Raw genomic sequence first — 101,431 nt, 5'->3', positions numbered from 1 at the left:
AAAAATAAAGGTTACCATATTCTTTCTGAAGTAGTCAGTGTTCTAGCTGGAAATATTTCGGAAACAATTAATTTAGAACCAAATGTTTTGGTTAGTTTGAAAAATGCTCCCGTTACATCAGTTGATGTTGAACGAAGTTTTTCCATATATAAATATATGTACTCTTAACTTATATAAATAAGTTTTTGTTAGAAAATTTTGAACACCACTTGGTCATTTATTGTTACCATAATTCTAAATAAGTTTATTCATACTTAAAAATTATGTAGTTACTTAAAATAAATGTAAATCTTAATGAATAGTAGGAAATATTTAGTTATGTACACTTTTTTTTTTAAATAAAATTGTTACTATTTTACGATTTTTTTATTTATTTGTATGCATATTTTGTAAAATATTTGCATATTTTCGGGTAAACACGTGCATATTTATGCGCATATTTTTTACATTTTTTATTTGCCGAAGTCTACTGATAACCAACAATGGCGATTGCTCCTCAGAAATCAAGCATTCAAGACAGAACAATACTAAGCTCAGGTCGGTCAATGCCCTTATTTTTCCCATTGCTACAAACGCAGCTGAAACTTGGACTCTCAAAAAAATCGATAGGAGTAAGATCGAAGCCTTCGAAATGAGAGTCTAGAATTCTACGTGTGTCCTGGACAAAACATAGAACCAATCGGGTAATTCTGGATGAGCTTCATATAAAAGACAGGCTATTAAAAAAAGTAAACTGGGTTTACCTAAACTACTTCGGCCACATAGCTAGAAGAACTGGGACCATAGAACTATTGGTAGTAGAAGGCCGAAGACAAAGATGACCAAGGCCAATACGATGGACAGACCAAATGGAGACTCTGGAGGGAAAATACATACAATAAGTCGTCAATATAGCACAGGATCACAACCAATGGAGAAAGCAAGCCAATATTGATCGTGTCACCACGCCCTGACAAGGGCTCAAGGAATGAGGAGAAGGATTTACAAGTGTCCACTGTTTCAAATACTATTAGTGGATTTAAAGCCACGGGAATAGAACCATTTAATTCTCAGATATTTTCAGATGATGATTTTGAAGCTGCTCACACCACAGAGGGAGATATTGCACATATATACATTAGCACTAGAGATCAATACAAAGCAAAATACAGCAAATACAAACATACAACCAGAAAAAAAATCCCAATGAGATGAATATAGAGCAACCACCAACCTCAACAGTTATCTCAAGAGATTTAGAGCCACCAAAAATGCTCAAAAAATGAGACCAAAAACATCTAAGCAATAAAGTAGTAGCGTCTGTGCTTCCCCCATTACCTAGAGCAGAACGAATAGAAAGACGTCTTACAAAAAAACTTCCATCGCTTATTATTTCTAGTACTCCAGTTAAAGAGGTGCTTGAAGAAAAATAGGTTGAACATTTAAAAAAGAACAGGACAAACGTTATAAATGATTACAAAAGAAAAAAGAAAGAAAATAAATAAGATACATGGGAAAGTAAAGAAGAAAAAAATGATAATTAAGGAAACCAATCGAGAATTATTTAATGATGATTTTTCTGATTCCGAGAGCTCGACCGAAATAACTTACGTTGATACAGATGATGACACGGATTCAAAACAAGATGACAAAACTTGCGTAATATGTACCTAGTGATCTAGAATAAGACAATGAACTTTGCTTTAAATGTTTTTATTGTAAGCTTTGGGCGCATGCTGTATGTACTGAATTGAGTTTAAACGAATCTAAAGATGTAGTCTTGTTGTCATTGTACCTTTTAGTTTCATTTTATTATTAAACTGTATTTCTTTTATAACATTGTCTTTAGTCTTTTTTTTTTTGAGGTATCACGCCAATCTTACCCATATTAGTTCATCAACTTAACTACATGTGTGTAAACGAAAAAACTGGAATATCTGAGCCACATAATGAGAGGAGAAAAGTACTCTCTGCTTAGACTCATAATCCAAGGAAAAATCTCGGGAAAGAGAAATGTGGGACGTAGGAGGATTTCCTGGTTGCGAAATTTAAGGGAGTGGTATGGGTGCAGTTCAATACAGTTGTTCAGAGCTGCAGCCAACAAAGTAAAGATTGCTGTGATGGTAGCCAACCTCCGATAGGAGACGGTACTGCAAGAAGAAGAAGGTTTTTTACAAGGTGGTTTAAATGTGTTTACCTCAATCAAAACGGGCGATTATCATGAGGATATGAATCCGGATGTGTTTAAAAAGTGGTTTTCGTCTATACTGACTCTTGTAGATTCTGGTTCGGTAATTATAATGGACAATGCACCTTATCACAGCTGTCGTATGGAAAAAATACCGACTTCTGCATCTCGAAAGGCAGATAATAATAGATTGGTTAAGAAGTAAAAATATAGAGTTTGATAAATCCATGATAAAGGTTCAATTACTTGATATAGTGCGCGAACATAAGAGTTCATACATCAGAGTTGTAGTAGACGAAATGGCACGTAAGCATGGCATCACCGTATTAAGAAATGAGGTAGCGCAAAAGAATACAACCTTTAAATTAAAAGATGTTAAATTATTATTAGACCAAGCCATATAAAATATAACCGCTTCCAACTGGCAGTCATGCATTAAATATACACAGAAAGAAGAAGATAAAATGTGGGACACGCGTGTTGATGTTCTTATCGAGCCCATTATCATTACTCCAGGAGAAGATAGTAGTGATAGTGAATTAACAACAGGAAGTGATTCAGAATAAAAATATTTCTTTAAAATAATAACTAGTGATTTTTTGTTGCATTTGTTGTATTTATAATTGAATATGAATTTTATTTAAAAAAAAATAATATACCGGGTTGTCCAATAAGCTGATCTCTCGGCTATATATCAGAAACTATTCATGTTATAACTTTAGGAGAAAAAATTTCTCCTAAAGTTATAACATGAATAGTACAAGTGGCCAAGAGAAATCGCTGGAAATAACTTTAAAGTTTCTGGGTTAACCGCTAGGGGGCGTAGCCTGTGAAGAAAAATTTGAAAACCAGTTTTCTGTGAAATATGCCCAATTATACCAAGTGTTAAATAAGTAAACTAGAAAGAGGCCTAAATTCCGCACAAAGTTGTTCAAGTACTTTTTTCTTATTTTTTCAAATAAAGGGTGGGGGAGAGTGGGAAAGTATTTGTGGATAAATACCTATAACTTTGGTTTGGATAAACCGATTTTAACGAAATTAGTGTTATTAGAAAGAGTGTGGACGATTTAATTTACATCTATTATAAAACAATTGCATTTAGTTTTAATTGTCATGGGTAGAGGGTACTTTCGAATAGAAAAAATTAAAATTTGTTTTTCTTCAAAATGTTTAATGGAAACACCTATTTATTGTAAATTATAGTGAAACTGGATTAAATTCGTCACAAAATGGAGCAAACCGCATGTTGATAGCTTTTGTTGAACTCGAGATATGAATAAAAACGCATAAACATAAGGTGTGGTTTATAATCAATGACATAAGTAAGTATAGTATTGACTCACCCTTTATTATAACTTAAAATTAAATATGTAAAAGATCATACAAATATCTCGATCATTAAAACTTAATGGCCAATTAAATGTCCAAATTGTTTTAGATCTTTGTCCACACAAAGATGTAATCTTTCGCACGTAGACATAACAGCTGCTTCAATCTCAGCTGTTAATATACTATTTACTGCGTTTATAATGCGCTGTTTCATGTCGTCTCGCGTGGTTGGTCGAGTTTGGTACATTAAGTCCTTCAATCTTCCCCACAGATAAAAGTCCAGACTGTTAAGTCTGGAGATCTAGCTGGCCATGAAAATATACTTCCCCTTCCAATCCATTTACTTGGATAACTTGCAGACAAATAATCTCGAACTTATCTGGAAAAGTGCGCAGGACACCCGTCATGTTGTAATATCATATCTCTTCTTATTTGTAAGGAAATATCTTCCAATAAAACAGGCAACTGATTTTCCAGAAAATCCAAATAAGTATGTTTCGCCATTTAAAGTTCTATCAAAGAAATATGGACCTACGATCTTTCCATCAACTGTACCACACCAAACATTAAGACTCCATCTACCTTGAACCTGCTCCTCATGTATCCAGTGCGGATTTTCTTCAGCCCAATAATGCATATTATGCAGATTAACACCACCTGCACTATTAAATGTAGCCTCGTCTGTCCACAAAATCTTTGACATGATATGCTGTTGTTCTTCTAGCAGACCTAACATCCAATTGCATTAATCCAGACTTGCATCAAAATCTCTCTCATGTAAAGCTTGGTGGAGAACTACATGATACGGATACAGTCTAAAAAACAGAACAACAAATATTGGTGAAAAAGAAACCACTATATTTACTAAAACTCACAAAATCCACAATTGTTTCATAAGATAAATCGTGCATAAGTAGTTTTAAGAAACGGATAAAAGGATAAAAGCGCCGTGTTGCCGATTTTATCGGAATATTAAAATAACAGTTGAATCTAAAGTTTAAAGGGAATTCCAAGTTTCTGGCCTAAACGTTCACTTTATAATATGAAAAACCAATATGTAATGTTTTAAAATCCTTAGAACAGTAGTTTTGGGTATGTTTAATTCTATAGAGATTTGCCGACTACTAATATGTGGATTCTGTTGAATTAAAGCAAGAACATTGATTGAATTATATTCGGTCATACCTCTACTACGTCGTTTAAAACAAGGACGATGAAAACTACCAGTCTCTCTTAATCTTCTTGCCCTTCTTTCAAATACTTCTTTGTCATAATGTCTCCTGTCAGGATATCTTACAGAATATATACATGAGGTAATAGCGGCATTTTGGTGACATTCGAAATAAACTCCAATCATATCATACAATTCTGCATTTGATATACTCATCACGAATTATTAGTACTGATAATTAATTACTAATATTACCAAGAATAATATCTATTGAAAAAAGTGCAATCTTCAATTCGAATTATAATATAACACTTCTTAACAATGTTTTGACTGCTGTCAATAAATAAACAATATGAACTCCCCGTCAAATTCATTGTCGTAGCCTACTTAGTTTCGAAAAGCTATTTTTAATCATATGAAAATAACAATGGTCAAAATAGGTATCAACATTAAGATTCTTCTGCTATAAAAAAATTTGAAAGTACCTCCTGACTTAATTTTTTAATTTAATTTATAATACAGGGTGAGTCAATACTATACTTACTTATGTTTATGCGTTTTTATTCATATCTCGAGTTCGACAAAAGCGATTAACATGCGGTTTGCGCCATTTTGTTACGAATTTAATCCAGTTCCATTATAATTTACAATAAATAGGTGTTTCTATTAAACATTTTGAAGAAAAACAAATTTTAATTTTTTCTATTTGAAAGTACCCTCTACCTATGACAATTAAAACTAAATGCAATTATTTTATAGTAGATGTAAATTTAATTTATCCACACTATTTCTAATGACACTAATTTCGTTAAAATCGGTTGATCCAAACTAAAGTTATAGATATTTATCCACAAATACTTTCCCACTCTCCCCCACCCTTTATTTGAAAAAATAAAAAAAAGTACTTGAACAACTTTGTCCAGAATTTAGGCCTCTTTCTAGTTTACTTATTTAACACTTGGTATAATTGGGCATATTTCACAGAAAACTGGTTTTCAAATTTTTCTTCACAGGCTACGCCCCCTAGCGGTTAACCCAGAAACTTGAAAGTTATTTCCAGCGATTTTCCTTGGCCACTTTTACTAAGGAATTCTTTCTCCTAAAGTTATAACATGAATAGTTTCTGATATATAGCCGAGAGGTCGGCTTATTGGACCACCCGGTACATTCTACCTGCTAGAAGTCGATAACAAAACGACTAAGTTATTTCGAAACTATTTACAAATTCATTCACATTTACTTAAAACTCTCATGTAGAAATTGATTGTAAATAAAAGTTCAAAGGGAAAAACAAAGTAGTTTCGGGAATTCTATTATTTCCATTTTAATCGTATTTAATCGGAAATTCCCAGGTATTATATTTGTGTTCTTGGAAATTGCTCAATTTGAATGCTACGTCGTGTTTAGTTTAAAACGCATATTATGACTAACGACGGTTTTTCAAAAGGTTAATCTGACAATTCATCTACAGTTTGATGTCTTAATGGTGGAAAATTTTATAAAAAGCAGTGGAAGATATTCTATTGGGGAAATGCAAGGCGATACAATAGTTATTAGTTATTCTTACGTTTATTACTAAAAGTTTCGTTTATATTTTTAAGTTATTTTCTTTCTTGTTTGTTAGGAATTTAAGATATTTATAAATGGTAGGTTTTGTTTATTACAAATTATTACGAACCAGAAGTATATTCGTAACATTTCATTATTATAAGGGAAGAAAGTTTTGGATTTAAGATATAATATAATTTAGCACCTCGACACCGTAAGGTACAAGAGGACGGCTTAAGTAAGTAAGTAAGTAAGCATAATTTAGCATTTGAGATGTTGTAAAATAAACATGAAAATATTTCTTAAACTAAAAATATAAATTAATGAAAATATTGTGTGTACATCTGGCTTACACAAATAATTGTTAAGACGTAATATTTTGAATATAATATTTTTACATAACATTTAAATCAACAATTTGACCGTTGACGCAAAAATATTTTTATGTGCAAGTTCCCTATTATTTCCCCTATTTTAAAAATATACACGCCACCATTGGCGCCATGCGTCTCTCATCTCGGACCCCTCGAGGGTCTATCATTTCTAAGCGATAACCTGACTATCCTATTGAATTCCGACTATATATATATATATATATATATATATATATATATATATATATATATATATATATATATATATATATATGTATATATATATATATATATATATATATATATATTTCTGTACTTCTTTAGTTCTAATGATTGTAAAGTCATATAAAGATGTCAAACAATGTCAAATGCAAAGGTTTAGATGTTTAAAAATACATTTAGTAACTACAATAAAATTACAGTAAAAAACAATAAAATTTTTTGTAGATTTTATACAAACCTAAAAAATTGCCAAATGTCACAGTATGTTACAGGAAAACAATATAATATAATACGATACTTCTATTCTATCGCTGATGTACAATATATCGAAACATAAAGCCAGGAGAAAGTAGCTTGTTTTAATTAGAGCTTAGTAAACAATTTAAAAAAATTAAAAAATTTTTATAAAAAAAGGAAAGTTAACTTTATTGTAGGAGATACCAAAGCTATTAAAAAAAGCTACTATTTTTGACAGAAATGGCTCAACCATTACGAAGAGAAAAACAAAAAATAATATATATATATGGCTTTCTATCTATGGAAATCAGACTTAGTACGAAAAATCATCTGATAACAAAAATACTCGTTTAGGCAGGACATAATGGAAAAGTTAAAATTTTTTTTATAATATAAATCTGATTAAAAAGGAAGGCTGGAAATATAAGGTACCGATGACCATTAACACTAAATTGTGTTGGGGAACCTAGAATTAGTGAATGTTAATGAAATGAAGTGTGATACGAATTTATTTAACTCACCATGAGGTTTCTTTTGGAAAAGATTTTACATCGGGTGCGAAGTGTGAAAATTGCTGAAGTTCTCGTTGAAATGAATATAGGGATTGAGTTTAGTAAGTATCAAGGTAGAATCGATGCTAGCTACTTTTTTTCACAGAGGACAAAAACCGAAAATTTAGGCCATGTCTTGATCGGATTTGGGTGTGCATAAGTTAAGTTAAAGAAATATAACATTTAACTAGAAGGATTTTAAGGATTATTCAGCAGCAAGGAGTGATAAATGATGCTGGGATTATCGACGTCAGTACGTCTGTTCATGGGGTTTTTTGCACTTAATATGTGTCACATTTCTAGGAAGGATCTCTTATGGAAATTATTCTCAGTTAGTAGAGATTTAATATTCTCAAAGTCGATTTGGTGGTTAAGTGAGATAAAGTGAGTACTGAGAGCACAAGAGTTCTTGTTGCATCTGATGTCACTTTTATGAGATATAACACGCCCTTTGAGGGTTCTTTTCGTTTGCCCAATATACTTCAAATGACAGTCATTGTATGTATATATATATATATATATATATATATATATATATATATATATATATATATATATATATATATATATATATATATATATATATATATATATATACAAAATATTATTTTGTTCAAAATACGTCAAAATTTAGTTTTATGTCTTTGTAAATAGCTTCTTGATATAAATACGTAGTCGAAACTAAACTAAGATCTAACTTCAAAGAATCAATCCAAAAGAAATAAAAATTAAAATAAACAAGGAATCTACGTCACGCTCCGCTCCCGCAACTCCTGTGGTAATGTCTGTTTTTTTCTTGTTCTGTTCTCAGCCACTCACCAGTATGAAGAAGTATATTGGGTTCTTTAATCTTTTTAATGACCTTTCATAATTATCCACTGTTTTTGTTCTGCAATATGATTTATTTTGTGTTCTTTATATTATATTCCTTAGTGGCCCTTCCTAGTGGACATCTCTTTGATTTCTTAATGTTCTTAGAATGGTTTTTTCCCTATAGGTTTATATTTTGAAGTAGAATTGTAAGCTACTTCTTAGAGTGATGTGGTAAAAGGTAATTTAAAGTTAAAACTGTTGAAAGGTTAAAATAATAAAAACTCTTATAATACAATTAATTTATTTTTCTATTTTACATATGCAGACAAAATATCACCACGCAATATTTTTGCATTTAGTTACAAATACAAATATAAGATACAATATTGTGCTCAGTACACCGAAATTAAACACATTCATTCCTTCATTGTCCGTTATCAAAATGCCCTTTAATACTCAAAATTAAATATCCCGTTCATAAATTAAAAAATGATCAGTTATACATTGTGTGTATTGCATTGAATTTTTAGAGGTATCTTTACTTTTAGTATGGCAACCTGAGAATATAGTAGATTTAAGGTTTTATAAGAGTTTGGAAACTGATAGGAACTCAGAATAAGTTACTACTGATTTAACCACAGAACTATAAACTAAGATGCAAAAAATTCGATCCATTTATATGTATAAAAATGTACTAAAAATATTTTAAAAATAATATATAATTTACACGCAGATTCCACTAAATCTCGGATAATGTATAACAATAAATGCTCACATTATATAACTGATCTAGCAAATTGCTTAGAAAACTGTTATTATATTAAGTATTTAATACTAGAGGTAACATTTTCCTAATTTGCGCATCTTGAAACTGAAAACAGCAATAACCACCTTTAAAATTTTTTGATGCTTAGTATGCGAAGAAGACAGATAAGCAACATATTTTTGGAATTAGTTATTAGTTCGCCCTTTAAAAAAATAAGACTAGCAAAATATTAAATACAAAAATTAAATAGATATTATACTGCATCTGTTTTTTTTACAAATTTCAAATTTCAAGCCATAATGATGAATATAGACTGAATAATATAGAGACATCATTGGAAATTGGATGAGGGTGGATTGGGTATACAGGATGTCCATAACCAATGGACCATACAGCAGCTGGAGAAATAACAGATTAAAATAGGTCGATTAACACAAACGTGAATTGGTAAAATATTTATTTTAAACAAAATACAAGGCATTTAGGATTGGTTATTATCATCGAAATTTCTTGCATCCTCTATGCATCTGTTGTCTGTTGAAGGAAAGTAGATCAAAGAACAGAGAAAAGGTTAGCATGCTTGAACACGCTGTAGAGATCCTCCTTGGTTTGGATCCATTTCCGGTGGCAATTAATGTGGAAGCCATAAAACAGGCACTCGCACTACATGAGGAGTACCATTTCAAAGAAGGTAACCTCAAAGGTAATCTGGAAAATCGCAGATCCACCTCTTTATTGAACATGGCAGCTGCAAGTGACCAGTCATCGACAAAAATGGTCTTGGACCATAAATATAATGTCCGTTTCCCAAGTAGAGAGGAATGGGCGGAAAGGGCAGTATGTGTTCGAGAGGACTCACAAAAATGATGGTCAAAAGGAAAAGATGGGTCAAAAATGTAGTGTGCGGTTAGGAGTAGTGGGGCCAAGGTTCAAAAGACAAGTATCCCTCGATTCTGAAGCCACCATTTTCCAAGCAGAAGTAGACGTCGTTCATATAGCAGTGGAACATATGCTAAACAAAAATGCCAAGCCGCATTAAAAGCACTGCAAAGTAATAGCTTCAAATCAAAAATGCTTTACGAGTGCCCTTAACCAGCTGGAGGACAAGAATAAGGTTGAATTTGTCTGGGTTCAAGAGCATGAAGGAATAGCAGGCAACGGACAAGCAAATCAGCAAGAGAAACTCGGGGCAACAAAACCTTTTGTAGGACAAACTCCCATGTTCGACTTTGACCAAAGTGATTATGAAGAGGTCATTACTAAACGGAGAAACCAAGAAATCAACATAACCCGGAATAAAACCAAGACTAAACCTGGGGTAAGAAGTTCCTTGGCCCTAACGAAAAGAGAAAGAAAGAAGTGCTGAATGTAAACAGAAGAGAGCTAAGACTCCTTTATGGTAGTGGAGTCCAGGAGATATCCATTACAGATATCAATTGAGTAAGATTGGACTGGTGGATGACGACACGCGCAGGTACTGTGGTAAAGATGTGGACCATATGAAACACATTATCACGAGATTCTCAATTGTAAGTCTAAAAGAAATGAAGCATCTTGAATTTTTCTTCATCCCAGTAGACTGGAATTACTGGAACTTAATACTATGGGCTTGATCGACTTCAATAAGGACATAGATCTCTCCTGAATTAAACAAGAGAGAGGCACAAAAGATCTCATTTGGTCGCAGTGCAGGAGGTTCCTACAAGAATCTCACCCTGGTCTTAACAATAACAGTCATCAAAATTTTGTAATAATTTGTAGACAATCACATAGAGGTTGTACTTATAGTATTAAACTAGATAGACCTTGTTTTACCCAATTAGGATTGTTTAACTAGCACCCTCTATGAGTAGATAATAATATCTTATCTTTTACGCCCTATATTTTGTTTACAATAAACATTTTACCACGGCTTATTAGTGTTAACCGAATTTAGTCTCTTATTCTTTCACTTACGTATGGTCCATTAGTTATGGGATACCCTGTATATAATTTTTAATAGAGTTTGTTTTTGATAAACTTTACAAAAAACAATATATATAAGGTAGATTTAAGCCTCTGATAAGTCTTCTTTCGTAAATACCAACTTTACACATTGGAAATTTTCCAAATAGCAAAGTTTGCCAGTTAGCAAGTTCGTTTGCACGATATTTACACCACAAGCTTCCAGCTTAAAACAATCGGTGCATACTACACATGTCTCGAGATAAAATAAACGCTATTATTAATTATTATGAGATATGCAAAATGTATCTTCGTCTCTCCGGTGAAACCACAGAAAGCATTCATCCAGTGGCGTATCTCCAAAGTGTTTTACTGCTAAATATTAGTTGGTTTTTTATACCACCCAGTCTTACGCCTGTCCTTTTTAAAATCTGCGAGAATTTATCATAATTGTCGTTTGCCGTACGTTTCCCTTTTTGCGTATTCATCATACTGAACTTTTTAATTGACTTCCATAAGCTGTTTTTACACTTGGAATGTCATGGTGCAAATATTTTATAGGTACGAAATACAAAGAGTATAGAGATCAAGATAAATATTATATTTTAAATGTTCTGCACAAAACAGAAATACATTATATAATTGTGTTGATTTAAAATCGTTTATAGATTAATCGTGTTATTGTTTTAATCATTTCTGTAAATCACTAGACTTTTTGAATTTATAATATATCGCAAACGTACATTCCTACGAATCTGTGAGGAGTATCGGCTTTGAACTTCTCTATACTTAATATCTTACTTACTGCCTTTTAAAATAACTCTTAAATGTTCACTGCCAGGGAAAAACCAATTATATATATATATATATATATATATATATATATATATATATATATTAATACATAAATGTTTATGCTATATTAAAAAGGTTTGACAACAAATTTGAATCGTGATGTGCACTACCAATAGTGCTCTTCGCAATTTAGTAAAATCTAGATGGAAAATAAATTTAACATTAACCAAAAACAAGTGATTAGGCTAAGAGAAAGACTAGTGATACAACTGTCCGATAAGGCCCAACTGTAACTAGTTAAGTAACCGAAGGTAATGTAACTATAGTCGATTCATTGAACTTGGGAAAATTTGGACAGTATATTTGTTGAAAACACAACAAAAAATTCCTAGCACTCAATAAAATTACTGTTGCAGACTTCTTTTATTAAAAAAAAAGTGAAACCATGAATAATTATTAAATAATTATATCCCGTTATAATGGGAGTGTATATTCAATAATTTCCATTATGGGATATTCCATATTAGGTACGCTTCATTTTTGAGAAGAAGTAAATGTTGATGCCTGACACTTTGGTTTTTTCCCCGTTTATTTTATGACCCATATTTTGTGCAGCCGTTAGGAAGGTGGAAACCACCTTTAAGTCATCGTGTGATCATCATCATCATCAACAACTAGCCTCTAACGTCCATTGCTGAACATAGGCCTCTCGCATGCTTTTCCACTTAGTCCAATTTTGCGCCATCTGAATCCAATTTGTAGCCACTTTTTGTTTGTCCATCTCGTTGGGGGTCGACCTCTATTTCTGTTAGCTTGTATTCGGGGTCTCCATTCCAAAATTCTTTTTGTCCACCGGTCATCAACTGATCTTGCTACATGACCTACCCAGTTCCACTTTAGTGTTGTTATCCTTTCAATAACGTCTGCTACTCCTGATCTTTTGCGTATAGTAGCATTGGGTATTCTATCACGTAGACAAATCCCTAACATTATCTCCCTTTCCGCAACTTGTAGTTTACTCACTGTTGTTCTTGTGAGTGTTAGGGTTTCTGTGCCATAGGTCATCACTGGCAAAATACACTGATTAAATACTTTTCTTTTTAGACACATTGGAATCTTAGACCTCAGAAGTTTTCTCAGTATTGCGAAAATGAAATAAAAACGTCGAATCATCCTGCATTTGGATACTTTAAGCCCCCATATAGCCAATCAAAAGTATCAATATTTTGAAAAACAAAACATTTTGTAATATAAACACTTTTTTATTAATCGTTACAATACGTGACATAAAATATGACATAATACACGCCTGCAACAAAAAAAGGGTCAAATGCCAATGTGGACTTAAGTGGCTTCCTATCTACTTATTTGGCTCAAGGTTGTTCGATCTAGAGTTTTCTGAGTACCAAAGTTTTGTATATTTTTGTATAAAGATATTCCGTTTTTTGGTTTATAACCCACCAATATGCTCATCAATACTGAAAGCAAAACCTATAATTTTGATAATCGTGGTTTAAATATTGCTTTGATTATGAGAGTCGTTTTTGGATATCCTGTAATTTTCGAACATTTGTTAGTTTTTAAAAGTCAATAGATTTTAACAAAAAAAATTAAAAACGTTCACGGTGATATTAACATTTTTATAGTTCTTTCACCGAAGACATCCGTTTGGCTTACATGTTTTAATTTATATAAATTAAATAATCAAGCATGTGAAAAAACCCATGGATCGAACAGATGAATAAGAGACAAAACATATATACACTATGACACTATTGGCCATTGGTGTAAGCCAACATAATTTATAAGTAAGGAAAAACCAAGAACTGTTATTGCTTTAATATTATTTGAGGAGTTCAGAAACCAAGGCTCCATATAAATTTAATACATGCACTTACTTACAGTACATTCAACCAACTTACACCTCTAAACGATTAACGGAAATCGCAGAAAATCTTTCATTGGACTAGGAACGAGAGAGACTGTTCGCTTTTAACGTTCTCGCGCAAAGACGACTAGATATGAACCAGGATCTCTATGTCTGCTTTATAGATTATCAAGAGGCTTTTGATAGAGTACGACATCAGAAACTCGTAAAACTGTTAAAAGAAAAGAATGTGTATAGTCGAGATATACGGGTTATTGTCAATCTGTACTGGAATCAAAAAGCAAAGGTTAGAATCGAAAATGTCGATACAGAAACTATAGAAATCAAAAGAGGTGTTAGACAGGGTTGCGTGCTGGCCCCATTGTTATTCAATCTGTACATCGAAGCTATTTTTAAGGAAGCAAGATCAGAGGAACAACAGGATCAATAAAAGGAAAAACTTGAACAACTAAGATTCGCAGACTAAACCGCGCTGTTTTTGCAGACCGTCTAGAAACACTGCAACACGTAGTAAATAGATTACATTAAGTCAGTATAAAATATGGACTACAAATGAACGTTAAGAAAACCAAGTGCATGATTACAACAAGGTGAACAAGGTACACATTGTGAAACAATGACCAAGGTAGAAAAATAAGGACACGCATTGTAATTGCAAGACAAGCATTTATAAAAATTAAAACAATGTTTGTTAATCGAGACCTTCCTCTGACGCTGAGGATAAGAGCCTTAAGATGCTACGTGTTCTCGACTTTGTTGTATGGAATGGAAGGCTGGACACTAAAAGTGGATAATATAGAGAAGTTGGAATCATTTGAGATGTACTATAGAAAGATTTTGAAAATATCATGGACCCAACGAGTTACAAATGCAGAAGTGTTAAGAAGGCTACAAAAGGATTGCGAGGATTGGATTGCACATCAAAACAAGAAAGCTAGAATACTTAGGTCACATTACAAGAGGTGCGAAATATGAGATATTAAAGCTCATGATGCAAGGTAAAATCAAGGGTAAAAGATCCATAGAAAGACGAAGAATTTCCTGGCTAAGAAACCTAAGAGGGTGGTATAGTTGCAGCTCAGTAGATCTATTCAGAGCAGCCGCCAATAAGATACGGATAGCTGTGATGATAGCCAACCTTCGATAGGAGTAGGAACTACAAGAAGAAGAATAACTTGATTCAGTTTCTACCTTATGAGCCTTCGATACACTATGAGTTTTACACAAAGTTAAATGCAGGGTAACAAATAAACAAAACGATGAGGATGATACTCTCGAATCTCTGCTTGAATCATATGATAAATAATCAATGTAAAATATTTAACATTAAAGATTTTTGTGTTTTGAACATTTTTATTACATCAGGTTACCTATATCTAAATATTAAGGCATTTTTTTTATTTGTTACAACCCTGTCCGGTCCTGTAAGAAAAATATACCTAAAAAATAAACATAACAAATAATCGATGCATATATTTCTTATCTATCTAACTCATATATTTTAGAGTTCTGTTTTCTTTTAGTAAAAATGAATAAAACTATTTCAAATTGAAATATCTCAATACTAACTTTTGGCACTGGACCTCTTGGCTTCTAACCCCTCAATTAATTATGATGGTATCCTGCTAATTGCGTACACACTTGCAGCTACAACCGTTCAAAAAAAGTAATATTCTACTAAAACATGCTCAAAGAATTGATGTTAAAAACGGTTTAGAGCATTTTTAGTACACTGTAAACTTTCTTAGAGTTGAAGATGTAATAAAGCAGAACTTTTGTGTAAATTAAAATTATAAAGAGCTTTGAATATGAAAAATATGGAGAAAAATTATTTGTATCGAATATATATGTATACTTTATTTATATGTACAAAATAATAAGTTGAATAATTTAGTAGATACAACAGCATTTCTTGTAAAGAACAATTTTGTTATTGTCTTAATCCCTTTGCAGTAATTAAAATAAAGCCAGTTTCAAACCGTAAAAAATATCACAATTGGAGCTCGCTTGATGATTCTGACAAAAGGCAGTAAGCAACAATGCTAAATAACTTGGACATCATTCAAGAAAAGTGTAAAAACAATTCACGAATAAAACTTTGAAATTAGAAAAACAAAACTTACTCAGTCGACTTTAACTACACTATATATCTTCCTAATAAACCAGAAACAGGCAAAGAAACCTATCGCCCCTGTCAAGAGGTTAAACAAAAACACCATAATGAGCGTATAGCCAAAATACAGAAAACCCGAAGCGGCGTCTTCTATTTGAAGCTTTGTGAAGAAATAATGACAGCAGTATAAGAAGAGATATATTGCTGTAAAACCGGAAGTTAAATACGATCTCCACCACCAATGGTAATCCTCGGCGCAAAGGTGGAAGTAACACAACAAAATGGTAGTTTCGGCGCACGTTATTACTAGAATGATAAAAACTAAAAATAGAAATCCGAACATATAGTACATCTGAGATGACCAGATGGATTTTAAAATGAAAAAGAGTTGAATAAATATGCATCCGAACGGTAAAACTCCTCCCATTATTATACTGGGTATCGGTTGAGTATAAACTGATTGTTCAGGTATCAATCTTGGGATTTGGTTGGTTCTTACTGGGTGCTCCAAAGCCTGTAACAAAAAATTCAATCAATTCGATCAATGATTCCACGGAGAGCAATGAAATAAAGGAAAACATTTATAAAATATATATATATATATATATATATATATATATATATATATACATACATACATACATACATATATACGAGCCCTAACAACTAAATGTTCGGACAAACGAAAATTTATTGAAAACGTTTATCTTCACGATCTTTCTTATTGAACCAAACAACAAGATCAATAATACATTAAACTCGATCATTAATAACAAAATATTAAAATGGCTCGGTCTTTATAAACTTTGAATTGCAGCGTTGGCGGCAAAATAAACGAAAATGTTGCATAGCATCGTGCCAACTAAATATTCGGGCAATTTAAGAAATTACTATTTTAATATGGTGTTACATCGTCATGCGTCTTTACAACAGCGGCAATTCTGTCTGGCATTGTTCGTACTAAGGATTTACACAAGTCAGTGTTAAAACTATCCCATAATTCACCTAATTTACTCTTGAAATCGCCGACGGTTCTCTGGGGATTATTACTCAATTTCTGTTTCATCTTATGACACAATCTCTCAATAACATTAAGGTTTGGACCTACTCTAAACCAATATCACTATAAACCAGTCATCAACGATCCATGAGAAATTTAATCAGCCGCTTCAATTGGGCAAGATCGAAGTCCTGAACCATCAATGATGATATTTCACTGTTTTCATATATTATCTTATTAAATAATGGTCTGTAAAAAACGCGGATTTTTTTTTCTCTTGGATTTTTCCAATATTATATTTTTTTCTGTTCTGTTTTTCTTGTTTATGATCCAATTTTCACCCCCATATGTCATAATACTTCTCACTAATGTTTTATAAATCTGTGTTTTTGCCTTCATATTTAGGTGTCTATCCCACCATACTGAGTTAAGTTGTCGGATTGCTGTTCTTGTTTGTCCTAATCTTTGTGTAATTTCTTCCTCTGTTGTTGTCTTTTTCATGATTATAAACCCCAAGTATTTGAATTTATCCTTTCCTTTGATTGTTACGTTGTCATCAATCTGTAGATCTTCTATGTCTTCTTCACTTGTAGATAGGTACTCTGTTTTCGCGAGATTAATATCTAGGCCAGTCTTGGTATATTCTTCTTGTAGTTTCTTTATCATGTAGCTGAGGTCGTCTTGGTCTTGTGCAATCACTACTTGATCGTCTGCAAAGCTTAACGTATATAGGTATTCGTGCCGTACCGGTACTTGCAGGGTTCCTAAAACTAAATTTAATGTTTGAAATTTTATTATTTATAAAGATACGGGGTGTCAAATCGAACACTGTTTCAAAATAAATCTTAACATAATCTTACATTGAGAGAATTCTCAAGAACTGTTCTATCGAGAACCGTTACAGGGCGTTATAGGGCGTTATATTTAAAATAAGGAAGTGTCAGTCAACTTCCGGTACATCCGGAAAGTGTAGAAGGCTGTAAATATTTTAGAATAATTGGGCATATCCAAAACCCCATATCATAAGTTTTCAGATATTAATTATGTCAAGTTTCTCTAAAACGTCTAATCACACCTCCTAGATTCTGAAGAATCACTATACATACATATATTATATATATATACAGTAAAACCTCCGTTAACCGAAATAATTAGGGGGGAGGCCGTTTCGGATAACAAGAATTTCGGTTAAAAATAACATTGTTTTTTATAATATTCTTGATCAAAGTATTGGTATTAAAAAATACTATGAGTTGATTTCGTAATGTTTTCTAATAAGTAAATCCAAAATAAAGTAATAAAATTAAGGAAAATGAACAAGTTTAACATGCTTTTTTAAAGAAATCTGCTTTTTTTTGTGTTTTCGTTTGACAACGATGTTTCTCTCTCCCTCCATCGTTAATTTGCAGAAGGTCATGAGTTTGCCTCATTCGATTGTTCGACGAAACGTAAAGCAATCTGAAAAGGACAAAACTTTATGTAATGACAACAAAAATTAAGAATCTAGTCGTGTCCCTAACTAATTAGGCCTACTGTATAAAATTCTTTCCTCTAAAGCATTGAAAATCTCGTCGACGGTCTTGTGCTGCCTGTTGCCTCTTGGGTCGTCATCTTCGTCATCTGATATGCTCAGGTTGTCTTGATAAAGAACCATATCAATGATGTCCTGGTCGATGAATTCACGTTCTGAGTCATCAGCTGCTAACCAGTCACGTATTCTTAGTTAATTTCGTCATGTCCCAGCAAATTTTTAATGAAAGGTTTAATTTCTTCTGTCGTTTTCTTACCATTTTCTTCTTCAGGATCGTCAATCAAAATCTTATCAAAAAGTTTGTTCCAGCATTTTTCCAAAGTTGAAGATGTGATCTTGGCCCATGACTCAGCTCATCAATAAAAATGTTTTATTGTTACAGATTTGAGAATTTCGGGAACACTTTTGAATTAATTCGTCTCCTGTAATAACAGATATCTTAAGAATGCTTCTCTATAATGTCTCTTGAATGTCTCTATGACTGCCTGGTCTAACGGCTGGATTAAGCTTGTGACATTCGGTGGCAAAAATCTGACAATTGTCTCCATTTTGTAGTGTAACGCTTCCGTGCTACAATAATATTACAAGGCCTGAATCGCTCACTGTCGGAAGAGAATTGGGCGGGGTTTTCATAAACATATAGAAACTATATCGTATTTTAAATCCAAGCACAATTAGATAATATGAAGTTATAATTTATTATTGGACGCCACCCCTGGTTTATCCTCGAAGGGGAAGAGCAAAAAAAAAATTAAGATTTATTGAAAGTTTACAAGAAAACTATTCTTTATTATTTCTTAGTAATGAACAAAAAGAAAACATTAAAAGTTACGTCATCCCAAAGGGATTCCAAAATATTATTTTATGTTAACATTATCATAAACAAAAAATCTTTGTATCGTATTAAATTAAGAATTGGTTATAAAGAAAATGAATGTATATATATATTAACCCCAAATTTCGAAATTTGTTTACATTGAAAATAATATAGTTATTTATCAACTAGGAACAATGAAGAAAATAAACCTTTAAATTAAATTAGAACACTTCACTATATTTTCATTTTTTTTTGAGTTCATAATCATTTCTGTTGTCTTGAAAGTAGGTATAATAAAAATTGGTACAACCTTAATCTGCTCTGTTTCTCTTCTTATTTAATCAGTCACCAAATAAACCATTGATTCAGCTACGTACTATATCAAATCACCACCATCCTAGATAAGAGGGGTTAGGGATTCCATAAAAAGATACTGCTACTGGGCCATGATCTGGAATAACTCCATAGCAATACTATCTTGCGACGAGTATTAGAAATATAATATCAGCATTATAGCCTCTCCAATGAGGGTCTAAAAAAATAAATATCTATCTGAAATATGGACAAGAAAAGGATTTATTTGCTTACCTCTGAATTGAGACCCACTTTGGAAACACGTCTTAACGGTTGGACGGTCTTAACAGAAAAGAGCGAAGCGCTATCATGGCGCCTGAATCTGGAAATTGGGCGTGAGTGACAAGTTGAAAAATATGCTCATCTACCGGATATATTTGGGAATTACAGAAGAATCCTTGAGTCGGCTACAGGTAGGTACTTGACAGATAGATGGGGCTATTAGTTTTATTAAAAAAAAATATAATCGAAATATATAATGAGTTTCTTTTAAATCTTTTGAAACGGTTACACAGCCCTCCCCACGATTTCAACTGGGTACCAGCGTGGAATCGGACTAGGCATGGTGGCACACCATACTAACCTTTTCAAAAGTGGGAATAGATATACGGAGAGGTAAGACAAACAGAATGGACAAATGTAGCTACAATCTGGACTCACAGAATCCTTCTTTCACAACTCACGTGGGAACAATTCAAAGATTTCAGAACAAAGTGAAACAGAACGCATAGAATATTTATGACTCAACTATAAAAATGTAAACAAAAAAAAATTGCATTCTCACTCTCAAAATGCATAGGGTATTTCACCTATAACCAATATCATGAACAAAGCGGAATAAAACAAAACATATCTACAAATCATTATTTGAGACCAAATGCTCGCATTCAATCGAAACAACATAATTAAGATATTATTATTTGAAATTTCATAAGTAATATATAGCAAAACATACTAGTGTTGTCACCAAGATACAAAACAGATAATTTACTGCATAGTCGTTATGAGACCTAACACAATAAAACACAAAAAAAATAATGTTATCGTTTGATCGGAAGCGTAGAGTCTTTCATCTATGACTTAATCCACGAATAACATAAGAATAATAATACAATCGTATCATTAACGCCATAAGATACAAAATACAAATGTGTCATCGTTTGTTCGGAAGCATAGAGTCTTTCATCTATGACTTAATCCACGAATAACATAAGGTAATAACGCAGCGCGTCATTATAGACACATTTAGAAATGCACAAATAAAAGGAAAGAGTTACTAATAGTTCAAAATTGGGTACATTAAAGTTCTACAAAGACAAGCCTTAATAAGTTTACTGGGAAAGGTAGACATCAGAATTTCTGCAAGACACATCTATATTTAGAAACAAAAAAAGGCTGATGTTTAGTTATTAGTATGACAACTAGAATTTGTGATAACTAACGTGTATCATCCGCCTATAATAGGGACAACATTGGTAGGTCAACTTCGGGTAGGGTCAACTTCGGGTAGGGTCTAAATAATTCTAGATTACATAACTAAACAGGTATTGGAGAACTAAAAAAAGTTTCCTGACGCGGGAGGCTGTTATTCTAGATTTATTACTGAAATACAATTATGAATGGCTTATCATTCCGACGAGTCAACTAGCGGGAATCCGCTTACTTCATCCCTAGCCTTCCTCAGTGTCTGGCCATTCAGAATATAGGATGTTAGACAGCAATAATCTTTTCAAACATTATTTTGGGGGGTTTCGAATAGAGAGTCGAAATTCGAAGGTCTTCACACTAAGAGTAAAACTTAGGCAAAATGAACAGATACTATAATGAACTATCATTGGTAACTAGACAGAGGAATCTTGATATCTTTGGTATAGATACCAAAAAAAATTACTTGGATTTATAAATCCGTAAAATAAGATAAATTGAATTTTGTATCCACTTGAAGACAACTAAAGGTATGTACAATTTATTGTAATATAAACTAACATAAGCATAAAAATATCACATTCTACCAAGGCATTCTAAAAATAAAATGAGATTAAATTTTGCAAACACCCTTAAAATCAATATAGGTTCTTGGTCGGGGTAGCACAAACTCAAGATCTCGATCAATACAAACTAGAGAGAGAATAATACCGAAGTAGAATAAGATAAGATAAAAATAAAATTTATGTCGAAAAGAAATATGACATATATACATATATATAGACATACTGAACACAATAAATGATCAATATTATAATAATAAAAAGTAAAACAGTTCAACGAACTGGGGTGCGAGCCAAACTGAGTTGCTCTGGAGATCGACGTGCGGAGTCTCCTACACTACTTCCAGAGGCTCGTCTCTTTGCGACAACATCTGAGATACACAAAATTATTAATTGGAATAGGGATAGGTCCACTAATCCACTTGACTATAGCAGGATGCTCCCTGACTAATAGTCAACACCACCGACATAAAACAAGGGTTGTCGAGACAGCTCAAAAAAAAATTGAAACGTGTCAACTTCCTGAAGGGAAAGAAGCACTAAGGGACATATTTGCCGAAGCAAAGTGGTATTCAATGTACTAAGTACTAGGGTATCAGTGCTGTACTGACCCCACGCCAAAAAAAATTTGGAAAGGAAACGAATCCTCTCCAGGATAAAGTTCGCGTTAGCGCAACTCTTCCTGTACACGGGCCACGGAGGGGTTGAATAGTCGCTGGAGAATGTAGCAAAGATTAAGTACGCAAGGCGCAAAGGAAATCAACTAAAAAAATTAAAAATTAAGAATGGACTTAACATTTTAGAAGAAAGGCAGGATGGCCAATAGTTCCATAAGAATATCCTCTGGGATTGATCACAGTGGAAAATTTCCAAGCAAGAAGACTGGCAAAAGGACAAAAGAAGAAAATAAATCCAAACCGTTAATACACAATCTTGGAGAAGAAGAAAGAAAATGGGTATATGGCATACAAACCATAATCGCTACACAAATAGTTCAGTCTAAAACTGATATTTCCAAAAGAAACAAAAAAAAATCGTAAGAGTCTTCCACGAAACAAAAACTTACGATAAGACTTAAAAGGAACGGAAGAATCATTACAATCTTCCAAAGAAATAGAAAAATATTACAGTCCATCGTCAATAATAAAAAAATCATGATGTTGGATGTAACACACCACAACAATAAAAAAAGGTTGAACAGTAAAACATTTTTGACACCTAATTGAATTCAATATGGTCGTCATACAAATCACAAAGAAATGTTTACCATTCTTTAGCAGAACTCCAACAGAGTCAAAATAATATAAACTTTTAATTCTCAGTGGGTCATTTAACGGTAGTACCAGAACTATCTCAATTGTTAAACAAACGTGGTCTTAACGTCGACATAAAGATAAAAGATAAATTCACAATAGGCGGCAGCGGGTTGTTTCACCTCTGTATATACAAAGAGTCACAATAGACAACAGTAAACTACTCCAACCTCACTTGTACCGTATCATGAACACAAGATAATAAATGAAAGCTTTTGAGCCTTAGCTAAAAAGTCTAATATCAAAGCAAAAAGGTATATGTGGTCTAGTAAACTATATTAGAAAACCACAAAAATGTCAACGACAAAAAAAAGAAAGCTGCTGCGTATACAACAGTCTGACATCCACACAAATAACTCAAGATACAATAATACAGGTCACGTGCCTGTACGTCCTACAGGACATCTCGAGAAAAGAAAAAGGTAAAACCACAAATAACAATAAATTCCAGTACCAAAAACATACTTCTACTACATTTGACCACACAAAGACATAAAATTAACATAACAGAAGGAAAATAACAATATTTCCTCTCTATATTCTCAACAAAGACGCCTTAGGCAGAGAGAAACGAAGTCATATCATTACTTCCTTATACATTCAAAACAAAAGAACCATGGACTGTAAAATATAGAAAGCATTTTCCTTTTCAGGAAATAAAATTTTCTTTTCAAAGTATGAAAAAGTTAAACTATGAAAAGATAAATTTTTAAAATAAACGAAAGACAAATTAAAAAGAAAATTTAACAGATAACAGACTAGACATTAAAAAAACATCCTAATATCAAAGAACTCAACTTCAAATCCTCGCAAAAAAATATTTCGCGTAAGTATTCTGCAAAAATCCAGATAACACATTTTAAAATTACGTAGGTCGGGACAGCCTGTATATAGGTATAATTCCCATATGTTTGCTGCGAATAAAAACCATGAATCAAGATCAAGAAATAAAATTCACTTAATTGATTTTTCAAATACCGAACGCTAAGAGCCATTTCGTTTATTTAAAATAAACACATTGAGGAATATAATTATTATGGTTCTATCAACAAATAAGACTGAACTGCAAAGAAAGCCATCGTTTAGATACGAATTAATTTATGGACATAAACAAAATTTTACTAACATGGAATGTTTATTCTAGACGAGTCTGGGAATACACCGCATTAAGAATACCGACAAAAAGAAATTAAGCAGTGAATGTTTACATCACATCATTCCAAATACGTTTTATTTTGATCTCAGAAAGTAGACGGAAATATTTCTACGTAATTTTACGAAGACTAAAAACGAATACATATAAATACTTTACAGAAAAAATTCTAAACTGATTAAACAAAAATTGGGTAAAAGCAAATACACAAACAACTTGAGTCTAAAATACGAAATGTAAACAGAAATCATAAACATATTACGTTGTTTTTATAATGAAGATACACGCTCCACGATTGGCGCGCCATTTATGTAACGCTTCCGTGCTACAATAATATTACAAGGCCTGAATCGCTCACTGTCGGAAGAGAATTGGGCGGGGTTTTCATAAACATATAGAAACTATATCGTATTTTAAATCCAAGCACAATTAGATAATATGAAGTTATAATTTATTATTGGACGCCACCCCTGGTTTATCCTCGAAGGGGAAGAGCAAAAAAAAAATTAAGATTTATTGAAAGTTTACAAGAAAACTATTCTTTATTATTTCTTAGTAATGAACAAAAAGAAAACATTAAAAGTTACGTCATCCCAAAGGGATTCCAAAATATTATTTTATGTTAACATTATCATAAACAAAAAATCTTTGTATCGTATTAAATTAAGAATTGGTTATAAAGAAAATGAATGTATATATATATTAACCCCAAATTTCGAAATTTGTTTACATTGAAAATAATATAGTTATTTATCAACTAGGAACAATGAAGAAAATAAACCTTTAAATTAAATTAGAACACTTCACTATATTTTCATTTTTTTTTGAGTTCATAATCATTTCTGTTGTCTTGAAAGTAGGTATAATAAAAATTGGTACAACCTTAATCTGCTCTGTTTCTCTTCTTATTTAATCAGTCACCAAATAAACCATTGATTCAGCTACGTACTATATCAAATCACCACCATCCTAGATAAGAGGGGTTAGGGATTCCATAAAAAGATACTGCTACTGGGCCATGATCTGGAATAACTCCATAGCAATACTATCTTGCGACGAGTATTAGAAATATAATATCAGCATTATAGCCTCTCCAATGAGGGTCTAAAAAAATAAATATCTATCTGAAATATGGACAAGAAAAGGATTTATTTGCTTACCTCTGAATTGAGACCCACTTTGGAAACACGTCTTAACGGTTGGACGGTCTTAACAGAAAAGAGCGAAGCGCTATCATGGCGCCTGAATCTGGAAATTGGGCGTGAGTGACAAGTTGAAAAATATGCTCATCTACCGGATATATTTGGGAATTACAGAAGAATCCTTGAGTCGGCTACAGGTAGGTACTTGACAGATAGATGGGGCTATTAGTTTTATTAAAAAAAAATATAATCGAAATATATAATGAGTTTCTTTTAAATCTTTTGAAACGGTTACAGTAGATTTTGAAGGTTAGGGCGCATTGTCAACAAGCAACAATGCTTTGATGGGAAGGTTTTTTGATTTTAAAAAGGATTTTACACTTGAGACGAATTCATTTTCAAACCATTCTAAAAATAAAGTGGTCGACATCCATGAACTTTTTTGGCTTCTATACCTTAAAATGCCTTTTCGGAAATATCTTTTAGAGCTCTTGGTTTTTATGATTTCCCAACACACATAGACATCAATCGGTGAGTGAAATTAACGGAATTGTTTACGTTTTGCGACAAATATTTACTTTTTATTGACGAAATTATTGAAACTGTCAGCCGTTTCGGTTAAACGATGTTTCGGTTAAAAAGGTTTCGGTTAAGGGAGGTTTTACTGTATATATATATATATATATATATATATATATATATATACATTAGTAATAATAAATAATTAAATACATACCCTTTTCCTGAACCCGAAGAAAGCACCAACAAAAGTAAGTGGTACTGACACTAGCCACCAGAGGGCTAATAATCCCACTAAAGTACTAAATGGCACAGCAGCTGAACTATCCTTAGCCCAAAGTACCACATTCATGACGAAAAAGAGTCCAAAAACAATTCTGAAATTAAAAGTAGTTATGTAATAAAACATTCATTTGAATAGATATAATAAAATTTTTGAGACGAATCAAATACTGTAACGTATTTGTCATTTTCCATGTCATGGCTCATTGGTTTTTTAATATGAACCAACAAACCCCCTCTCAGTAGTATAGGCATGTCAACTTTTTATTATAAAATAAAATTTGAGAATTATACTTTCAACCTAAGTCGTCAAAAAACTGATATGTACAATTCTTAATTGAATACACTTATATATGTAAAGCAATAAATACTTTGGACTGTTAAACTTACCCAGGTGCTAACATTGAAGTCAACAAAACATTTGATTTCCATTTTTCTCCACCGAAACTTTTATAAATCCTCGCAGAAACATAACCGGCAGGCGATCCTAAGAGTACATATAATACCATGGCACATGTCATAAGAGCTCCTCTGTTAGCTGGACTAAGGAATCCCAGACAAGCAAAAGCTAGTGTTACTAATGACATGAAGAATACTTGAACACCAGATCCAAGGAGCACTGAAAGGAGCATCCCCTTACGTGGTGGTCGGAAGACATCTCCGTGGACAAGTTTCCAACCAAACTCCTCCTAAAAAATAAAAGTTTGTCATACATGTATTTCTGGATTACGTAGGATTGTATCTTTCTCACAAAACTTTGCATCGATTGGTCGTTCCGTTTTTATATTTAATCAATAGAGCTTATTAAAGTACACAGTAAAATTGGCGCCAGTGAACAGCCGACCTAAGTTCTACCTTAGTCTTATATTAACCTTTTAATTCTATGAAATATTGGATTCGCGTTCCATTAAAGTTATGAATCGATGTAAATATTCTAGTATATAGTATGCTCTAGGAAGAATTACTATAACTATTTAAACTGTTTTTATGACAGAGTCACTCAAGTCAGGTAATGCCACATACAAAGCCTCGTCTGTCAATGCCCTTTTACAAGATTCTCGCTCTACTATTGCCATTTCACTACGAGCTAACACAACAGCCATCTTCCGTCTAATTTTTTGTTTTGTTGAATATGGATGAGTATATTTTGGAATAAATTTATAGACAGTTGCTGCTGGTTTTCAATGGAAGTTCAGCCACAATTTTATCCCTTATGCCTTTGAGAGCATATGAAAGAAGAAATCAAGGAAGCTAAAATATGTAAAAACTGTGGAGTTTCCTTGGGAAATAAGCGAGAAAATTGAATTTTCTTTGGTAAAGAAAATGGCATAAGCTGCGACGATTTTTTACCTTACGAATGGATAGATTCTATTTTTTTAAAATTTGGCATAGGGGCTACTGGTGCTCTAAGGGTGTTAATTATGCCCTAAACCTGTAAGGTTAATAGATCAGTGTCCGTGATTTCCTCCTTTACGTCACTTAAACATTTGTCAGTTTTCACGAGAGGAAACCTACAAAAAAAGGCCTAACGGCAGGTCGTGAATACGAAAAATTTCCGAAAATAAGGAAAATTCGATTTTTAGAAAAACGAACAGAGTTCAACTGTAAATTTAATTTTCTTTTTGCTTTTTCATATGACATTTTCAGAACACAAAAAGGCATAATAAGGGATAAAATTGTGGTTGAACTTCGTATTGAACTCTAAGTCTATTATTAGAAATCTATCTTTCAAAATAGATTTTAATATAGATAATAGCATATAATAAATACACTTGTGAGCAAAAAATTGACTCACCTGATGAATTGTAGTTTATGCTTACTAATTTTATGAATTAAAACAACTAATGCAAAATATATTGTCTATTATAGAACTTCCAAAAAATAATTGTTTTATGCAAATTGGTAATGTGTTGTAAAATTTGCGTACTTCTCTATGGTACAAGGAATGCAGCAAACATTTTAACGAGCATGTTCTACACAATGTAGACCTCTCTGAATTTGCCGGTGGTCGTCTCAGTCACTTTTCAAACGTTGACGTGTGTGTACACTTCGAAGTGCAGTAAGTGAATATTTTACAAATGGATACTTCACCAGTGAAGGCGACCCAGGTAATTGCATTATTATAAGAGGTCTATAGTCATAGGATTGTGGCCCGTCACCTACTTATAACGCATTCTGTAGTCTCAAGGGCTTACCGTCGATACCAGGAAAACGGTAGCTACAGTGGAAGACCAGGTTCGGGTCAGCGAGGTGTAACAACAGAGGGACGATCGATTCATTGTCCTGAGTGCCTTGCGGAATAGGCACACGACAGGAGTTGAGCTTCAACAATCCTTGAGGAATGTACGAGGTGTCACTGTCACTAAGTGGATGGTTAGGAGAAGGCTTAAGGCTGCCACTTTGACTATCAGACGAGCTAACACGTGGCAAAAAGTGAACGCACGTCAGAAAAAAACTCAATTTCAGTTTGCCACAGAATACATCAATTGGGACCTTGGCTAAAGGAACAGAGTTTTATTCTCTGATGAGAGTCGAATGTGCTTGTATGACAATGATAAAGTAGATGTGTCTATCGGAGAACGATTTGCCCAGTACTACAGTGTAGAAACAGTGAAACAGTGAGCTATGGAGGTTGTTCGTGTATGTTTTGGGGTGATATATCTTTAGAAGGAAAAGCAGAGCTTATGTTCGTGCCCTATATTTTGCCATAGTTAAACTAATTCCTAACGAAATGTAAAAACTGTACTTACAAGTTTTCCGCAATATGTGCAGTAAACCCATTGTCCAAATATAATTTTTTGGAAGGTTTAATCTAAATAGAAACACTGTTCACTTAAGTTTGATAAAAATTTCAGTCAGGCACAAAATAATGCTTGCCGGCCAACCAGTTGAAACATTCACAGGTAATAAAGTAATAAAATTAAAATAAAATTTCATGAAATTATGGGACAACGATGGTTTGAAACTTTTGAAATGTGTTCAAATATGACTCGGATTGGAAAGTCGACCATCTACAGACATACTTGAAGAGAAGAATGGAACCATTTAGCAACCAAAAAATACATTTCTTGTACTTTAAGAACGAAATTCTGGATTATAAGATTTTGCTTACAGTAAAAGAAGATATTACTGAAATAAAAAGAGATAGACTTGGAAAACTTAATAGATGAAATTATATATTACTGTATGAGACAAAATTGTGGTGCTGGAGACGAATGCTACGCGTCTCGTGGACGGAGCACAGATCCAATCAGTCGATTCTCGAAGAGCTAAACATTCAGACCAGACTCTCCTCTCAGTGTCTTGCAAAGGTTTTAAAGTTTTTTGGCCACATTGCGAGAAGAGACAATGACAACTTAGAAAGACTAATTGTGTGCGGAAACGTAGAAGGACGTAGAGGCAGAGGACGCTCACCTATCCGATAGTCAGATCAAGTACAGAAAGCCACTGGAGAGACGTTTTCCGAGTCCATGAGAGCAGCCCAAAATCGCAAGAGATGGAGAGAATTGACAGCCCGCATTGTAGGAAATCACGATCCTCAGCAATGAGGAAACGACAAGAGAGAGAGACAAAATTGATGAAAAATAAGAAATTTGTGCAATCTCAATAAGAAATTATACTATGTGGACGAAGAGACAAATTTGAGCGGCGGATATAAAGAAAGCTTGTGTAATAACTATCCGTCAATACCAAATAAAGTGTAAATCATCATCATGATCAATAATCATCAAGGCACGTGTATTTATTAAGTGTTATATTTAACACCAATCATGTTATCAATTTTAATAAAACTATTGTTCTGAATCTATTTTATTGTGGCACCTTAAGGCAATTACTATTTTCATTGGGAATAAGCAACAATGTAAGTTTAAAATAGTTTATTTTTGATGTTTCAATTTCCACTTAAGAAATCGTTTTCAAAATACCAACGATTTCTATAGTAGAAATCGAAAAGTCAAAAATAAACTTATTTTAAACTTAAATTGTGTTTTATTCCCAATAAAAATAGTAATTGCTTTAATAAAAATGTAGTAAAATAATCAAAAATTGATGAAATCTTTCTGAATACCTTGATGAAAAAATTGTTTGTGTACTGATTTCTTATTTTACGCATATTATCAGTATAATGTAAATAAAAAAAAATTCAAGCATATAAGTCCAATTTTCACTTATTTTACAGAACTGTACTCATGAAAAAAATATCTGTTTTTAAATATATATTTAGTTATATTTAGTTATATATTATATTTAGTCGCACCTGTGACAGAAACTGAAATTATGGATATAACTAAAAATTTAAAAAACAAAATGAGTTGTGGAATTGATGAAATGCCCACTAAAATCCTTAAACTTTGTATAAAGGAGATAGTGAATACTCTCACTACAATCATAAATAATTCACTAAAATCTGGTGTATTTCCTGAATGCCTGAAAACTGCCATAATAACACCTGTTTACAAAAAGGGTGATCCTAAATTAATTAATAACTATAGACCAGAGCCTTCTATGTTCCTTTTCAAAAATCTTAGAAATGACTATGTATAGGCGGATAACAGAATTTTTAACAAAATGTCATATTATTAGTGCAAATCAGCATGGTTATCAACAGGGAAAATCAACTCAGACTGCGATTTTTCAATTTGTCTGGGATGTTTTGAAATGTACTGAGATTGGTCATATGGCTTTGGGTCTCTTTTTGGACCTATCAAAGGCATATGACTGTTTAGTGCATGACTTATTATTTGATAAATTGGAGAAATATGGTATATGTGGACCAGCATTGAACTGGTTTAAGTCCTACTTGGCAAAAAGGAGACATTTAGTAAAAATACATAAAAACACTGAAATAGGCATCTCATCTGAAAGCACTACCATTATTGGAGTACCACAAGGAAGTGTGATTGGTCCTTTACTGTTTGTGATCTATATCAATGATCTTCATGGTCTAGTGGCTAATACTACTTCCAGCATAACAAATTATGCAGATGATACAAACATTTTAGTCAGTGGTAAAGACATGTCTGTTCTAAGCGTTAATGCTAGTTTAGAGTTCCAGAAAGCTAAAGACTGGTTTTCTATGAATAGGTTGGTTTTAAATCAAAATAAAACAGATCTTTTGTTTAAGATAAATTATGCACATTCAGATATGCCAAACAGTATTATTGTAAATAATGACACTTTAAATATTAGCAGCAGTACCAAATTTTTAGGATTATATATTGACAGTTTTTTATGTTGGGATAAACATGTTGACCAGTTATGTATGTCTTTGAGTAAAGTGATTTACAGCTTTAGAGTTCTAAAAAAATACATGAATAGTAACTCATTAAAAACAGTGTATCATGCTAATTTTGAAGCAAAATTGAGATATGGTCTAATAAATTTTGGCCACAGTAGGGACATAAATAATGTATTTCTGGTTCAGAAAAAAATAATCAGAGTTATGTTTGACTTAAAAAGTAGGGAATCATGTAGAGGGCATTTTAGGAGTAATATTATTTTAACAGTTTACGCTGTATTTATTTAAGAATGCTTACTGTTTCTATATAAGAATAAAATACTCTTTAGGAACTTTGAGCCCAATAGTATAGTAAATACCAGGTAATATAATTATAAAATTCCAATACACAGGTTAAGTATAACAGAAAAAAACGCTCTTTATTGCTACATCAAATTGTTTAATAAACTACCTGAACCTATTAAAAGGGAGGAAAGATTAAGTTTGTATAAACATCAAATATTTAAATTACTGGTAGCTCTTGAGCCATATTCTGTGGAGGACTATTTGTATATGTAACGGTTAGGAATAAGTAAATAATATTTTCGTTTGTGACACTGTTTTTTTTTAAATAATTTTATGTTCACGGAATGTATATTATTTTCTAAAAATAAAGATATTGTTATGTTATGTTATGTTAAAATAAATATTTGTTTTTACCTGTGCATCTTCCCCATTATCAATTTGGTTGTATCTAGCAATATCTTTATGTAAAGTCCGTAACAAAATCATAGCAACCATTCCAGACAAAAACAGTACAATAACTAAAGAATTCAAAATACTAAACCATTGAATGTTAGTATGTGGCATGGATTCTAATATGTAGTCCCATCTTGAAGACCATTTCACATCATGGTCTTCTACAAAGTAAATACTATATGTGTAGATAATTTCGAATTTTTCTCCACTCTTGAGATTTTTCATTGGTATCATAAGTGGTTCTGATTCACCTGAACATCCATGACTAAAAAATATACAATTAAATTTAAATTAACATTACATATACAGAATCTGTTAAATTGTATTAATACACTTCTCCAAGAAATTAACGCACCACTTTAAAATATTAAAATATTTTATTAGCGTTAATAAAAATTTCCATTGTAATGTTATATTTTGCAAGCCCCTTGTATATGCTATTCGTACACTCTATATTTATTGACTGTGTGTTATCGCTATAGTTTTTTTTGCAACATAACAAAAAGAAGCAAAAAATGTACTAATTCTATAAATATACTAATTTCCAAGTGTTCACGAATTTTATTCGGCTACTATTTAATTGTTGATTATTGTTAATTGTCTTTATTATGGAGCTTCAATCACGTATTTTAACCCGAGATGAATATGCCCAAGCAGTGATACTGTCGAAAGAAGGTTGGAGTTACCGAAGAATTGGTCGTCGGTTTAATATGTCACACATATCCGTCTCACCGGTGTTAGAAACATTCCCCGAAACAGGAGATCATACTCACAGACCAGGGCAAGGACGAAACCGGATAACTACCCCTATTCAAGATCGATTTTTAAGAATTTCTGCTCTTCGACAACGTTTTGTAACACATCGAAGTCTACAAATTCAGGTTCGAGACGTGCAAGCTATACAAATTAGTAATGAAACTGTTCGCCAGCGACTTAGCGAATACAACTTAGCACCTAGGATTGCCGCCCGAGGTCCTCTATTAACTGCAGAGCATCAAAGGGGGAGGCTACATTTTGCCAGAGAACACGTTAATTGGTTAGAGGCTGACTGGGAACGAGTGCTATTTACTGATGAATCCCGATTTTGTGTGTACAATAACGGCAGACGTGTTCGTGTGTTGCGACGACCCAACGAACGATATGCTCAGTGTAACTTCCCACACACCACATTTTTTGGTGGAGGATCCGTTATGGTGTGGGGTGGTATTTCTTTGACCGCCCGTACGGACCTAGTGGTCATACAAAAGGGAACTGTTACAGCTGAAAGGTACATATTGGAGATCCTGGAGCAACATGTAGTACCATTCGCTCCTTATATCGGTGAAAATTTCTTACTAATGCAAGATAATGCCAGACCTCACGCTGCACAGATCGTCAGAAATTATCTAGAAGAGGTAGAAATTAACACTATGGAATGGCCAGCACATAGTCCGGATTTAAATCCGATTGAAAATCTCTGGGATATCCTTGGTAGGCGATTAAGAGCTACACCGATCCAACCAAACAACTTACAGGAAGTGGGAGAGAGGCTGATCCAAATTTGGAGAGAACTAGACCAAAATGAAATACGGCCATTAATTTTAAGTATAGGCCAACGATGTGAGGCTGTTATATGTAGTAGAGGTGGAAACACTCGTTACTAAGACTTTTTTCATATTTTAGTTTACTTTTCTTATCAATATTTTTTTAGAATTTTCCGTTTTATTTTTTTTTTCCTGTACTTCAACATTTTCCGATGATTAGACAAATTGTTATAATTACTAATAAAATGTAGAATAAATCTGGTGAAGTTTTATTTTTTATTCTTTGCCTGTTTACAAATAAAATTGATTTATTGAAGTGGTGCGTTAATTTCTTGGAGAAGTGTAGTTACATTCTCAGTGTACAAATCTCCCTTAACATAAATCCGTTGAATGTATCTTACACCACCAAACTCTCCGGTTGTTTACAATCTTATTTATCTCAGATGTAGCCATACTGCTCAAACTTCCATCTACGGGGAAAATTCACTCATCCCAGATACCTACGGTATCAAAAGGATTGAGCTCTGGTGGGACTCTTTCTGTGTTATCGAGGCCTAGGTGACTTGGTATGCTGGAGTATCTCCCAATAATTTTCATACACATCTGGACGTCGAGAATAGTACAGCTTTCTGCATGGTCCTATAGCTTTAATTCAGACCCAGCTTTTTTATGTTTTCTAGGAGGTTCTTCGGATTGTCTTCAGTAGTAGAGAGAATAATAGGTAATATCTGGGTATTTTCCATTCTCCATTGTCTTCATATTTGAATTTCGAGATCTCTGTACTTGGTGATCTTTTCGCTGTATTTACCACACAAATTATTGTTTTTAGAGATTACCACATCAATTAGTGTTGTTTGTCTCTTTAATTTATTAACTACACTATAACAATTTTCAATTGAAGGTGACTTATCTACAAATGGAACTGAGAGCTAACGGCAACAACGTTAAATGTCAGAAGTAAATTCTTGTCGGCACTTACCGGGGTTATTTTTACTGTGTATCCTTCGCCAATGTGAATGTGAATAACTAAAAAGTAAGATGCTTCCCTAAAATTTGCCGCCGTAAAAATATACTTTCTGCATACGGTGCGATTCACGAGCGAATGGTTGAATAAATTCGTTGAATAGTTTGAAACATCGGTAAACTTATCAACACTTCGCTGGTCTATATATTTACGTCCTTGGAATAAGTGGGAATGGGAAAAATAGTTAATCCGTTCCACATTCTATTAAATAGACTTTATTATATCTTAAACTTTAAATTAGTTTTTGGGGTAAGTAAACAACAAAAAAATAGCAGAATAATATGATTGATGTTTATTGTTTTATAGCATTAAGATAAACGCAAGATGGCGAAAAGTGAGATTGACTTTACGACATCTCCTGAAAAAGTTTCAGCTTTTTGTAAACTTTGTGACACAAAAGGCAAAAACTACACTGGATGTGTGAAGAGCAAGAACTCTTCACAGCCAGTACATGATGACGACTCCGGGCTTTATGGTTCAGGAAATAAAATAAATTGTATGTGCCATGCCGGATAAATAAATAATAATAAATTTCGGATAAATTGAAGCTCTACACCCAAAATAATGAACTGATAAGTGCCTTGGTAATGAACCTGAATGAAATTAATGAGCCTGAATGAAATTACTGACCTTCTTCGTAAAAATGTATTTGAATAGAGCAAAAGTTGGAAAATACAACCAAAAAACGAAAAACTGAGGTTAGTAAACAAAACGCAGTTTTGACGCCAATGACGTAGCCTTTACTGACGAGGATAAAGCTAGATCTACGTTTGTAGCGGAAAACGACGAGCTAAAAGCGCCAGCTATACCGGGCGATACTTGCGTGACTAGAGCTGCCTTAACTATAGTGCAGCAAGCAGAAAACCCGATTGCCACGAGGATTGAAAATCCGACTAGTCGAAATGTACCGACTATTAGCCACACAAAACCAAATGATAAACATATTCCAGGCACGCCACTGATATATGACGCACGATAACAATATTAACAAACGGAAGAGGTTAGTAACGAAAATTATGGATGGATAACACTTCAAAACAAAACGGTTCAATGATCTATGCCGAACAAATAGACCTAAACCACTCAAGGGCTCAAACCAACATTGTACACAGAGCATTCCATTTTGTCACTGGATTGACTCCAGAGATTACACCTAAAAACCTTACACCTTACTTTGCAGATTTTCTGAAGTCCTGTGATTTGGGTGCTAACTGAAAGTGCGACAGAATAAAAACTAGAAGCAAACTAGAAGACAAATATTGCAGCTCATTCAAATTAGCAGTCCCAACAGAAGACCGACCTAGGTATTTATTTTCAGAAATATGACCTGGTGGAGTGACTGTTAACCATTTTCTGGATCTGCAGAACCAGGGGAGGATGCCCTTAAAATTCCACATATCATACATAAAACAAATGTTAACCTAAGGATTTTACACGCAAATGTGCAATCATTACGGAATAAAGTAGATGCACTGGAGGCTTTTATGGCAGATTAGAAAATTGAAGTTCTTTGTATAACGAAACATTGGCTGAAGGAAGAGAAGATTCAAGCAGTCGACTTACAGATAAACTGGCAGCTTTCGCAGCCAGATTGGATTCTGTTGGAGGAGGAACATTTATTTTTGTTAGGGAGAATTTGAATTGTAATGTAAATGTGTATTAAATATCGTCGGTGCAATGCCACACCCACGAATGTGCAAAATTTTCATCTTTTACCTAAGTACACCACTAACAATGTCTCAGTCATTCCTATACTTCGCCACAACCACGAATGTGATTAAAGGCTAGGAGATGGTGAGGAGGAGATATGGACTTTCACGAAAGCCAGTCTGTATATTGTTCATTTGCAATGCATGCATCGCATATGTACCAATTCGTGTTTGTAGCAGAGTAGTGATTAAGTTAAACTGCGACGTGCATATCACGAAAGTGACACTTTCGTGTTTGTGGCGGTGTAGATTTTAAATTTGTTTTACATTTATTGTCTTGTTTCAAGTAAACATTCTCAGTTTTGTGTGTAAAAATAAACGCTGACATAATATGAAAAACATGAATACATAATAAATTGAAAGATGATGAGGAACTGCTGATTCGTGAGCACATTCTCTCATTTTCAGTCATGAACTCTCATTACTGTGGGACCTCTAGTACCAAAAATATTTGGATTTTTCACTAAATGTGTCTATTATGCACAAATTGTACAAATCAAAGTGCTCAGAATTAAATGTTCATCCAGTTTCTTTCGAAAAGTATCGATGAGTGTTAAGAACTTATAACTTGGGGTTCCATAAACCCAAAAAGAACCAGTTAAAAAGTGCTTAAAATATATAAATATGACAGAGGAGAAAAAAAAAACACACAAACAGCCTTATCACAAATACATGCTAAGGAGACAATTAGCTCGTGAGGCTCGAGATGAAGATAAAGAATAATTCAGAGGTACTAGCGTTTAACTTTAACCTCGAAGCAGTGCTTACGACTCCAAAGAATCCAACAGGACAAATATTTTACCTACAAAAATTGGCTATTTACAACCTGACTGTCTACAACTTAGGGAATTAGGACGGAATATGTTACCTTTAGGACGAAACCCAAAGAAAAAGGGAGTCAGAAGAGATATCCATGTGTATTTACAATTACATTACCAATCAACCAAAAATGTTTCGAGGATCGAATGATGCTGGATGGGAATGGCAAGCAACAAAAAACTCACAATTTGCAGCTATGTGCTTGAAACTTCTTACAGATGACACTAAACTTAAAAACTATTGATCACAAGTTTTTTGAATCAGGACATGGAGGGTGATTCACTCCACTCGAAAATCGAACAGAAATCAAAATATGTTCCTGTTTATTTATCAGATAATGGGTTCAAATGTTAAGAAATGCTCGAACACATCCACATCCTTTTGAAGTCAGATTCATAATGTTTGATGACATCTTTGATTTCAAATCCTTTGGAATTCAGAACTAGAAAGTGAACAAAATTCTCGGGCAACAAGTTTGCTGGTTACGATACATTAAAACTGATACTGTGGTGACAATGTCCTATAAAAAAGTACTGAATGAAAACTTGTGGGCGACCAAAAACATTGACTTGAACAAAGCTTATGATAAGCCCTTGCCAATTTCGATTGCTAAATATAAAGATCTGCAGAAAATGTGTAAAGATTTATGAATTCTAAAGAACTATCATAACTTTTATAAATCTATTAGTGCCGATAACAACATAGGACAATTTGCCAGTGCCAAATGAAAGTGATGATTCAGAAGAAAATTAAATTATTCTAAAATATGAATTGTTTTACTATATTATTATTTCTATCTTTGTAGTTTTCAATATTTAAAGTTCTTTTTGTTCCACTTTTACCATAATAAATTTCACGTATATGCATTTTGTTACAAAATCTACAATTCCACAATCACAAATGTAACTTTTTTTCAAAAATTGATGGATATTTTTGTAAATATATATTTCTAAAATATAACTATCATATCTGTTAATTAAATTACAAAAAAAAATGTTGCATTAAATCCTAAATTTTGGCAACTAATTGAAGCTTTAAAAGTCAGATATCTACTAAGGCTCATTTTGCACATTCGTAGGTGTGGCACTACACTGACGATATATAAGTATACTTAGTATATAATAGTATATATATTATATAAGTATATGTAAATTCTTATTAAATAAATAACTAAACAAACATAGGACCAAAAGAAACTTGTTTTGAAATGTACTGCATACTTTTAAAGTAAACAGTAGTATGGGAATGGGAATGTAAAAGAAAATATAGCACTTTTAATATTGTTTCATATAAATCTCAAATTTAAAAAAAGCGGCTTGCGTGTTTTTATCTTTATTTAACATATGAAAAAATTGTAGGGCAAAAAGAATATTTTCTTTTCACAAGAAAAGAAAAATAAAGAGTAAAAAATAAAATATTGACAAAAATTTTGGAAACTTATTGCATAATAAGTACTATTATCAAAAGGTAAAAGATTAATATTTACTGATAAAATATTAGATAAATTATAAAGTATGTTTTGTATGAATCATAATTCAATTCTAAAAATTGAATTATGATTAATGCATTTGACCTATATTAAATTTACATACTTACCCTTTGTAATCAATACTCCTAGGTACAACTTTAACAGATATAATTCTTCCCCCATTTTCATGGAATTGACTCCCCCACTCTTCTTTAGCCCCAGAATGATATGTAATAGTTAAATTAACATGATTGTAAATATAATAAGCATCATCTCTTCCAACATCTTCTTTTACACAATTATGACGTCCGTTTCGAGAATAGCACCCCATGTGAAAGCCTGTTCTACAATCATCCACATCATAACAAGTTGTAACAGGCATATTATCAACAATCCAATGATGTTGATAGTTCAGACTTATACCTTTTCTTAATCTACCAAGTTTCAAATTATCTTCATTTCTATCCCCAGAGTATTGCTTTTTACAGACCTCTTTACAAGTTTCATTTTTCATAAATTCTATGTTATATTTTGAAGGTCGTATTCTTTCTCCAAAGACAACTTGTCCCAAGTTTTCCACAGGCGATTTTTCATTGTTGTCAGGCAAACAGAAATCAAAATGATTGTACTCATAGGGTATTATTGATTCATCTGTGTTCAATCTATTTACAAATAATTTTACTTCAGACTAGAACAAAAAAATAATACTTTCTTAAATTTGTTCCAAATAAACTAAGTATCTTAATTAAAACATACTAGAAAACCATTTTGAATGTTAAATGGTAAATTATGTACTTCAGGATAAGAAAAACTTAAAAGCTGTTTTACTTTGAAATAAAATTAGGGCAATTTGTGTATGTTATATTTATTTAAAATATGGCAGTACAGATAGCAAAACAAATGTTGATAGACGAATATATGAGTCTATATTTGTTGCTAGAGTGATCATTTGGTTCCAATTAGTATGGAATAAACCACAAAGTTTAATTCAAAGGGCAATGGTATAATACTACATCATTTGGGGGATATTATCAATTACATAAGCAATTGAGAAAGTTGACAAAAAACTTTAGTGATAAAAGTAGAATTTTTTTACATAGGAAAATACCAAATTCTAAAATCAGACATTTATGTTACATTTATATTATGGAAAATGTATGCTAACATTTAGAAAAGTAAGTAAAATATAAGAAGTACTTTGTTAAGAATTCTGATTTGATTATAAAAATTAAAATGATGAATAGGAAATGCCAGCTAAAACATGATTTCATTTGTGTAAAATGTAATATCTGGAGAATAAAGAATATACCTAGTGGCAAAATGGTTTTTAAATATATTTTAGATGTTTAGGAAGATATTTACATTCAAAAGTAAAATATCAGAAATAAATAATAGTCATAAGCACTGCTTTTAAAACTAAAACAGGATATTGATAATTTATACAGTCACAGTAGACAGTACAAGCAAAGAATATAGAAGCGTCTATATTCTTTGGTACAAGAAACAATAATTGAAGAAATCACAATACTAACAATAAATGCAAACATAATATTATGGAAGATAAATACAAGGCACACATGTCAACCCGACAGTCTAGAACTGAGGAGTTGTAAAATGAAAACATTAACAATTTTGCAAAGTAAGAAAATCCAAAATATATGTTTGATATATGTTCAAGATTTTAAAAAACATCAAGCCTGTAACAGGATGCAGAAAAATTGGGGAATCGGGAAAAAATGATTAGCAAATACCAGTAGAAATAGTAAATTGGCTAAATTCTGACTAAATAATTAGTTTCTATAAAATTCGCTTACTTTACAAGTATCGGATTCATCTTCCTTCTTGCAATAGTTAACAGGGGCTAATCCTGGTAAATAAAAGCCCTCAACTAAAACGTTAATCCATACAATTAAAATAACTAATTTGGACAACATATTTGAATTGGTTGAGGTTCATCTATATTTTAATATTTTTATGAAAAAATTACACGTTCACGTTGATGAGAGGTTGGCAATTTAAAAACGTCACCAAAAGTAAATGATTGATCGTAAACACTGATAAGTACTTGTAGTTGTATTTCACCACCACCACTTTAATGTAAAAAATAAATATATCACCACATCATCCCGATGTCGATATAATTGTAAGCAATGGTTTTTTATAAAAAATAGAATTTATTTGAAAGGAAAGAACTACTTTTCAATTGTCGCAATTTTTTGTACTTTGTTGGTGTAGACGTCAAATGTCAAAATCTACTTCTTTTTTATTGAATTTTAATCATGGAGTTAGATTCTAACTCGATAATTTTATTGCACTGGTAAGTTAGATAAAACAAAGTAAACCTGTTTTAATTTAAGGTTGTACTATTTTTAAGATCGTAATGTTATATTACGCACAGTTTATCTGTATTCTGTATTACCCAAATCCCAAATAGAACCCGTCATTTCGAAACGAGCATAAGTCATATTTTTGGGGCAATTTTGTTTGTTAAAGCGTTTTACATGTTTTCCGTGCAAAGGTCGCATCTTCATATGCCATAAAGTCAACATATAATAAGGCAAACAAACATTGAAGTCTGTTTAAAAATATCAAGAGTCATGGACTTATGCCTCTTTCTAATGAAACGGAACGGAAGTTTTAATTAATGGACTTGTGTCCTTTTCAAAATGACATTCAATTATAATAATAATTATGATCTTACTTGACATGTATCCAAATCTTTTTTGTAATTTTTAGCATAATTTTTTCATTAACTGTACTTAGCTTATATTAAAAAAGGAAATATATGCATCTACAAATAAAGAAAACTATGAGATGCATTTGCATAAATACATTTGTTATTCGAGAATATCCGTCTATTCTACACCGATGCTACCTAAGTATTGCAACCAATTGGCTTATTGTACATGTTCCAATAACTATTGTACAAGACTTCGCAATTTAATATATATTTAATATTAAATATGTTTAATATATAACGCTTAGCCAACACCTTATAGATCTTTTGGTTTCCGCTAATAAGTACACCACAGAGTTCGTGTATCAAGGTTAAGTACATCGAACCTTTCCACAACAAAAGTATCAACTTAGTCCGAGGCTTACATTGCTGGTGAAGATTCACCTTAGAACATTTAGGCGGCGTTTAGATGCACTTACGAGTAGGTACTCGGATCCCATTTTTTATGGGTTAAGTTACAAGGTGTGTAGGTGAATTGTCAATTGGTATAAAAAAAATAACTACTTATACGAATTTTTAGTTTAAAATATGCTTCCTTCGGGAAAAAAGTTTGCCATTATGGCTACTGTAGTGTTATTAATAAAAAAAGAAAAACTAAACAGAAAAAAGTGAAGCGGAACAGAACTGTTTGCGTTTAACAGCATTTGCAAGAGCGCAATAAATTTGGAATAAAAGATAATTTACTAACAGGAAATGTTATCTGGTTTATAGCTCAATATTTAGTTTCTGTTTCTGCTTAGTTTAGTCAATTTTAAAATTGATTTTAGTTAGTTGTTCTTAGTTAATATTTAGTTTAATTATTGTTTAAGGAGACGTCTAAATTTTTACAAAGGCAGAATGGTACGTACTGTAGCCGGCAAAGTAGCAGCTGTTGATAATTGATGAATGTGGAAATAATTTACATGCAGCGGAACGTCTTTTTAATGAGAGGTATCCCGATCGCCCTACATTGAGAGCTTATTTGAGGAAGCCTCTTCGAAAGTTTAAACAAACAGATAGTGTTCAAGATGTCAAACGATCTGGTCGACCAACAATTAGTGATGACAAAAAAATTGACATAATTTCAGAAATGGTAGTAAACCCCTTATTCTACAACCCACGTTGCATATATCTAAGGAATCAGTCAAAAGACAGTACACCGAGTGTTTGCTGAAAACAAATTTCATCCATACAAATTACAAATTGTGCACCAACTTTTAGATGATGACCCCGACCGAAGACTAGAATTCTGTGAAAATATGTCCAATAAAATTAACCAACAGCCCGATTACATAAAAACAATTTGTTTTAGTGACGAAAGTACTTTTTCTCTCAATGGAAATGTTAACACACATAATGTAAGGCATTGAAGTGACACAAATCCTCACGTCTTTCGTGAAACACATAGTCAATTTTCAAAAACAATAAATGTTTGGGCAGGTATTTTGGGAAACCACATAGTTGGGCCTATTTTTCTCAATACTAACTTAACCGGTGAAGTGTATCTGGAGATGTTAGAAAATGCAATTGAACCGTTAATACTTGAAATTCTTGAGGACAATCCAGATGAATTCGGCAACTTGGAAATAACCTTTCAACAAGATGGTGCTCCTGCACACCATTATGATGCAGTAAGACGTTACCTAGATGAGGAATATCGTGGTAGATGGATTGGACTACGAGGTACGATAGAATGGCCAGCTCGCTCACAGGACCTCACACCATTAGATTTTTTTCTGTGGGGATACATGAAATCTAAAGTTTACGCTACAGCACCCGACAATATTGACATTTTGAAACAACGAATTGTCGAAGAATGTAGGGCAATTTCCCCCGACACATTTGAACGAGTACGGCAAGAGTTTAGAAATAGGATGCATTACCGTCGAGAAATAAATAAAGCACATTTTGAACACTTACTATAAGAACTGGGTGTTAAATATTTATTAATTAAATGAGAAGCTACAATTTTTGTATTTAGTAAATTTATTCATCAAAATGAGCTTAAACTCAGAATTATTATGACTGAATAGGTATTTTCAATACCTTTTAAACGAGGTATCACTTGCCATAAGGTCCCATTTAAAATTATCTGTCACAGTGGTGCTGTAACGTCATCTGTCACTATTACGTCACCTGTTATGACTAGTTGAGAAGCCTACGTCTGTTTATTATCTCCCTCCAAATTTCACTTTTATAACAATAACCGTTCAAAAGATACGAGGGGGAACGGACTTTTGACTAGCACTGTATATACATATATATATATATATATATATATATATATATATATATATATATATATATATATATATATATATATATATATATATATATATATACGCGCTTTCTGTGGTTTTCTGGGTTTGACTTCGCGTTGAGTAGTTTTGGTTTTGAGAAAAACAATTATTTTGACGTTTCGGCAAGGCGGGGACTTTGATAATTCGTACATCGGAAAGACCAACTGAATAATCAATGTTAAACGAGAAGTATATCGGAATGCCATCGAAAGGAGAGGAAAAACGCCGACCGTTACTAGCTTACATTACATTGGAATTAAAGAAAACACCAAATCAGAGAATCATACAATTGAAAAAATCCCAACAGTCTAAACCAAAGAGATGATCATGGCAGTCAGAATATTTTCAAAAGAAGTACTTCTGAAGTAAGATATTTGTCCCATTAGCAACAATGCTATATGAATAATGTAGTTAGGGAGCACAGAAAACTGCACTTGTATATTTTAAGCCAATTGGCGTAAACGCCTCTTATATTGTAACAGAAATAGCCGATATTGAAGCCTAAAAGCACCCGAATCGTAAAAAGGGTCTTCGAAGGCGCCGCACGATTATCTGATACCAGATATGAGTTGTATTTTGTTGTACCCACTGGCTTCTGGGGCACAACAATCCTATATTTATATTGTAGTTAAGGAGCGCAGAAAACTCTATCTGTATATTTCAGGCCAATTGTGGATATATCACTCTTATAACAGAAACAGCAGATATTGATATTTACTAAAGGCGCCAGAATCGTAACATACTGTTTTTAACAAATTTTTTCCAGTTTTCAACGTTTATTACCACCAGATACCAGAATATACTGCTGCTGAAGATTGTGTTCTCAGATATTTGAACTGCATTACTTGCACAACCGAAAAAGTCTTTTCAACTATCTTTTTTAACATTCAAAAAGTTTTAACAAGATTTTTTAAAACTTTTTCTTTTAAATATTTTTTAATTCCAGTTTTATATCTTAAAGGATCAGTATTTGCTATAGTGTTTTGAAATCTAAGGTACTTTCATTTCTATTGACACATATAAATGTGTAAATTCTTTGAAAACTTAAATATAAAATAAAAAATACGTTCTGTAAAATATGTATATTTATCACTGAAGGTCCATGGAAAAAGATCGTCAAAATATTGTTTTTTTTTTCATTAAGAATGTTTGAAAACCTTTTATCAAAGTAAGTATCTTTTTCGAGTTTTATAATAGTAACAAGCAAGTCCAGTTTGACCTAGTTGAGTAAGTCTGTTCACCTATTTAAATCTTATACTTTTTATTTGTTACAAAAAATACAATTTCAAATTCTGATTTTATAATTATTATACTGCTAAGCATGCGTGGTGTTGAAAAGGACCGTTTTCGATAAATACTATGATTTCGAGAGTGATGAAAAAGAATGAGAGATGGAGAGTTAGACAGAGAGAAAGGGAGCAGATGAATGCAAGGCAAATGTTAAATAAAGCCGTAGAGTGGATGCGAAAGGGGATGGATTGAGGGGCGAAAGGAACTGTAGTACCAAAGAATATAGATGCATATACAAGAACAGTTCAAATGGGCGATTTGGTTACGGTTATTATACTTCAAAACAATCCTTAAGAGGGCAACTGTATAAACTCAAACCGTGGCCGTCGGCTTAAAACCATCATGAAAGATATAGTTAGGGGGAAGTCGGAAAAGAGTACGAGCGGAGCTATTTATTTTACTTCCACACTTAATCAAATTTCGACGCCATTGATTTGTAAACTGTCTTTTTTTGTGTTTAACACAATAAAATCTTTATTTTTAATATATTAAATTGTTAAAGTTTTAATTTTAAAAGTTAAAAAGGTGTGAAATTTACAATACTCAAAGTATTTATTTTTTTATTACATGTAAATAAAATTTTATAACTTTGAATTAAAAATAGGTTTGTTCCAACACTACAAAAAACCGCCACGTAACTTTTTGTGATACTGTTTTCCTGCCCAAAAAAATAAGAAACATTTTTAAAAATTTTCAAAATATATTCAACCAAAAATTTCATTTTTTCAGGACTTTTTAAGATTTTCGAAATTATTTCATTGAACAATTGTCCTGTTCAAAAAAGTGTCCAATGAAACTTTTTAATAAATTTTGAAATTTTCCATTTCGCCGAAATTTCCGAACTATCTCCAAATTATTTTTGAAATATTTAACAGTGCCTTTTAATGAATAGTCTATGTGAAAGTTTTTACGCTGTCTGGGTACTATTTAATCTTGTTTTAAAATAACAACTACTAGTAAAACATAATTTTCACAATGAATAAATATTGGTGAAATTATTACAATATAGTCTTAAATTGATTTATACTTAATTGAAAATAAACTGATGACATTAATTAAAATTAAAATAAATTTTATGTATAAATTGGCATGCCATTTTTTAACAGTTTGGTGTTTGTATTGCCCCAACTCAGATGGTAGGCACTCGTATCATAGCCAATGATTAATTGCAGTTCATTTTTCATGCCATCTCTCACTAACTGTTCCAACTCCCTTGATGGTTCTTCGGGATCATCATATGGGAGGTATGCTGATCTGAGAACTATCTCCTTCATAACTCCTTCCTCTGTGACCTTTATCTTTACTCGCGTTCAGTCTGTAGAACATAGATCACAACCAGTCTTCTGTGTAAAGGTATTGATTTTGCCTTTTTAGACTGATCCTGATGGTTTCTTCATCAACCTCTTTCTCGGGGACGCGAGTGAGGACCATGGTGCGCTTGGACATATTATTTGAATCAATTATATTTAATACTAGTATATGGGAATAGTATATTTTCATCAATTATATTTAAGTTTGCTCCCTCCCACAGGCCCTCAATAGTCTTTACCACTTCAGTCGTCCATTTTTTTGTATACTCGTTAACACAGTTCACCCACAGGGTACCTTCGCTAAACGATGTTTTATGGAACTGCAGAAGTTCATTTTCACCTCCGATAGGAGCCTCATCAAGTGCTTGCTCCAGTTTCTTAATGATCAAATTTGCTTGAGCCCGATCTAGTTGAGTATCATGATAGTGTCTGTGTGCTACCACCATTCTGAATACTTTTGTTACGGTGCTTTATACAAAATCCGAAATTATAATTCACAATCTCAAATTGTAAAAAATAAATCTGTGGTGTATGTGCTAAAAAGCAATTCTAACGTACTAACAAGATCAGGAATTGTTTTTTGATCGAAACCCCTTCAATTTTTTGAGCTTTCTCTCTCGGTGATTGACTTTTACTTAATTTTATTTATAGTTTATCAGAAAAGTTTTAGTTGTATTATTTGTACCTATTTAAATTTAAAATTTGAATCATATTTTTTTAAAAAGATTCATTTATTAAAAATTAACATAATATTTTATTTTCTTCAAAAATTTAATGCTATTCTACGACCACGCGACATCTACATATAAAAATATCAAAAGTTGCCTTTGTTGCCCCACTCTTTCTTATTTTAGAAGCAGTAATAGCGCTGACATGACCGCTCCCTAGTGGTTCAAATAAAGAACTAAAATCATGATCAACTTCTCATTGTTTTATGTATAACCTTTGCCGACGCTAAAAAATGACAGTGAAAGATTCTTCTATATGCGTCTATATTCTTTGGTAATACTATCGCACAGGTTTTCCACCATGCTCTTTTCAACACGTAGGTGTTTTTAGTGGACAGTTATCCCACATTATTATCATCAGATGCTATCCCATGCAAATAAACATATAAACAATCATTATTTAATATAATATGGGTATTCCAAAACAAATGACAAACACATTTTAAAGTAATCTTTCTTCTTACATACTAATGAATTAATTTTTATATAGCTGTATACCTTCATTCGCTAAACAAAATATAATACAGTAAACAGAATACTTTGTAAGGTCCATTCGCTCAACTCGGGCATATTTTGACAGATTGATAGCTGGAAACCTACAACACAAAAGTTCCTACCTCACAGTATTATCTTTTATTACAGCTTAAATAAACTTTTATTACAGAATTCTTTCATTGAAAAAAGAAGAATTATTATAAATAGAAGAAGTGTATATTAAACCTAGAAAATTTTGGGTAGTATATATGTATTTAAAAGATATATTTTAGTTGTTATAATTTAACATAACTATTTATTATATGGTGCAAATAAATAAATATTGATTGTCGGTAATTCGTACAGTTCTATTTTATTTAGTATTTAGTTTGTTTACTATTAATATTGGCTATGAGTACGTGTGCTTGGTTATATAGTAATTTCCAGCCACTTCTAGTCTGTCAAAAAGTAACTAACTTCGCAAAAAAATAATTACTAAACTCACTAGACAGTTCGGACTGAGAATCGCGAACCGACTATATATACTAACACTATATTTTTTCTTTTCCCATGGGACTTCTATTATTATTTATTTACAATTTAACACCTAATAGTTTTTATTTATTATAAAATTTACGTAAGTAACTCATTCTTCCTATAAGCTAAAATTCTTTTGCCTACTTTTTCAACATGCGGATTCAAGTTTATAATGAAATTTCTGAGCTGTAAAGAACCAGAAAAATTTTTCCCTAGACTCTGAATCTGCTTTTCATCGACTTCTGCATAAATATGGCTTGCTTTAATATCGTCTATACTTCCTAAATTGTGTATTGAAAGTTGGATAGTAATGACCCACCATATGACGTACTTAATGTGTAATACTTCGATACAAACGCTAAAAAAGAGAAAAAATATCAAATTGAGTAATCTTTAAAAACAAATTTTGTTCATAAAAACTATTATAAATCTTAAAATAAAAATGTTCATAATATACGTATACATTTTCTGCATTAATTTTGAATCTGAGGTGTTTTTAACAGACATAGCGCGTTATTAGTATATAATCGTTGAAGAACCAAAACCGCCTTAAGTGCCAAGAAGGTAATTTTTCAGGAGCCAGTAAAAACTAATTAATTAGTCATCAATAAAATAACACAATTTTGACCTAAATGATTAAGTTCTTGATTGTTTAAAAGGGTATATCATTATTTTAGCGAAATTACATAATTACAGTTTGTTTTGTTACTTAGGCGGTATTTTGTATTATAAATTTATAGAAAAGTAAGATAGGCGGTTGTATGTCCTACATAATAAATAAAAAACTTACATAATTAAAGAGGTATTTATTTGTTAAACAGATAACATTGATAATGAAAAAGATTTTTTAACTATCCTTTTGATCATGTGGCAGCTGATCGTAATAAGTTTAAATTTTTGAAGGTTGTTCCATTTGGAATAGGTCAACTTTCCATTTTGTTTCCAACAAAGGGGGTACATTCGCGAGTGAATTATCATGAATGATTTTTTTGGTCTTCTTGGTAAAGCAGAATAGTCAAAATAGTCATCAAAATTCGTTTTTACAGTTATTTCTCCGTTACTATATTTTATGGCCTTAATATCCACTACGGTTGGATCACCAGCTGGTCTACCTGGTCTTATAGTCATAAATTAAAAAAATTTTCTGAGAATAACCTTTAAAAAACTTATTGTCTAGATAGTAACTTCTATATGGAAATGGTTTCCGTCGGGTCCCTTTTGTAATATCAGAATACTGATCGGGAAGAGAAATATCTCGATTTCAATCGAGAACGGAATCACATTCCATCTGCGTATGTCCCTTGGTCAAAAATTTTTGCTCGATAGTAATATTCCATTCTTTACTGAAGTTTAGCAGTGCGTTAGATAAAACTGTATTTCTGTTTTGATAGTTACAGCCATCCGACCAAAGGATAACTGGTAACTGTTTTTCTTGCAAAGCGTTTTCCAAATTATGTATAATGCAAGAAGAAAATAAAGAGGATACCAATTATGTGGCTGTTTCGTAGAACCAGTAACAAACCGCGTCATGAGTGTGTAGATTATACATAGTAAAGTTATGTAAATTTAACTTTTTTTATACTAAAATGCGCTGGCTTTGGTCATCGGAGCTAATTTAGTGGCTTGAAGATCTTGCGTAAACACATGTGCTTCACCTTTTAAGGCTCTTTCTTTGTCTTGTCCTTTTTCAATTCGTGCTCTTTCTTTATTTTATATATGTATATTATACTCAGCTTCAGAAATGCTTCCACTTTTATGACCACAACATAAATCGCACTGATCTTTCCTCGGATTAAACAGTGACAAATTCTCTTTTTTAAAAATCGATTCAAAAGTAAATCTACAGACTTTTTTCAAATTTTCTTGTGGCAATCTTTCGAGATAAAGATTGTATAGTTGCGAAAGTGATGTTACGATAGGCTCTAAGTACTTCCTTGTTGTTGTTTGTCTGCAATAATGGGACGACATCTTTGGTAGAGAATTGAAAAAACTTTTAACGAAATCTTTGTCCTTTGTGTGCCGCTTTGCAGCAGCCTCTGTAGATTTTGAGTAAGTAACATTAGAAGCAGGAGTAATACCATCACTATTTTCTTTAAAGTCAAGCCAGTAGCGTACAGTCAATTTTTTAATACCAAATGTACTTAAGTAAGTTTTACAACAAACTTATCTTCCAGTCTCATTAATAATTAGGAAATATTGTAGCGATGAGTGGCGTCTAGAATTATCAGCTTGGCTTCTTCGTCGTTTGATAGTGTGTTTTTCAACTGTATTTGCAATAAATGTTTTTCTTTGCCTCTTCTGCTCGGTAATATTATTACAGGCTCTATTTCGTTTTTCGGCACATATCAGAAGAACAGAGTGATCTCATTTTCGTTGACCTCTCTTAACATCTTGATATATTTTTCCCTCTCTGGTTCTTCGATACCCTAAATACGCTTCCACCTTAAACTTTTGTTTTTAGTTTTTTCCATTCTTTTTTGTTGACAAATATTCTTTTCTTTAGTACATGTGCATTTCCATCAAAAAGTGTCCCTTCCGCATCTCCAGAAGACTAGCTGGTTCTATATTAGTACCATCCATTTCAGAACCATTAGTTCTATTTGTACGACTCTCCTCTAATTCAATGTCTTCAGGTTCAATTTCAGCTACAATTTCTTTGTCGGATATACTACAGCCCAAACGAGCAGATGACCAATTAGCTGGCTCTTTTTCTTTTTCAAATATACTACAAACCAAAGGAACGGATTTCAATTCAGCAAATGATGTTGATACATTTTCGGTATTGATTTCTTTATTGTGTATGGTTAAAATTTCTTGTCTAACGAAAAATCTTCAGATGTTGAAGCTTCCGGAGATGAGAGCAGCAATTTAGGAGTTTTCTTTCTATGATCCTTAATATTGAAACTTTTACGACCTTTCTTAATATTTGATTGATATTCGTCAAATGCAGTCATTAGTTCGGCATTCGAGAAAAGGCCATCGCAATCCTCTATTTTATCAGATTGTTGACTATCTTCTAGTGTGAAATAAAAACAAACATAAAATATTTGTTTATTTTTAGTTAACTCACATAAAATAAATTTATGCATTGTTAGATATATATAGAAGAACATAATTCTAAATAATATGCCAAGAACTAATATAATATAAATATAAAAACCAAAATTTAAGCTACTACTTATAATTTGTCTTCATTGGGTTATTAATTTTACTTAAATAAATACCGCTTATCTACTTGAATTTTGATACGTATGTAATATCAGTTACAAAGAACAATACCGTCCAACTCCATGATTAAGTTTCAATACAATTTTTACAAATAAAGTTTGTTATTATGAATATATTTTATTAAAATGTTGTTAATTAACTAGCTAAGAACATTAGTTACATATATTTAGTTAGTTATATATATATATTAGAGCAAGTTAAATATATTTGACTAATTAAACTTACCTTTTTCGCCTGTAATTTGGCACAAAACACGGAGCCATACAACCTAACCTTAATATTACACCTGTTTGACAGGAGAACGGCGGTATTTTTAACAGAATGTACATAGGCGGTATTAAAATATCGTCACTGGAGGGCGTGTAGTTTGTCGAAATTAGACAGTTTTCAAGCCAAATGACGCAGAAGAGATGTATCTATGTAAAGGAACCATAAAGTACATTTGGGGAAAAATGTTACTTGGGCGGTTTTGGTTCTTCGGCGACGATATGTGGGTTAATGAAATTGTATGCCTGCTTATTAGTGATTGTTAATATTTTTTTATAATAATAGCATACTGTGGTATTGAACATTTTTTGAATACCTTTTTTGTCTTTCAAAATTCCATAATTTTGACATTTAATGAACTGTGCTATCAAGGAGTATAATCGATTTGATATTATATTGATGAGCAGCTTATATAAATGAGATATGCCGTCATATTTAAACATTCCTGTTTTGATTTGGTTTTTATATGGATATTTATCATTTTTCATTTGTTTTAGAGCTACTTTTATCTCATCTTTCTTGGCGAATAATGCAGCCACTTGTAACATGACGAACAGACAGATGTTTACAGCCGCCTAATTTGGGTTCACACGCTACGGTATTTTATAACAATCCTAAAATCTAGGGAGTGCCGCTTCCGCCAGTATCGCCGTTCGGAAGATATTTTTCTGGGTCGTGCCTGCCATTACGGCCATCAGCCATATCCCTGGATATGGTCCGTTCCATTTACTCAAATTGTTAATTTTATGATAAGAAGCAATGAAAATAAGGACAGAAAAATATTAGTGCAGCTAATTGACTTCGCAGGACTTCGACAAAGCTGTGGACCTGCGAAAGACTTGTGGATATTGTATACCATATATATATAGAGTGGCCCAAAAGTCAGGAAACGGCCAAATATCTCGGTAATTGCTAGTCATAATTGTACAAAATTTGAGGTACACCTATTTTGGGATACGGAGATTACATATTTGATATTTACAATGTTGCCAGATTTGCCGTTTCTTATATTATTAGTAACTTTGGTTTTTCAAATTCATCACCCTGTATATTCAGTCATTATTGGAATCTCCTATTCAATACGAGTTCAACCATATGTTACACTTATGATTTTATGTAGTCTCCCTGTATTTCTTGTATATATAAATATACAGGGTGGTCCTTAAGTAATTGTACAAAAAGAAACAGTAGATTCTACACTTTAAAATATTACGATAAAGCCAAATTGCTTTAATGAAATGTTGATATTATGAAAGGTACAGGGTGTTAAAGTGCAAATTTAAAATTTTATTTTTCGCTATAACTTTCATGTTTGTAAACATTTATGCATAAAAATTTACAAATGGGTACTATTAAATATTAGAAATTATAATTTAATGCAAACTTTGATGTATCTGATAGAGGGCGCCACATATGCCAAATATGTGGCATAAATTTGCACTTAACTTTTTTACTCTTTGAGTTACCTATATTTCTGATGAAAAATATTAAAGATACATTATTTTAACAAAAAAAGGTATACCTGTTAATAACTTCAAAACTAAACAGTTTTCGAGATAATCGCATTTTACAAATCAGCTGTATAATTCTGATTTAAAGCAATTACTCTAGGCAACGAAGGAAAAATAGACAAAAACATTAATAAATCTATATTGTGGTATAAAATACCTTTAACTAAAGTTAATAGTTAACGAAATATTAAATAAAATAAATAAATCAGCAGGATAATTAATAATAGGATTTGACAAAAAACAGAATAATAGGATTTTACATCAAACATTTTACGTTTTATGTTAAATTAAAGTCATAATCATAACATTTCTTAATTTGGTTTGTTTACAAACCAAATTAAGAAATAGTTACACCAAATAACATAACTTTTTGTCAAAGTAAGTGTTCGATATGTCCACCATTTTCTTTAATTCATTTGTCAATATATTCCATAAAATATCGTCTCATATTAAATAGCTTCATTGGTTTTAAAGAAACTGCTGCAGTATTTATTGCTTCCCATAGTTGGTTGCGAATGTTTATGGGATTCTTATAGACACGTTGTTTTAATACGCCCCATACACCAAAATCAAGCGGATTAAATTCTGGGCTACGTGGTGCCTATAATGTATAATGGATGAATATATTATTTTGGATACATATCCAAATCTTATGGTATATTATGGAACTACATCTTAATTGTCGCAGAGGTTAAATAATGTATTAAACTGTGATGTATCTCATTCATTTGTTACTTATATACACAAGGAATAATCTATCGATGACATTACTTGTTTATATGATTAAGTTACAGCTTACGAGTAACTATAATTACATTTCGAACAAATGGACTATTATGATTAACTAACGAACTAATATTATGCTGAACTAAATTGCCTGTGTGTTTACTATATTTATAACAATATCGGTTATTAGGCCAACGATGATGTTTTTGTAAAAATGCTGAGTCTTTAAGATTAGATTTATAGCAAAATTATTATGAAACAAGACATTGTGTTATTCAATACATGTGCTTTAGTTTTTAATTGTCCAAATAAAAATGGGTAAACAATTTAGGTAATGAATATTAGGTATTCTTTTGGGATTTTTATAAATTAAATAATTATATCAATATCTCCCCACATTACCAAGGAATATGACTGACACGATCAATCCAACGTTCAGAAAAGTTATATTTAAGTATGTTCTCACTGCCTTCTCTCTAGAATGTGGGGGTGTACCATCTTATATAAACCGTTTTCTCCAATAGGATATTTAGCACCCATAACAAAAATTTTGTAATGTTACATTATCATCTTTGAGTTGTTTTAATAAGAATAAACTATGAATTATGCCTACATACAGGTATTCAGTGCTTTACCGCACAAATATCACAACTAAGAAATATGCAGCTGACTTATAAAATGCGATTATCTCGAAAACGGTTAAATTTTGAGGTTACTTACAAGTATACCGTTTCTTTGTAAAAATAATGTATCTTTAATGTTTGTTAACACAAATAGAGCTAACTTAACGAGCAAAAAAATTAAGTGCAAATATATGCCACACATGTAGCATATGTGGCGCCCTCTATCAGTTACATTAAAGTATGTATAAAATTATAATTTATCCTAATTAAAAATCGAAAACTAAAATTTTTAATTTCCACTTTAACACCCTGTAGCTTTCTTAATATCAACATTATATTTAAGCAAGTTGGCTTAAATCGTAATATTTTAACGTGCAGAATCTACGGTTTCTGTTTGTACAATTACTTAAGGACCACCCTGTATATATATATATATATATATATATATATATATATATATATATATATATATATATATATATTAGATGACAAAAAAAATATTAGAGGAATTCTAATAATAATAAAGTTTTATACTGGTGATATTTGTTACATTAATGCATATTTAATTTGAGATTATCAATGTTATATGATTATTGTTAGATTACAATTTAAATTAAATGTGCATTTTTATAAAATTAATCAATTGATAACATGATTTTATTATCACCTTTTAAAATGATTAATTTAAGTAATACCTTTTATAATGATTAATAAAGATTTAATTTCGATAAGGAATTATAGTTCATAAAGATTGGCATTGCGAAAATGATTCAAAATTGATGTGGAAAATTATTGGGCGGGTTTATTGTAGTATAAACGATTTTTTAATTAAGTTTATATTTAAATTAGCAATTAGAATACAATGTTATCCTACAGGCTAGTGTGTTGAGCTTAGGAAAGATTACTGCTCATGTTTGACGTGATAAGGCCTTCTCCATCCATGGTCCTCTTCAACCATGTTTTAGGTCCGCCCGCCAATTTTTCTTGAGTCTTCTGATACGGGGCTGTGGTAGTGGGCGAACTAGCCAATTTGTATGGATTTCTAAGGTTTCTAATTGATTATGTTGTCTGGTGCTTTAAAATAATCTATTTTTAGGTCTTCGTGTAGTGTTTGATTGGAAGCATACCATGGTGCATCTGTTTTCATGCGGAGTATTTTGGATTGTCTTCTTTGTATATCTAATAGAGATGTTAGACTTAGTTAGTCCAAATGGGTTTTATAATTGTTTTATATATAAGAAGTTTGTTTTCCAATGATACTTTAGATTCTCTAGCGATTAGCCAGTAAATATCTTTTACTTTTAAATCAATTTGTTTGCGTTTTTTGGTTATGTACTTTCCAGGTTAGTACATACTATGTCTAGGTGAATTTCTAAATATTTCGTGTTTGTGGATTGTGGTACTTGGATGTTGTTTAGGTGGTGCTTCCTCAGGGTAAGGGTATTTGTATTTGATCCAAGTGACTTTAAAGAAGCGTGGAAACTGAACTTGATTTGCGTCTCTTGCAAGTACAACGGTGTCATCAGCAAGGTCTGTTCCCTATTCGCTATGTGCAAGTTCGGAAGAGAGACATCTACTGTCATAGATCAGCGAAATTATTAGCACTTTTAATATATTACTCGTATGTAAACTACAAATAAAATGACCTAAACTTGTTTATTTAATACAATAATTATTGTAATTTATATCAATATTTAAATTCGAAAAATTTTTAATAGTAAAAAATGGGTAAATATATTTTTTACGTTTAGATTTCATCATTTGAACATTAAAGATTAATATAAAAGGTAAACATTTTGGACTAGCGACACTAGTGTCATAGATCAGCGAAGCTTTTAGTAAACTGCAAATAAAATGACTTAAAACTTTTTTAATTAATACAATAATTACCGTAATTTATATTAAAAATCCACTTTTAGCATTAATTTTTGCTGATAATTTCAAAACGAATAGTACTTAAATTGGTTATTTCTTGTTGTAATTTTACAATTTATAATATAACATTTGCGAAATCCCATTTTCTATCTAAGAGATCTAAGAGATTTATTAATATTTATTCACTGGTAAACACACAAATTGCTGCCGGAAATTTTTTTACCGTTTTTAGGTAATTTGGGTCTGCTGAATCCAAAAATGCCACCAGATTTGCTCCATCAGATCGTTTTCAGGAAATACAACAGATCACATTTCTAACATATAGGATAATTTAACGCAGCACTAGCTACATATATGTAGTTCTGCTACCAATTAAATAAACAAAACACTAATAAAAAGTAAGATATTTATTGTACAATAATGTACTTACAAAAATCATCACACATATCTGCCAAAAAAACTTAACTTTTTATCTAACCTAACCAGCATCGCAGCACAAATCTGCTACTCAGCGTCACCTAAAAACTTTCTTTTATATGATTTTCTTGCAAAGGCTTTAAAAGGACGCTCCCTTTGAAGACTCCAGCAGTAATCCGCCATCATGTGAGTGTCCCATCTTCCCTGATACCTCTCTTCCATCGTTTTGATATCTTGGTGGAAGCGTTCCCCTTGTTCCTCACTAAGGTCACCAAGATTTTCTGGGAAACGGTCTAAGTGGCTGTGAAGGTAATGAATTTTAATACTCATATGACAACCGTGTTTGTTAAAATTGTTAAGCATTTCTTCCACTATATCCCGGTAATTTTCCGATTTATTGTTTCCAAGAAAATTTTGCACAACTTTCACAAAAGAGCACCATGCATTACATTCAATTTTAGTCATCGATTCTGTAAAATGCGAATCTTTTATAAGTTGTCGTATCTGAGGCCCATCAAATATTCCGGCTTTCAGTTTTTCTTTACTAAGTGCAGGGAATTTGCTGGACAAGTATTCAAAACAAGGGCGATTCTGGTCGAGGGCCTTTACAAATTGTTTCATCAGCCCTAGTTTAATATGTAAGGGAGGTAATATTATTTTCTCTCGGTCGACCAATGCTTCGTTAATTACATTAGCTTCTCCTTGAACTAAAGCATCTCTGGGATGCCATTTTCTTCTACTCCAGTGTTGGTCCTTAGCTCTGCTATCCCAAAGACACAGGAAACAAGGATATTTTGTATAGCCACCTTGTTGTCCCAGGAGAAAGTTCACCATCTTAAAATCAACACAGATCGCCCACTGATGTTGGTCATACTTGATGTTTTTTAGGACCAGCGAAATTGTTTTATATTCTTCTTTCATTTTTGTAGAATGCCCAATTGGTATACTTCCATATTTGTTGCCATTATGTAAAAGGACACACTTTAAACTTCGTTTGGAACTGTCTATAAAAAGACGCCAGTGATCTGGTGTATATTCCGATACACCCATTTTGTCTAACAGTCCTTTAATATTATTACAAAAAACCATATCATTTTGCTGAGATAAAAAAGGCAAAAGATCTTTTTCTCTATTACGGTAGTATGTAATTTTGGTGTCTGGGTGAAGAAGATTCTTTTGCTTTAGTCTGGAGGCAAGCAACTCGGAAGAATCCTTTGGAAGGTTCAAATCTCTGATAAGATCACTTAGTTCTTCCTGAGTAAAGAGTTCAGGGCGTGTTGACTCCCCTTCAAAATCACTGTCGTCTTCCTCAAATCTATTAGTATGTAGTTCGTCAGATAACGTTTCGACATTATCCTCTGGTAACGTAGGTAGACAGCTAAATATTGGAATGGGTATCTGTTCAAGCTGATGTGAAATTGGTCTTATTGCTGAATCCAGGTTAGGATATGTCCACGTATGTCGATTGTTACGATTAATGCCCTTTATATTCACAAGACAGAAATAACAATCGTCAAAATGATTCTTTGGTTCCCTCCATACCATTGGTACACCAAACTTTAAACATTTTCGTTGTCCTTTCGTCCACTGTCGCAAGTTTTCCAGACAAGTTTTGCACACTACATGTGGAGCCCAGGATTTATCTTGATCTCCTAAATGAACACCAAAATAGGCTTGATATGCCCTTTTTACAAAATCACAAACTGGTTTTCTACTTTCCTTTACAATGTACTCGCCACATATGTAGCAAAAAACGTCCGGGTTATTCACACAACATCGCCTGCTTGTAGAAGCCATGGTTTTCAGTTGTCAAAAACAAACTCTTGCAACGAAACTCAAATTCAAACTAAATTTTACAATAGAACGCAGTTGACTTTATAGGAATTTATTAAGGCCGTTTCAGAGAAAATACTATTTACTTATCGGACAATAGTTAAAAAGCAATTAGCGCTAATTTCAAGTTATGGGCATTTCCAAGAAGTACACTTTAATTAGAAGTCATTAATATGTATTTTTATTAGAATTTGTTAAGTTGGTTTATAAACATATTGCAGTTATTGTGGTGGAATATAAAGAAATGTAAGAATATTTAAGTATTTGATGAGTATGTTATATCTCGAAAACTAGAGCTGATACAAAGAAAAGGTTTGTATTTTTGGAATCAGCACAGATGAATTAACCAAAATCAGTTGATTTTTTTTCGGCAGCAAGACAAAAATTTTTTTTTGTTGGGCTGTGTATCGATAAGTGTCTACTGCAAGGCAGCGGGGGATCGCCTCTGGACAGGATCGTACTTTTATTTTCCATTTGCATTACTTATTCGATTGTTAGGTGTGTTTAAAAGCCGGTCTTTATCATTGTCTACTAAAGTTATAATAGTTGCAAAAATATTTACATACACTACATTCACATATTTACAAAACTTTATTATTTCTAAATAGAGTACAAAAAGAACAGAGGCAAAAATATTTTAGAAAATTATTTTCAAAATTAAAGTGTGTCTAAAAGCTGATTTTATACCGTTATCAACTGAATTTAAAAAAAATTACATTTATTTATTTAACACCTTTATAAAAATCATATTCATGGCAAAATACAAAAACTGCATACGAAAGCTGCACTCTTTAACTTTCAAACGCATCTTGATTTTTGTCGAATAAATAAAGATATCGATTTTTTACCGTCGAGCTGATACAAATTTTATTGATTGATTTCGCGCACGTGACTTACATTCAAAATCGACGGTCGCTTCAAGCGTTGTTTCTCAGATAACGGTTCATTCTACACAAAAAGTGCTAATAAACATTTTTGTTTAAAATTATCTAAGCTACGTTTTTTATTTGAAATTTTCTTCCAACGGCGTACAGATTCTTGGTAAATCGATTTTTTTGCGTTTTTACCCCCCTTCCAGGGTGGTTTTAGGAGGAAGCCCGGGGGTAAAAGTGGTAAACTTTTTTGGGGTTCCAAAATTAATATTCTAGGCAAAATTTAGCTTGTTCGTATGATTTTTAGAGGTCGAGTTAGATTTTCGTCTCTGACGACTGGAGTAATAAGATATTTCCATCTTTAGAACATGGGCAACACTATTTTTTTCAGTTGTCATTGGCTATTAGGGTAGGCAAAACTTTACTTCTCCTTACCGATGCTTTTAGCTCATGCCATATGTGTTCAATCGGATTGAACATGTAAGGAGGAAGTCTTAATGTATGACCCATTTCTTCCACCAAACTGTCGCAATAATATTGTTTTCTGATGGAAAATGATTTTAAAGTTTCAAGTAATTGTTTTTTAGAATAATTATCTTCATAATATATATTATTTTCCAGCATATATTCCTGGATTCTAAGTTTGTTGTCATGGAACTTTATTCAGCCTACGACTGTGGTAGCTGACATTGTCCATCACAATTACACTGTTTGGTGGTATATTTGGCAATAACCTCGTTGAAAACCAGTTTTCAAATAATTCTGACGTGATCATGATAGTCGACACGGGAGTCCTTAATGCTTTTGCATGACAAGCCTAAAGCATTAGGTATAAAACCATTTTTTGTTCCGGCATGGATTATTGTAACACGTTTTCCTTTATTTGATGGAGCTTTTGTTGTACAGCGACCAGAAGAATCTGCCCAACCATATTTTGGAACGTCATGGGTGTCAAATCACGTCCCATCCAGATAAACAATTTCTCTTCCACTTTCTCTGTATTTATGAATTTTAATTAATGATGTGAACATCATTAAAAGAAAAATTTATAACATGTATGAATCATAGATGATTCCCACGTTAGAAATTATCATGCATATGTTGCAGAAAGTTGACACATGAATCAATATTTGCAGTGAGACAGTAAGGCAATGTCTTCTAAAAAGGGTTTTAAAATAAAAACGATCGATAAACGCCAAGTGATTATAGAATCTGCTTGTCTACAAATATGGAGGACGGACAAATATCCTATCCTGTAAGATCCTGTCCAGGGGCGGTCCCCCGCTACCTTGCGGTAGACACTTATCGATAATAAATATTAATGACTCTCTTAGATCTCTGGTAGGTCTTTACCAGATTTCATACGAAAACTGTGTGATGAATGTTGATTGAATTTTGTTCTAAATTCAGCCACTTAGACAAGATCCTAATAATTTGAAATAGGTGATGGAAAGATACCTGTTTATCTCTTTAAATTGAATAATAATTATGTGTCCACTCCTTGCCAAAGGCTTGATTGACATACGGAAATACGGTGGTGCAAAACTGTTTGTCTTCTAATCCTTGGTGTATATTATGAATAATTCTATGTACTTGTCGAACAGATCAGTGTTTCTCTCTAAAGACAAACTGACGATTTGGCATCCATTCTCGAGTATCACGATCAAAACTTATTGAAGCAAAGCTTCTATACTGGCGTTGTATTTTACTTTTTTCTCTATTGTGAAATACTGAGGCGAGCGTCACGGAACTAGTGTCACGAATAGCGTCATAGAATAGCAGGTCTTCACATTGATTCACTCCTCTCGATCAATTCGGTTATAATCATCATGTCACTCTAAGCAGGTTTAAGTTAAAAACTACATAAAAAACAAGTAACAAAATACAACATATAACAAACAAACAGAAAAATAAAAGATCGATACTAAAATTCAATACGTAACGAATCTCGAACATCAAAATTCATTATCATTGTCAAGTCATAAATGTCATCCCATCCAATTAACAACAATGTAAAATCATCTGTTTAATAACGTCCGATATCATAATCAATTGAAAGTGAAAATTAAATAAATTAATAGTCCACTTTAAGTGTGAATTTCAGTTTCATAATACCTACTACGACCAAACTTTAACTTAAATAGGTAGAAATCTGTCAACTATACATTATAACCTCAAAATTCTGACAAGCTTCTTTTTCAGTTTGTTTAAAATGTTATTGTATGTCTATATTTGAACAAACCTTAAATAAAAAAAGAGGTTAGTCTTTGTATGTGGGTATATTTTATTTTATAAAAACCCTTAAAAGGGCAACATTACAAGCACGAACGTTTTCGGAACAACTGTTCCATCATCAGGTTAAAAATGCCTAAAATAAGTATACACCATTTAATTACAGCAAACGTGGTTTAAAATTTTGACTAAGGTTAAAAACAATAAAATGGTTATACTTACAGGTTAACATGCCTGAGCCACCAAAATATTTGGGTAAAAACCCTTTAAAATGAAAAATGTTACCAAAGATTGTACATGATGTTTATAATATTATATGATGTTTAATATTTTAATTAGATTTTACTTCAGGTAACATACACCCATGCTTAAGTGAGTTCCAGTGTCCGGAGAGTAAACCTCTTCAAACGGACTACGGTTGGCAACTGATTGATGAAATACTCACGAACGGTGTCAAAACAAAATGTCAATGAACCATGAAACAGTGTTATTTAAACATTATATTACTACAGCCAAAAGATTAAAAAACTTTGATGATGTTAAAATGATAACAGTAATCCAGGTGTTGGGATTTAAAAATTTTTCTATAATTATTTAATATTGGATGTAAAAGATGTAAATTACTGGTGTTGTTGAAGGTCATGTTTAAGAGGATGACGTATGTATTAGGCAGCTTATGTTACTCTTTATCGTATGGAGTGTGGTCTAAAAGGTGTAATTTGTGAAGAATTAGCTGAAATATATGGAAATGTCCTTTTATGTTGCTAACATTTAGGACAAGGAAAAATAAATAGTATATATTTGTAGCTAATGTAAGACTTTTTAAGTGGATGAAATTGTTTAATACTGCTAGTATCGTAAAAAATTTTTTTTTAATATAAGTGAGTCCAATAGATTGAGAAAAAGTGATTGAAAATCTTCCGGCTGAAGGAATTATATATTTTTCAGCTAATTCTTCACAAATTACACCTTTTAGACCACACTCCATACGATAAAGAGTAACATAAGCTGCCTAATGCATACGTCATCCTCTTAAACATGACCTTCAACAACACCAGTAATTTACATCTTTTACATCCAATATTAAATAATTATAGAAAAATTTTTAAATCCCAACACCTGGATTACTGTTATCATTTTAACATCATCAAAGTTTTTTAATCTTTTGGCTGTAGTAATATAATGTTTAAATAACACTGTTTCATGGTTTATTGACATTTTGTTTTGACACCGTTCGTGAGTATTTCATCAATCAGTTGCCAACCGTAGTCCGTTTGAAGAGGTTTACTCTCCAGACACTGGAACTCACTTAAGCATGGGTGTATGTTACCTGAAGTAAAATCTAATTAAAATATTAAACATCATATAATATTATAAACATCATGTACAATCTTTGGTAACATTTTTCATTTTAAAGGGTTTTTACCCAAATATTTTGGTGGCTCAGGCATGTTAACCTGTAAGTATAACCATTTTATTGTTTTTAACCTTAGTCAAAATTTTAAACCACGTTTGCTGTAATTAAATGGTTTATACTTATTTTAGGCATTTTTAACCTGATGATGGAACAGTTGTTCCGAAAACAATCGTGCTTGTAATGTTGCCCTTTTAAGGGTTTTTATAAAATAAAATATACCCACATACAAAGACTAACCTCTTTTGTTATACGTGGTATACAGCCAGCTACAGGAATTATTTTCCTTGTGGATTTTCTTAAATAAAACTTCTATCACGTTGGTCCTTAAGAGATAAAAAGGGCCAACTCTCGAACTCAAGAAAATCACTAACTTTCCCATATATTTTTATTTAAATTTATACACGTACATTGTTACAGGTCTACGAGGAGTTTGTTACGTTATGTACACATCTCGAACAGTATATATACAATAATAATCCAATAGTAAATCTCTTTCACGTTTTATATATTCTCTCAGGGTTACCCTATCGGACTTGGAATCTACGTGATATAAGGCAGGGCTGTATATAAAAAATAATTGTATGTAATCCAAACATAACTGCTCGTGTCATGACCCACTTTTGACAACATATATGATTTAAGATATTCTATATAACATTACAATGTAAGGGTTTATACCCTTACTGTATACTTCGTAACAAAAAGCTAAGTAATATCATTAAGATATAATAAAACTTGTCATCACATTAAGATTGGTGGATAAAAAATCATTAAAAAGTCAAACTAACAAGCATTAATGTTCTAATTTATAAAGAGAAAATACTAATCAGCACTTATTTTTATGGGAGAAGCTGTTACACCAGTCCAACAGTTATGTTTAAAATTAATATTTTTTGCTTCTGGCAAAATGCAAATACCAGTAGCCTGACTATACGGGTATATCGAGTACAGCTTCAAGAATTGAAAATATATTAAATAAGTGATGAACTGGTCCAAGTTGAAGAAGAGTTTTATACCATTTTATGATTTCAAAGAAGCATAGCTGCAGTTATTTGTACTTTAATACGAATAGATTCTTATGGAGGTGCAAATGCAGAAATATATCGTTATGAAAAATAATTTTTGTCCTAAAAATCAGTGACTAGTTTGAAAATTAGTAATATTGCTGCAAAATGGCTGGGTTTTGTATATGATCAAGCAACATTTAGTAAAAGTGGCATAAAAAGAATTGAAGTTGGAGACTTTGTTAGGTTTGTACTATTTTTTATAGTTGATCAGTGTGGTTATAGTTTGATGACATGGCTAGACAAGATGTTAGAACAGAAGCAGATAATCTGTATAATAAATCCCCCATACGAACTAGGAATGTTGTGGAAAGGCAATATAGGGAATTGAAACGATGATTCCCAATTTTTAAAAATCGAATCAGATTAAATTTGAAAGTGAATATGAATGTAATACTAGCAGCAGCAGTATTTCGTAACATCACCATAGAAAATGGAGTCTTGTTTCCTATAGATCATAATCTAGATCAACAAGAAAACCATTCAAAATGGCTGGGTTCTGTACATGATCAAACAACATTTAATAATAGTGGCGTACAAAAATTTGAAGCTGGGGACTTTCTTAGGTTTGTACTATTTTTTATAAAATGAATGTGACTATGAATGTAATAGTAGCAACAGCAGTACCTATTTCATAACATCACCATAGAAAATGGAGTCTTATTTCCTATAGATTATAATCTAGATCAACAAGAAACCCATTTACTTAGGATCATAAAAAGGAAAAAAGAAGAAGACAATTTCCCTCAATTTCAATGAGAAATTGTGGAAACATTATTGTGAATTATGTATTAGAAAAGATTTTGCAGAACTAGATTCACAATTTCTAAAGAAGTATTTTCTATTAAACACATTGTTTTGTTTCTGAGGTAATTTATAATGTATAAGTTTTACACTTACTTTCAACTTTGTAAAGATAAATTTTATAGGATATTATGATGATTTTATTTCACATATACTAATCTTAAATATATAAGTTTAGCAACTTCTGTACTATGTTCTTAAAATTTGCGTGTAGTTTAAATTTACTTATTTAATATAAATGATATTAAAAGACAACACTTTTTGTACAGTATATTTAGTAGTACAGTTGTAGGGAAGCAAACTGCATCCCTACAGCACGTTGTTTACCAAGGACAATAACGTAAGATGAATGTTTATTAAACTTCATCTATATTAAATATTTATACTCACCTTGACTCAGAATTCATTCTAAACTTGTGAGTTGGACCATATTCCGCTTCTAACTTCCTAAATTCCGTGGAAAAATCAATTACTTCTTCCATGCAAATAGAGACGTAATCAAGTAAAGTGAGGAGATCAAATTTTCCACCGAGAGCTAGTAATAAATTCTCGTATTTCAACTTTTCCAGCAAAAATTTTGAGTTGTAGCAAGAAAGTAGTTTGGCATTCTCTGAAAGACCAAAAAATGTTCACATTAATCAATATATGTATATTTGTACTAATCGCTTTTGTACAAAAGAAACAAAGGAAACAAACCAAAACCTGAAAAAAGCTCTGAAAACAATTAAGTCGATTACGATCACTTTTTTAGTGGAATATCAAAGGGCTTAGCAAAGGGTCCCAATTTTTATTGGAAATGGATTGAAAGTATTGAAAAGTAATTAGCCAACGCATAATAAAAATGAACACCACAATTCGCGAATATAAAATGGCAAACTTTTCACTTCACTTCTGAAAACAACTATTACGTTCTCGCTTAGGAAAGAAGATGCGATAAAAAAAGGCCGTTGAAATAAATATATAGATATGCAATAAAATCTATATAATAACTAGAAAATAGCTTAGAACATGAAAGAACCCGAATTCTGTACAGAAGCGAAGAAATACTGGGCCGGCCATGTGGCCAGAATGAATGACGGGTGGTGGACCCAAAAAATAACGGTGTGGAGACCACGAGCTGACAGAAGAAGTAGAGGTAGACAATCTACACGATGAACGTACGACATCAAAAAATGTGGAGTACTACAAGGTTCAGTATTGGGTCCTCTACTTTTCCTTTTTGCTGATGACACCAATATCACCTGGAGCAACTCTAATATTGCAACTCTTCATGAAACTATAACGTCTGATCTAATTACAATAAAAACCTGGTCCGACTCCAGAGTAATAAGTAAATAGTCTGTAAGTGAATTAACGTGAGTAAGGTACCGTCCAGTGACGGTTCTCTAAGTATTATTGCGGTAGGTCTTCTGGCCATACTCTTCAATCTTCTTTCGGCAAGTGGTTGGGTGAATAAGTTATTTATCATATATCACAATAAGTTGTTGTGATCAGTGGTGCGATTTTTATATTGTATTGAGTGATTCTTTATTATGTCCTTAAATAATGGGATGTCCAAATCATTGTGAAGTGTTTGGTTAGATACATACCATGGAGCCTTACTTATCATACGGAGTATTTTGGTTTTGAATGTTTGAAGTATCTTCGTATTTGAAGGTTTACTACAGCCCCATAGTTCTATCCCATATGCCCAAACTGGTATAAGTATAGCTTTGTACAGAAGCTGTTTATTTTCAAGAGATAACCGAGATCTTTTGTTAAATAGCCAGTTTATAGTTTTTAGTACCTATTCCGCATGATAAAATCAATGATTTTCGGTAATAATACCGGTAACACCAACATATTTAAATATCGCGCCTGATCCTTATGTCAATTCAGCAACATTCCCTTACCGAGAGACAACATCCTTTATTTAGGTATTTATTTATTTTTTGTTTGTTACATTGATATTGAGCCTATTGTCTAATCTGTGCTATTTTGTCGTATTTTTCTTTTATTATTTATTTAGTTTATTTTATTCTTAGTTTAGTGTTTTATATTAGCTGTCTTCTTAGTCGTAATAATTTTAGTTGTGTTTCTTTATTAATTATTTTTAATTTGGTATAATACAAACACTAACTTTGATATACCCTGTCAACTATTTCTTCGAAAGAGCCACCTGCGAGCCCAAAGGCGTCTGATGTTTTTCTTCTTACTATTAGCTGTGGCAGTTGTTGCCGGCGTCTTATTAAAAGGGAAGCCAATGCAAGCAAAGATTTAGTTTCCATTATAATAGTTTAAAAATCTAATAGTTGTTACCTATACTGTGTCTAATATCTCAAGGAAGATAACGTAAAAAAAATTCCTACAAGCTACTGCTTGAGAGAACCATCTTCTTTCGACGCGTTGGGTGGGGAGGTGGGCTCTATCGCAAGTAGTAACAGTAGAAATATAGATTCAGATGATAATACATCAGATGACAATTGGAAAAGAAATAGAGACGAACAGGAACTGCTGTTTGGTCCCAGTAAAAAAGTGCAAAGAAGTCCAGTTAAAAGTCACAGAGATGAAAATAAAATAGATTAAATACTAAATATGATAAAAAATTTAACAACAGAGTTACAAAAATTAAAAATTGAAGTAAAAAACGGAACAAAAACAATACAGATAAGAAATGAGGGAACTCAGAAATGAACTAGCAGAACAAAAACAAGAGAATAGTGAAATCCGGAAAGAAAATGAACAAATCAAAAAGGACCTGAATGATACAAAAGGACGCCTTGAAAGGCTGGATAGAATAAGAAAAGAAAATAATGATAATAGGAAATTTTATGACAAAAGAGCTGAATATTACCGCAAATATAGAAGAAGCAGTGAAACTAGGAGATAAAACATGTTTAGTCAGACGACCAAACAAAGAAGAAAGACATATATATATATATATATATATATATATATATATATATATATATATATATATATATAAACAATGATCTAATGACAGAAGGGAATTACAAATACAGAAGGAAATACGAAGAATAACAAAAGATGAAATAAATAAAGGTAAACATGTCCAAATTAAAGCCAACAAATTGATAATAGATGGTCGAGAAAGGAGATGGAATAGGAACACCAACCAACTGCAGGACCATCCTGGAGGTGGTTCAAAAAGCTAGCAAGGGATGAGAGGATACATTACTGTCCGGTTGGAGCGATTCATCAGCATCCGGTATTACTAAACTATAAAAATTTATTTATTTTTCTAAATAATTTTATTTCGGTAATCAGATTTTGTAGAATAAATGCTGTAATATGTCAAATACTGCAAAATATGCAAAAACAGTAGAAAAAGCAATTATATGCAAAATATACAACAAATGCGCAAATGTCATAAAGATGTATCTAGTCATTATGAATCAAAAGAGATTAACCATTTACCATTACCAATACGTTATGCTTCAAACATATATGATTTTGTAAGATATTCTAGGATACGGTATATGATTTTTTCAATATAACTTCTAAAATTTGGGCTTATGCATTTCAGCGCGTATGAGATGGTTTGGTACAAAAATTAATTGTTGTGTAATCCACAACATTTCATTCTCTTTAACGAAAAATTATTTTAAATAAAAAATTATTTTGATCAAACATTACCTAACAACTAGTTTAATATTTAATATTGTATTTTGAATTATATATTAACAACCTACCTATTAAATTAGTATAAGTATAAATTTTATCCACAATTCCTGAATCTGGATGCGCTTTCACTTTAAAGGGAACTAATCTATAATATGTATAAAAATAATAAAACTCATCATCTGCTTTTACAAATTGCCAATACTTCTCAGACCTAAAACAAACACTAAATTAATTCCAATATTCCGCAGGCCCAAACTAAATGTTACTTGTAGTAGATAATATGTAGTTTAAGATACAGTCAAATCACTCTCGGAGAATTCTTGGAACTAAAACCCATCGTTGACTACATAATATAATTCACGAAAGTTTTATAAAGATATACTTATAAAGATATACAAACTACTGATGACATGGATGGAATTCCACTATATTTATAAACATTGAAAGATACAACGGGAACCAGACTAAAATTTAAAAAAATGCTAAAAAATTGTAAAGGGGATTAAAAAAGAAGAGAACAAATGAAAAGAATGAACTATGGGGCAAAACTAGTGCTGAGATAGAATAAAATATTGGAGGAACCATTCAGTGTGATTGCGTATCTTTATGTCGCTTAAAAAAAGAAGTAAAATAGGAATTAGCCAAATCAAACAAAAAGAATGGCAGGAATACTACAAACTGCTAACTGTATGGAAAACAACATAGAAACAAGAGAACCATGCGGAGGGCACACTGAAATAATCTCCCGATAGAATTTAAAAGCATTCAAAACTCATAAGGCCATGAAGCAATACCAAACAATCTGACTAAAAATGGAGATAGGAGAAACTATTATGCATCATATAAAAAATTGGGACAGGGCTGAATGGAGAAAATTTACAGATCGAAACGACACAAGCGTATATAGAAATAATGAAAGTTAACACAAAGATGGAGCGGAACTTATTATAAATCAAAGAACTTCTTCTTTTTATGTAAACATGACTCTTTCTGTTTTCGTGGTATTCCTACTGATCGTCTTCCTTTTGGGGAACAGTCTCTTGCAGTCTTTACTACTCTATTTGTTGTCATTCGGCTTATATGATCGTTCCATTCTACTCTTCTATTTCTTACACAGTTCTTACCTACTTCTAGCTCTGTCCCATAGTATCTTGCCATCAATTTTTCTAATTGTTTTCATCTCTACTGTTTATAACAACCTTTTTGTCCTCTCTGTGTCAGGTCGTGTTTCTGCCGCGTATGTCATTATTGGTCTGATGACTGTTGTGTAAATTCTGTCTTTGATCATTCACTTGATCTTCCACTTCAGTTTCGAGCTTTCCGTAGTTAGATAATGTGACGCCTAGATATTTAAACTCTATCACTTGTTCTATGATCTGAACTTCCAGCTCTAATTTACATCTTAGTAAATTTGCTGTTGTAACCATGCATTTTGTCTCTTTTGGTGAAATTAACATGTTAAATTTTCTGGCGGTTATATTAAATTGGTGCAGCATAAGTTGTAAATTGTCTTCACTTTGAGAGAGTAGTATTGTGTCGTCTGCATAGCAGATTATTTTAAGTTTTTTTTCTCCCATTTGGTATCCTTTCTTAACGCTTACTTTTTTTATTATTTCATCCATAATCAGGTTGAATGATAGAGGACTCAGGGAATCTCCACAAAAGGCCTTATTATTAACTTTAAAGCCTACAGCCAAAAAATGTGCTATTTCCACACATGGATTCCACCGCCAATATAAAATCACACTTCGGCATAGGGTAGATTTTAAAACTTCATCAAAATCGATGCGTCTTGATGGAATATTTTAACCGTGGTACACTGGACTAAAATTAGACCAGGAATACACAAGAAATTGAATGGAGGCAAACCTAAGCAAGACGGAATACTTAACAGAAGCAACAACATAACATTAAATTAAGAAATGTATGAGCATGAATTCAGATGTAATCGATTAGATGTATAGAGAAAAAAGTATTACTCAGACACGGACATATCAGAAGGGCGGACTTAGAATGCTGAATAAACAAAATTTCAGAATGAAGTTCGATAGAAAGAAGAAAAAAGAAGATATAAAAGATCGTTTAGAGATAAAATAGGTGAAAGAGTAAAAGAAGAACGATTTTGGCAATATAGAAAGAGCTGGCGAGAGAGAAGAACTAGGAAAAGAGGCACGAGGAGAAGGTCTTGCTGGCACAATATGCGACAATAGTTCTTAAAAAAAATTAAAACAGTCAATATTTGATTCTGATAAACACCGTGAGATTAGTATAATTATTAATTTACCTTGAAGCTGCTTCTTTTATTTTATCTTCTAAGCTTTTAGAGACTGTCATATCATCCCATCCCGTATCTTCTCCAGTATTATTGCTGACAAAGTCTACACTTAAAATTTCATCGCTAAATGTGCTGGTACTAGAGCTTCCAAAGTTTTCTAATTTGTCCAATTCTTCTAAATCTACAACATCTCGTTTGTAAAAATTTAAATTTTCTAATAATTGTTCCGTTTTCTTCGAAGCGTCATCTAATTTCTTGATTAAACTATTGTCAATTTCCGAAATTTCCAACTTTGGCATGGTTAAGCACTGTTTAAATTCGTTTAAAAGTTTTTCCAGAGAACGACTGTACTCTGAAGGAGGCTGCGTATAAGAGTTTGAAAGACGAGTTTCAAGTTTATCTATAATTGATTTTTCAGTCTCTTGAATATATTCATCATCAATGGTCATATCCACGATTATGGGGCTAGTGTCGCATAAAAGCAAGCTTTTGTTTTTAGGAGTGTTACTTGAATTTTTAATTGGTGCCAACTGCATATTAGCAATTGATGTTTTTGTTTCTTCGTTTGATAGGACTGGATTTATTTCATTTCTGGAATATTCTTCAGTAGTGCTTTCTAAAAAAATTATCTGTATTAAAAAATTACAAGCAATGCAACTTGTTCGTGTATTTTGTTTTAATTACATAAAGTAACATTTTCGATACTAAATTATATAATACTTCAAAATTAGGTGATACTCTATATAACAAAATATTATACAGTGATGAGTGTCTTACCACCCGGCAAAATAGCGGAAAGGATAGAAGACAGATTAAGTTGTGAGATAGTATGAGATAAAGCTAGTTCTTGACGTGGCTATTTCACTTCAGTCATAATTATACGGATGACCTCGAAAATATTTTATTTTAATAATTTCTGATGTTAGAATAAATCATTGAATAAATTAAGATATATTATAGTAAAAAACATTAATTATTAGCGATTTTAAATTATTAATTTTTAAGTTTATTTAATAATAAAAATAACTTAACTGAAATATTTGATTAAACTAAAGGTAGGTATGTTCTATTCTAAAACAATTGTGTGTGAAATTGGCGTAATAGTTAGAGACGTAGTCTAGTGACAAGAAGATTGGAGGTTCAATTCACACCAAGGATAAAATTTTTGTTTTAGTCAATCAAAAAATAATAGAAAATATGATACATATTAGGTAAAAAGTTTTCGAAAAATTCATTATTTACAATTTATTCTTATTCCAATGTTAAAAAATAGAAATACAAAATAATTCAATTTCAGTCTTACAGTCTTCAGTTGTGATTGCAAAATAATCCGGTTAAGACTGTTTAATGCCAAATCCATCACTAAATTCTCAGTGTTAATATCAATTCCTCTGTACAGGTAATGATTTTCAAAACAATTAACAACATTGTAATGGATGCGCGCGAACAGCTGCCTGCTTTACAGCTAACCAAATCATCAAGCCATCAAAAATAATAACATACCGAGAAGTGTTTTTGCACGGTAAACAGAAACTTTTTATTGAAAAAACAATTCGTGAAAATGGTTTTAACGGTCGAGGAAAAAGTGCAAATTGTTGTCTGGCATGTGAATGGATTATCAGACAACATAATTAGACAATAATTTGTAAATATGTTTCCAAATAGGCCGGCTCCAGCACGATCAACAATTCAGTCTATTATACGTATTTTTTTTTACTTATGGATTCTTATGTGATCTGGTAAATCCAGATTTGGAACTAAGGGACACTTTAATTTGTGCAAGTATTGAGCAAAATCCTACCCAATCAACATCTCGTCTCGGAGAACAATATGGAATTTCAAGATTTAGAGTAGGTAAAATTTTGAAAAGACATGGATACCGTCCCTATAAACTTCATAAATCCAACGAACAATTCTCTGGGGATCAATATAGACGTTTAGAATTTTGTCAAACTGCAATGGAAATGTCACATCAAGATGAACATTTTTTAGAGAACGTTTTGTTCACCGATGAATGTACTTTTTCATTACAGGGCCGTCACAATTCAATGAATGCTCGGTATTGGTCTTGAGGAAATCCTCGTCAGATTTATGTCGCTCGTACCCAGCGTCCTCGAAAAGTAAATGTTTGGGGAGGCATAATAGGGAATCATGTCATTGGTCCATTTTTTATAGACGGTATGTTGACTGGGCGGAAATACTTGGAACTTCTGCAAAATCAAATTGTCCCAGCCCTTCGTAATTTACCAATACCTTTCGATTCCATATAGTTTCAACACGATGGTTGTCCCGCACATAATTCTCGCATCGTCGGTGAATATCTCAGTGCGACTTTTCCTAATCGATTGATTAGTGGCCACGGAGATATTTTTTGGCCTGCAAGATCACCTGATCTTGCACCTTGTGATTTTTTTTATGTGGAGATATATCAAGTCCAAGCTATATGGAATTGAAGACGATAGGCCTAATTCTCTCCAAGAATTAAGAGAAAAGATCTCTAATTCAATGAGAGGTATTAGTCCAGAAACATTAACTAATGTTAGACGAAACTTTTATATTATAATAGATTGGGATATTGTTCTGCTGCTAATGGAGGCTTATTCGAACATTTATTGTAAATACATTTCATTAGAATAATTTTTTTTTATTTTTATAGAATTTCTACCTATTTAAATATTTTTGGAAGTACATTTATTTAGAACGTTCTTTTATGTTTGAAGAATTATTACTTTATTTTCGACAGTACGACATTGTTTTTTCAATAAGATTTTCATGTTTTACTATAAACACTTCTAATAAAAACTGAAATAAATGTCTAGTGAATCTAACGATTCAAAGCAAAACGATCTCTGCATAATTTCAAATTATAAAAAAAAAGAAAACCACATGTGGGTTTTGAACTATAATCGTCTGCGACGTCTTTGTCGAATTCTTACCACTAATCCACGAAGGATAGTGATTATTCCGTGACAAGAGTGTATGAAACTCCTCACATCATAATAGAATCAACTATCTTCAAAACCTGGACCCTCTGGTTCTAATAACAAACTATCCTAATAAATCGACTGTAGAATGTTCATATCTTGATATCTAGTACAAAAACATTGATGTTCAGCCACCCAATTTTGATTTACAGCCTGACAGTTTTAACACTAAGATCTTTAACTTATCGAGTGGCGATACGTCATCTTCTTGTATTGAAAATGAAAATAATGAAAGAATAGGTTGTAAAAGGAAAGCAAATCCAGATATATGAAAGAGAAACATTATAAAATTATTAAGAAGCAGTGGTAAGGCATTTACATCCTTGTCGAAATTTAGGAGAAAATTTGAAGAAAAAAAATGGGACCGGTTTGTTCTGATAAGTGCCAGTTACATTATTTTAAAAACTTAACTATGCAAGAAACACTAAATATTTTTAATGAGTTTTGGAAGTCTGTAGATTTAAAAGTACAAAGACAATTTATTTATACTAATATGACTAAAATTGTGCCAAAGTATCGTTACATATTCATATCGTTAGAGTACGTTAACTTGAAATTTTAACCACGCATACTACTTGCCTAAATATTAAATGTAAGAGAGTATGCAAAAGTGTTCTTTATGAATACGCTACACATTTCCGAAAAAACATCACAACTTCTGTGAAAAAGAACAATTGTAAAGTATAATGTATTCAGAATCAAAACCTTACAGAAAAACACAATAATCACCACCAGATTAATCCATCTCTAAAGGACGACGCCAGGAATCATATTAACTCTATTCCGAGAATCAAGAGCCATTATTGTACAGCTCGTTCAAAACGCGAATATATAGAGGGTGGTCATCGGCTTTACATCGATATTATATTGATAAATATATATTTGTGGACAAACAATATGTTTCGTACCAAATTTATTACGACATTTTTTGACAGATTTCAATATCTCCTGACAGCCAAAGAAAGACCAATATGAAGAATGTACATTCTTTATTAATTCTGGCGATAAACTTATTTAAAAGTGAAACATGAAGAACACCTGAAAGAGAAATCTCTTTCAACTGATTGTATTGTTCGTGCATTAGAATTTTTTATTTCAAATAAATTGGCTTACTTCTATCTGATTTACAGTTTAGCGTGCTGTCAAACATTAAGAAATACATTATACATTTAAGACGTACGTACTTACCATCTCTGTTGAAGCCAAATAGAGGTCTAGTGCATGTGGAATAAATCTTTTTCCCTGGATATTCAAGACAAGGACTATTACTTAGCATCAAAGCGAATGATGAAGATGCATCGTCTATTCGTAAAACATCTGAATTTAATCTCATTATCTTTTCTTTATTGAGGTTACAGGTCTCGACTATTTCATTATCATCTTTGATGTCACTTCTATTTACTAAAGTACTGCTACGACAAATGTCAAATGAAAAAGCTGGCTTACCAGCGCTACTGGCGCGATCAGAAAGATTATTGGTTATTTGGTTGTTTGTAGGAATTATAGATTTTACTTCGTGAGTATTTTGATAATCATTTGAATTCACCGTAGTTTCTTTGAACAAAGATGACTCATATACCGTTAAAGTGGTATCATTGGGACCAAACTGTTGTTGTATTCTAGGAATTATTAGATGATCTGCATTTATTTTTTCTTTTTCTTTGGTTTTTAAACTACTTTCCCCAGTTGAAGTAAATTCTTTATCTGTAGAGCTTGTTAATCTTGTCACACTGGTTTTAATAGTCTCGTCCATTGTGTCATTATTGGGCAATGACACATGATCACCCCTTCCATATGGAATACAACTAGAGTTTTTTCTTATATTTGTATTATCATTTTTATGGCGATCTTCATGATATTTCAGCTTAAGACCATCACACGATTCCAATACTTTATTTCTTGATCTAGTTACAATTCCTGAAGCTGTTGTTAAATTTATTTCTCTATCTTCTTCCAAATTATTGATTTTATTTGTTTTTGAATTATACTCTTCACTAGGTTGTGGCAATGCATGCTTAGACCTGGCTACTACATGTGACGATCCAATAAGAATGTTCACGTTGGTGTTGTGTTCGGCAACATTATTCACCAACTCTACACGTTTCTTTAAATTAAAATCTTCACAAAATTGAAGATCTTTACTTCGAGCATTTGTCGTCACTTCTACTGGAGTTGTCAAATCGTTTTTGTTCGGGATCCCTTCTTCGTTGCTTTGAGTAAGTACTGAACTGTCTTTAATTTCTGTTAAATTTGTGGTTGTATTATCCTGTTTTCGTTTGGCTGAATTAAATTCTTCACGAAATTTAAGAAACTTGGTTCTAGATCTAGTTATTATTTTTGACACCATATTTTCTTTGATTTCAGTGCCCGCAAAATTGTCTTCGGTCTCTTTTAGTTGTACTTTAAAATCCTCATCAATTTCTGAAGGTAATATTTTGTGTTCATTACACATATTAGCTTCTTCACAAGACTTTTTAGTTTCGGTTTTATATATTGTTCCATCTTCTAAACATTTTTCTTGAGTTTTTCTCTTATATTCATCAACTCCTGTATGTTGTTGGTCAGTATAGGAAATATTTCTATTTATTTTTAGTTCATCTGCAAATTTAGTTTTTTTAATAGGTACAAAATATCTTTCATCGCTTACTTGTTTATTTGGTATAACGTTATCAACTCTGTCTGAAATAATTGTACCATTTCCAGTCGTTACATTTTTACTAGGATTATCTATTGTTTTCTGGTTGGTACCATCATTGGAAACGACATAAGTGACTGCTATACCTTCTGAATTTTGTGTTTCATCAATACTCATGTCGCACTCACTTTTGCTAGGATTATCTATTATTTTCTGGTTGGTACCGTCATTGGAAACGACATAAGTGACTGCTATACCTTCTAAATTCTGTGTTTCATCAATACTCATATCGCACAATGTTGCTTGTACGCCAGCTGTTTGATCTATAGTCATATCACACAATGTTCCATTAATATTTCTCTTGCTAACTATAGATTTGTCATTATCTGAAATGCCTTCTTTAGCTTGTGGAAACACACAGGTTAACTGCATATTGGTGTCAACACTCTTATTGGTATTATCTTCAGAAATTTTAGTAGTGATCTTTTTATTTGGAGAAGTTTTAACAATTTTGTCGGATTCTGGGTATTTGCAACTAATCTGCATACTAGTATCAATCTCCTTGTTGTTATGATTTATATTGTGTGGAACTATTTTGTTAGTACGTGAAAAATTGTCAATATTATTATCAGCAGGTTCTGGATAAATACCTACCAAATGCGTACTTGCTTTTTTAATATCACTTATATTATCTGGCATTACTCGGGTAGTGGGTGGAAAAACGCAGGTAAATTGCATACTGGTGTCAGTATCCGAACTGAAAGTACTCTTAGAAGATTTACCACAACCCACAGCATCATACGCAGACTTTTTAATAATATTGCCAGTTTCTGGATAAATGCAAGTAAACAGCATACTATTATCCATATCTTTTTTAGTATCAGTTATATTATTTGATAATATTTGATCAGTGGGTGGAAACACACAAGTAAATTGCATACTGGTGTCAATATTTTTACTGGTAATACTCTCAGGTTTTTTATTGCCCTCATCAGCAAAGCTTTTAATGATTTTGCTGGTATCTGGATGAACACAAGTCATCTGCATACTGTTATCCATATCTTTTTTTGTATCATTTATATTATTTGAAATTATTTGACCAGAGGGTGGAAAAACGCAGGTAAATTGCATACTCGTGTCAATATTTTTACTGGTAATACTCTCAGGTTTTTTATTGCCCTCATCGGCAAAGCTTTTAATGATTTTGCTGGTATCTGGATGAACACAAGTCATCTGCATACTGTTATCCATACCTATTTTTGTATCATTTATATTATTTGCAATTATTTGACCAGAGGATGGAAAAACGCAGGTAAATTGCATACTCGTGTCAATATTTTTACTGGTAGTACTCTCAGATTTTTCATTGCCCACATTAGCAAAGTTTGTAATGCTTTTTCTAGTATCTGGATGAATACAAGTCATCTGCATACTGGTATCGACATCTTTTTTTGTATCATTTATATGATCTGAAATGATTTGACCAGTGGGTGGAAAAATGCAGGTAAATTGCATACTCGTGTCAATATTCCTACTGGTAGTATTCTCAGATTTTTCACTGCCCACATTAGTAAAGTTTTTAATGATTTTACTAGTATTTGGATGAACATAAGTCATCTCCATACTGTTATCCACATCTGTTTTTGTATTATTTATATGATTTGAAATTATTTGGCCAGTTGGTGGAAATACACAAGTCAATTGCATACTGGTGTCAATATTCTTATTGGTAATACTCTCAGAAGATTTTTCCTTGCCCAAATCAGCAAAGTTTTTAATGATTTTACTAGTATCTGGGTAAACACAAGTCATCTGCATACTTTTATCCATATCTGTTTTTGTATCATTTATATGATCTGAAATTATTTGACCAGTGGGTGGAAAAGCGCAGGTTAATTGCATACTATTGTCAATATTCTTATTGGTATTGTTCTTATACGATTCATTACAACCAACATCTGCAAATGCAGGATTTTTATTCATTTTAGCAGTTTCTGGACAAACAGAAGTAAACTGCATACCGGTATCCATATTTTTTTTATTATCATTTATATAATTTGAAATTATTTGGCTAGTGGGCGGCAAAACGCATGTAAATTGCATACTGGCGTCAATATTATTTTTGGTAGTATTCCCGGAAGATTTTTCAGAGTTCCCACTAGCATATTCACAGCTTTTAATAATTTTGTTAGATTCTGGATAAACACACGTAATCTGCATACTAGTATCCATATCTTTTTTTGTATCATTCATATTACTTGAAATTGTTTGATCCGTGCATGGAATAGCACAAGTGATTTGCATGCTCGTGTCAATATTCATATTATTAGAACAACTAAGGTTTACGTCTTGATTTCCTAAAGATCTCTCCAGAATGTTACCATTATCATTTGTTGAAACTATTTGTCCGAGTTGCATGCTCGTTCCTGAATTTCCAACATTTTTCATACTCTCATCTACGAGTATGTCCGAGGTAATTTCCATACTAATTTCTGAATTATCAAAATCTTTTTCTGGAATATCTTCTCTTGAATGGTTACAAGTGAGTTGCATATCTGAACAGGCTACAGTATTGATATGATCTAATTCTTGGACCTTATTTTTTCGAAATACTTCTGAATTTTGAGAAAATTCTGGAGCCTTCGGTATGATCTCTACTGGTTTCATGGTTTTGGGAGTTTTTGCTAGAGTATTGTTAGTTGTTGATAATACACTTGTTAAATTATTATCTGGAATTATAGGAATATGCTTTAAATCAACGATGTTTTCTTTGTTGTCAGATTCAAACTTTCTTACTGTATTTGAATAAAATAAATTTGAAGTTAGTGGAAAATCTGTGAGTTTTAAAGAAATATCTGTAAGTTCCATGTCTTGCGTTGTATTTTCAAGAGAAATATTGTTATTTGGTAAAATACTTGGCATACACGTCAGGTCCATAGCATTTTCCTGATTTTGAGTTTGCATACCGATTAAATCTGTAAATTGAATTTTTGAAGTCTTGATTTCCGTTTTAAATACACTCTCATTAACATGTATACTACCTTCTGCAACAAATGGATTCCTCAGTATTGATGGTACATAATTTTCTTTGTTGCATTCATCAATATTTATACTCACAGATCTAACTGAAGTATTTTGTGTCATTACAAAAAATGGCTCTGCTCTAACTTCCTCATTCTCATCATTAAATGTGAGTGCATTTACAGAATTTGTATCCAAAAATCCTTTAGTTTCACTGGTTGAATCTGTATGATTTACCTCTTCTTCATATGTATTATCCCATATAGTATTTTTTTCGGGATCAGCAACAAATGGCCTAGAAATATATAAATATAAGAATACCAACGTATTACACTAGCCCAAAATAGCGAAGAGTCGCGAAGTGCTCAGCTCATAGAAAAGAAGTATAAGTTTTGTCCGACAGTTTAGTATAACTATTTTATTTACAATGAGGATACAATTTTTGATTCCTCATTATTGCTTGTTATGGACTTTTAACTTCCAATTAACAAGAAAACGATGAAATCAAAGATAATTGGAAAATGAAAAAAATTCGGTCTTCTCTGACTGAATTCTCTTTTATTCCACTCTTTTCTTTAACTTAGTATGGTAGAGTAAAGTAATATACATTATAAAAAAATATACATATTAACGGATTACGGATTAAAATATATTAACATTACAAATTAAACATGCTGATCAGGGAGAATAATAGGCCAGGCACTCCGTTACATTATAGGGCTCAATGTTAACTAGGTGGTGAAAAACCTTTCTTTTAAAAGCTCTATAGTGTGTTTTCCGTTGAATGTCAGATGGTAGACTATTGTGAAATTTAACACACGCATACAAATAACTTCTCTCTAGAGACAATCTGTGAAGTGGGAAATTCAAATTAAGGCTTCTTGTATTATATTCATGATTTGGAAGCAGGTGATAAAACAAAGTAAAATGTTTAAAGAGGAAAATAATAAATTCAAATATATAGATGACTAAGAAAGTGAGTATACTGAGTGATTTGAATCGGCTTCTACAGGTTTCTCTCGCCTTTAATCCTAAGATCACCGAGCACCCTCAAGCAGAATTTCTAAGTTAAAATTACCAGCCAGAAAAATAATGCAGTCCTTGTCAACTGAACCACAAAGTACTTGGTTTAATTTGTTTATTACAACTTGTGCGTTTTCTGTTCGGTAGATGGATAGGATTACAATCTTCTTATCAATTCGCACCTCTGCAGCGGAATACTCAAACACCCATCTTTCTGAAAAACTAGAAATATCTTCCTGGGCTTTTGCAATAAATGTGTCTTTGATGTATACCGCACTGCCACTATGCTCCTGTGAACTGCTTCTACAATATGAAGAGATCAATTTAAAATTCCTCATTTTGTACTCCCTCAGTTGTTCTTCTGTTTCCAGTGCTCAGTTAAACAAAGAGCAAAGCATTCATCATGATCTTCTAGGATAAAATTAATGCCATCAATACTTGTTCTCACTGATCGTGTGTTTAAGTGGATTACTGATAATTTCTTTTGCTGTCTATCATAGACTGTCTTTTGACACTGTTGTGGTCATATCGAGAGGAGTTGCCACTCCTCTCGATTCATCCATAAGTCTTCTTCTATGTATATGTCTTTCATTTCTCTATTGATGCCTTCTCTCCCCCCCTGAACCACTTGCGATTCGCAGATGAGATAGTTTTAATAGCCGATAATATCCAAGAACTAAATGATATGTTACAACAATTAAATGCAGTTTCAGGAGCAGTAGGCTTAAAAATGAACTACAGCAAAACAAAAATACTGAGCCGAGACCAGAGAAATATAACAATACAAAATCATACCATAGAAAATGTTGAACGTTATGTATATCTAGGTCATGTTATCAAACTAGGAAAACCAAATTAAGATGCTGAAATTAAATGTATTGCATTCCTGTAAACTTAAAGAAAAAGTACCAGTTTGTACTTACGGCTTGGAGACAGTAGCCCTTACTAAAAAATCTGCTAAAAAATTAGAAACAACGCAGAGAGCAATGGAACGAATCATGCTTGGAATATCACTAAGAGACAAGATTAGAAACACCGAGATAAGACGTAGAACGAAGATTAGGGATATTGTGGAAGAAATTGCAAAAATGAAATGGCGCTGGGCAGGTCACGTAGCCCGATATAATGACAACAGGTGGACACGGAGAATTCTAGAATGGAGACCAAGGACGACAACAAGAAGCATGGGAAGACCTCAAAAGATGGGTAGATGACATAAGAACAGTGGCAGGCAAACAGTGGATTAGATTGGCGTACGATAGAGAAAGATGGAAGCAATTGGGAGAGACCTACATTCAGGAGTGGATGGAAAATGGTTGACAAAGAAGAAAGAAGAAGAAGCCTTCTCTCCAACTAAGGCGGGGTCTTCCTCTTTTTTTCTACCGTGAGGGGTCCACATTAAGACTTGTTTTGGGAGACATTCTTCAGAAATTCTCTGTACATGACCGTACCATCTGAGTTGTTGGGTACCAATATCGTATCAATGTCGGCCATAATTCTTGCTGCATTAAATGAGGTATTTTTACTTCCGGAACAGTAATTTTAAATTAATTTTTGTACTTATCTGTCCCGATTTTTATGTATAGCAGATAACATTTTCATTCAGTTTTCTTTCTTTTGGGTAATTAAGTATTTCCTGGGCTTCCGTTGTTGGATCAAAACCTGACAGGAAGATAGCTATATATTTTGTGGCCACACACAGGATACTTCCTGCATTATAATTGATTCCCTGAATGGATCTGGTCGTTTAACAGGTGTTGTATGGGTTGTTTTGTTAAAACCTCTTTTTTTTATTTCCCATGTAAATTAGCTTTTATATATATCCAGGGATTCTACAGTATTCACTGCCTTTCCTCGCTCAACCGTTTCCATCACGCTCTGTTGTCCCATTCTCCATCGTCTAGGCCTCTCTTACTCATGGCGTCGTCTACTTCGTTCCTCCAGGATTTTCGGGGTCGTCCTCTTTTCCTCCTTCCTATGGGGCTCCATTCGGTTTTTCTCTTTATTCATCTGTTGTCGCTAGTTCTTCTTACATGTCCATACCACTTTAGTCTTTTTTGTTCTTTATATGTTAGTATGTGTTTCTATTGATGTTCTTTGCTTTATTTCGTCATTACTTCTCCTATCCATTATTGTTAATCTGCAGCATCTTCGCAGTCATTCCATCTCTGTTGTTACTATCTTACTGCTGTTTTTCTTGTTCATGATCCAATTTTTAGCCCCATATGTCATAATACTTCGCACTAATGTTTTATAAATCTGTGTTTTTTGTCTTCATATTTAGGTGTCTCTCCCACCATACTAAGTTAAGTTGTCGGATTGCTGTTCTTGTTTGTCCTAATCTTTGTGTAATTTCTTCCTCTGTTGTTGCCTTTTTCGTGATTATAAACCCCAAGCATTTGAATTTATCCTTTCCTTAGATTGTTACGTTGTCATCAATCTGTAGATCTTTTATGTCTTCTTCACTTGTAGATAGGTACTCTGTTTTCGCGAGGTTAATATCTAGGCCAGTCTTGGTATATTCTTCTTGTAGTTTCTTCATCATGTAGCTGAGGTCGTCTTGGTCTTGTGCAATCACTACTTGATCGTCTGCAAAGCTTAACGTATATAGGTATTCGTTCCGTACCGGTACTCCCATGCCTTCGCATTTTCTTTTCCATGTAATCAAGCCTTCCTCTAAGTATATTTTGAATAGGGTTGGAGATGTGGAACAACCCTGCAGGAGCCCTTTTGTTGTGGTGAAGTCTCCTATGATTCTTGTTTCCATTTTAATGGACACTTTATTTTCTTTATACAGAGGTTTTGTAGCTTCTATAAGTTCCCTCTGTATTTCTAATTTGTACATTGCCTCCCATAGTTCTGACCTTGGTAGAGTCATACGCCTTTCTCAGGTCCACAAATGCCAAATGTATATCTCTATTTTTTGCTTTTTTCTTTCCAACAGTTGTTCCAGTGTGTATATGTGGTCTATGCATGATCTTCCTGCCGTGAAGCCTGCCTGATCCTCCCCGATTTTGCCTTTTATCGCTTGACCTATCTTTTCTCGCCATATAATCTTCCTATTGATGATATTACGCTTATTTCTCTGTAGTTTTCGCATCGTTTTCTATTTCCTTTCTTAAATATAGATGTCATATATGCCTCCGTCCATTCCTTTGGGAGCTGTTCTCCATTTATGGCTTTCTGAAATATCCATTGTATCATCCGGTGTAATTTTTTTGATCCGTATTTTATAAGCTCAGGTGAGATGCCTCCAGGTCCCGGTGCTTTCTTATTTTTGATTGCTTTTATGGCCGTTCTCATTTCCCTATCTGTTATTTCTATTTCTTGTTGTGGAGATCTGCTTCGTTTTCGCCTGTTTTCTTTTTCAATGAATTGTGGTCTTTATTCTGTTAACAGTTCCTTGTAATAGTCCTTCCATTCTTTGTCCTGTATATTTCCCAATTTAATTTTTTCTTTTGAGTTTTGTTTCAATCCTCGCAGTACTTTCCATGACTCCGAAGTTCTTGTACTTTCTATGTATGTTTCAATATTTAAGCAGGTTCTTTCCCATTCTTCATTCTTTTGTGTTATTTGTTTTTTCACTTCTCTATCTTTTTCTCTATATTCTTTATAAACTTCATCGTTGTTTGTAGTCAGCCATTTTCTGTATAGTTGCTTGTTTTCTTCAATTATTCTTTTTGTTGGTTCATTTATTTCATAATAGTGCGGTTTATTTGTTATATGTTCTTTTCTATAAATTTGTAAATTAGCTTTTCTGATGTAAATATCGTTAAAATTCACATTAAATAAAGTACCTGACCCACCAATTTCCACAAAAAAAAAACAAACATTAAATTGCATTAAGTAATATCAAGTTTTGAATTTTTCAAGCGGTTTTGTACAGTCTTAATACTCATAGCTCATAGCCGTAGCCTCTAACTCATAGCCATATTGTCTTGCGATATGATCATTCACATATTTTACAAACCTGGGCTTATTAATTTTGAACTAATCGTAAAGGTCAGGTTGGAGCATTTTACTGTCAAAGGAAATATTTAACAATATTTTCATGTCTTTTTATTGACCACTTAGTCATCATCATCATGCAACCTCTTCTGTCCACTGCTGGACATAGGTCTCTCCCATTTTTCGCCACTCTTCACGGTTCTGTGCTTCTTGTTGCCATTTCTTGGATATTCGTCTAATGTCGTCCATCCAGCGTGTTGGTGGTTATCCTCTGCTGCGTTTGTCTTCTCGTGGGCATCAGTCAATTAGTTTTACTACTTAGTACTTACTACTAGTAAAAGCTTTGTCCGTCTGTTTATTATTGTATGGTGGATTGTCATCACTCCAATAATATTCTTTAATGTACACATAAGTAATACAAATAGTTTTCATTGGTGAAGACGAAGTCCTGTTTTCGGTTCGGTGTGTTTTAATTCTATGGAAATATTTTAGTCACAATTTTTGTATACCATGCTTTTGCATCCATTAAAATGCGATGATTAGTTCTAATTTTTTTCTGATGAAAACCTAAATTACGCATTTTTTTTTCCTAACCTTTCAATACTTCCTAAATATCATTGTTCTGAAGCTATGTTCTTGTGGCACTTTAATTCAATTTATTATTTTTATTGGTAATAAGCTACAATTTGACGTTAAATTAAGCCACAATTTCACTTTAAAATAAGTTTATTTTGATGTTTCAATTTCCACTTACTTCAGAAATTCGACAAAATAAACTGATTTTAAAGTAAACTTGTGGCTTATTCACAATAAAAATAGTAAATTTGTAAATACACACTTGTTCAGGAGCTTTTGTATGTAAATTATCAACTGTTGATGCTATTTTCTTTGTTACATGAAAATTAGTAATAATGTGACAAAGTACACTCATTAAAATGCAATTTTAATTTTTGATGTCCTCATTTGTTTTGGTTGAGGTGAAAACTTTCTCTCAAGCATTAACTTGACGAACCTTTACCAGCAAGTATTTTTATAGTTAAGGGAATCGAACCTTAAAATTAGACTAGGTTAAAAATAATCACTTCAGTCACAAATAAGTACCACTTCACTGGTATCTACATAAATATCTGTCATTGCAGAAACATATTTCTGCACTTTCCTTAAATCTATTAACAATTGTCTATTTTCTGTTTCATTTTTTGTAAATTAAAAAAAAACTTAAATTGCTTCTTCGGTTTAATGATTTAAAACCTGTAGTTTTTACACATTTTATATATTTATATCACAACCATATCACACTGCACAAAAGTAACCAGCAAGTAGCTCCCACTTTTTCGAATTTTGCCACTGTGCATTCAGAACACGCGTGTCTTCACTATCTTGGGCTAGTGTAAAAAAAATCATATTTAAGGTTTAGGCACACAGGATGCGAGCTGTCGCGGCGTGAAAGAGCCCTGCATAGAGACAAACTGATTCTTCTCATTGAAGTAACATAAGTTAATAATAATATTAATACATTATTTAATTTTTAATATTATTTCTAAAGATCTATTCACGATTGAAAACATAGTATCTGACCTCTGGTGGAATAAATTTAAACTACTAAAAGTGGTATAAACAAACCAGACAGCTGTTGATTTGACTAGAATTATTAAATTTTTTTAGTAAATTTCAGCATTATGACTACGTTAAATATTTTAAATCAATTCGATATTGTTCTGTTCCTCCCCTATTGCGAAATAGGGAAAGACATTTCCCTATTTCTCTTTCCTAAACTAGAAAACTTGAGGAAATCAATAAAAAGAAAATACCACTATCATTAAGTCAATAACATATTGAGAATATGAGAATACATAATTTATTTTCTTAAATAACAGAAATAAAATACTTACCATATAGGGATAGTATCATGAGGTTTTTTCCTCATGATTTATTATGGAATCTTTTAAAGACAAATCATGTGCTATGAACTTTTCTGACAGGTGATCTCAAGTTAAGGTTAATTTCATATAATCAAATGAACTATCTTACAATAAAGTCAAGTTCAAGTTATTTATTTATGTTAATATACAATAAAGTACTTACATATTATGTCAAAAAATAGTATAAAATAAAAATTAACATATTAAAAACATAAGGCATAATATAAAATAATGCATATATTAGTAAGACAAACATTACACAGAAAATTATACTCTGGGTTCCCAGGTATACACAAAATAGGATTCATCAATACACAAGCCAGTTTCAAACATTAAAGTTAAAATTTAAGGATTCCTCACTTGAAAACTGCTTCCTCTTCAACCAATGGTCTCTTTACTTTACCACAATACTCAAAGATATCATTAGGCTAATTTCCATTTTTAAATGATAAAAATAACTCGTCTTAAACCAAACTAAACATGCAAAAGTAATAGTAAACATTAGACTGTTATGTTTGTTTATACCATTTATATTGGCCATGACACTGCAATCGACCTGCCCTCTACATTCAGTTTCAATCGCGAATAAATATCTTTTCAGTAAAACTGTTAAAGTTCAGAAATAAAATAAATAATGTTTGTACAGTTTTGGATAAACTATTTAGGAAGATTATTAGTTAAAGGAGCTTTAGTCAGATATGGTGGGTGGGAGAAGGAATGAAGGAGGTGGAGTGAGGAAGAGGTGTAGAAATGAAGTGAGAAGGCAGGAAGAGGGTGATGAAAACTACTTTTTTAAATTAGGGAGAAGACACTGCCTTTGCTCATGAACTTTTGCTGAAATTGCATAGCATTAAAACAAATACTCACTTGACAAAATTGCTACTTGCAAAACTAACTCGTCTAGCATCTCTGGCAGGAACAATTTCACAGTTAGAATCATTAACGTCAGACTGGTTTATACTTTTTCTTGGTTTTAATATCTATAACAAAATAATTATTAAGTAAGTAAATATTTGCTGAAAATTTTAGACATATCCAATTGTTTTTGTATTATGGAAAATGAATTCTTAGAAGTCAATATCAAAATTAACAATTTGTGTAGGGTATATTTGCTTTGTGCTGGTGTTTAACAAAATATTTGGTTTTGGCCATTTTTCCTGTACCAAAAAACTTTGTATTGTCCTGTCATAATTTGAATGTGGTCTATTGTTTGGGACTCCATTGACCCTTGAATAAATACAAAAGGTAATTACCCAATCAAACCTACCTGTATATCTGTATATACGATATACAAGTTACAATATATTTTGATATATAAGTTCCATAGTGACAAAGTTATGGAGATTCTAATACAAAAACTTGTACAGAAATTTTTTGTACTACAAAAAATTGAGCATCCAATTAATTCAGTTATTAAAAAAAACTGATATTTACCGAAGTTCTACTTGGTTTTTTATCCATTTTCTTCTCAGACATGATTCTGTGACGATCTAAAAAACATCAAGTGATTAAAAACTTTGTGAAAAAAGTGAACACAATTAAATCAACATTACAAGAGTTCCGTTTCATAGAAACTGTTTTCGTTTTCAAATATATGTCAACCAGATGTCAACAGTCAACACAACAACGAGTGTAGACGCGTTTAAGTTCCTCTTCTTCCAGTCATTTGTTTGGCTTTAGTTACCCGAGCTATCCGGCGATGATCTCCGTATTTATTTAATTATACCATCGAGCAAAAAGACAATCTGACTTTTTGCTCGATGATTTATACTGATCGTTCCAGAGCGCAGAGCCGTACCACAGTATATTGCTAAAGAATTTATAAAGTAATACCACTGTGGCCGTACCCTTAGGCAAGGAAAGAGAGGGGACACGTAATCGTATGGAATTGACTAAAGCCAAACCGGCACCAGAAAGGTTGTCAGGTCATATTTTATTTCTTTAGTAGATTGAGAATAATGGATATATATCAACAAATAGATTAGTTTCAAAATTTTACAAATGAACACTGACATAATGATCACTTTTTGATCACAACATGATTTTATCATTACTTATTTTTCAGTAGATCGATATATTGTTTCAATAAATTAGTAAATTGAAGTTGAAATCAGTAGATCTATTGAGAAATCAGTAGACCTGGTAACCCTGCGAAAGGTAGTGATGGGCAACTTACAGAGACCAAAACATGGCGGTCACATCGAAATTGGCTTCACTTTGAGAAGGTTTGTTAAATGAGTGTTACCTGTCCTCTCTCTTTCCTTGTCTAAGGCCGTACCTAAAGACCCCCTTACACCTCACAAGAAAACTTGCTGCAATTATTTATTGCATCACTTTCATGCAAGTCTATTGCAAGATCTTTATGTGCGATTTTACAGCTTGCAACTCGGCTTACAATGCAATTAATGTTGAAATTTTTACCCTTAACCTAAATTATAAACTTCTGTTTCTTTTTTAATTACTTATTGCTGTTCGTTTAACACTATTTAATAAATTTCTAAACGCCAATACTATTAAAAATAGCCAAATATAAAAGGAAAAAGGCAGTAGCAGCAACCTTAAGTATTACTACTGCTGCTGCCAACCTTTTAGTTACTACTAGTTGTGGAAAAATCAAACTTCCTTCAAATTTTCCTAGACTTGCATTAAAACTTGCAGAGAAAATGGCACCAAACCGATTAGCGATTATCGCGCAATTGCAAGAAGTTGCAGGAAAGAATCAGCTGACGACCTACTGCGCATTCATTTGCGTCTTGCAGGTATAATAAACTACTACTCTAAAAATCTTTCCAAACAACAACTGAGTGTGTCCTGATAAAAACAACAACAAAATATCTTGAAATACAGTAAAAAAATAGTTGAAGTTTTAATCAAACAATAACATAACCTTAAAATATAATAAAGATTCATAGTAAACATGTTAATAATTTGATATTCTGACATCACAAATTCACGAATAACAAATACCAATCGCACAGAATAACTGTTCATAATAAAAAATTCCTTATCTAATATCCAAACAATTATAAAAACAATAGTTCCAACTTATAAGGGACAAATACACACAAATTAGAAATGCTTGGAAAGGTTTTCTAAGTCCCGCCCATTGTGACGTCAGACTTAAGTAGTGCATACCACCGAACAACTCCATACTGACATTTATTTTGTTAATTCTTTCTTTGGTAATTCTTAATGGTACAGGTTTGCTCCAAAGCTTTTCTTGCAATTTTGGGTATTTATAAATACCGCGTTCAAAATATTGGCAAGAGGTATCTTTTAGAATTCCAGTCTCCAAGAGAACGATGGGGAGGTGACAAAAAAACTGAACAATTTAAAGGTAAAAAAGAGGCTGTTTCAAATTTTTTAAAATCACTACAGTTTGTGGAGTCCCATTATACAAGGGATAAAAGCACCAGACACTATATGCCAAGTGATTGTACAGCAAAAGAACTCTGGAAACAGTACAACCAATCAGTAAATGACAATCTGCAGGTAAGGTATTGTTACTTCCTGTATATTTTCAACTATTATTTTAATATCAGTTTCAAGACTCCAGCAACAGATGCTTGTTCGCAATGCATTCGTTTGATATGCCAAATAAAAACGATGCCTGCAGGACCCAGGAAGGTTGAAGTTATGGCTGAACATGCGGTTCATAAAATGAAAGCAAAAACGTTTTATTCCATGCTGAAAAAAGACGACGGGCCTTCTGTACTGAAACTTTCTTTTGATTGTCAAAAGAACCTTGTGTTCCAGACCAGGCTGCCTATTATAGCAGGCAACTGTACCTCTACAATTTTACTATATGTGAGGGAAATTCTACTAGTGTTCAAAATCCTGGTTCGGTGTATGCTTATACTTGGTGTGAACACCAAAGATATAAAGGGTTTAATGAAATCGCTTCGATTTTATATCACCATCTTAGAAATGAGGACCTTTCAGAAATAAAGGAAATAATGATTTTCTGCGATGGCTGTCCCGGCCAAAACAAAAACATAGCTGTGATTGGCATGTTGTGCAAATTTTTATATGAAACGTTAAGTTGCAAAAAAATTACTGTTACTTATCCTGTGGTTGGACACTCCTTTATTCCTCCCGATAGGGTATTCGGGAGGATTGAACAAAAAAATTAGAAAAAAAGACACAATAATACAACCTAGTGAATATTGGAATTTGTTTTCTCAATTTAGCACAGTTAGAAAAGTTGGGACTTGGGTAGCCGTTCAAGACTGGAAAAGTGCAGTTGCTACAGCTACCTTCAGGCCAATTCCACTTCAAATTTGCTGCTTCCAAAAGAATAATCATAGAAAAAACTAATCAAAACAATGGGACTGTGCAGGGTGAAATTAATTACAGGTGCAATCTAGGCGTCCAGAAACCAATATTAAAAAAGGGAAAGAAAATGAATCAGATTATTCCAGCTCTCCTTCCAAACAACGTCATGGTTGCAAGAGAAAAAATTAAAGATGTGGAAAAACTCCTTAACACTCATTTTGGCGAGAACTGGAGAACCTACGACAATTTGCAGTTCTATGTCCCCATTGTTGATAATAATTTTCAAGGAGTAGAAGAAAACGATGGGGAAGAGCACATTGAAATAATAGAGGAACCTAATGAGCTCTCTATTTAACATTTTTTGGCCTTAATAATAATAAAATTATTAGCATTACGTTTTTTTAATAAATAATATTGTTTTGTTCAAGTTCTATAAATAAAAATATTTCAAAAACTATCTACTTTCCTATTTTCTATTTAGTTGGGTTTCAACTGTTACGATGTATAACTTGTTTGTTCCTAGGTGGTTCGCAGCAAAAGTGTTTCAATGCAATGCTTCGTTGCAAAACTCGTTAGTTCTAACTTTTAATCTAATATTTTTCTATTAAAATGTTGCTTCTGATTTTTTAATTCTTAGTTTCTTTATCGAGACCAGGGTAATGTTTCACAAGCAAAAAATTCATTTTACTTAAGTTAATTGGTCAGACACAATAAGTTTTTTACATCTCCTGAAAAACTCGTTTAAGGGTAACGAGCGAGTTTTGCTTCTCAGCTACTCATATATATATATATATATATATATATATATATATATATATATATATATATATATATATATATATATATATATATATTGTTATGATGTGTTTTTTGTTTGAATTATGAGCAATGAGTATTTTTAATAATATAATATATATAGGGTTTTTATCGCGGTTCTCAAAGAATTAGCTTGTAAGTACTTTTTTAAATTATCTTTATTATAACTATTATGAAACACACATATATATCTAACCTAGTCAATGTAAATTTAAAATAAACTATCTTTAAACTGATATTCTTATAAAAACTAATTAAATTCTATAGACAATCTAAAATTTAAACAAACTATCTTCAAAATTGAAATTGTTATGACACTAACTAAATTATATTAACAAAATTTTGTACCTTTCTTTCACTGAATGCCTAAATGAACTGTTTTCAACTAAGTATATAGATTCTAATCACCACTGAATGTCTTCGTACTTCAGTTATCCTTGTTTTTTGTGAAATTACTTTTTCCAATTATCAGCTTCTACCAATTTAATATATAGTTTTCTTCACCAGCATGTATACACCACCAGCAAACAGCATTTATATTTATTCTTTTCAATATACCAATATCCAATTATTATAAGTTGATTTATACTAATCTCCAACCATAATATAATTTAATTTCTTCCAATATACTTTTTTTAATCTTCAATAATTATTTGTGTATAATTATAAATGTGCATTAAATTATATGCATAATTTTTAATCTTCATTTAACTCACTATATTAAACAATTTGACTATTTGTACCTGATTCACTGATTCCAAATAACTTTCATATTTCTTACTAAACTTTTCTGACTGACTTCTTGAAAATTTTGTACAATTTACTTCACTAACTAACTTTCATAATAAACTGGCCTGACTTCTGACTAAAAACTTAAAAACTTCTTAAAACTCTTCTGACTGCACTATCTAAAACTTTTCTGACTAAAAACTTTCAAAAACTGCCCAAAAACTGCCATCTTGAATCCAAATCACGGGTATTTATATCTTTTGGACATTCTAGAACCATCTCGTAAGATATCATGTTCTATTCAGTTCTATTTAATACATGTCTGAATTTTCTGGAACAAACCATTTCGCAAACATGGCCATCTCCGGAGATCCAGAGAATTCCATTCTTTTCTATTAATAATTTTGTTTACATTTAGGCTTTTCAGATCAGAATATATAATTAAATTAGTAACTTAACATTCTAATTTAATAAAATACACATTTCAAACAATATATTATTATAACCCACTTTATATTCGTAAATATTTTTAAACGTCACTTCAGAGTATAAATATCTGTCAATCTCCGAGAGTATTTTTGGTTGCCTAAGCACATGGCTCACTTATATATATTTACAATATTAAAATACAACTTTTTACAATTATTATGCTAATTTATTAAAAATGCCCTCACATAAATATATTTTTATTAAATTCTCTAGTATATAACTTATTTAAAACAACCAAATATCTAATATTATGTAGTATATAACTTATAAATTATTTTCTATAAACCCTAATCGTCACAATACCCCAAAATTTAAATTTAAAATAAATAATTTACTTATTATTTTTTTAAATATTAATTTTCTTATCCCTTATTAAATTTAATAAATCAATTTTTTTTTTATTTAAAATGTGTTAAATACATCCCTGTTCGCTGTCTATGTCAAAACAGAGAACAACGGATTACAGTTCGGCTATTCTATGGTCAACTGTCATGTCAAATGAAGAGAATAAAATATAACCTTAATTAAAAATATAATGGATATTGTGTTCTGTTTATTTATAGACAAAATCTAGGAATTATTTCCATTCAACAGGCTTTTATCCATATGAATTGGTAAGTTTTACACTTTTTATAAAGACATTTACACAATCAATTCTGTATCTAACCCCAAATTCTGATTTTTAGGGTATCAAACAATTTCCATATGTACAAAATTCAACAAGTATGATGTCAAATTGATTCAAAATAATGAAATCTACCATCTATTTAACAAATCAAGTCTATTGAATAAAATGGATATATCAGTAAGTTATTAGTGTTATTATATTTGTGTTAAAGGTATAGAAATCATTATTCAATCTCTTCATGATATTTATACTTAGATCTGGTATCATCCTTTTATAATAATTAATTATTCCAATAAATCCTCTTAAAGTTCTTAAATTGTGTGGTGTTTTATATTCCTGAATGACTTGTGTCCGTTCTGGATCCATTTCGATTTCCTTAGTGTTAAGTTTATAACCTAGATATATGACTTCTTTTTGAAAAAATGTACATTTTTCTTGATTTATTTTTAGTCCAACTTTGTCTAATCTATTTATTATAATTTTTAGGTGTTTCTCATGATCTTCAGCCGTTTTAGAAAAAATTAAGATATCATCAATGTAGTGAATTACAAAATGTTCATATTGATCCAAAATATCATGAAGACATCTACATAGAGCACTGCAAGATGATTGAAGTCCAAATGGTACTACTTTGAATTGATATACTACTCCATCTATCTGAAATCCTGTATACTGTCTACTTTTTCTTTCTAGAGGTATTAACCAGAAACTATGCTGTAAATCGATTTTAGTGAAAAATGACATTCCTGTAATTCTTCCTAATACTCCATCTATACTCATTGGTGCTTCAAATTGCTTTTCAGTAATCTTGTTAATATTCCTTGCATCCAAACATAACCTGATTTCACCTGATCTTTTTCGTACTACTACTATGGGGTTGATAAAACGTGTGTCTGCCTTCTCAATGATCCCATCTTCTAACATATTATTAATTGTTTTGTTTACTTCTTCTCTGTATTTATATGGTATTGGGTATGATTTTGTTTTAAAATCTTTTTCTTCTTTAACTTTTATACTATGGATATAATTTTGTGCAATTCTATTTTCTTTATTGACAAGTCCCTTGTGTTGCTGCAATATGGAAATGACTATTGATTTATATTCTTCGGGGCAATTTAAAACTTTCATCATATCTTCTTCTTTACAAATCACATTATTCTTCAATATGTACTCATTATTCCTTGCTTCCAATTTTACGCACTCCGCCTCGTAGGCATCCATCTGCTTAAAATTTCCATTCCTTAAATATTCACTACCATTATTCTTTACATTCTTCTGGGACATTTCCCTATCATCAAAATACATTTCTTCTTCATAAACATCATTATTTTCTTTTAATAATATCCTATCAACTCTTATTCCTTCTTCTACCTCATCTTTCTGCATAAATTTAATTATTTGCCCTTCCAAAGTTACCATTTTTTCTTCAAAATCTATCTTTACTTTCTTCTTTTCCAATTCATCATTTCCCATTAATATATCAACACATAAATCCTTGACAATAAATCCTTGCATATTAATTTCTTTATTAAGAATATTAATTTTAAAATTGGCTAGTTTATCAATTTCACCCAACTTCTTATTATTTGCACCAACAATTTTAATTTTTGGAATCTTTATTATATCTGATAATTTTAATGTATTAAAAATAAAATTCTCCGAGACTAAAGTACTTTCTGAACCAGTATCTATCATAATTTTAATCATTTTATTTTTGGCCAAAGCATTTATATAAATTAAATTAATAGATTCAATAATTTTATCTTCATCTAAAGAAATAAATTCAGAAGGTTTTTCATAATAGCAATGGCCTAACTTGTAATTCAGAAAGTTTACTGCACAAAATTTTGATTATTAGAATTGTCAGATTGTATCTGACCACTTGAATCTGATGTCCTATGTCTTTCCCTACTATGACTTCTACTCACATTTTCCTGCCTTGTACTACTTCGTTCCCTGTCTTCGCAGCTTCTATTCCTTCGAACACAATTTACCTGTCTATTATAGTTAGGTCGCTCTGTATTTCTTCTATTGTTAAAATCTTGTTTATTATTATTAGTACTGTTATTAAAATGTTGTCTATTATAACTAGTATTGTTATTAAAATTCTGTCTATTTTGATTACTATTATTATTATTAAAATTTTGTAAACTATCAACATATCTATAATTATTATATGATTGTCTATATTGTTGATTATCATTTCTATTATATTGAAAGTTACTATTGTTTTTTCTGTTATTATTATTACTTGTCATATTGCCTCTTTGTATTCTTTGAATAAAATTAATAAAACTATCTATTGTTTGAATATTTTGTACAGTTACGGTTTGCACAACATCAGCATCAAAATGTCTAGATACATTTAAGACTGTTTCATCCTCTCTAAGTGGTGGTTCTAAATATTTTGCAACTGTTATCAATTTCAATGCATAATCTACCATATTTGATTTTAAATTTTGATTATACTTTCCAAAATATAGAATTTCTCTAAACTTGGCTTGCTCTAATTCACCCCAATAATAATTTAAAAATTTATTTTCAAATGTTTGAAAATTATCTAAATCATTCTCAATACTAGCAAACCAAGTTGCTGCATTGTCATTTAATGTCATTCTAATATAATCTTTAATATCATTAATATTATTCACAAATCTTAATTTATGTTTTAAACTATTTATGTATACTCTAGGATGCAAATTTTTTATATTACCAGAGAATTTAATCGCAGTCTCATTTGTTAAATTTAAGTAAGGTCTCCCTATGTCTCTCATTTGTGAAATATCATCTATTCTCTGTTCCACATTTCTTATTTGATTACAATTTATTTGGATATTTTGTTGTATATCGTCTAATTTTTCTTCTGTGTTTCTCCTGTCTTCGTTAATTTTTACTTCTAAGTTACATTTCTGTAACTCTATTTTCTGTTCTATATCTATCTTATTATCTTGAATAATCCTCTTTACTTCTGTCCTCTCATTGTCTATCCGTTTCTTGTAGTCATTCCGTATACTTTTTATTTCATTTGCTACTTTTTTCTCTGCAGCTTCAAGTTTTTTATCCATTTGTTTTACTATTTTATTATTATTATCTTCTATTTTCTTTTCTAATTTTCTATAATTCTCTTCCAATTTCTGTTCCATTTTTTTCATGTCTTCTTTGACTTCTTTTGAATTCTCTTCCAATTTTTTTGTATTCTCTTCCATTTTCTGTTCCATTTTTTTCATGTCTTCTTTGATTTCTTTTGAATTCTCTTCCATTGTCTTGTTCATCTGCATCATTAATGACATCAAAGCTGCCATATTGACATTTTCCTCTCTTTCTGGATTCATTTCTGCAGTATCTTGTGGAACTTGAACTAAACTCTCCTCTTGTATAGGTTGTGTTTCTACTTCCACATCTTCTTCATTCTTTTTGCTTCTTATACCTTTCTTTCCTTGAGACATTTTGAGACTTTACTTGTTCAAATATAATTAAAATTAAAATCTATACTTTTTCTTTCTACTGATAATTAATTTAATTATATGAGAGCACTTATCTTCCCAAACTAATTCTTTTAAATAGAGAGCCCCACGTTGGGCGCCAAATTGTTATGATGTGTTTTTTGTTTGAATTATGAGCAATGAGTATTTTTAATAATATAATATATATAGGGTTTTTATCGCGGTTCTCAAAGAATTAGCTTGTAAGTACTTTTTTAAATTATCTTTATTATAACTATTATGAAACACACATATATATCTAACCTAGTCAATGTAAATTTAAAATAAACTATCTTTAAACTGATATTCTTATAAAAACTAATTAAATTCTATAGACAATCTAAAATTTAAACAAACTATCTTCAAAATTGAAATTGTTATGACACTAACTAAATTATATTAACAAAATTTTGTACCTTTCTTTCACTGAATGCCTAAATGAACTGTTTTCAACTAAGTATATAGATTCTAATCACCACTGAATGTCTTCGTACTTCAGTTATCCTTGTTTTTTGTGAAATTACTTTTTCCAATTATCAGCTTCTACCAATTTAATATATAGTTTTCTTCACCAGCATGTATACACCACCAGCAAACAGCATTTATATTTATTCTTTTCAATATACCAATATCCAATTATTATAAGTTGATTTATACTAATCTCCAACCATAATATAATTTAATTTCTTCCAATATACTTTTTTTAATCTTCAATAATTATTTGTGTATAATTATAAATGTGCATTAAATTATATGCATAATTTTTAATCTTCATTTAACTCACTATATTAAACAATTTGACTATTTGTACCTGATTCACTGATTCCAAATAACTTTCATATTTCTTACTAAACTTTTCTGACTGACTTCTTGAAAATTTTGTACAATTTACTTCACTAACTAACTTTCATAATAAACTGGCCTGACTTCTGACTAAAAACTTAAAAACTTCTTAAAACTCTTCTGACTGCACTATCTAAAACTTTTCTGACTAAAAACTTTCAAAAACTGCCCAAAAACTGCCATCTTGAATCCAAATCACGGGTATTTATATCTTTTGGACATTCTAGAACCATCTCGTAAGATATCATGTTCTATTCAGTTCTATTTAATACATGTCTGAATTTTCTGGAACAAACCATTTCGCAAACATGGCCATCTCCGGAGATCCAGAGAATTCCATTCTTTTCTATTAATAATTTTGTTTACATTTAGGCTTTTCAGATCAGAATATATAATTAAATTAGTAACTTAACATTCTAATTTAATAAAATACACATTTCAAACAATATATTATTATAACCCACTTTATATTCGTAAATATTTTTAAACGTCACTTCAGAGTATAAATATCTGTCAATCTCCGAGAGTATTTTTGGTTGCCTAAGCACATGGCTCACTTATATATATTTACAATATTAAAATACAACTTTTTACAATTATTATGCTAATTTATTAAAAATGCCCTCACATAAATATATTTTTATTAAATTCTCTAGTATATAACTTATTTAAAACAACCAAATATCTAATATTATGTAGTATATAACTTATAAATTATTTTCTATAAACCCTAATCGTCACAATATATATATATATATATATATATATATATATATATATATATATATATATATATATATATATATATATATATATATATATATATATTCATTTATAAGTTATACAAACAATAATAACATCGTAGTTTTAACGTTTAATTGTCACAGAGTCAGATAAAATTAAGTTATTAAAATTTTCTACCAAGTAACCAAAAACAAAATTTGATTATTTTAGTATTTTAGTAATGTTATGTATTTTGAGAAAGATTTCCGTAGTAGAAATCGAAATGTCAAAAATAAAATTATAAACTTAAATTGTGGCTTATTCCCCAAAAAATAGGAAATGGCATAGATGCCACAAGAAAATATCTTCAGAACAATATTAGTTATTAATATTATATTGAAAAATTATTAGGTATAATTGTAAATCAATGGTAATTTAATCCTAATAATAAATTAAGTTGAAAAAAGAGTTAAAAACATATAAAAAATATAACTATACCTTTGTACACTTTCTCCTTCTGCTTCTCTTTTTCCGTCCCTTTCTGAATTCATTGTGAATTCGAATTGTTGTTTTCAGGGCCCTGATTCTATTTCATTTCGATGTCGAAATTTAAAAGCGACTACGCCATGACAGTCGCAATCGCTAGCGATTCTGATTCATTTCGATTGTAGTTAAAACTGGGGATATTTACTTTATCATTTTGACACTGCTGAAAATTTGGGTTGGCCCTGTTGTTTATTGGCTGCACTACGCTTGTTGAATGTTTGTTTTGTTTACGTTACGTGAACGTCTTTTTTTTCTTGTTTGAGTTGTTAAATCATAAATAGTGGCCATTCTCAATTATATTTTGAATTGAAAGAAAAGATGGCAAGAAAAAAAAGGCGATGTGGGAGATCCTTAAGTTATAACCACTAAGATTTGACTTAGTGGTTATATTCTAATATATTTTTAAATTTACTGCAGCTTAGTAATACTAACCCTAAACATTTTAGGTATCCTAGAGGCATAAACATCTTCTTTCAAATATGGTTCTAATACCCTTATTAAATAATTTGCAGCTTGTTTATTAAGACGGAATTGCTGCCTAAATTGAGCATCACTTAGTGAAAAAGAATTTTGAGTATCCCGTAACATTCTTCTTATCCTCCGTTATGAGCGTCGGATATCTATCCTCTCTAATTCCTCCAAAACTAGCATATGTCCGTAAAACACAGCCATATTAATACTTTTTGCCTCAGTTTTCCTTGCAAGGATCAAAACACCGCCTACCTAAACTGAACCTAAGTTTACTTCTCCCAGTCCAGTCCAGTCATTCATGTCAGATTAATTTCGACTCGAAATTAAATTTCAACCACTTTCTTGAAGTTGAAATTAATTTCGATAAATCGAAATTTAGTGACGTCGTTTGGTTAGTTCAGCTGAAATCCACAAGGTTCGCAAAGTCGCATTTCGACGTCGCCATATTAATTTCGACATGTTTTGAGTCGAAATCTCAATTAGAATCAGGCAGGGCCCAGTATAGTTTTGATATATTGTAAACATTTCATTTTGTGAATAACATGATCTTTGAATGTATATTTAAATACTTGCAGTTATTGTAATAATAAATTAGATCTATTAGATTAAATTTACTTACAGTATTGTAAAAAATAGATTGATAAATTTACATAGATAGGATAAAAAAATATATAAGTAAAATTTGTGGGAAAAGAAATTATTCGAACTTTATTTCTATCATATCAAATTAATAATAAGTTATTTACAATTTGATTAAAGAAGTATACATTAATCATAAATATTTCTGTTTTATTTAAACTTACCTTAAATATTACTAAAAAAAATGAAATTTTTTTTTTAAACAAATTAGGTGGTTTATTTGACAATTTATTTATTGAAATAATTCATATTCGTAATGTACGCAAAAAGTACATACAAGTTCAAAAAGAAACGTTGAAATACATAAAAAAGGACCAGAGATAAAGTTAACAGCTCCTTAGCCATCCTTTCAGCTACCGCGAGTTTCAAAGTCGGTCTATTACCTATAAAGAATACATTTTGAAGCTTTGTGGACGATTCCATTAAAGGGCAATATTTTTAGAAGTTAGTACATTAAAACTATAAAGAATATTTTTTCAAATAACGCTAATTAGTTATTGTTATAAACAAAGCTGCTATGAATTAAATAAAAAAAGAGGCTAACTTTGTGTTACGATAAAAATCCTGGCCTAAAAATAACCGTATTATATTATGACTAATGCTGTTCTGTTTTAGAATATACGAGACCTTTCGAATAGCTGGCATAAACTCCAAGTAATAAAAAAACTGGTTCCATTCGAATCTTCCGGAATTAGGCCTGTCCATTCGAGGCGAAACCAGGTCAATTGAGGTCAAAATCCATGGGATTCTAGAGCAGCTGTTTTCGTATAAATATGGAGGAACTTTTATTTTGAAAACAGTTAATTCGGACGACGCGCTCGCGATAAAATGTTACGTTCGCTTTTTAATAAATTATGTATGTTTAGTGAAAATAAATAAATATCAGTCATTGTGCTTTTTAATGAATTAAGATAAGAACAAGACATTATAAATTAAAAACTTAACAATTAATAAATTCACAACAAATGGTGCCAGAAGTGAGATCGAACATAAATTAGACTTATAATAATAATACAAGTAAATATAAAATAAATTGTGAAAATGGCTACGATTTATGAGCTGACAGTGACTAATTTAAGAAGACATCTTGAAGACAGAGAATTATCTTCCACCGGAAAAAAGGCTGAGTTAGTCCAACGACTAAAGAACGCTTTGCTAGAAGAAGGACTAGACCCAGAGACTTATATATTTGAAGACAAACATGATGCTGTCATCTCGTCGATTTCGAAATTGGAGAACAAAGTATCCGGCGACATCGCTTCTTTAGAAAGCAAAGTTTCTAACGAGATTTCTTCTCTGGAAAGCAAAGTTTCTGCTAACATCTCTTCAGAAATCTCTAAAGTCACTTCTGAGATGTCTGCCCTGGACGATAGAATATCTTCGTTGAAAAACCAAGTTGCTGCCGATAAGTTGGCCTTCGAAGAAAAGATTAAAGAGATGGAAAGGAAGATGGAAGAAACAGGGACAGCAGAGAGAGGTAACAATCCGATTACAGTGGAGATAAAAGAAGACGAGACGAAATTTAAGTTGGAGACACGGCCGAAATTTGAAGGAAGTGGAGGTTCTATTCATGTTAAAGTCCCAACTTTCGACGGAA

At 31.8% G+C, this 101,431-nt stretch overlaps 2 protein-coding genes across 2 annotated transcripts; both read right to left on the bottom strand.

The window, feature by feature from the left end:
- Positions 1-9,458: 9,458 nt before the first annotated feature.
- On the bottom strand, positions 9,459-40,785 carry TM9SF2 (transmembrane 9 superfamily protein member 2). The gene is made up of 6 exons (XM_072532765.1): positions 40,352-40,785; positions 38,666-39,225; positions 31,956-32,259; positions 26,408-26,706; positions 25,953-26,112; positions 9,459-16,432 (listed from the first exon to the last, which is right to left on the bottom strand). The coding sequence occupies exons 1-6, from the start codon at positions 40,469-40,471 to the stop codon at positions 15,929-15,931; spliced, it is 1,947 nt and encodes a 648-aa protein (XP_072388866.1). The 5' UTR covers positions 40,472-40,785; the 3' UTR covers positions 9,459-15,928.
- A 5,124-nt stretch (positions 40,786-45,909) lies between these two features.
- On the bottom strand, positions 45,910-87,789 carry LOC140441826 (uncharacterized). Its single transcript, XM_072532764.1, has 8 exons — positions 87,747-87,789; positions 87,628-87,683; positions 87,061-87,173; positions 74,833-79,595; positions 70,670-71,276; positions 68,454-68,596; positions 65,152-65,371; positions 45,910-48,250 (listed from the first exon to the last, which is right to left on the bottom strand). Exons 1-8 carry the CDS (start codon positions 87,760-87,762, stop codon positions 47,989-47,991), a joined length of 6,180 nt encoding a protein of 2,059 aa, XP_072388865.1. The 5' UTR covers positions 87,763-87,789; the 3' UTR covers positions 45,910-47,988.
- Between the last annotated feature and the right edge of the window lie 13,642 nt (positions 87,790-101,431).

This window comes from Diabrotica undecimpunctata, chromosome 5 (assembly GCF_040954645.1).
Source record: "Diabrotica undecimpunctata isolate CICGRU chromosome 5, icDiaUnde3, whole genome shotgun sequence".
Taxonomy (NCBI): Eukaryota; Metazoa; Arthropoda; class Insecta; order Coleoptera; family Chrysomelidae; genus Diabrotica; species Diabrotica undecimpunctata.
This window is presented reverse-complemented; position numbering and strand designations above follow the sequence as displayed.

Bases quoted from the DNA above. Each gene is read 5' to 3' on its own strand.
- TM9SF2 (XM_072532765.1), bottom strand. From the start codon at position 40,471: ATGTTGTCCAAATTAGTTATTTTAATTGTATGGATTAACGTTTTAGTT. The intron at 32,260-38,665 runs GTAAGTATGTAA...TATATTTTTTAG, and splicing joins AGGAGTATTGATTACAAAGG to TCATGGATGTTCAGGTGAAT. The intron at 26,113-26,407 runs GTAAGTTTAACA...TTTTAATTTCAG, and splicing joins ACTTCAATGTTAGCACCTGG to AATTGTTTTTGGACTCTTTT.
- LOC140441826 (XM_072532764.1), bottom strand. The intron at 87,174-87,627 runs GTAAATATCAGT...ATTTTGTTATAG, and splicing joins AAAAACCAAGTAGAACTTCG to ATATTAAAACCAAGAAAAAG. The intron at 71,277-74,832 runs GTAAGTACGTAC...TAATTTTTTTAG, and splicing joins ATTTGGCTTCAACAGAGATG to AAAGCACTACTGAAGAATAT.